A 143303-nucleotide genomic window follows, 5' to 3' on the forward strand; every position below is an offset into this window, starting at 1 on the left:
CAACCAAGATTACTCTACCTAGCAAAGCTATCATTTAAAATTGAAGGTCATCAGATAAAGAGCTTCCCAGACAAGAAAAAGCTGAAGGAGCTCATCACCACCAAAACACTATTTTCTAAAAAATATATCTTTATTGATTTCAGAGAGAGGAAGGGAGAGGGAGAGAGAGATGGAAACATCAATGATGAGAGAGTTATCATTAATCGGCTGCCTCCTGTACGCCTCCGGACTGGGGATTGAACCCGCAACCCAGGCATGTGCCCTGACCGGGAATCAAACCACAATTTCCTGGATCCTAGGTCGATGCTCAATGGCCGAGCCACACCCGGCTGGGCACCACCAAACCACTATTATATGAAATGTTGAAGGGTCTTCTTGAAGAGGATCGAAACTGAACAATAAAATGGCAATAAATACCTATCAACAATTGAATCTGCAAACAAAATGAAAAAGGGGAAGAGAAACAGTCTCATAGATACAAAGAACTTTTTGTAATTTGCCAGATGGGAGGGGGTTGAGGGGAGGGGCAAAAAAGGTGAAGGGATTAAGAGATTCAAATTGGTTGCTACAGAATAGCCATAGGGATGTAAAATTTGGCACAGGGAATAGAGTCAATAATATTCTGATAACTAGGTATGGTGCTGGATAGCTGTGAGATTTATTGGGGTGATCACTTATCAAGTTATATAATGCCTGGTCCCTGGGGTGTACACCTGAAACTAATATAATGATGTGTGTCAACTATAATTGAAAAGAAAACAACTTCTTGAGAATTTGAAGTTTGGCTTACGTAGGTCTTTCAGTGCAGACTTGATTAGAATTGGGTAAGGATCAGATGCGACACTTGAGGACTGGTGAGATGAAGCACATTATATATAGAGAGGAACTGAGGTCAGAAACCATGTGTCCCCAGAGAGTTCTGATGGCCTGTTTCAGGCTCTCATCCTGACTTTGGATTTATTGGACACCTCTGTTTCCTTTCAGTAATTCTGTCTTTGTTTTCTAACCTGGTCTGACAGGCTTGCAAATCAAGTTAGTTCTATTTGAAACTAAAAGAGCTATTTCTAAGAAAGGTAGCAATGCCATCATTGCTCATTAAGAGAGATTTGGGCATTTGTGACAATAGACATGGCAAATGGATGCTAAATATTGTTTCCTTTTTCTCCTGAGTTGATGAAAGTCCAATGGGCAAGGTCCTTGGAAAATTTTTTGGGGAAGGTTCTTTTGTATGAAAAATATACCTGGTCTGTGCAAGTAGTTTCCTGTTATCAGGGCTTAAAAATCCCATTGAAATAACATGGTAAACCATTTTCCCCTAGGTTTCTGTCTTTGTGAGAGGATTTTTTTGAATTTATGTTTAAGTCTCTTGCCAAACAGAGCACTGAGAAAATTATTTTGGAGAATTTTTATGGTAAAATACCTTCCTGTTAATCTCAAAACAAATGATCAGACATTTTCACCTATATGTATTTTGAAAGTTGTTTTATCTGCACTTTTAGCGGTAGAGACCAATTTTTGCAAAGGATGTATGTTATGCTCAGTCTCCTACGCTAACTAGGATAAACGATTTTGTAGCAACTGAGCAGCTGCAAATGCTCTTATTGATACTGGATTTCCAAAGTGAAAAAAATTTTGCTTTGTTTTTCAGATTTGATCTTGAAACTTTAAAGTACATTTCAAAAGGAGGGTTTGAGGTATATAGCTTTCTCAGGAGAGGCCTACATTCGAACCATAGGAAAAACTATTGCAATAATACAGTAAGTGTTCTGAGATGGGTTCTAATACTCTTCAGCATTAGTATACATACACTACGGGCTGTTGACCACGTCTGGGGCAGAACAAAGACACCAGGATTATGATGACCCACACACTTCAGACAGCTTTCTAGTTGCATTACAATGTGGCCAAACAAGTAGATCTGGCATGACCTCAGCTTTGCTCCTGGAATCACCCGCTGCCCACTTCACAGGTTCCTGGCATATCTTTTATTCTCTGGTGGCAGAGAGCAAGTGCAGTTGCCAGTTTGCTGTTGATGAGTAATTTTTAGAAACACAAAGTCAGTGTCTTGGTTTTGAATGATTCATCTTGCACTCTGGGGCATGCTGTGAATGTTAAACAGTTAACTATCAGTTGGTGCTTAATCTGTTAGATCTTGCTCAACCCATAATTTGAGGGCTCACTTTTTTTTACTTTAAGTATAAAATAGATGGATTACATTTTCCTTCCAGCTCATTCAGAAGTAAATGGTGCAATCATTTGGTATTAAATGGTAAAAACAACATGTTTACTAAATCATGTGAAATGAGAGGTGAACTTTCAGCTCTCCACACCAACTATTAAAGTATCAAATTAGACTTAAGCCCTAAAACCTGAAAGTTTTGGAATATCAGAAATGTGGGGCCCCCAGTTTTAGCCTCTTTCTTCTTTTTGTTCAGCAGATGTGAGGTATTATCCATTGGCAGTTTTCAGAGGCATCCTTCCAAAGGATTTATTTATCAAGTTATGTGACTTTGGACAAGCTCAAATTTTCTCATCTGTAAAATGGAAATAATATCTGTCTCACAGAATTGTTGATATTAGAATGTAAATGAAGCATCCATCCATTTCATTGTATATGTATATTCACAGATATTATTTTAATCCTCACCCAAGGATATTTTTTCCATTGCTTTTCAGAGTAGAAAGGGAGCAAGTGGGGGGTGGAGGGGGAAGCATTGATGTGAGAGAGACTCATAGATTGGTTGCCTCCTGCAGGTGCCCAGACCTGCAGGGATCAGGCTTGCAACCAAGGAACTTTGCCCTTGGCTGGAATCTAACCAGGACCCTTCAGTCTGCTGGCTGGGGCTCTAACCACTGAGCCAAACCAGCTAGGGCGATATTATTATTATTGCAGGCCTCCAGGAAATGTTAGCTATATACTATTTTATTTATTGAAAAGATACTTTCACTTGGTTCAAAGTTCAAAAGATACAAAGAGTTATATGCTGTATCTTTTGAAATCTTCTCACTTCCATTCCCCAGCCACATAATTCTCCTCCTTGGCAGATGTATCACTTTCTTGTGTATCTTGCTAGAGATATTCTGCATATCTAAAAGCAAAAATGTATACTTTCACTACTTTCTTAAAAAACATGAATGAAATCTATATCAAGTTTTCCTTTTTATCACTTAAAATGTATCTTAGGAGTTGTTCATATTAGTTACATGTTTTTTACTAATTGTAATTAAATTAGATATAGTTGTATATTAGCGTGTGAGAGAGAGAGGTGGGGGAGAGGGAGGGAGAGGGAGGGAGAGGGAGAGCGAGCCAGCTGTCGTGTTCTAATGACCAATTCTAACCCTCCACTACTGGATATTCATTCATACATTCCTTTTATTCAGTCATTCAACAAACATTTTTTGAAGGCCTACCACGAGTCAGGCTAGGTTCCGGCAATACAGCCACCACCGAAACGGACGGCGGCACCTCTTTCCCGTCGCAGCGAGCATGAGGCTCGCCCCATCTGCTGTGCGGAGCTTCAGAGCCCGCGCGGGCCCCAGGGCTGACCCGCCCGGCTCCGACTCGCGAGATTGTCCCGCGTCTGTGGCTCGCGGTGGGGTCCTGAGGCCGGCGCGGGCAGACAGAGCCTGGAATACAGGGACCCCGCGGGGAGTCCGGAGCTCCACGCGGGTCCAGACGCACGGCTGCAGAGGCCGCGGGACTGCGGGAAACCGCCGGCGGGGGCGGGGGTCCCCGGGCCGACTTTGGGCACCGCCCCGCGTGTAAGAGCAGACGGAGCTCGTGCCCCCTCGCGCCGCGCGCTGCACACGGGGACCTCGGGAAACACTTAACTAGTGCATTTCACAAAGATGGACAACCAAGGGCCTGGGTGACGAAGGTCCGGACTGATGCCCACCTAAGCCGGGGGAGTCGGGGGCGAGGGCGGGTCAATTCGCAGTGAGGTCAACAGCCGAGCAGACGGAAGCCGGTTAAGAAACTGAGCCCCTCTGGGCGCATTCTGAAAACTCGCGTGGGAAGGCTGCGGCCCCGCAGAGCCGGTGCTGGGAGTGGGGCACCGGAGGGCGGCCCTGCGCTGGGGCCACAGACCTTTAAACTCCCGACGCGCGGGAACCACAGCCCAACAGCCGCAGGCGGGCGGGGCGCCCCCTCGCCCGCCAACGACCGCCCCGGAGCCGCCCCTCGCCCGACGCCCGCCCAATCAGCAACTCTCTTGCCGCCCGCCCCTGTAGTCTCCCCCGTCACCCCCGCGCCCCTCCGCCCCTCCTGGGGGGCCGCGGAGGCGGGGCTCCCGGCGCGGGGTCCGGGCGAGGGGCGACGTCGCGCGCTCCCCCGGAGTTTCGAACGCAGTTGGCCGTCCAGGCAGAAAAAAAATACGGGAGCGGCGGCCAATGGCTGCTCGGGAAGAACCCGCGCGCTGCGCCGGCCCCGCCCCGCCCCGCGAGGAAGGAGCGCAGGCCCGGCCATTGGTCCGCGGCACCTGTCACTTTTCGCTGCGGCCAGTGGGCAGGCGCCTCGCTGTGATTGGTTCCGCCCAGGCGCGAAATGTAACGCGGGAAAAGTCCGAGTGGGGACCGCAGCAGCAGGTTGTTATTTTCGGGGGTTCGGCGGCGAGAGTCCTGCTTTCCTGTCACCGCCGGTCAGGCCGCCCGCTGCTTCCCGCCTCTGCAGCCTGCGCACAAAGAGGGCGGCCTGACGCGGGGCTGGGGTCCGGCCCGCCGCCCGCCGCCCGCCGGGCTGCTCCGCTCCTCCGCTGGCCCACGCACAGGAGGATTCCGGGAAACGTCCGCCGGCCATGAGCCCGCGGGACTGAGAGCCAGCGACTCGGCGCAGCGCGGCCGAGCGGCGCGAAGGGCAGACCCGGGCTCAGGGAGCGCGGCCAGCGGCCGTCGGAGCTGCAAATCCGTGAAGGGCGATGATCCGGGGCGTGGAAGTGGCGATGGCGGACGCCCCGCCGCAGCCGCCGCCCGTCATCTTCTGCCAGGACTCCCCGAAGCGGGTGCTGGTGTCGGTCATCCGAACGACCCCGATCAAGGCCACGTGCGGCGGGGAGCCGGAGCCGCCCCCGCCGCTCATCCCCACCAGTCCCGGCTTCAGCGACTTTATGGTGTACCCGTGGCGCTGGGGCGAGAACGCGCACAACGTGACGCTCAGCCCGGGGGCCGCGGGGGGCGCCGCCTCGGCCACGTTGCCCGCCGCTGCTCAGCACCCGGGGCTTCGCGGCCGGGGCGCGCCCCCTCCCGCCGCCTCCGGGGGCGAGGACGAGGAGGAAGCGAGCAGCCCGGACAGCGGCCACCTCAAGGTGAGCGGGGCGGGGCGCGGGGCAGCCGGGCGGTTAACGGCGCGGCCGGAGCCGGCAGCGCCCGCGGACTCGGCGGGCGGGGCGGGGCCGAGTTTAAAACGCGGAGTCGCTGCTGGGGCCGCGGCGTGGGCGGGGGCGGGTGACAGGACGCGACGTCACTGCCGCGCGCCAAAACGGGGCCCGCGGGGGCGGGGGCGGGGCAGCGCCGCGGACCCGGGCTCCGGGAGGCCGTCGGACCCGAGGCGGGCCGCTGGCGGCCGCGGTGGGGTCCTGGAGAAGGCCGGCCGCCGAGTCCGCTCCGGCCCGGGACGGAGGGAAGCGGCCGCCTCCCGAGCTCTTCCTCTGGGCGCGGGAAGGAAGGGGCTGCGCGGTTTGTGCTTCACCACCGTAGACTCCCGGCCCTCGCCCCGCTAAAGATGCCCTGCAGAGGTAGTCGAAGAGTGAGAAGGGACGTCGGGGAGCCTTCGGCAGCCCTCGCTGCCTTTCACGCACGCAGGGAACCACTTTGCTAGGTGCTGAAGAGCACAGTGGCGTGGGACGCCGTTGTCGCTAACCTCGAGTTGATCGTGCCCCGAGACTTGAGAGCGTGGACGGATGTGACTGCCTGGTTCAAACCTACATTTTGCGGATTAGGCAGTTGAGGCTTAGATGGAGACTGGTGAAGGACCTCCCTAAGGCCGCACAGCTGGGTAGGGGGAGGGCTGGGACTGGGGGGTTGCTGTGGCTCCCAGTCCTGAGGCATGTGTTCGGGCGCCTCTCCGCGTGCACACGCTCAGCTCCGCAGACTGTAAAGTCCAGGAGGGCCCGACCATTTCTCTTCCGTACGCTATTCGACTTTAATACCTTACACAGGGTAAAGGTTGAATAAAGGTGCACAGGACATAGTTATGACATGAATGAGTGGTGCTAATATAAGATTACTATTCGGGTTCTGTTTGTTAACCGGATTATATAAGATAAGCAGTTTGCCGAAGATAAAACAAGTAAATCACCTCGTGGTAAAGTGCATCTGTATTGGCAAATACTGTATTTGTAAATTGAGACAAGTTTGATCATTTTGCATTCAGTAGCAAAGATGTTGAAATTGTGTTGTTTGAACACGGAGGAAATTGATACACTTTATGTTACTAATGTCATTGTTGTTAAAGAGCTATAAAGTTATAAAACTATTTGCTTTGACACATTTCAACTCTCGAAGCTGCACTTCAGTAAAAATTTGAACAAGCAGTAGCAATGTTCTTAATTGTGCTGAGGGAGTTTGCGAAGGAACCAATCATTGTTGGCTGTGTCTAGGTAGCCCTTAGTAAGATGGATAGGTATCCTAGACATTTTTTTGTGTTTAGACCTTTTTTTAAAACACATATTAGGTTATATAGTTGAGCAACATAAAGGCATACATGCACAAATACGTGTGGAAGATTTTGGATTTATTATTTCATTAATTATGACTGAATCTAATTTAGGATTACCCAAGAAGATTAATGTTATAGATAAATGAAATCTGCATGTATGTTCCTTTTTGGCCTAAAAGAGACTTATTTTCATACAAACCTTTTATAAAAGTTGCTCACCCAGTGAATAGCCTTTGATTTTATTTCCACTTTGTACACTTCTTTTCCGAGGTAAAATATACCAGAAGTTATGCAAAACATGTAAAAGTGAAAAGGCTGTTTTATATTCATATTTCCTCACAGCCTTTCATATTGTAACTGTTTGATACATTATTAGATGAATTGATTCTAACTTGTCCTTTCATCAATGAAGCAATTAAAATACAACTCCAAAAATTCACTCATTTAAGCTTCCCCATTTTGCAGAGTTGCGGGGGAGGAGTCTGGAATATGCCTTTATTTAAGGAAGTTACCTAGTATGATTTGTGATCAGTACCCTCTAAAAACAGGGAGTCCCAGTCCCCTTTGTTTTGCTTCTGGAAAGTGCTTGTAGTTCTTTATCTCCATGTGCATTGTGGGTGAATCATGCTGACTTTATCCGCTCACTCTTTGGGAAGATGGGAGACAACGTCTGCAATAAAGCTGGTGCCAGTAACATGCTCCCTTCTACCCTGTTCTCATTATGCAGGTTAGAGGCAACAACAGCTGTGGGTTTGAGAACAACATTTGTGCTCATTTGCTGTCTTTTTGTTGCTGCTGCTCCCAAGGGAGGTGTCTGAGTCCTGCATACCTGGTATCAGCCCTGCTTGCTCTGCTGCTTGTTCCTGTCCAACACTGCCTCCCCTGCCTGTGGGGAGAACATCCATCATCTAGCCACTTATTTTGGCCCCTCATCACAAGATTCCGTAGCACTTTTTGTGGGTATAATTGCATATTGGCATTATCTTCTGTAGCATTTTGGGAGAGGGGGAAGGGAGCAGGTCTGATTTCCCTCTGCCATAAGGTATGCCAAGCCCCTCCCCACCTTGTGCCCTTGTACCCTCTACTCAGCTGCATTCATGAGGTTACTTCTCCACTGTGGGAACCTGTGTGGTTTGGCTTTTCTGTGCTTAGCCTCAGATGCCATTCACACCCTTCAGGACCTGACAGCTGCCTATCCTGCTTCCGCTTTCTATCATCACCCGAACTCCTCAACCACCTAGACTGCACACAACCTTACAGATAGCTGATTAGTGCAGAGTAATTACTATCATATTAAACGTAACATGTTAACACAGTAGTCACCATTTATTGCTTGGCACAGCAAACTGCTAGGCTCTGTGTTAAGTGTTTTGAATTCCTTTCCTAATTTACATTGTTTACCCGATGAAGGGGGAATTAAAGAGTCCCCAAGATTAAGTTTAGTTAACATCATTTGGTAAGAGGGATAACTGACTGGAACCTTCCAGAGCAATTGCTCTTTATTTTTTAAAATATCTTTATTGATTTCAGAGAGAGGAAGGGAGAGACAGAAATGTCAATGGTGAGAGAGTGGTCATTGATCGACTGCCTCCTGCACGCCCCCAACTGAGGATCGAGCCCACAACCTGGGCATGTGCCCTGACTGGGAATCGAACCTGGATCTCCTGGATGCTAGGTTGATGCTCAACTGCTGAGCCACGCCCAACTAGGCCCAGAGCCGTTGCTCTTAATCCCTACATGATATTGTTCCTGTGTATATCATGTATTAATTGACTTTAGGGGTTTATTATATTTTTAATATTAAGCTAATGCAAGTAGACTTATCACATACTATTGATACCTATCCATATATCAATGGAGATGCTGTATGAAGGTGCAGACAATGTAATAGATAAATTCAAATTAAGACTTGGAAAGTTTTGTAGATAGGTCAAGGTGTGGGGGATACAGTTAGGATGCAGATATGGGAGCCGTAGGAAGTTTGGATCTAAATCTGATTTCAAAAAAGGAAATATGATAAATTACATTTTCTCACTTGTCAGTGTACATACGCCTCCCTCTGAGACCTATTTCCCTTTTCCTTCTAGGTTGTGTTTGAGTAATTTATTTGAATTTTACTTTGTATAAAAATGTGTCAGACTTACTTGTTTAGTAATCACATGTATACCAAGTTTTAATATAACCTTTTCTAAAGCCTAAGTGTACATTATGCTAATGAGTTGAGAAATAACCCAAATTTTATTAAATAATTTTAAAGTTAGTTATTGACATTGGGAACTCAAAACATTTATCATGAAATAGTTTAGAAAACACTTTCAAAAACCACTAATCTACCTCTGGAGGTATTGAGATTCTATATAAAAAATTAAACTTACTGAAGTATGCAAACATTTTTGACAATTTAATTTTTTTGCTTCTTTCTAGTAGCTTATGTTGCAGCACTTGCTACATGATAGGAATGGGGTGAGGTGTCTTAGAATTTGTTAACCTTTTCTTGCAGATCAAGTAGTCTCAACAAGATTTCTCTCTTAGGCTACAGCTATACTTGGTTGCTGATGAGTCTCTATTATTGTCAAAATGTATCTAGAAACATTTTCTTACTGCTAAGGCCAAAGTGAAAATGGTCCTTTTAAAGTAGCACTGCTTATTTTTATATGTATGGTTAAAAGATGCTTTTTAGTCATTGAGTTAGGCATTAGATGATTAGTTACTTGCCTTGCTTAATTTTCTTAGTTCAAAGAATGCACTTAGTGAAGTCTTGTATATGGCTAGGATGTTGTACTTTTTAGCTATTTCTCATCTGGAAAATATAAATGTGTGGTTTGTAGCTGAAACAAGATCTTACATTTACTGGAAAGCAGCCAAATGGTTAACTTTTTAAAAGTGTATCTCCCTCCCTACTAAACATGCTTGTTTATTTTTTTTTACAAGAAACATTGAAAATAGAAATGGGTAATCTTAAATTTTTGATATTAATGAACTAATCAGTTATTTGAAATTGTGATAGCCGCTGCGCGTTCCAGCCGGCCCAGTGATCCCGCTGCGCCTCCGGCCAAGACCTCACCAAAGTGCTGGTTCAAATGGAACACTCCGTGGAAACCATGATGTTCACGTTTCAAAAATTTGCTGGCGATAAAGGCTACTTAACAAAGAAGGATGAGACAGTACTCACGAGAAAGGAGTTCTCTGGATTTTTGGAAAATTAAAAAGGTGGAGGCAAAATAATGAAGGACCTGGACCAGTGCCGAGAGGGCAGGGCGGGCTTCCAGAGCCTCTTTTCACAGATGCTGGGCTCCCCATCGCTTGCAGGGACTATTCTGTAATACACACGAGCAGAAGGGAAAGAAGCAGGCGGCACTGAGCAGTTCTCCCGCCCTGATAAGAGTTCTCCCAATTGGCTGCTTAAGGAATCTCTGCCCGACAGCTTCCCCCTGTATAAAGCTTTGATGAGCAGATTGGGACCCTTAGAAAATGTACAAATAAAATCCCACCCTCATTTGACAAGAGAAAGAAAAGCCAATTAAGCTAGATAAGTTTTTGATTTTTATATTGCTTGTATCCTCTTGCTGTCAATAAACAAATTTCTTTTTTAGATCCTAAAATAAAAAAAATAAAACACAATTGTAATAGTCAACAATATGTTTTTGGCATTTAAATAATATTAGGAGTCCTGGCTGGATAACTCAGTTGGTTAGAGCGTCTTCCGATACACCAAAGTTGTGGGTTCAGTCCCTAGTCAGCACACATATAAGAATCAACCAATGAAGGCATAAGTAAGTGGAACAATAAATCGATGTGTTTTTTTCCCCTCTCTCTTTCCCTCTCCCTTTCTTTCCCCCTTCCTCTCTCAAATCAATCAAATATATATATATATATTGGGGAAAGGATTCTTTCATGCTGAGGAGTTGATCACTAAGGTTTTTAATTAACCTGATTTCATGTTCCATTTCTTAGCAGAATCACCTATTTTTATGGATCATATATGCTGTCTCTATTTGTTTAGCATTTTAAAAACAATATTTAAAACAATTCATGATATGACCATAACCATCAACAATCTATAAAATTATTGTCTCTCAATAATTGATGGCAATGGATTCTCTAATTTTACTCAGATCCCTCTTTGCTGATGCTGGATGAACAATTTTAATCAAGGGAGACTGGTGCTGCATGTAGCTAGTGAGGATCACAGCCAAGGAGTAAAGGTGAAGATGAAAAATTTTCTAAAAAAGTGGAAAAATTTGCTAATTTGGACTTAAACATAAGTCAGTCAAGTTCCAGTTAGGACCTTGCCAATTCTGAGCTTCATTATAAGTGGGAACTTGAGAACCATGTGGTGGCTTTTTGAAGCTTGTGCTCAGAAGTCACACAAGTAATTTCCATTCACATTTTATTGGCCAGAGCAAGTTATGTGGCCAGGTTTGCCTTATTGGGGCCCACAGCAAGAGAGGGGCAGTGAATATTTTTGCTATATAATCTGCCGCAGTGCGTTTGCACGTTCCTTTTTTTTTCAATGGTGGCAAAAAACACAACATAAAACTTACCATCTTAACCACTTTTCAGTGTTAACTATACACACTGTTGTGCAATAGATCTGTAGAATTTTTCATCTTGCAAAACTGCAACTCTATACCCACTGAACTCCTCTTTTCTTCCTGCCCATATCCCCTGGCGACCACCATTCTACTTTTATAATTCCTAAGAGTTTGACTACTTTAGCTACTTCACATAAGTGGACCAGAGATAGAGCCTGCAACCGAGGTCCATGACCTTGGCCAGAACTGAACCCAGGACCCTTCAGTCCATGGGCCGACACTAACCACTGAGCAAAACTGACCAGGGCAGGGTTGCTCTCTTTTTTAAGGCTGAATTCCATTGTATTATATATATCATATTTTCTTTATCCATTCATCTGTCTGCACATTTAGATTGTTTCCACCTCTCGGCTGTTGTAGAAATAGGTTTTACAATCTATAGAAATTTTTAAACATGATTTGTTCTGTAAGGTAACTCATCCATGTTGAGATTGAGCTTCTCAAGTATATGTTTATTTTAAGTAAGTTTTAAATGTGTGGAAGTGTTAAGATAGCACAGAGAGTTCCCATAAACCATATACCCAGTTTCCCCTATTGCTTACATCTTATATTAATTAGTATGGTATATTTTTTTAAATAAACTGAATTGATACATTATTACTAAAATCCATAGTATATTCAGATTTTCTTAGGTTTTAAAAATTGAGCTGAAATTCATATAACAAAATTAATCATTTTAAAGTGTAATTCAGTGACAGTAATTCACAATGTTCTGCAACCTCCACCTATATTAAGTTCCAAAACATTTTCATTACTCTAAAAAAAATCCCTGTATCCATTAAGTAGTCACTCCTATTCCCCTCTACAGTTAGTTTCTGGAAAACACCAGTCTGTTTCTGTCACTATGGACTTACCTATTCTGGATACTTCATTACATATGGAGTGATACGATATGTGGCCTTTTGTGTCTGGCTTCTTTCACTTAGCATACTGTTTTTGAGGGTCATCCACCTTGTGTAGCATGTGTCATTTCTATGGCTTAATAACTTTCTGTTGTAATGAAAGAGGAGAAGTAACAACTGACACCAAAGAAATACAAAAGATTGTAAGAAGTTACTACAAACAACTATATGCCAACAAATTGGACAATCTGGAAGAAATGGATAAGTTCCTTGAAACACAATCTTCTAAAATGAATCAGGAAGAATCATAGAATCTGAACAGACAGATTATAACTAGTGAAATCAAAGCGGGAATTAAAAAACTCTGAACAAACAGAAGTCCTGGACTGGATGGCTTCACAGGTGAATTTTACCAAGCATTCAAAGAACTAACACCTATCATCCTCAAACTATTCCAAAAAATTCAAGACGTGGGAAGACTCCCAAGCTCATTTTACAAGGCCAGCATTATCTTAATTCCAAAACCAGATGACACTGCAAAGAAAGAAAATTACAGGCCAGCATCCCTGATGAACATAGATGCTAAAATCCTCAACAGAATACTAGCAAATGGGATCCAGCAATATATTAAAAAGACCATACACCATGATCAAGTGGGATTTATTCCGGGGATACAAGGTTGGTACAATATCTGCAAATCAATAAACGTGATACATCACATAAACAAAATGAGGGATAAAAACCACATGATCATGTCAGTAGATGCAGAAAAAGCATTTGGTAAAATTCAGCACCCATTTACAATAAAAACTCTCAGCAAAGTGGGAATAGAAGGATCATACCTTAACATAGGAAAGGCCATATATGACAGATCCACAGCCAACATCATACTCAATGGGCAAAACTACAGCCATTTTCCTTAAGATCAGGAACAAGAGAGGGATGTCAGCTTTCACCACTCTTGTTTAACATAGTACTGGAATTCTAAGACAGCAGTGAGACAAGAAGAAAAAAGAAGCTTCTAAACTGGAAAGGAAGAAGTAAAACTGTCATTATTTGTAGATGACATGATACTGTATGTAGAGAACCCTAAAAATTCTACCAAAACACCACTAGAACTGATAAGTGAATTCAGTAAAGTAGCAGGATACAAAATAAATATCAGGAAATCAGTTGCATTTTTACACACCAATAATGAACTATGAGAAAGGGAAAATAAGAAAAGAATCCCATGTACAATTGCTTCAACGAGAATAAAATTCTTAGGAATACATTTAACCAAGGATGTAAAAGCTGTACTTGGAAAGTTATAGGACACTGAAGAAAGAAATGGAAGAAGATATAAATAAGTGGAAGCATATACCGTGTTCATGGATAGGAAGGATTAACATTATTAAAATGTCCATACTACCCAGAGCAATCTACAGGTTCAACACAATCCCTATCAAGATACCAATGGCACATTTCACAGCTAGAACAAATATTCCAAAACTTTATATGGAACAACAACAACAAAAAACCCCAAATAGCCACAGCAATCTTGAGAAAGAAAAACAAAGTTGGAGGAATCATGCTGATATCAAACTGTACTACAAGGCCATCGTAATCAAAACGGCGTGATACTGGCATAAAAATAGATCAATGGAACAGACTAGAGAGCCCAGAAATAAGCCCGTGCCTTTATGGTCAATTAATATTTGACAAACGAGGTAAGAACATGCAATGGGGTAAAGACAGTCTATTCAATAAATGGTGTTGGGATAACTGGACAGATACGTGCAAAAAAATGAAACTAGACAACCTTCTTCCACCATACACAAGAATACACTCAAAATGGATTAGACTTAAATGTCAGACTCAAAATCATAAAATTCCTAGAAAACATAGGGAGGTTGGGGAGTTGCATGGGGGATGGGTAGAAGGATTGAGCAAAAAAAGAAAAACAACTACTCACGGACATGGACAACAATGAAGAAATAACATACCGTTGTGTATGCGCATGTATTCCACTGTATATGTGTGTACATTGCACCACACTGTTAAAGTTTTCCGCACATTGAACACTTTACATAACCACCAGCAAGGTTCTAATTTCTTCATATCCTTACCAAAAACACTTTAATTTTCTTCTAATTTTTTCTTTTTTAAACAAAATATAACGTAGTTGGTGTGAAGTATGTCGCTGTGGTTTTTTATATTGAATTCTTTTTCTTTGAGGTTTATTGAGGTATAACTGACCTCATTGTAGTTTTGATTTGCGTTTCCCTAATGGCTAATGATGCTGAGCATCTTTTCATGGGCTTGCTGGCCATTTGTGTAACTACTATGGAGAAATGTGTATTTATGTCCTTTACTCATATTTTAATTGGGTTGTCATTTTGTTGTTGTAAAAGTTCTTTATATGTATTGGATGCTGTACCCTTATGAGATATATTCGGTAATATCACAAATATTACCTCCCATCATCTGTTCTTTTATCCCTATGCTTTTGGTGCCATATCTGAGAATCCATTGCCAAATACAAGGTCATGAAGACTTATTCCTGTTTGTTTTTTTAAAGAGCTTTTTTAGTGTTTAGCTCTGCCATTTTGAGGTATGATACATTTTGAGTTAGTTTTTTATATATTGTATGAGGTAGAGGTCCAACTTCATTCTTTTACATGTAGAAATCTAGTTATTTTAGAACCATTTGTTGAGAAGACTGTTCTTTCCCCATTGAGTGTTTTTGGCACCCTTGTTGAAAATTAATTGGTTGTAGATATGAGTTTATTTCTTGACTTTCAGTTCTATTTTATTGGTCTGTATATCTTTCCTTTTGCCAACACCACCTGTCTTGGTTGCTGTTGCTTCCTAGTAAGTTTTGTAATAAGGGTGTGTGTCCTCCTGTTTTGTTATTTTAAAATATTGTTTTGACTGTTGGAGCCTCTTACACTTCCATATAAGCTGAGGATGGCTTTTTCTATATCTGCAAAAAAGACCTTTGGAATTTTGATAGGGATTGCACTGAATCTGTGGATCACGTCAGGCACCAATTGCTGTCTTATATTAAGCCTTCAAATCTAAGAACTGTATCTCACATGTTTTGATGTGTTGTATTTTTGTTTTCATCCATGTCAAAGTATTTTCTTATTTCCCTTGTGATTTCTTCTTTGACCAATTGGCTGATTGAGTGTGTTATCCAATTTCCACATATTTGTGAATTTTCCATTTTTTTCCTTCTGTTACAGGTTTATAGTTTCATTCCATATGTGTTGGAGAAGATACTTTGGATGGTTTCAATTTTTAAAAATTTATTGATACTTGCTTTGTGTCCTGACATTATGGTGTGTCCTGGGAAATGTTCTATATTTGCTGTTTTTGCGTGGAATGTTCTGTATATGTCTGTTAGGTCCAGTCGGTTTATAGTGTTGTTCAAGTCTTCCAAAGCTTTGTTGACCTAGCTAGTTGTCCTATCCATTAATTAACAGTGGAAGTCTCCAGCTATTTCTGAACTGTCTCTTTCTACCTTCAGTTCTGCTACTTTTCTTCATACAGTTTGGGGGCTCTTGTTAGGTATGTATGTATTTATAATAGTTATTTCTTCTCCCACGCTTTCACTTTTAACCTATTTGTGTTTTGGATCTAAAATGAGTCTCTTATAGACAGCATATAGTTGGATCATGTTTTTCCTCTGTATAGTCCATGCTTTTGTTTCTTTGAATGCTTTGTAATATTTTGTTAAAAACTAGATGTTTTGAATATTATAATGAGGTAACTCTGGAAATCAGATTCTTCTCCTCAGAATTTGTTTTTGTTGTTTGCTGTGGATTCTAGTTGTTTGGCAGGTTTTCTAGACTATTTCTGTAAAGTCTGTTTTGTTTTGTTTGTTCTTTAGAGTCTGTTTCTTTAGCATGTGGTTAGCTCATATTTTGAGAGAGATCTCCTGGAATGCCGGGAGCCAGAAAAAGAGAGGGAAGAAACCTTGTAATGATTGCAGAATGGCTCTGTGCTGTGGCTCTTTCACAGTGCTTAGCCACGCTGCTCACAGTTCTGCCTTAGTCTTCATTTCCTGCTTGTGCTGAGCCTAAGATCTGCCAAAGGTGAAAGCTGAGTGTCTTTCCAAGTCTTTTCTGAGCATGCTTCCCACCCTGGGCAAGTGTGTGGCTTTCTAAATTCCTACCCTTAGGATTCATGGGCACTTTCCAATGCCCTGACTTCCCAAAGTAACTCTCTCCCCAGTGTTTCCCCCAGGCTTTTGGTATATTTGTTTGCCTCAGTTGAATTCATTTGCCCCATGTAGCATCACGTTGTTGTCAGTTGCCTCAAGGGTTTTGTGTAGCCCACTTTTCCACCCAGAGAGTGCTAAGTTAGGCAAAACCATGACAAGCACTTTGCCTCCGTCCTTCGCGTAGCCCTGTCAGGTCAAAACCAACACAGTTCTTTCATAAGGTCTGCTCTGCTCTCTCTGGAACCAGGACTAGGTTCCCACACTGAGAAAGAAAGCTGCTGTCTTCAGGACCACTGTGTAGTAAGGAGAGGGCAAAGGCAAGTAAAAAATGCTGCAAAGCTTTCCTACTATTTCAAGTTGTCTTTTTCTTGACTCAGTTCACTGAGTTGCTGTAAATCTCTGTCTTCTGGAGCTATGACAAAGCTGATTGTGACAGCTCGATTTTTCAGTGATCTGTGGAGGTCCTTGGAACTATCTATGCTACCATTTTTGGTGATGTCACTCAAGAAAGATTTAAAAAAAATTATGATATTTTGCTATGAGTAAAATCCAAGAAATATATTAATGTTTATACAAATTGTTAACAGGATGGAATCCGGCGTGGTAGACCCAGAGCAGATACTGTCCGGGATTTAATAAATGAAGGAGAGCATTCGTCCAGCAGAATTCGTTGTGACATCTGTAATAGGGTGTTTCCACGGGAGAAATCACTCCAGGCTCACAAAAGGACTCATACAGGTAAATTGAGCAAATCTTAGAGAATGTCAAAAATAATACCTAACTGAAAGCTGATTTGATGTTTGGGCTTATAAATTTATTTTTTAGTTGCCTTATATTTCCTTATTGTAGTTTTTTAAAACAGGCACTGTGCGTGTTACTGGTCCAAGGTTTGTGTTCCTGATACTTCAAAAGAAATGCCAATATTCAATAGATCAGAGGTTTGGAGCAAGGAAAGTTTTATTGATCGAGAAGGCCTAGCTTGAGAAATGGGAGAACTAATTCTCAAATCCGTTTTAAGAAGAGCCTGAAATTCAGGCATCTTTTATTGTTAAGGGGAGGGAGGAGGGGCAAGGCAAGGGGTGGGTGCAGGCTGTGGACAGGTGGGCATTGAATGTGATCTGAGGAAGAGAGAAATTCCTCGATTCCTTCGTTCTCTGTTGGTCCGTTCACACCCCCCTTCCCCTGCTGATCTGAGTCCAATTATGGAGACTCCTGTGAACTGTACATATTTCCTACCTCTTGGGGGTAGGGGGAAGCACCTTCTGTGGCAAGGGGCTGCTCTTGCAAAAATTCTAACTTAGTTGTTTAGAGCATTGTCCCCAATACGCCAAGGTTATGGGTTCAGTTGCCGGTCAGGGCGCATACAAGAATCAACCAATGAGTGCATAAGTAAGTGGAACAACAAATCAATGTTTCTCTCTCTCTCTCTCTCTCTCTCTCTCAAATCAATAAATAAAAATTAAAAAAACACCCCAAAAAATCCTCAAGCAGAATTCCTATAGTTAATTATCACATCTATAGCAGGAACTATTAGCTGGAGGCCAAAAGAGAGAGGAAGCTTTTCACTCTAAGTAGTTTCTTTTTTGGTAGAGAGGGATGGCTTTCTGAACCATGTGACTTCTAAAGGTATAGGGTAATTAATCTAGTAGTCATAGGAACATTATTACTACATTTAGTTTTATCCTTATACCTATCTGATTTTTACTTGATTTGCCCCTAACTTGTCTGTATAATTGTTTAAACTTGATATGCCCTTAACTGACTTGTAAGCCATATACTAAAATAGTAATTGTCAAGTTTTTAATAGAATTTCCTGAGCCCTCAGTGTGCCATGAAAGTGTTTGACCTCGCCATTAAATCTAAGGTGAAGCATAACTTTTCAGAATTAATGTATTGTAGGCAGCTATTTCAAGACTATCATACATCTTTATTTGTGTAGAGAAATTATGCTTGCATTTAAAGTACCGTATAGAAAGAACAAATAATACAGAGAGAGTCCTTGTTCTTTCCACAGAGAAAGTTGATCTCAGAAGAAGGGGCCTCATGGTTCTAATAATTTACAGATGAGGAAACTGAGGTTCCCAAACCACGTACCACTGCTGCAGCCTCTCATATCCTGAAGTCAGGAGCTCTGCTGGCCATCCTAGTAGCACATGCGGCCCTTTAGCACTTGAAATGTGCCTAATCTAAACTGAGATGGGCACTGTGTATAAAGTACACTTAGTATGAAAAAAAGAGTAAATGATGTCCTTAATAATTTCTGAAACGGATTACATACTGAAATGATAATATGTTAGATATATTGGGTTAAATAAAATATATTTTCAAAATTAATTTCACCTGTTTTTCTTTCCTTTTTTTTAATATGGCTACTAGAAGTATTTACACTTTATTTCTGTTGGGCACTCCTGGTCTAGAGTTGGGTTTTTAACTCTTAGACCCCTGTTTTTTTCACTATTTTTATGATCATCATCTGTTTCTTTCTTAGTTTTTGAAAAGATATATTTTAACATTATGTTAGAATATAGCTAAAGCCTAAGCTAAATTCCTGAAAAAGGGTATAATTTAAATTTTGAATCATAAACTATGGTGGCCAAGAAGTTTTGACTTTATGTACCATTTAGTAAAACAATTATTTAGTAAATATCTGGTTTTGAGAATTCTTGTATTTTTTTTAATCTTCAACTGAGGATATGGTTTCTTAACTGATTTTTTAGAGAGAGGAAAGGGAGAGAGGAGAGAGAAAGAGAGGAGAGAGAAACATGGGTCCATTGCCTCCGTATGTGCCCCATTGGGGACCTAATCCCGCAGCCTAGGTGTGTGCCCTGACTGGGAATTGAACCCGCAACCTTTTGCTGTGTCGGACAACACTCCAATAAACTGAGCCACCCAGCAAGGGAGGAATTTTTGTATTTTTAAAAAATCTAATTAGTTTGAAATATCCCCAAGTAACTGGTTCACAGGCTGAGTACACGTTGCCAGTGTAGGTAAGATTCAAGACCATGTGGCATAAGGAAAAGATCCCTGAGTCCCAGTCCTGACTACTAACCCACTGTGTCACCTGATGCTTCCAGGCATTTGCCTACTACACTGTATGTCAGGAAACTGAGCCCCAAATCTCCATGGTATAGTTCAACTCTAATAGTATATATTTTGTAAAAAGCTTTTCTCTTACTATTTTAAATAACTCCCCCATCTCCTGTGTTTTATTAACTGGTCCAACTATCACAACCATTTAGTACATTTCTAAATAATGAAGAATTTAGAGAGGACTAGTTACCGGTCTTTGAGTTGTAGAGGAAGAACCAGTATATAATTGTTGATCAAAGAATATTTTTTCAAGAAATAATAAATTTAATTGAGCAACATTCTTGAGCACTTTCTCCAGCCTAGCACTGTGTTGAGTACAGGAAGTGAGTTGGAGCACAAGGAATTGTGCATCTTTGTAAAAGGAGAGTACCATGGTGCAGGAACAACACAGGATCCTAAGTTAGCGAGAGGATACAGGCTCCGTTATGGGAGGCGGGAGGAGTTTGGCTGAGAGGCTGCAGGACTGAGGAGATTTGCATGGGTAGAGAAGGTAGGATTTGCAAGGAGCAGAACAAGACGAGGAGCTGCCTTCTGGCTGGACTGGATCTCAGGGGTGAAGTAAAGAACTCTGCCCCTTAACCCAGCAGCTACATCGCACATCTTAGGGGGCCATTTAGAAGTCAGCAGATAATTTTTATTTGTCCAAGGAGTGTAATAGGGTTTGGGGTGAGTTGGGGGTAGTTGCTATGACAAAAGCAAGAGCTCTGTGCCAGCCTCTTTGGAAGTGCTGTGCAGGCGGAGTGCCCAGGGGGCAGCCAGGGTTAGTTCAAGGTGGAGGGGCTGCCAGTCCACCAGGGGAAGTTGCAGTGGGAAGTAAGAGCAGGAGACATTTTAAAGAATCAGCAAGAGGTGATTTGGATTATGGGGAGAAAAATATGGGATAAGCTGAAGAAGATAACTTCAAGGACTTGAACCTGGGTACCTAAAAGCTCAAGACCTAAAGAAAAGACCGTGCTCCAAGGGGACAGCTGCTTGATAGCATGGAGGTACTGCCTGCGTTTTCACCTCCAGCTCTGCAGAGCCTTGTTCTGTTGTTGTTTGGAGTGGTAATCTATATAAGATGGATTCTCTCCCCCTGCCCCTTCTTCTCACCCTGTTGTCTCAGAAATAACGTATAACATCTGTCTACTTAGGTGAGAGACCCTACCAGTGTGACTATCCAGACTGTGGAAAAGCCTTTGTTCAAAGCGGACAGCTCAAAACACACCAGCGTCTCCACACGGGAGAGAAACCTTTTGTTTGTTCAGAAAATGGTATGATGTTAGGACTTAAGTTTATGTAACAGCTAGATGTGAGTTAGTAGTTAAAATATCTCTTGCTTGAATTTTTTAGGAGGAGAGATTTTTTTGATCAAGATTTTAGAAAACACCATGTTCAATTTCTGGGGAAAGATTGATTTTTAAAATAAAGTATTCTTCTTAGGTGAAAATCTTAAGTGGCAATTAAAAACATTATATGAAACTAAACACAGCCTTTAGAGTAGGCTTTTACTTTGGTTTTAAACATTTTAACTATTAAACTGATGGAAGCATATTATCGTCTGCATTTTCAGTGAAGGGGGAAATTTTACCATCTTAAGATGCCACTGTTGGTAATTTCTTACCACTTTTCTGAGGTGATTTTCTTCATCTCTTATCACATTTTCTTAAGATGTTTTTCTTGTGCACATTTTTATGCAGTTATAATTGAAATTCAGTGCAGTTTTGTTCTGTAGCTCTATGGTTTTCTTGATTATGGTCAGTAATGAATGTCTTCAGGCTTTTTCATCTAGTGAATGTGCTTAAGCATATACTAGTTATACCTGGATTTCTGCCCCTAACCCCCACGCATCAAGAGGCAGCTGTACATATTGATTGCCTTTGTGTTGGATATTGAGTATTTAATTTGTTTTAAAATTTGTTATCAACAGAGCAAAGGGTCACGTTTTCCTACTTAAACTTTGTTAAAGCTTTGTTCATCTTTCGGGATGTTGCCTTATGACAGAGTCCGAGAATAGAATTCCAGGGTCAGAGGGTTCGACCATTTTATGACTCAGGCTAATGAATCACTTCCCAGTGGAGTTGCAACATTTATAACAATGACCAAGAGGGGAAGGAACCATCATCCTGTCCTCCTCACTAGGCTGGTAAAATACTGTGCTTAGGGTTTTTAGTTTCTCAAGTTATAGAATGCTAAAGCTCCCCGTCTTGATTTACTTTTCCTGGTTACCAGTGACACTGAACATTTTCCATGTCTGCCGGATGGCCCGATTCTGATGAGTGTTTCCCTCTGTTTTGAAGGCTGCCTGAGCAGATTCACCCACGCAAACCGCCACTGTCCGAAGCACCCTTACGCCAGGCTGAAGCGGGAGGAGCCCACCGACGCTCTCAGTAAGCACCAGGCTGTGGACAACCAGGCTGCTGCTGAGTGGTTGGCAAAGTAAGGCTCTCCCTGGAGTCCACTGCAGAATGCCACCCAGCGCATGGGCTGATGCTGGGCACTTCTGCAGTTCTCCCATTTAAATAAGTTGCTTTTATACACATTTTATGAAATGGTGCTTTATGTTTTTAAACTACAGAATTGTTAGGAGTGTTATTAGGAACTCTGTGTGATAGAAAACTATATGATATTAATTAGTCTTGAGTGCCCGCCCATACCGCAATTTATTTTAAAAGCAAGAGTTTTCCTCATTTTTACAAGAATGTTTTATATATATTTCATTTGTTGTCGGTGCAACCCCTTTTCATTGTCTTACATAAGAATTAGGTTTGTGCTGATTGGTATAGAGATATACACACACACGTACATATATATCCATATTTCTACATATCTATAGATCCATATATATATGGATAGAGCTATATGTAGAGAGATGTTCCAAGAGGCACCCAGTTTAATTTTTTTTAATGGCAACAAGGTGGAAGGAGCAGTATAAAAAATTGTCTCTAAGGATAGTGTGATTTCAGGAGGTCTGCCTCCCTCTGGCAGTAAAGCGGCCTCCAGCCCTCTGGCCCCTGGTTCCTCGGCACTGCTCCCCCTGTGGTTCTTGGCCTTTGCACTCCCCGCTGCCTCGGCAGACTGTGCTGGCTTCCCTCTTCCTTCAGCCACGAGGCTCATTCTTCACGTCTTACTCAGGTTAACATCCCTTCAGGAAGTTCCTCCCTAACCTGCTCACCAGCCCCCAAAACAAATAAGGTTAGACTCGCTTAATAGATACTTTTATAACGCACTCTGTTTTCCCTTTCAAAACCTTCATCATAAACTCACTCATTCATTCCGTGCCTGCCTTTCCTGCTGGCCTGTGAGCTCCACCAGGGCAGGGATTATGTGTCTTGCTAACTGGATCCCGTCCCTCCTCCTCCTGCTGGCCTCCGCCACCCCATTCTCTCTTGGTCATCCATACCCGCCTCCTCTCTCCCGTCTCAGTGACCGCCTCATGGAGGCTGCTTCATCCCTCAGTCCATTCTCCATGCTGCTGCCAGAGGGATCTTTCTAAAATGCTGATGTGCTCCTCAGTGTGAAGTCTGAACCCTTTATTATGGCATTCAAAGCCCTTCATTACCTGGTCTCTGCTGACCTAGTTAAACTTCTTTGCCACTTTCCTTTTCTGGTTGTCCTTCAAGTCATACTGAACTATTTGCATTTTTTTAAATATGTCTGAGTATTGCCAAAACTTTTCCAGTTTGAGTAGTCAGGTTTCCTGAAATCTAGTAGTTGTACTTTTTTTGTATCTAATTTTAAAAACAGGTTTACTGAGGTATAATTGACATAAAATAAATTGTACACACTTAAAGTGTATAATTTGGTACATTTGGACATAGGTATACATCTGTGAAATCATCATCATCAAGATTGTGGACATATCCATCGCTTCCAGCAGTCTCCTCAGGCCTCTTCCTGACCCATTCCTCCCACCCCTTCTTGCCCACCTCTACCCAAACAATGCTGATCTGTTTCCTGTCACTATAAACTAGTTTCCATTTTCTAGAATTTTATACACGTGAAGCTGTACAGTATGCACTCCCTGTTTGTCTGGCTTCTTTCACTCAATGTAATTATTTTGAGATTCATCTATGTACCAATAGTCCATTCCTTTTTATCACTGAGTAGTAATCCATTGCATGGATATACCTCAACTCGTTTATTCATTCACCTACTGATGGGCATTGGGTTATTTTTGGCTATTGCAGGCTACAAATAAAGCTACTATGAATATTAACCTGCAAGTCTTTGTATGGACATTTTTGGATGTAATGATACTGTGATTTAAATATGTATTTCTTTAGTTACCAAATTTTCATTTTTCTCCTGTGAATTACCAGTTGGCCATGTAATAGAATAATGGTGGTGCTCTTAAATTTTTGAAACTCTGTGTTCCAGGTACTAATCTGTAAGTCATATTGTATGAGTTTCAAGTTTCTCATAGTTAACTCTGTCAGAAGTCACTATCCCTCTGTGGATAGAATAAATAGATTTCTAGCAGTTATTTGTTCTACTTCCTGCATACCTTAGTGCATTTTACACATGGTCTTTAAGGCAGCTGTAGTTTAATGTCAAAAACACGTGATTAGAGAGTTGAGTATATGATCCAGAACTGCCAGGTTTTGATTTTGAAAATCAGACAGTCCCGGAACTTGAACGTTTCCTCCGTAATGAGAAAGATGTGTAATATATGTGACATCACTTTATAACTTCTGGAACTGTAACATAGTGACCACCGTGGTAAAGAGCCTCTTTTTGACCCAGCCAAGTAGACATTTGAGAATGCCACGTAGACATCCAGTAATGCGGCTGCGTTTCCCGCAGGTACTGGGAAAGCCGGGAGCAGCGCGCCCCCGCCGTGAAAGGGAAGCTGGCGCAGAAGGCCGACCAGGAGCAGCAGGACCCGCTGGAGTACCTGCAGTCGGACGAGGACGACGACGAGAAGAGCGGCGCGCGGCGGCGGCTGCAGGAGCAGCGCGAGCGCCTGCACGGGGCGCTGGCGCTCATCGAGCTCGCCAACCTGACGGGCGCGCCGCTGCGCCAGTAGCCGCGCGGCGCTGCGCCCGGGACGCCGGCGCTTCTAAAGTAGATCCTCGGGCATAAGCTAAGCACCTTATTCGCTACCATAGGCTGCTATTCTGTAGTAATGGATGAAGAATGTCATTGCCCCAGACTGCGGGGCAGAGAGAATTGCACTTTTTTATATGGTAATGGATTGTTGTAAAGTTTAAAATATTTTGTAAATATGGGACTTCTAGTACAGGGTAGGAAACTACGTATTGTGGGAAGCTAGATTTTTGCAAGTTTAATGTATTCATTGGAAGCAGTTCTCACAGGAAGCACTTTCTGAATAAGACACTTTTATGAAAAAAAAAAACAAACAAAAAACAAAGCAGAATGGGACATGTAGCCAAAGAAGGTTAGGACAGATTGTTGGTGTACTAGTGTGTTTAACAGTACTGTCAGCACGGAAGTAAGCGAGACAGCGTAAGAGGTATGTAAGATAAATGTTTTTAAATTGCAAAATAGTGTGACTAAGACGATCAGAGAAATGGAAAATGGAAAACTGACTATTTTGGAAGATGTCCTAAGTTACAGACTTCGGAAGAAAAAGGATATTTGAGGATCTTGGCAAGATGCATATTAGTTCAGAATTTTAAAAATTGGAGTAAAATCGGTCTTATTCTCTCTTTCTGAGGCTTTACAACTTCCTATGATGTTTAGGTTCGAAAAGCACTTGTCCTCCCCCTCTTGTTAACTTGGGAACCTTTGCACATTTCATATTTCTCATTTGCTGAAATTGAGTGAGTAATCTTGCAAAATCTAGGTAACCTGGTAATTGTTTTTTTTAATACGGGCCCTGTAACGAGATTTGGCACTTGGATTTTTATTCATAAAAGGGACATCTACAGGGTTGTTTTGTAGTGAACTGTTTTAGATCTTTTGTTAGCAAACACTAAATTTTAATAATACTGCTTGTTTAGAATTATTAGCAAATGAAAGCCTATTTATGTTTTCAGTGCATAAAGCCACCTTCTTGCTTTTCAGAATAACAGGCCAAGCTTTTTTGTGCTCACTAAATTCAACTATCAGTGAAACACTGCAGAAAATATTAGCTACTCAAACAAGTAGGCTTCTGGAATAGTTTTAACTGCATGTGTGTTAACTTGTGTGGTTTTAAACCGTTTTTCCAGATAGGTTAAGTTTTAAACACCACTTCACATACTGAAGCATGAACAGAAAAATCCAGAGCTGAGCAGGTCACCTCCTTTATGTAGGCATAAGCCTCCGTCATTTTAGCTTTCGTTTTAAGCAGAGACTAAATAACCTGCATAACATGGTAATTTTTATAGACTGTTTAATTGGAGTAAATCTCAGAATAATAGAGGGAAACATGGGCTCTTCAGCGCCTTTTATTTCTTTTTTGAATTCAAGTAGTAGCCTACAGATGTAGTGTAAACATTATCTAAAATGTAGGCTTCTTTCTCCTCAAATCCCAGTGTGTTGAAGTCACAGAGTTTCACGTGTGTAGCCGTGGGGAAGGGAGTGTGTGTAAGTGTCTTGAAAAGGAGCAGAAGTGTGAAAGGTGATAGTAACAACGTGTATGATGAGGATACACTTTACAATGTAACCCTCAGTACGGTAAATTACAAATCTTTTTTTTTTTTGTAATGAGAAAATTTATATTTGTAATGGTCTAAGAATTTTGTTTGTAACCTGATATTGCAGAATTTTAACTTGGAGCGCTAAAAGCACAGGAACAGAGACTGTAGCATTGAGTTTTCTTGGTTTAGGCGTCAGCATTTTTCTCTAGATTTTTCCTCTCAAGTACGACTTAAATGAACTATAGAAAGCTACACTTATCAGTCTTGGGAAATTTAAAATTTGATGAAATTACATAAGGAAGGGGAGTAAGAATTTTAAAAATACAAATACTTGCCAATTCAAAAATAATAAAATTTAAGGCCTTCAAAAGTAAGAGTTTTTGTTTCTCTAGTCAGCTTTTGTCAACTATAATAGTTATATTCACAAACATATTTTATTTGTATAATTGAAAGTTTAAGAAATTATTACAGCTATTTACTATAGAAATATTTAAAATGTTCTTTTTGATATAAGCTATATACTTGGACAAAATACATTGGCATTTAAAATCTGAGGTGTGTTAGGACTGCTTTTTGTTTTAAAAATGTGGTTTACATTCAAATTTTTGAAGTGTTTTATGCTTCAGATAGCTAAGTTGTAGTTTGGCGGAGTTAACAGCATAAGAATAAACATGCTGTAATTTTAAAAGATGCTTTGAATAAAATTTTATTTTAATTTATAGTTTAAAATACATGCTCATTCTTGAACCCTTTATAATTTGTTTTCCTATCAAAATATATAACCGTGATTTCATTCCAGTCTCATCCCAGTCATCTTTTTAGCATAATTGGAACCATAGTATGAATTGCTTTTTCTTACTTTAAAATGATGGCCTTTTAGATTATAGATATTCATTTAACTTTCTCATCTGGTTCACTGTTACAGTGCTAAAAGTACACTGTGTAGATAGTGTTGCCAGCCCTATTGCAGACCTTACAGTAGGGTGATCAGGCCCGCATTTCATTTTACTTATATTCAGGATGTGTTGAATCTGGGGTCACCTCCGCAAGAATCCACTCAGAGCCTGTTTACTTTTCGGAGTCAAGCAAATCTGCCCTATTTTTCATGAGTTATTTTTAGTACATCTTTAGTCTTGTACTGGAAAAGACAAGGTTCGGCCTGGGACTTTGCCAAAGAATTGCAACTCTTTAGTTGTGAGTTGTGATTTTAACAGAGTAAAGATGAGATTTGAACACCCACGTAAGGTCTTGGAAATATGGACATAGAAACAAATAAAATGCAAGTAGATTAAGGCTGTCATTAAAAGTGACTTGACTGTTTTGCAGTCAAAACTTACTTGGAGACTCACTGGAAACTTAATTTTTTTTTTTTAGGAAATTAACCAAAATGACTTTAAGTTCAGGTTGTTTGATTCAACTTGCCTATGAATTCATTTTCTAATTTAAAACGGTTTTACGTGTTTTTCTTTCTTGGTTTGGGTAATATGTACTGTTCCTTCCTGCCTTTTTTAGTGCTAGTTATTTGTCAAAGGTTCTGCTTTAGTTATCAGTGTTGAAAATGTTCTTGGTTGTTCAGTGCCTACAATAGAAAAACAATTGTATGGCATGGGTATAATTAGGCTTAAACATCTCTTGAACTTGAAATATTTAGCTTTTCTAAAAAGCTAAGATTTCAGATTTTTAAAGTTAATTATTTACAATGAAAATGTTGGGACACTTGAAAAGTTGCTAGAGCAGGTGGACTCCGGTCAGGGTAGGCAGTTCTGGAGGCTCTCCAGTTAATGTCAACACCACACACCAGCTCAGCTGCCGTCCCACCGGGTAGGAAGGGGGCCCTCAGGTAGGGAGTCCACCTGCCAGAAGGCGCCCGGGAGCGAGGCGAGCCCGAGGCTGCGCCCACCTTCCCAGCCGCTCCGCGCCTAGGTACTGAGCCACCGGAAAGGAAACACGCGCAGGAGGGTTGCGGAAGCGTTTTCTATAGCGGCCCTAACCTGGGAACGAGCAGCAGGCCCCTCGCCTGGTGGATGGATACCTTGTGGCGCCACCCAGCAGTGAGAGGGCGGCGTGGGCGAGCCCCAACACTAAAGAGCGAAAAGAGCCTTCAAAGAGGACGCGCGCGCGTGAATTTCTAGGAAAGGCGAATCTAACCACGGTCATAGAAAAGTTCTGATTGGCTTCAGCGGCGCAACAAGGGCACTTTTGGGGGTGATGGAAATGTTTTGAGTGGTTACATGGGTGTATGCATTTGTCCAAAACATTACACTGTGGACTCGTAAAATCTGCATTTCATTGTATGTAAATTATACGTTAAAAAATATTATAGAAAAAAAGCGAAACCAGCCCTAAAACTTAACCGAGTCGTTTGTCCCCGAGAGCGCGGTCTGGAAGAAGGTGGGGCCTTTTAACTCGCCCCAAACCCGCTCCCGTCTCCGTTTAGGCAGGAGGAGGCGCGGCCATGCACCGCGCTTCCGAGGGCGATCGCCGGGGGCGCGCCCCCCCGCGCCCGCAGCTTTGGGGCGCCGGCCGGGCCGCGAGGGCACGTGGGGTTCGCGCCGGGGCCCTTCCTGTTTGGGCTGCGCCCTCTCGGGGCGACGGGGGCGGAGACGGAACTGGAGCGGGGCGGGGCGGGGCGGGGCGGACCGGAGCGGGGCGGCGGCGGGCGGCGCGGTGGGCTGCGGGCGCGGGCCATGACCGGCCAGGCCGACGGCGCGGGCATGGGCGCCGACCCCGCCTCCGGCCGGCCGCCCTCCGCGGTGGCCCAGCTGCTGTCCGCGCTCTTCTACGGGACCTGCTCCTTCCTCATCGTGCTGGTCAACAAGACGCTGCTGACCACCTACAGGTGAGGCGGGCGCCGCGGGTCGGGGCGGGGTCCGCGGGGCGCTGTGCTGCTCGGCGGGCCCCGACCCCGCACTTTTCCCACGCGTGCGGCGGGCGCGGGCTGGCGGGACTCGCGCGGTCCCGCGGGGATGGGGCGGGGCGCGGCGCGGCGCGGCGGGGCTGCCCTGGGCGCGCAGAGGCCGGTCGGCGGGCGGGCGGCGACGGAGACCTGAGAGCCCGGTGCCAATGTGGGTGGCCGCGCGCTCGGCACCGTGACCACTGTTTCGCAGGGCCGGGACCCCCGCAGGCTCTCGACACCCAGCCCCAACCGCAGCCGTCCACCCTGGCTGACGTGGACACTCCTCACCGCGCCTCCTCCTGCGGGACACTCCGCGCGGCTGTGCTTCCGCGTAACCACGTCCCGGGGCTTAGACGCACCCGTGAGCTGCAACAAGCGCGCGTTTCCGCGAGTGACCTGGGCGTGGAGTAGTCAGGTCAGCCCGGAGCGGCGCGTTCGTGTGCGCAGCGTGACCATTCATTCTCAGATCGCCCGCTGTTCATGGAAAACTGGGGAAGACCATGCAAGTCTCCGTGGCGCACTTTCTCGGATTGAGCGTGTGGTAAACCAGCCAATCCGCGGTTCCTTGAACCTGTTTGTAGGGAGCAGAGGAGCCTATTTAATTCTGCTGGTACAGTAGCAGCATTGCAAGAGCTGTGGCTTTAGACCCAGCTCCACCGTTAAGTAGCTGCGCCTCTTGGCCAGTCCCACGGTCCGCAGCTTCCTCAGGTGCAACGGCTGGATAATTACGCCGTTAGCTGCGGCCCAGAGCTTTGCAGGACCTGCCGTGCGGGAGGGCTCTTTGTAAACGAGGCTTGCTACAAGACTGTAAAGTCAGCGTCTTATAAAGGGCACAGAGAGATGTCAGAGTATCTTCAGCCTTCTTATGATACTTGAGAAAGTGGAGACCCACGTGAGCTGGGCTGGTTGCACCTGCAACGTACTGAGCAGCACCTACTATGTGCCAAGCGCGTGGCAGACACCAGGGCAGCAGCTGCGAACAACGCGAAGCCTCTGCTCTGGAGATCCCACCTCAGTGGTGGAGACAGAAAGTAAACGAGCGGGTTCATGATCAGCAAGGGGATTTCAGGTACGAAACGGGAGAGCCTGGGGTGGAGCGGTGGGTGCTGCAGCTTTCCAGGCGGAAGGGAAGGCGGGGAAGGAGGCAGAGCTTGGCCTGTTGGGAGAAGCGAGTGAGCACTGGGGGAAGGTGGGAGTGAGGTCAGGGAGGTCCGCAGGGAAGGCAAGATCAGGTCCTGCATTCAGGAATATTAATTAAGCACCTATTATGTGCCAGGCACTTAAATGCAGCAGGTCAGAATCCCAGGTGTCACGGAGCGTCCCTCCGTCCATCCACCCTCCTAGAGCTTCCATGGAGCTTTTTAGTGAATTAATTAAACTGCTAGAATTTATATGATGGCAGATGTGGCTGTGCAGTCAAGAGAAAAAAGGGCAGGAAAGGGAGTGAGGTAGGGCATGTGGGCATGGGAAAGAATTCCCTCTGGGCATGGCCGGTGAAGCCTCACCCAGGAAGTGACGTTTGAGCCAGGACGTGAGAGAGATAAGGGAGCTGGGGGAAGAACGTGCCAGGCGTGGAAGGTAAGGAGCTTGGGTGGGAACGAATGGTACTAGGGGGGCCCAGGGAATGGATCGGTAGGTCGTGTAGGGCCTTTGCGGCCACCGTGGAGGCTCAGAGCGAGCTGGGAGCCCCTGGAAGGGGCAGAGTTTGTGTTTTTAAAAAGATTTCTCTGGCTGATGGTTGGGTGGAGAAGTGATGGTACTGGAAGCAGGAAGAAGAGCTAGGAAGCAGCTGCAGTGTTCCAGGTAATTCTGAGAGATTGCTTGGACTCGGGCAGCAGATACGGTGGAAGCAATAGGTTTGGGATAGTTTTTGGTGGTTCTGTGGCTGTTGATTCCGTTCACAAGGTCTCTCCCAGTGAGCTGCAGCGTGCTTGCTGGTGCCCATGGGGAGTGCACACCCCGCTTTAAAGGAACCAGAGTGACCTGATGCCTAAACCTGGGTCATTTAACACATACGGTGGAAGCTAATGAAAGAAAAAGAAAACCTGAAGACCTATGATAGGAAACAAGATTACGCTGTTATTGGGCTTGTTCGGGAGTGGCTGCGAGTTATTTCAGACGACATCAGAAGCGCAGTCCCCACTTCCTGAGCTTGGGGAGCAGCTGTGCTCTCTGGCCAGGCGGTCGCGCCTCCAGAGCACATGGCGTCTTGTTGGAAGCAGGGAGCAGCTAACGCTGGTTAAGCGCCTTGACGGCGAAGGGCAGTGTCCAGCCAGGAAGAGCATTTTATGAGACATCCCATGCCCTTGCCTCTCCATCTTTAAAATTCTGAGGTCCGCGATTAAGGGGGAGGTAGAGTTTTTGTCTCAAGACAAAACCCTTCTACCCCTGCAAGTGAATGGTTCACGTTTCTGTAACGTAATATGCTGTGCAATTCCAGAACCCCGTTCAAGTGACAGTGTTCGTTCTCTCGTCTCAGAATGCCTTAGGAGCAGGTCTGAGGGAAGGAGGGTTGGGTGACTTGGTTACAACAATCAACCCCAGAAATCCGATCGAGCCTTAGCCGTTGGAGGAGAGTGTCCTGTTGTGCGTTGGAAGGACCTTAATAATCATGGGGTCATGGGAATGCAGCTCGGTGGAGGTTTTTCTCCTCATTTTGAGCAGGCTGGTTGTGGTTGGCCTACAAGACTGAGGGGTGGTCTTCGTTGTTTGTTTTAGTTACTTTATTTGGTTTTGCTTTAACACAATTCTCTGTTTTCCTGGTTGGACAGAGGGGTCGCTGAAGGACTTGACCATCAGACCGCGTTGGGGTGAGAGGGAAAAGCAAGGGGCATGGTGGTTGGCCAGCTGTTTTGTTGCCGTTTTAATGCTTTTCTTCATGACGTGAAAAATTTTACAAAGAATGCTTAAAAAGTATAGAACTAAACTGTATTCAGTTCACGAGTGTTTGCTGTGTGTCCAGTCTGTCTGCATCCCAGGACTTGGGGATCACTTCAGGGTGGTCTCCAGGCCTGCCTGGCAGTGTGAACCACTTGGAGAGGTTGTTATAAAAGCTGCTGCCTCGGAATCTCCGGCCGTGGGAACCGGAGGTTCATGTTAAAAAATGAAGCCTGCCCGGCCGGTGTGGCTCAGTGGCTGCGCATAGACCACGTGCGGGGGGGGGGGGGGGGTCGTCGTCGCGGGGATTCCTGGCCCGGCACGTGCGCGGCTGGGTTTCCGGCTCCGTCCCCGGTGGGGTCCTGCCGGCGGCCACCCACTGGTGTTCGTGCCTCTGTCTCATCCACGCTTCTCTTTCCCTCTCCCTTCCTCTTTCTCTCAAATCAATAAAATACATGTAAAAAAGTGAAACCATTTCTTAATTTTCTCCAAACGCTGATGAAAATGCGCGTCTCTGGGAGACGCTGCTCCCTCTGGCCTCGGAAGGGAGCGGGTTCCGGCCCCGCCCCAGGAGTGGCCGGCGCGGGGGTGCCCGGGGCGCGCCCCGGAGACGCCGCCTCCCCGCGCCCTGCGCCCCGCCCGGCCCCGGCCCCCGCCCCGGGGCTCACCCAGCGGGGAGCCCGGTCGCCCTGTCCGCTCGGCCCGCCGGCCGCCCGCCTTCGGGGCTGCAGCGTCCCGGCGCTGCGCCCAGGGTCCTGGCCGCGCGTCCGCCCCGCTCGCTGCGGCCGCTCCGGGGGCCGTGCTGCCGTCCGCCTCGCGCTCGGGGGGGGCTTCCCGGGGGTCCTGCGGGCCCGGGGTCCAGCAGAGAGCCCCGACTCCCTTCGGGGACCCACCTTGGCTGTCACTTGTCCAGCACAACCTCCTGCTTTCCTTCAGTGCGGGGGCGGCTGACTGTCCCGGGACGAAAACCTCGCCGGCCGCCCGGGGTGACCTAAAACTGCTGATCAGGAACCGCGACCGGCTCTCCCGTCCCAGAGATGCTCTCTCAGGCCCCCCGTTGCTGCGGAAGGGCCACCTCCCCCCTCGGCCTCCGCTGCTCCCGGCCCCCCCCCTTCGCCTCAGCAGCCCCTCCACCAGCCCTGGGTGCCCACGGACGCTCGCTTCCAGCCGGGCGTCTCGGGGTTGTGCCTCACGTCCTTGCCTTCACTCCTGCAAGAATTCAGTGAAAAAACGGGGTTATTTAAATACAGAAATGTACAAAGAAAAATAATAATTATTCATACTCCCACAAGTATGAATCAATATCTTGAAATATCTATTTTTTAAAAAGAAAAGTCATTCTGTTGTGATCATTATGAAGAATTCAGATAAAAGAAAAATATTAGGGAAAATTTTAAAATTACTGTAATTGACATTAGGCGATAATTTCAGACAACTTTTTAGATGGATGGAAGACAGATGTATAGATTGAATTACTTTTTATATAAATGGGCGCATACTATAAATGTTACATATTTACTCATTTATTATAAATAGTTATCTTTAATCCAAAAAGGAGTTGGGAAGGGGACTTGCCCTTAATTGTATAATTTTTTTGAGGAAAAAAAATTACCCTCTCCATCACCTTTCATTATGAAAAGCTTCAAGCATACAGAAAAATGGAAAGCAAAGTACACTGAACACCTATATACACGCCACTCAGATGCAACAGTTAACATTTTGCTATTTGCATTTTTTCCTCAGAACCATTGAAAGTAAGTCGCAAACATCATGATACTTCACTCGGAAATACTTCAGCATGCCTCTCCTGAAATGTGAATATTCTCCTACATAGTATTATTTTTTTCTGTTAAATTTAACAGTAATTTCCTAAAATAATCTAATACCAAATCTATAATTATTCCCATTGCCCCCAAGATGTTTTTATAGTGTTTTTTGTATTTGAATCAAGATCCAGTCAAGCTTCATGCCATGCATAGAGTTATGTCTTCATAGTTTATTTTCATCTAGAAAAGGCCCCATTCCACCCCTTCCCCATGGTACTGCCTTGTTGGAAAGCCCTGGCCAGCTGTGTTGTAAAATGTCCCATGTTATGGATTATCTGATTTATTTTCTTAAGTCTCGCTGAATTTATTTTCCTCTATTTCCTAACTGAAAGTTAGATCTAAAGGCTTGATTACATTCAGATTAAACGTTTTTGGCAACACTACTTCATTGCTGACCCTGTGAACTTCATGTTACATCTTATCAGGGGTTGTCTCACCATTAATCATGCTGCCTGCATTTGAAGACTTATTAAGGTGGAGATTGCAAGTTGCACGTACGTATTTTACTTCTAACTGATTTGAATGGAGAAAGGAGGCAGTTCATCTAAAAGAATTGTTGACTTTCAGATATATATATTTCTTCACCACAAGAGTTAATGTTTCTTATAAGATCCTTCTAAGATTTAGAGGTCAGGAAAAGCATTAAGAAGTTGAAGTCATTATGTTTATTTTATATACACGTTTCAATTTTTGATGGTATGTCTGGCCTCCCTGCTGTGAAAGATGAGTCTTGCATACTTCTTCCCCCCTTCCCTCCCCACATAACTTCTTTTATAATGTAGCATCCTGTTCTGTAATTATAACCCCACAGTTGTTTGAATCTGTTCTGTGTTTAGATGGATACATTAATCAGTAACAGCCCTTTACCACAGAGTCTCCATTCCAGAGTTCATTATTTTGATTTGACTCCTAATTGGGTGGATTCCATTGTCAGGTAGTTTTTTTATGGAGAATTCATGGAGCTTTCTTAATAGATTTTTCTGTAACAAGAGTGTCTTCAGATCTGAAGATTCAGTTTATTTATTTTCTTCATGTCATGGAAATGAATTTGTCTTTTATCTTTCAATCATTTTCTCTTTTTACTGAGTCCTTCACACCAGGCTCAGCAACTAGCCCTGCATGGGGTTTTTTGTCTGTCTTCCATATCTATTTATCTTCGAGTTTGTCTTTTTCTGCATTCACCCTGATTACCTCGAGTGCTGGTAATTCAATTTTCAGCATTGGCCATTCATTTCCTTGTTGTTTCTAAATGATTCATGTGGCAGGTATGCCATTTGGGTCCTCAGTTGGTTTTCATAGATCTCATTTCATCTCATTTGGTTGTTTTATCTTCTCAACTTGAACTTTTGTTTTGTTGACATCATCTTATTAAGGTGTTCTGAAGCCCGAAGCAATTATGAAGAGTTCTTTCTCTCCATGTATTGTATTTCCTCCTAGGCTGGGCTCTTTATCTACCTCCTGTAAGCCTTTCCTTGTTGTTTTAGTGTTTGTTTATATTGTTGTCTTATTATTTTGTTTGATGACCCAGATTGTAGTCTGTAGGAAGCAGACTCTGAGATTCAAGGGAAGCATTTGAGGAGCACTCTTGGGATTCAGATTCACTCCAGCGCTGTGTGTGTGTGTGTGTGTGTGTGTGTGTGCGTGTGTGTGTGTGTGAAGCAGGGTTAGGCAGAGGGAGAGGTTGGGCTTTGTGCTGTGCTCACAACAAAGCCTGATCCCAACTCTGACCGAATTGTCCTGAATTGGGGTGAGAGGCCCTAGCCATTCTACCCCTGCACAGACCAGCCGTTGGCATGCAGGTTGCTCGCAGAGAGGGGGTCTGCTATTGGCAGGGCAGCTTTCTTTAGCTGAGGATGCTCTTGGGCTACTGGGGAAGGAGCCTCAGTCCACAAGAGGGTGTCTGGGTAGCACAACCCACCTCCATCCACTAGAGTGAATTCTCACAGTGGTACTCTCCAGATATTTATTCTGATTTTTCATCCTCTTCTTACCTGTCTGAAATAGGTGTGTTTCCTACTGATAGGTAGATTGAGGGCAGAGGTGTATTTTTTTTTAATTTCCCCCTTTTTTAGTGAGTGACTGGGAGCTGGTGAGGGGTTTTGGACAGTGAGTGAGGCCAGTCAGGTGGTAAGCTGCCTTAGGTAGGGTGTGAGGTAGGGGTCAGGATTCTGTATCCAGATTACCCAGTGCCATTTGTGGAAAGGCCATCTTTTCCCCATTGCTCTGCACTGTCATCTTTGTCACCAGTCAGGTATCCATATATGTGTATCTGCCTGTCTCTGTTCTCTTCCATAGGCCTGTTGGACTGTCATTGCCCAAGTACCACACTGTCATTTCTTGTCAGTTTACAGTGGATGCTGACATCCAGTAGAGTGATTTCTCTGACTTTGTTCTATTTTTAAATGTATCTTTATTGACTTCAGAGAGAGGAAAGGAGAGGGGGAGAGAGAGGTAGAAACATCAATGATGAAAGAGTCATTGATCTGCTGCCTCCTGCACCCCCACACTGGGGTTTGAGCCCACAACCCGGGCATGTGCCCTGACCGGGAGTCAAACCCCTATCGCCTGGATCCTAGGTCAACGCTCAGCCCCTGAGCGCCATGCCCAGCCGGGCTCTGACTTTGTTCTTAAAGATCATCTTGAGTAATTTTTGCTCATTGCCGTTCTGTTCAGTTTTAGGATCAGCTTGTCAGTTTCCACAAAGCACCTGCTGATGTTTTTACAGAGATTGCATTGATTTTATGGCTCAGTTTGAGTATAATGGTCTTCACTACAATATTGGGTTTCCAACCCATAACTTTATTTAGGGCTTCTTTAATTTTTTAAATATCGACTTATAGTTTTCTATATAGAGGTGTTTCTTGGAAATCTTTTATTAGATTTGTACTTGGGTATATTATTTAAAAAAAACCCAGACAATACAATGAATCACCATGTAGCCATCACCCAGTTTCAACAACTTTTGTTATATTTATATCCCTCCTTCCCTCAGTCTCAACATTTCCCCTCAGATTATTTTGAAGCAAATTAAAAAAATATCATTATAGTCATTTCAGTATGTATTTCTAAGAGATAAGAAGGACTCTTTTGTTTAAAAAAAAATAAACATCACCCAGAGCGACGAGGCGACATTGCGTCTCGGGCCTTGGAGCTGCCGCGGAGCCGCGGGACGGCGCCAGACCTGCCCGCGCACGGAGGGCCCCACGCGCCCAGGCCCGGACCCAGGCCAGCGGGCCGTCTGGTAGCTCGGACACGAGGAGACCCCGAGGAGTGGGCCGCGGCCAGAACAAGCTGTGCAGTCACCAAGAACCCGGCCGAGCTGGACGGGGAGGCCCTGCAGTGGGCAAGGTGATCCCGCAGGGCCGGCGGAGCGAGGGACTGACGCAGAAGGACCTGGCGACCCAAATCAGGGAGAGCCGCAGGTCATCGCGGACCGCGAGCGTGGACGGGCCATTCCCAGGCACCGGGTTCTGGCAGGTGGAGAGTCATGGGCCTCAAGGCCCGCGGGGAAGCGGCCAAGGGCAGGGCGCCCCGAGCCCGGAGGCCGGTGCATTCGGGGGCGCGCGGGCCGGCTGCCGTGGCCTGGCGGCTGTGGCCCTGCTGCCGTGGCCCTGCTGCCGTGGCCTGGCGGCTGTGGCCCTGCTGCCGTGGCCTGGCGGCTGTGGCCCTGCTGCCGTGGCCTGGCGGCTGTGGCCCTGCTGCCGTGGCCCGGCTGCCGTGGCCTGGCGGCTGTGGCCCTGCTGCCGTGGCCCGGCTGCCGTGGCCTGGCGGCTGTGGCCCTGCTGCCGTGGCCTGGCGGCTGTGGCCCTGCTGCCGTGGTCCTGCTGCCGTGGCCCGGCTGCCGTGGCCCTGCTGCCGTGGCCCTGCTGCCGTGGCCTGGCGGCTGTGGCCCTGCTGCCGTGGCCCTGCTGCCGTGGCCCGGCGTCCGCGGGGGGCTCTTCCCGTGGCCCGGCGGGACGCGCTCCACCCGGGCTGCTTTCAGACCAGACCTCGCAGAGTGTGTCTTCCGCTGATTGACTTTCCTCCCTACCCCTCATCCTCAAGTTGGGGTGCAGGCCCCGCGTCCTCTCCCGCAGGGTGGGCGCGGTCGTGGGCGCGGCTCCTGGGGGGCGGAGTGGGCGCCCCGCGCGGCGGGAGGGCCCGGCGGGGAGGTGCCGCCGCCTGTCTGGCTCTTAGACGCTGATAAACGGCCGCAGCTCTTCCCAACCGAACCGAACCGAACCACCCAGTACCATTTTATACCTGAAAATGTAGAAATAATTCCTTACGCCATAAAACAGCCAGTTAGTGTTAGCTGGTGCTTTTTCTGCCAGTGTAAATGATGTCTTCAGAATTTCTATTTCCTTTGTGTATTTCTGGCATGTAGGGATTTTTTATGTATTTGTCTTGTATCCAGTAATCTTGCTCAAGTTATTCATTAATTCTAGTAATTTATCCCCAGATTACTTAGGCTTCCTATATAATGACCGTCCACCTCAGGGGCAGTAAAGTTTGCCAGGCTTGGCAACGATCAGTTTGAAAAGCAAAGAAGAAATCAGCAGATAGAAAGGGAACGAATTTGATGTTAAGATTTCATCAAATCTTAAAAAAAGTTGGAGACTTTTTAATAACTCCTGTCAGTGTGTATTACAGACTTCAAATTTTTATGAGTTGCTAAAATCTTTTGTTACCTATTTTTTTTGTAGTTTTCCGTCACCGATTGTTCTTGCAGTTGGACAGGTGAGTGAAAAAAAAGTTAACCTCTTAATTAAGTCATGACACATGATGCAATTTTAAGTGCTTTTGTTTAAGACTGGTTTACAGACTTATCCATCTGATCATGGTACTCTTGGTGAAAAAATATGGGATAACACACATTTTATTACAATTAGGAACAGTGTATTTATAGGAAAAACAAGTACTGATTTTAATTTCCTTAATGGAATTTAATTACTTTAAAACAAGGGGCCAGAAGACGAAAGCCTGCAGGGTGTGTCTGGTGGGTAACAAAGGAACGGCTGGGGCTGGGGTGGGGCGCGGGGCATAGTTGCCCACTGAGGTGAGTGCTGGCCACTCAATTTGAGCCCCTCTGCAGGAGAGAGGAGGTGGGGCCCACTAGGCCCCTGTTATCAGAGCTCCAGAGGTTTTTCGAGAGAAGCAGGAATTTGAATTTTTACGTTAGATCTCCCAATTTGTAAATGCTGGCAGTGGATTCCAGTTTTCACAAAACTCTCTATGGGCCAAACAGAACATGTTTGCTTCCTGTGGCTTGTGATATTTGTTCTCAGGTATAAAGCTGAGCTGGTAAAACTTTCAGACTAACCTGCTTGGCTGTTCCTGAAATTTCCCATTACTGTTAATTGGAGGCTTGTTTATTTTTTTGGTCATACGCTGGTGATTTCCAGGAGACAAGTGGTAACAGGCATCAGAGATTTTTTTTTTTTTTTTGTCCTAGCTTCCTTTAATGTATAGGGAGAAAAAAATAAAATTATGGAAATTATGTCTGTTAACTAAATGTCTTAATTGTGAATCTGGAAAAGCTGTCATTTATATGATTAAACATTGTTCTGGTTACATGTTTTGCTAATAAGGTACTCTTTACAGCATCATGTTAGGGGAAAAAAATAACAAGGAAACAATATATTTCCTTAAGGTAAAAAAAAAAGTTATCTTTATGTTTCAGTGTGAAAATATGTATAAAAAAGCATTTTAAAAGATTAGTGAATATGTGATAATCTGTCCTTTGTAATCCATGAGGCAAATAAAATCACTGGCTGTACTCAGTTAAGGTAAAGTCTTTTTGATTTTTTACTTGTTGGGAGAAGAGGCCAGCAAACCTAATTTTAAAAGTCTGAATTACAGAATATTTTAAATAAGTGTTAGTATATTTCTGTAAGAATTATAAAGTAAGTCATAAATACAAACCCCAATTATAATTCAGCATGGGTTCCAGTCATATAACTCTATCATAAGTATTAAGTTTGTAAACTTACTGGGACCAAGGTTTAGGATTATAATCATGTTGAAGGAGTCTTTAAATTTTTGCATCCTAATATGGAGAAAATTAAGTTCTAAAATTTGCATAGGAAGATGATATTAAAATTTTATATTTCATAAATAATCTGGAATATTTTACTAATGTACCTGGTGTGTTCCAGGTTAATAGGATTTGAATGAGACATTTTTGCAATACTGGAGAGATTGGAGAGAAATAGAAATCTCCTTTAAAATTGGTTTTCTCTTAATTTGCCTCTTGTGTTATAGAAATATTGGACTTTACAAAAAAGTGTGTTTCTGTGTGGAGTTTTCCTCCCTGCTCCTACCCCCACACTGGCTTTATGGGGGATGGTGACCACATGCTTAGTATGTGGAAAGTGTGGTCCAGGATCATGTGCCCTCACTGACTGTGGTCACTCTGGTCAGTTTTGGGGACACTGTTCCTTTTCCCCCTTTGTCACCATTCCTTAAGCCGCTTGAGACAATGTGCATATAGGTGAGTTTATTTGATGTTATACTTTTGGCCTATAGGTCTGATGGAATCCATACAGTGGCACGAAAAACAATTTTAATATTATAAGAAATAATTTTTTGGAACCTGGAAAATGAATTTTTTGGATATATTTCTTTTGAGGAATCTGTTTTCTTCTGATGTCTTTATACTTCAAACAGTCCAGATATTTTGCTGAAGTTTCTTTCTCCCTCTTTTTTAGATGGCAGCTACCATAATGATACTGTATGTGTCCAAGCTAAATAAAATAATTCAGTTCCCTGATTTTGATAAGAAAATTCCTGTAAAGGTATGCGATAAAAAGTACATATAACTATGACAGAAGATGTGAAGAAACTACAGAATTACAAATTGATCTTAGAGTGTAGGTCCATTTCTATATACTCTGTGCTTCCTGCTTGAACTAGGTAGAAACTTAAGATTTTATACCATTCAGTTGTCCATTATAATGTAATAACAGTAAAAATGTGCTTAACAATTGACATTACGTAAATATTGTGTCTTCTGAAATGGCAAAGCCCTGTATCAGATAATAAATAAAGGTCCTGATAATAAATATTTAGGTTTTGTGGGCCAGACCATCTCTGTTGCAACTAGTCATCTCTGCCACTGTGCCATGAAAGCAGCCATAGGTGATACATAAATGCATTGGTATAGTTGTGTTCTAATAAAACTTTATTTACATAAACAAGAGATGGGTCAGATTTGGCTCTTGGGCCCTAGTTTGTAGATCCCTGTTTTAAGTTTTCATTTTTAGCTTGGATTGACAAAAGCTATGAGTGGAATGAAGAATACAATTTGATATACATAGAAACGGCACAGTGTTGTCCATGGTGGAACTAGAAACGTGAGACCTGCCATCTCTTCCTGGGAATGTGGAATGAACTAACTTGCTGAAGAGATCTGGGTGCCAGGCATTGGGCCAGGCATTGAATCCTCAGAGCAGCCCCATAGAACAGGTGGTAGTAAATGGAGTATCGTGATATTTTTGAATTTAGGGAGGCTAGATCACACTGTCAGTTTCTTAGGGGGAGGCCCTCTCATGGCTTATTCACTGCTGTGTCTCTGAGGCCTGGAAGCTGCTGGCCCTGGGTTATCCATCAGGCTCAGGCACAGCGTCAGTCACCAGGGACATCCACAGAAAGAGAAAAAATACTGAAGTATACGAAAGATGCTAATCCAGTCACCATAATCAGAATGTTGTTGGGCTTGCTGACGCTTTGTTTATGATATATTGTAATTTTAAAACATTTTAAACATTTTCAAATTGTGGACTAGGATCCGTACATGGGGAAAAGGCTTCACATGGAAACATACAGCTCAGTAAGCATTTACTCCTGTAATCAGTGCCTCGGTCGCGAGATGGGATCACAGAATCCTCCTTATCAACAGTTCTTACTTTCGTAATAATAATTTTCTTGCTTTTTGGGTAGTTTTTCTAAATTTGTATGCATCCCTGAATTATGTAGTTTAGTTGTGCCTATTTTTGAGCATGAGGTAAAGGGAATTAAACTCCATGTCTTCTTTTGTATCTTGGGTCTTCGCTTACTATTATGATGGTAAGATTCATCCACCATCATAGTGTATAGCTGTATTCTTTTACTTACTTATTTGCTTTACTGTTTAAGGTAATTTGGGTTGTTTCTGGTTTGGGAGCTAGAAAAAGCAAAAGTACTGTTTTGAACATACTTATAGTTGGATCTCAGCTAGCAGTCCGGTAATAAAAATACCACAGACTGGGTGGCTCAAACAACAGAAATTAATTTTCTCGCAGTTCTGGAGGCCGGAAGTTGAGGGTCAAGGTGCGAGCGAGTTGGTTTCTGGTGAGGGTTCTGTCTGTGGCTTGCAGACAGCTGCCTTCTTGCTCTCTCCTCACATGGCCTTCACTCTGTGAGCATGCACTCCTGGTGTCTCTTCCTCTTATAAGGACACTGATCCTATTGAATTAGGGCTCCACCCTCATGATATCATTTAACATTAACTAACTCTTCTAGCTTCAGATACAGGCACCTGAGAGTTAGGGCTTTAAAATATGAATTTTGAGGGCACACAATCCAGTTCAAAACAGCACATGTGCTTGAGTTTCCCTGGGAGGTGCATCAAGAAGTGAAACTGTTGGCTCCTACTGTGTGCGTGTCTTCAACTTGAGTAGGTGACTCTCTCCAAAGTGGTTGTGCCAGTTCACACTTCTGACAAAAGTGCACTCCTGCTGCTCCTATTCTTGACAGTTCTTGGTATGTCAGTCACTTTAAACTGTGCTAATCTGGTACGGGTGTAAAAACATCATCTTGGCTTTTATTTGCATGTCCCTGGTTATTAAGGAGGTTGCAGGACTTCCCATTTTATGAAATCCTTCTCTACTCTGAGGTCTAAAGATATTTTTTTAGATAAATGGTAGATAGTTTTTCAGAATTAAGGGGTTATTTTTGTGAGGTAATGGTCTGATTTCATTTTTTCCCCAAATGGGCACTCGGTTGTCACAGACTCAGTTGAAAAGTCTGTCCTTAATATCGGGCCACTTACAGGATGGCAGTGTCTTCCACATACGCACGGGTCGGTTTCTGGCCTTTTTATTTGTCTGTGTTTTCTGCACCATCACCATACAATCTTAATTTCTGTAGTTTTAGGAAAAGTCTTGCTATCTGGTAGCATGTGTCTTTCCTCCTTGCCCTTGCCCTTCACATTTCTGTATAAATACTGGAAGCAGCCTGCCAACCCTGGTGACCTTCTGCACCTGGCCGGCTGTCCCCGCCCTGCTCACATCTGGCCAACTGCCTCCCACGCACCATGTATTTACTGCTTCCTTTGCTTTGCTTTTCTATTTTTATCTCCTACTTCACACTTTCCTCCTGATTGAAGTTCCTCCTTTAGAATTTACCGGGGTGAAGTCCCATAGTTTTTGTCTGAAGAAGCCTAGGTGTTCCCTTTGTGTTTGAAAGGTGTTCTTGTTGGCCGAGTTCCAGTTTGGCAGAATTTTGAAGATGACATTCTGCTGTCCTCTGGCTTCTGTCGTTTCGTTCTGGGTTTCTGTTCTGTTAGTTTTGGCCCGGGAATTTCTATTTTTCCTGTCCTCTTAATGCTTTGCTGAAGGTTTTAAGCTATTTCATCCAGCAGCAGGATTAGCATAAATAGCCCACTGTTACCAGAAACTACAAGTCAGAATTGTTTTTATTGTGAATTAGTTGTGGAAATGAAGGCAACTGATTCTTTCCTGTGCCTAAGACCCTCCGAGGTTGTACTGTCCCCAGCTGTGTCACTGATGAGGCCCTTGCAGGCAGCTAACCAGAAGGTGGAGGAATGAGGGGGAGGGTCCTGGATCTGTTAGCCTCCCTTCCTCAAGTCGTCTTTCTTGTGCACGTCTCCGCATAATGGAATTCTGTCACTCCTTTTGGGCACACGACACTTAATATTTCAGAACCTTTCAAAGGATAGCTTATCTGAGTTACATGCCTAATGTCTTTTTAGTGGAAAAAGAAATGTTGGACTCACCTTGATTGCTGTGGACTATACGTCAGTTAAAAGTTATCGTGTGACCTTATGAAAGGTTATATATTTATTTCATGTAAGGAAGACTAGGTCTTACATTTTGTTTCTTCAGTATGTTCTGAACGATATATCTCCTGACAATCAGAAAATTATTCAGGAGCTCAGAGCTCAGTAAACCTGTATGCACAGATAGATAATAGAAGTTTACACCCCTTTCACAGCCTTTTCAACTCACACATAAGCTGTAAACACCCACCCTTAACTCACCAACCAGGGGTCTCTACTCAAGAGAGGTCCTTGTCCAGAGCCTTCCTTTAGGAACATAGTCTATTAATATGGGCAAGGGCAAGATTTCTGTTTCTATCCAGCTCCCCCATGATTATGGATATCAATGTCCACCTAATTATTTTGATCATGTAGAGAAACTTGTGAGTGTGTATTGGGTTGTGGGCAATTCACAGTCATTGCAGGGAAAGGAACTTAGAAGTATTCGCTTACTGCTGGGGAGCGGATGTCACCATCTTTATGTATATATGTGAAGGAAAATATGTTATTGGAGTTCTAACCAAATATTCTTTCTTTTTTATTGAAGCTGTTCCCCCTGCCTCTCCTGTACGTGGGAAACCACATAACTGGATTGTCAAGCACAGGCAAATTAAGGTAGAGTGCAGGATGGTGGTTGATGGGAGGGTCCTCACTTGTTTGCCTCTAATGGTGCAAAGGCCAAGTTTGGTCTTCCAAGATGTTGCTTGCACTACATATAGATCATAATACTAAGTAATTGCAGAAAATAAGGTAGAGTTTTGAGTTTAATTTGTTAACGCTTTTAGAAATGTTAAAAAGCTGATTTTTTTTTTTGGTTTATGTTCAAGCCTGAACATAGAAAGTGAGATCTCTAGAATCCAGACTCAGAGGGGTGATTTATTCAGGAAGATCCATTTATACGATATGGTTCCGTGTGACTGAGTTTCATCACAGTTTTATAAAAGCAGAAACATTCTGTCAGATTGGGTGCAGGTCAGGTTTGGTGCAGGGGGAAAGAAATAGCAGGCAGTTTCAAGTGTGCGCTATATACTTCTGAAACTTGCATTTACAGTTACTTGAGGATCCTCTGGTTGACTACTCTTGTTAAAAGTGACTGTAGAAAATATGAATGGAAGCGTAGGACGAGCCAGCCGGTGAATCAGGAAACGTGGTGTGAAATATGTGGCCCGACGAGCACACGTCGTAGCCACTCATCTGTGACAGAGATGTCAATAATGAAGCTTGTGCACAGGGGAAAGAGTGGGGGGAAACCTGCTCCTACGGCGAGAGTGGGAAAGAGGCGCGTGGGAGCGGCCGGGGACAGGGGCGACAGGGATGGCAGGCGGAGAGGTGTGGGCCAGGCCTCCTACCGCTCGCTCTTGCTGGGAAGGGCCAGGTGTGGTTACGAAAACAAAGTGAAAGAAATGCTGTTTCCGTTACACATTTCAGTTGGTTGGTTGCTTCCTTGGGGCGGGCAGCCCTTTGCCCGGCTCCCGTCTGTTCGAGCTTTGTCTGGGCCTGGTGCCCGGCCCGCCGCCCACCTGCGGCTCCCGCCCCAGCTCCCGGGCCGCCTCTGTGTCTGCCTCCAGGGGGAGGCTGCTTTCTTTTTTTCTTTTTTTTTCTTTTTTTAAATATATCTTTATTGATTTCAGAGAGAGGAAAGAAGGGGAGAGAGAGAGATAGAAACGTCAATGATGAGTCATTGATCAAGCCCGAAACCGGGCCTGTGCCCTGACCAGGAATCGCACCCCGATCGCCTGGGTCCCAGGTGGACGCTCCGGCGCCGAGCCCCGGCCGGCCGGGCGAGGCTGCTTTCCTGTCGCGATCCTGGCCCACACATCTCTTTTTAAGAAATGAAGTTCGCTGGGGTAACAGTGTCCAGTCACATGATGTAACTTCCAGGCGTGCAGCTTCAGGGTACAGCGCCTGCGTCCTCTGGCGTGCCTGCCACCCGACGTCCGGCCTCCTTTTGTCACCGTATCGGGGGTGGGGGCGCAAAAGTAGGGTTACAGTTTGTATGGGAAAGAATGCAATAATAAGTGAGTAATACTACAAGGAGAAGCTCGGCGAGTTGAGTGTACTCACAGCTGTAAGCCGGCTTTGCCCGCCCTGCACTTGGCCCCCTCGTGACCACCGTCCTGTTGTCTGTATCTATGAGCTGTTTTCCTTTCGTTTCTTCATCTGTTGCTTTTTTGTTCTAAATTGCATATATGAGTGAGACCATGTGGTTCTTGTCCTTTCCCATCGGACTTCATGTTGTCGCAAATGGCAGGATTTTATCTTTTTTTTTTTTTAATCTTCACCTGAGGATATTTTTTCCATTGATTTTTGAGAGAGAGTGGAAGGGAGAGCGAGTGAGCGAGCGAGACCTCGATATGAGAGAGACGCATCGATTGGTTCCTCCCACACGGGCCCCAACTAGGGCCGAGACTGAGCCTGCAACTGAGGCACGTGCCCTGGGCAGGAATCGAACCCGGGACCCCTCAGTCTGCAGGCGGATGCTCTAACCACTGAGCAACACCCTCTAGGGCTTATCTTTTTTTTAATGGCCGAGTATTATTACATTATATATATGTACCACGTCTTTATCCAGTTGTCCGTCGGAGGACATTCAGATGGCTTCCATGTCTTGGCTACTATAAGCAATGCAGTGAACATAGGGGTATATATATTTTTACAAATAAATGTTCTCAATTTTAGGGGGTAGATACTCAGAAGAGGGATTGTTGGGTCATATATGGTAGCTCTATTTTTAACTGTTTGAGGAACCTCCATACTGCACGAATTTACATTCCCACCAACAGAAAAGAGTGCCTTTTAAACAAATGGTACTCAAACAACTGGACATCTACACACAAAAAACTGAATCTAAACACAGGCCTTACACCTTTCACAAAAATTAACTTCCAGGAAAGAAAGAAAGAGAGAGAGAGAGAAAGAGAGGGAGGGAGGGAGAGATAGAGAAAGAAAGAAAAAAAGAAAGAAAAGAAAGAAAGCAAGAGAGAGAAGGAAGGAAGGAAGGAAGGGAGGGAGGGAGGGAGGGGGAGGGGGAGGGGGAGGGGGAGGGGGAGGGGAAAGACCTAAATGTAAAACATTAACTATAAAACTTCTGGAAGAAAACTTGGGAGAAAATCTAGATGACCTTGGGTTTGGCGATGAGTTTTTAGATACATCACCAAAAGCACAATCCATGAAAGAAAAAATTAAAAGCAGAACTTCATTAAAATTTAAAGCGTCTGCTCTGAAAGACAGTGTTAAGAGAATGACAAGCCACAGACAGAGAAAATATTTGCAGACTCATGTCTGATACAGGACTTGTATCAAGTAAATGAAAATTCATGAGTTCATAATGACAGCAAAAAACAAAAACAACTCTCATGGTTACCAGTGAAGGTGACAGAACACTTGTTGTTCTGAACCTTTATAAACGATGCTTTTATCCTGCCTTTCCTGTGTGAAATGGTGACAATCTCTATTTATTGAAGAAGTTTAGACAAAAAAGTGCAGAAGGGGTGATATAGTTAGAAAGTCACCGTTTTGCAGTTCGCTGTGAAATGGTGGGTGTAGGTAAGAAGCACCGACGCCTGCGAAAACCACCCCGTGAGAAGCTGGTGCTCATTTGTCCCAGCATCATTTGTTCAAAAGACTGTTCTTTCCCTGCTGTATTGTCTTGGCCCCCTTGTTGAAAGTAATTGACCATAATTGTAAGGATTTATTTCTTGATTATTGATCCTGTTCCATTGATTACATGTCTATCCTTAAACCAGTACTGGTTATTGCAGCTTTGTAGTAAGTTTTGAAATTTGGCCCACCTCTCCCTGCCTCCCTGCCTCCCTGCCTCCCTGCCTCCCTGCCTCCCTGCCTCCCTGCCTTCCTCCCTCCCTCCGTCCCTGCCCCTCTCTCTCCCCCTCCTCTTTTTGTTTTAATCTTCACCCGAGGACATTTTTTTCATTGCTTTTTAGAGAGAGTGGAAGGGAGGGAGCGGGAGAGGGGGAGGGGAGGGGGAGGGGAGAGGGGGAGGGGAGGGGGAGGGGAGGGGGGGAGGGGAGGGAGAGAGCAAAGCACCAATGTGGATGTGAGAGAGACATTGACTGGCTGCCTTCTGCCCGCACGCGGACGCGGGCCAGGGGATCGTGCCTGCAACCGAGGTACGTGCCCTTGGCTGGACTCAAACCTGGGACCCTTCAGTCCTCGGGCCTACGCTCTAACCACTGAGCCAGACTGGCCAGGGCTGTTCTTTTTTCAATATTGTTTTGGCTTTCTGGTTTTCTTGCATTTCCTTATTAATTTTAGAATCAGCTTGTCAATATCTGGGTGGGGGGGACCAGCTGAGATTTTGATAGGGCTGGTGTTGAATTACAGATCCATTTTGGGAAGTTTTCCATTTTAGCGACAGTAATAAGCCTTCTGATCCATAAACATGGGGTGTCTTTTCATTTAATCATCTTTAATCTTTCAGCAGTTATTTTGTAGAGTTTTTCTTTCTTCTTTTTTTGAATCTTCACCCAAGGATATGTTTTTATTGATTTTTTAGAGAGAGAGTAAGGGAGAGTGGGAGAAACATTGATCTGTTGCCTCCGGTATGCACCCCGCCCGGGGATGGAACCTGCAACCAGGGCATGTGCCCTGACCGGGAACTGAGCCCACAGCCTTTTGGTGCACGAGACCACACTCCAACCAACTGAGCCACCCTGGCCAGGGCTGTTTTGTAGTTTTTAATGTACAAGCCTTACACTTCTATTGTTAAATTTATTCCTAAGAATTTTGTTCTTTTTGATGCTATAATAACTGGAATTGTTTTAATTTCCTTTTGGATTGCTTATAGTGAGTGACTATAAATACAATAAATTTTTGTATATTCATTTTGTTTCCTGCATACTTGCTTAGCTCATTAGTTGTAATAATTTTTACAAGAGTTCTTTAGGCTTTTCTATATACAGGGTATCCCAAAAAAATGTATATACACTCTAACAGTTGATAGCTGTTAAATGAAAATGCAATGTATTTTAATAAACACTGCCTTTATAATTATTCGAAGTGGTGTATACAGTTTTTTGGGACACCCTATATATCACCTGCAAATAAAGATAACTTTATTTTTTCCTTTCCAAACTGTATGCCTTTTCTTCCAAACTGTATGCCTTTTCTGTCCTCCCTCCCCCCTCTCTCCTCTCCCTTCTCCCTGCCTAACTGCCTTGTCTAGAACCTCTGGTATAATGGTGAATAGTCTTAGTGGTGAGAGAGAACCTCCTGGTCTTATTCTTGACCTTAGGGGGAAAACATTTAACTTTTGATCATTAAGTGTACCTTACCTGCTTTTCTTTTATTAGTATTTTTTTAATCCTCCCCTGAGAGTGAGGAAGGGGGGGAGAGAGAGACAGAGAAAGAGAAACATCAATTGTTTGCCTCTCATACACACCCCAACTGGGGATGGAACCCAAAGCCTAGGTATGTGCCCTGATCGGGAATTGAACCCACAACCTTTTGGCCTAAGGGATGCCCCTCCAGCCAACCGAGCCACCTGGCCAGGGCCCACTTAATGACTCTTGATACATAGTCCCAGCTTGCTTTGCCAAAGAGTGCATTGGTTCACATTGTGTATTAGTTTTAGCACAGTTTTGTAGTAGTTGGATATTGTGATGTTTTAAATAGCTAATAAGTGCAAGTGGCATGAAATTATTTCATCTCCATTTTTTAAACTATTTAATGTGATTTGTTAGTAGTATAGGTGAGAATTAAGCTAACCCCTCATATTTAATTTGGAAAATTAGTGCCTTAATTAGAAATGTAAAACATGTTAAACATTTTCTTTTGATGTCTGATGTTATCCTCCTTGCGTTTTTTCCTGACAGCTTGCCGATGTTCACTGTGCTCAGGAAATTCACGATCCCACTTACTTTACTCCTGGAAACCATCATACTCGGGTAATTTGTGTTTTTCCTCCGCTCCCCTTCCCTGCAGTATTTCTGCCTAACAAATTCTCAGCATCTAGTCCTCTTGCCAAACAGCTGATTTGAATTGCTAGTACCCATAACTTGGGGACAATAGTATAATTTAAAAGCAGCCTCCTGATTCCACGATTCCCTAAAACTTAATGAGTGTTGGTTTGTTGTTTTTTTTACTCCTCACCTGAGGACATTTGTTCCACTGCTTTTCAGAGAGAGTGGAAGAGAGAGAGAGAGAGAAACATCAATGTGAGTGCAACACATTGAGTGGTTGCCTCCCGCACACCCCCTGACTCGGCTGGGGATCGAGCCTTCAGCAGAGGCACATGCCCTTTGCCAGGATCAAACCCGGACCCTTCAGTCCTTGGGCTGACGCTCTAACCACTGAGCCAAACCAGCCAAGCCAAGGATATGTTTTTAGTGATGAGAGAGAGAGAGAGAAACATTGATGTGAGAGAGAAACATCGATTGATTGGCTGCCTCCCATGCATGTTCCAGCTGGGTGTCGGGCCCACAACCTAGGTATGTGCCCTGACGGGGAATCAAACCTGAGACCCTTCAGTGCACAGGATGATCCTCTAACCACTGAACACCACTGGCCAGGGCATGAGTGATTTTTTTTTTTTTTTAAATATATCTTTATTGATCTCAGAGGAAAGGAGAGGGAGAGAGAGAGACAGAAACATCAATGATGAGAGAACCATTGATTGGCTGCAGCCCGCAACCCGGGCATGTGTCCTGACTGGGAATCGAACCCTGATCGCCTGGATCCTAGGTCGACACTCAACCGCTGAGTCACACCTGGCCGGGCAATGAGTGATTTTTTTAATTGTAATTTTACATTAGACAAATAATACATGTTTGTGTAGAAATTTATAAAAAAATAACAGCCCTCAAACAGATGTAAATCTGTTTCCCGAGCCAGATGGAATATACACTGATTTTGGAATACAGAGGAATAACTGTCCACATGTACATATAGGACAGGAAGGCAGACGATCTGGGGAATCCATTCTGATGCAGTGATTATGATGTGATCAGAATAAGTTGATTTTAATAATGTTGGTTTAGCAATTTCTCATGAGGATACTCAGGTTGGCATCCAAAAAAGTCATTCCTGATTTACTGTGAAGATTATTTAGCAACGAAATTTGGGTGATGGCCCAATGCTTTAAGTTCTGCTGTTGAATTTTGTCTTGATCTTTGGATGCTTGATAAAAGTACATACCAACTAGACCTACCAGCAGGAGCGGCTCTGCATTTTGTCTCAGCGTCCTTCTAGTGAGAACAGAGAAATATGTTTATAATTAGATTAAGACAGTTGCTTCAGAAATGCAGTAAATTTGGTTCGACTTAATTGATCTACTTAAAGATACTTTTAATGCTTTCTCTAGGTAAAGCAGTGTTCATTAGATTTTAGCTATACAACTGTTAACATCTATTTTCAGTTTGTTTTAAAAATATATATTTACTCTCCTCCTCCTTTCCTTGGTCTGTCTGCCAATCTGCCCGTCTGCCCATCTGTTTATTCCAGGAAACAGTATCCGTTGAACACCATCATCAGCGTCTTTGCCATCGTCCTGGGCGCTTTCGTAGCAGCTGGGTAAGACTGTGGACAGCTTCTGCTCAAAGCCGTCTTTGTGTCTTTGACAATAGGCCCGGCGCCGCTCTCATTTTCACTTTCCATCTGGCCGCTGTAGCCTTGAGTAGCCGAGAGACAAATCCCTCGATGCCAGGGGAAGCCCTGTGTGTTCCTGCGAAAGCCACACCAGGTTCCGTGTTGGCCAGGACATTCCTGAGAATATATAGAGAGCGCCGTAAGATACTAACACAGCGTTTCTTCATAAAAGGAGTGAACTGTTTACTTTTATTATGGAATATTTGTCTTCAGTATGACAGTTTCACTTGAAAATTTCTGAGGCACTTGATCAAGAAGAATAACAGATTTATCTGTAAAGCCCTTGGGTCCTGTGATGCCTCAGAAGTCAGCATTTCCGAGGGTGGAACGCTCTCAGGAAATGTGGTATGTTTGGGGCATGACTACGGCCTTGCTCACTGATGTGCAAGACCAGGAAGGAGAACTCCAAGTTGGCATTTGAAGGCAGGCACGCAGGCTCCATCTTTTTAAAAATATATTTTTATTGATTTCAGAGAGAGGAAGGAAGAGGGAGAGAGAGAAAGAAACATCGGTGTGAGAAACATTGATTGGCTGCCTCCCGCATGTACCCGGACTGGGGATTGAGCCCGCACCCTGGGCATGTGCCCCAAGCAGGAATCAAACTGGCAACCTTTCAGTGCATGGGCGTGATGCTCAGCCAACTGAGCCACACCAGCCAGGGCCAGACTCCACCTTTATAGCATGGTGGTGACAGCGCCCGCGAAGTTACATTCCCAGGGTTTGAAACAGCCCTGCCCCCGTCAGCTGTTCCTCAGTCTCTCTGTGCCTCAGTTTCTTCATCTATAAAGATGATCATAGAAAAGAAAGACCTACTTGAATGAAGGGAAGAAAGAAAAGATGGGAGGAATTTCAGTTAAACTAGTTTGCTTAACTTATTTAGAAACAAGGCTTCTGGATCATTACTTGCAAATTAAATAAGGGTGCCAGGATGCCTGGGCTCTTACCCTAGCCACTCCCTCGCTAGCTGTATAACCAGACAAGCGGTTCAGCCTCCCTGTGCCCTGGTTTTTCTAACTGTAAAGCAGAGATGAGGATAGCATCCATCTAATAGGTCCTTGTGAGAAGTAAATGAGAATACACTAGGGTTTACACTAGTGCGTGGCCAAGTTCCACAAACATGTATCGAGTGTTCATTGTGTGCCAGGCATCCTCCTAGGTGCTGGGGAGTCAGCAGTTAAGAAAGCAGACAAAGATCCGTGGAGCTTCCGTTATAGTTGGTGGACAGATGATAACCCCAAAAATACACTTAAAAATATAGTACACCAAATGGTGACAGACAATAATAACAGTTTTATTATTATTATAGGTGTATTGAGTCCCCTGCCTAGACCAAGGTGTATTAGTTGTGTTTTCCTCGGTGTCGCCTTCTTCCCCAGCCCCAGCTGAGGCTGAGCTGCGCCCGGGAAGCTGGCCTCTGGCTCAGCGCTCTTTCGGGCCTTGGGTGCCTTGGGTGCCGGCGCAGACAGGAGGCAGCCGCACTGAGAGCCTGCTTGAGCTGTGAAGACTTTTGCTCAAACAACATCCTCTGAGTCAAGTAGCTAAAACAGGGAGGAGGCACTCCGCCCACCGCACTCTGGGGGCCTCCCCTGGGCAGCCTCCCTCTTCTAGGTTTCTTAGAGCTCAGTTTGAAAACCGCTGACTTAGAGCCAGCTGAAGACTTTTATAAAAACTGTTTTATAAAAGCATCTGTAATTCTTTGGTGAGGAATGGCACTTCAGGTGCTGTGTGTGAGGAAGCACATTCCCGAACCACTTACTGGAAATTCAGCTCATATTTAACATATGTGGTACTCGAATGAGCTGGAAGGGCAACTGGTGTTTCCCAAAGCATCTGAGAGCCAGCTTGGAATAGCGATTCTTGATTTCCCCCTTTCTCAGCGCCCACAGGATGGATAACTGTGACAGACACAGTTCTGAGCTGTAGGCCAGCTGAGACCTCACCCTTCTCTCCTTTCACTGAAATTAACTTATCCAAAGGCAAGTAATCGTGGAACGGACTCAGTTCGATCAGCTAATTTATGCTGCTGTAACAAACAGCCCCCACATCTCATCTTGGTGGTTTAACATACTAATATATTCTGCTCGCACCATGCGTGCAAACCAGCACCAGTTAGTGCTGTGTGTGTGCTCTGCTCAGTGTAGGTGCTCAGGGATCCAGGTTGGTGGGTCCCCTGCCTCATCCAGACTGGGAGAGTGCATGTGGAGAACTGTGCACTGACTCTGCACGCTTTGCCCCGAAGTGACCTGTTCATTCCTCTGACATTTATTTGCCAAAGCAAGTCACATGTCCAGAAAAAGTTGAAATACAATGACTGTGAACAGCCCTAAGTGACAATCACAAGGGTTAACCGTGAATCTGCTCATTTTTAAACAAGTAAATTCTTCTCAAACTTCTGTGCTTTTACTACTGGCTTAAAGGAATGACCAGCCAATGCCCCAGCCCCCAAGAGGCCTGAGAACTCCGGGAATTCCCGGCAGGTTCTTGGAGGAAGTGAGCAACACGTCCTGCCCATTTCCCTGAGAGGCCTGGCTTTTTGCTCATTCAGCCCTGCCGACTTAGAGTTTAAACACTGAGCCAAGTGTGCGTAGGCAGGAGGTTTGAACCCCTGTATTGAGAGATTGCATGAGTGAGCCAGAGAATTCTGATTTATGATGGTCTAAAATTAATTTACATTCTCACAAATATATTTGTAGATGATAATGCCAGTGGAAGCGTCAAGCAAAATCTGGTTTAATTTGTGTTCAGATCTGGATGCAGTTTTTGCGTCACTCTACTCCCTTCTCTTTGGTTAGATGTCATCTTATTTATTGAAGGGGATCAGAATACATGGCTCCAAAATAAGCTTTGGTATAAGCATTATTTTGAGCCGAAGGCAGTTGAGAGTCAATAGATGTGGGAATTCTCTGCCTCCCCTTTTTGCCTAAAGGCAGACCACCCGTTCCCCTTTGTGAAAGTGCCCCTCTCCTCTACCAGGAACAGGAAAGCAATTCTTGTCCCCAAAGGTGGGGAGTCAGCATAAGCAGACCTCACTGAAATAACCCTGATCTTCCACTAGCTTCCCCGTATATTTCCCAGTCCCTTTCCCATAATTTATTTGTTCCTCAACACCTCAACCTTCTTCTTTGTTAAAATAGTGTAGAAACCCCAGAGTCTTAACGGCTCCATTGAGTTTCACTTCTCTGTGATCTGTATGCATAAAATATTAACTGTAATTTGTATACCCTTTTGTGCTGTTTACCTGTTTTTTGTCAGTGAAATTCATAGGCCCCCAGTCACTGAACCTAAGAGGGCAGAGCACACCTCCTTGACAATGTATATTTATGAACTATGACATGGGTCTGATAGTGTCTGCCAGGTCAGGTGCCGGTGGACAAATGACACCATGGTAGAGCTGCTGTTCTGTCTCCTCTCTACGCCACATCCCCCCAAACATTTTCATACTAGTAGTATTTATTTAAAGTGGAAAGTGAAGAGAAGATGTTTCGAAAGAATGGGAAGAGGGGGGCCTTAGAGGAGTTGCGGAGAAGGAATGGATCCCGGCTCTGCCTTTTTGATGGACAGGGTATTGGTGGTGCTGGAGGAAGATTTGACTGTTTGGGCACCAGATGGAGGTGTCAGTTCCTCAAATGACCCTTCTTGCCCCAGTCACTGCCCAGCTGTCCCTACAGGGTTGTACCCTGGGGATGGCCCTGTTTACTACAATAAGCAACTGCCACTGGGTGTGTTGGACAAGTCATTCGCCTTAGAAAAGCCGGAGCTCAGCAATTATGCCGATTCATCACTTAGCAAAAGAAAGGGCTTTGCAGTTGCAGGAAGGTGACTAATGGCCCCTGGTTTTAAGCCATTCATGACTGAGTTGAAGGCACCTGATGGCCTGGTTTTGTTTCTGTCTGGAGGCAAAGCAGAGGAGTTAAGCAATCGGGACGGATTTGATCAGGGAAGGATGCGACAGGCAGACTTTGAGGCCAGGTTGGGAGCTTCTGAATGATCCTCCTGCTCTGTGCTCTCCCTCCCAGGGCTGACCTGGCCTTTAACCTGGAAGGCTATATTTTTGTATTCCTGAACGACATCTTCACAGCAGCCAATGGAGTTTATACCAAACAGAAAATGGACCCACAGGTACCGTATCTTCACTCCTGTGTCTCTTGGGCTTTGTCACCTGGCCCCTGAATTTACATGAAAAAAGGAAATGAATTTCTAAAGTTGGCATGTACTGTAATTTACATGATGCCACTGATTTCTTTTCAGTGATCTTGTCCATATAGTTTTTTGTTACCCCTTGTTCTGCAGTTTTGGTTGAAAATTAGGACGGAAAAAGATGCCACTATTTTTGAAGCAAAGTCAGAATATATAAACGGGATTATTTTGAAAGGCAAATTAAAATTAAAAGAATTTTTTTTACCATCATCAGTGACCAGGGAGACGTCTGAGAGCAGCTCCTGCGTGAGAGCCTGGAAGTGAGGGTTACAGTTAAGTCTTGCTGCTCACTGGTGGTCACTGCGACTTTGCCCCATAACCTCGTCAAGCCTCAGTTCCCTCATCTGTGGAATGAGATGATCGGAGTGGATAATTTATAAGGTCCTGTCCAACAGGAACCGCCTCCCTCAGTCCTGCGGGGCTGGTGGCAGATGAGCTTTTCTCCTGAGTGGCTGCCTCTGTGTGGAGGCCCCCAGCCCTCACCCAGCCCAGCTGTCCCCGGAGCCTGGGAATGAGCCAGACATACGTTTCTTTGTTCCACCTTTTTTGTGTCGAGTGAGGGGTTTGCCCTGATGGACAGGCTTATTACTATGAGCTGTTTTATAATGGTACTGTTTGTTTTTTTCTGCACAGCCATTTGTTTTTTAATGGTGACAGTTTTACAAAAACAGGTTTGTTACCTTTTGAGAGTCATAATATGTCACCCTTTATGGAAAGCAGTGAGAAGGGGTGGAGCCACTTTAACGGAAAGTAAATTTATGGGAGATTGGAAATGAGATACCTGGTGTTTTAACCCTGTGGTTCTTTAATGGAAAGAACAGATGTTTTTAAGGAGTCCTGTTTATATTAACATTTTAAATGTTCTTTATTTTGTTCCAGAGTTCCTATTTTGAATAGCATGCTTAAAAAAAAGAGTGCCAGAGAAGGGTGGAACCTCGGGGCCATCAGTCTCCACCCATTTTATCTGTCATTTTTGTGTAAAACAAACGTTTGTTCTGAGATTACAGTATACTTGAGGGGAAGCATTGTATGTCAGAAATTTGCTGAAAATATTCCACTACTGAGTTGGTCAGCATGCATATTCCAACTCTGCATAAATACAGTTGTGTAAATGGGAAGGTGATGCTTCGGGTTTCTGAAATCACGTGGTTTGCCTTGTTTTGGCAGGAGCTAGGGAAATACGGAGTGCTCTTTTACAACGCCTGCTTCATGATCGTCCCAACCCTCATCCTCAGTGTCTCCACCGGAGACCTCCGGCAGGTGAGCTGATGGGAGTCGCTCAGCAGCCTTTCCAGGTTTAATATGTAACCTTTGGTACTCACTGAAATAAAAAGTGTAAAGGCTGCTAGGATTCCATGAAGGCGAGGTGTTTGACAGCCCCAGTAATGCCTCTGGGGCTGTCCTTTCCCTGGCCCTTGCCTTCGCGGCCTGGGAAGTGGCAGGACGCTGTCCCGGGCACGCAGGGCTGGAAGCTTTTGGGAAGAAAACGTAAGAGTCTGATCCTCACTACCCTTTGCTGATGTGGGGAGCCTGGGAAAGCCACTTACCTTAGAGGGGATTTTGGCATTTAAAAAATGAATTTGTTTATTTATTACCTCGATTATGGACATTTTAAAACATAGACAAAGTAGAAAGAATAATTTAATGAACTCAAGCGCCTACCCAGCTTCCACACTCTTGGTATTTTGCCGTTCATGTGTCACCTCCCCTCTGCTCTCACTGTTTCCCCCCTGGAATATTTTAAAGCAAGCCGTAGACATTGTGCCATTTTTGTCTCTATTCCGGGATCTGTGTTTGAATCTTGAGAGGGTATTTTTCTTTTGGTATCTGCCCTGCTCCCTTATGTGCTGCACACAGTGAGGGACAGATAAAGTGGTGGATTGGTAGGAGTGTAGGGGGCCCAGGTGGAGCTAGAGGAGGCCAGTCTCTTGGGGGGGGTGGATGTGCACCCCCTCCCACCAAACTATTCCCCCCCCTTCTCACCCCCCCACCCCCCTTTACCCCAGCAGCTCCCAGCCCCGTGCACCGGCCCTGCCAGCCCTGCTGCTTCAGAGCTGCAGCCAGAGCGCTTCCAGGAATGCCTGTATCTTAAGCAGATGTTTAAGTTCAAGCGAAAAGCTAGGGTGCTGGGCAAAATCAGCGTCCAGTGTGGCCTCGGCCCGGGAACCGAGCCCCGCTGCCCGGCGTTAACCCTCTCCTTGCTGGACCGGGTGGGTGGGAGAGGCCCTGGCAGCAGCCCTTCACGCCCGGGCCCGCGTTTCTTATTTAACAGCCAGCGTGGGGCGGTGGCCCTGTGCGCTCGGGCCGTGAGCCAGCCCCTTTGTCGCCCTTCAGGGGTTTGAAGGCCGCGGGCTCCTGGGGACAGCAGGGCTGACGTCAGGGCTGGTTGTTCTTTCTCAGAACTTCACTGTCTCACTTGCGCAATCCCTGTCTGAAAGCAGGGGACAGCAGGAGGGCCTGGCGCGGCTCGGGGGTAACAGCCCTTCGCGTGCTTTCCGTGGAAACCCGCCCAGAAACACCAGTGTCGATGAAGGGCTGTCCTCGTGTGCGCGGGGCCTCCCTGTGAGCTCCGAGCGTGGGAAGGGAGAGCAAGCGCCGCCCTCTCTAGCGAGGAAGGGCAGGCTATCTGGAACGGCATTCACTTTCCGCGGCCTCGCTGATTCTAAGCCGTTCAGTGCAGGCGACATTCCAGGGAGCGAAATCATGAGCCCTCAGTGAAGCAGCCCTGGCAGCTTGTCTCATTTCATTATCACAGAAATGAGTTTTTCTTTTCAAGCCCCTGGAGTTCGTCTCTTGTGAAATCGTGGTGTTTGAGAGCCGTTTCAGATACGTGTTTATTTCTAGAAATAGAAATCTAGAAATCCCTAGAAACTCTGAACACCTGACTGTGAAACTAAAGCATATTTCCCCATAGAGACTGTTATGAATGGCATGGGGACCAGAAACTGAATCTTAGGTACTTTCTGAGCAAAATAGACTAAATAGTATGTATGTGTTAAATGAGGTTATTTCCGCTTGCTAATCTTCTCTCCTGGCTGATTGTTAGACCAGCCGGAAGAGCCTCGAGGGTAGAGGAAAGTGTTTTCCTGCCCGACAAACTTCTTCCAGTTGGTCACTTTTAACCGTAGCTGCTTCCTTGTTAGATTGTGAACTGGATACAATAAAGTGAATTTCTGTACATAGATGTGTTAGTCTGCAATACAAAACTGCATTTTACTTCCCGAGTTTGGTTTGATTGTACCAGAAGCTGATCTGTGAATTAGACTAAATGTTAACTTCTCTTGACGGTGGAAGGACGCCGCTGAGTCAGTTTCCTGGCTGACTGGAGAGGGCCGGAGAGCGAGGTAGGCCTGGGCGTGAGCCACTGCGCGGAGCGCTCACCCCTGGACCTTGGACTCCTGCTGGTAGTAGTTCTGCTAATAGCACCTGATTCTCTCTCTGATTAACAGAATCGGAGGTTGTTACCAGATTAGGCCTCTGGAAAGCACTCAGGGGGTGAACTTTCTTTAGTCATTTGAATCATTGAATTATTGAATCAAAGTACATTTATTTTTTCTTTTTAAAAATTTATTAAAAAAGTTAAAAAATTTTTAAATTACAGTTGACAAACAATAATGTATTATTTTCAGGTGTATTACATATTGATTAGACGTTTATGTAACAAAAAGTGATCACCCTAAGTTTAGTATCTGTCCACCTGACACCACACGTAATTATTACAATATTATTGACTGTATTCTCTATGCTGTACTTTACATTCCTGTGACTGCTTTTGTACCTGGCCTTTTGTCAAACATTTAGTGTATTAGTTGAATCGGGATAAATAGGACTTTCTCATTAAAAAATCCAAAAATGCAAAATGAAACGAATTCACACGCCAACATATTTTTACAGCAATAATAAGCGTAAAGGAAAGAAGTATTTTATTGTTATACATCTTTAATTATTTTCTGTGTTTTAAAATAAATGTCATGCTACCTTATTTTTTAAAATGCCACCCTCACAGCCTCATCATTACTAGAGAAACAAAACTAAAATCTGTCCAACTTTAGGTTGGCAAAGAATCCAGATGATGTTATGAAAATTATTCCATCGCCCCCTATGGTTTATGTGGTATCAGGAATATATAATTTTTATTTACTGTTTACATAAATGCTTGCTATTCTTTGAGTAAATAAGTGTTTTTTCTAACCTTGGTTTAAGTTTGGGGTGTATGGCTTGCTCCTATTTCCAGTTTTATTTGACTTTCAGACACAGAGTGTTTTCCATAGCTTCTGTTTGGTTTTGACCTTGGCCCTGGGGTCAACTCTCTGATGGTTCCTGCCCCTTTGATTGGCTTGGGACTTGCCAGTGTGACAGATTTATACTCACTATATTGTTTCCTTTCACAAGTAAGCATTTTTTTGAAAAAAGTTTTAAGATGGAAACTTTCAAGCCTATGCATGAGGAGAGAGAATAGAATAATAATCCCCATGTACCTGGCAATCAGTTTTAGCAGTTATCAATATTTCATGTGTATATTTTTGATAAGGGAGGTAAGCAAAGTATTACTAATGGAACAAAGACCATGAAGTGTGAAGGGCTGTAGTAATCAGACAAGAGAATTCCATTTTAATTGGTTTAAGCAATTTGAATTATAAACTTAAGAAAGATTTAAATAATTTTAAACATATAAAGTTATTAAAACTTGGATAACAAAGTATTGCTTAACAGAAAGTGAATAGAGCTTGTATTTAATTGTTATTCAGCAATACTTATGTATAGTCTTGAGTTACCTTAAAATCACTCTTGGAGGCAGGCAAGAGACAAATCATGAATAAAATACTCGTTTTCATTGTCACCTGTCATTTTCAAGAGGGTTGGTTTTATTTTCTCAGCTAGGGACTAAGAGCAGAAACCGAGTCTTTAACTTTTCTGTCTACCAGTGCCTCCACTGAATTACTTTGTTGCTTTGTAATAGCAAATAATTGTTTATTTGTTCATGATACTTCCTAAGCATTTACAAATTCTTGAAAACAGTTTATGAACTTGAAGTTTTCTTAAGTTCAAAATTAATGCCAACATTATTGATTTTATAATAAACTTTCTAATAAGGTTATTTTATAGAAAGTAAACCTAACCTGACTACAGTTTCAATAAAGATTTAATGATAGCTATAGCAACAATAGCTATCATTTTGTTCTTGCCACCTTAAGATTCTAAGCAATTTTATTAAATCCTCGCATTGATCTTTTGAGGAAGTTTTTAAAAAAATAATCCTTATTTTTGAACCTGAGGGTTAAGGAAGAAAAGTAATTTGCCCACTGTCACATAACTGGTACTACCTAGGATTTTTAAAATACTATTTTCTGTTTGGGAAATTGTTTTCTATATTAATTAAAATGCACAATTTGGTAAAAAAACCTAATAGCTCTAAACTGAAATATTATTCATCTAATCATTAGTTTTCTTTCTTTTTGATAATAGGCTACTGAATTCAACCAATGGAAAAATGCACTATTTATCATACAGTTTCTTCTTTCCTGTTTTTTGGGGTAAGAAACCATAGATAAATACAAGCTTTGGTCGGTGGTATCTCTTGACAGGTCAAATCAAAATATGCATTCTCTCTGTTCTGTCAAAATTCCTTTGTTTGTGCTTCTCCAGTTTTCTCTGGAAAGTACTCCTGTAGCAGAGGAGTGGACTGAGATGCATGTCAGATGTCACATTCTATTCCAAACATGAGATTGCTTACTGATTTCTGAAAGTTAGTTTGAAATGAAGTTTTTAGCTGACATGTCAAATTCCGTACTGTGTTTATCTTTGTCACAATGTCCCAAGTTTTCCAAGCTCCACCTCACATAAACATGTGGAAATGACAACCATTTTCTGTAGTGCTGTACCTCCTATATTCAGGGAAACTTCTGAGAGATGTCCAGGCCATTGTATTGTCCAGTAATTTTAGGCTTTTGTTCTTAAAATTTTTCTTAGTTCTGTTCTCCTGTCAGGAGCCATGCAGCTGTGTCTTTCTTTTCTTTTTTTTTGGTTTTGTTTATGTTCCCCAAACTTGAAGATTTTCATGAATAGATAATACATGCAACTAGCATATAATCCAAAAGCTGTTAAAGAATACACAGGGAACGGAGCCAGCCCCCTCCCTCATTCTCATTCATCCACTCACTTTCCCTTCTTCCCTGCCCTGTAGCACTGCAGTGTTCCTCTCCAGAGGCAATCGCTGTTGGAAGTCTTTGGAGTAACCTGCCTGGGCTGGGCTCCATGTACACAAGCACCTGTGTCTTCATCCTATATGAAAGGGTGTTTGAATGACTATCTCAGGGAATTACTTGTCAAAAGGCTTTTCCTGTGAAGAAAGATGAAATTCCTCCTTATTTTTTTAACTATGAATACTGCAATTTTAATTATGTGCACATGAACTAAGACAGCTCATGATCTCTTTGATCAATAATCAGTTTTCAAACTGCATTTAAAAAATTTTTTTTTAAATTAATCCTCACATGAGGATATTTTTTCCATTGATTTTCAGAGAGAGTGGAAGGGAGGGAAAGAAGGTGGGGAGAGAGAGAGAAACATGGATGTAAGAGAGACACATCAACTGGTTACCTCTCATGAACATCCCGACTGAGGGGTGGGGAGTGAACTGCAACCCAGGTAGTGCCCTTGATCGGGAATTGAACCCTTGACCCTTTGGTGCTCGGGCTGACACTCTAACTACTGAGCCATATTGGTCAGGGCTCAAACTGGGTTTTAATTGCATAATGTAGTCACAGAGAAGTAAAAATATTTTTGTATATCTTCCAGTTCAGTAATTCTCTCTTTAGCTGTGTCTGATTTAGTGTTTAACCTCATGATGGAGTTTTTGATTTTAACAGTTTTATATTCTATTTGTCAAAGTTTCACAGCTTTTTGTTCCAAACTTATCTGCTCATTCTTAAAATTATTTCATTGCTGATCTTTGATACTCTACCTTTTACTTCCTCAAATGTTACACGCATAGCTATTTTATGTTCTGTATCTGATGATTCCAACATATGCAGTTCTTGAGAATCTAAATATGTACTTTGCTGACTAAATATGTAGTTTGTGACTGTCATTATGGTTTGCTTTCTAATGTGTTTGGTGACGTGTGTTTGTGAGCATATTGCTTAATCTTAATCAGTCCTGTTGGCTGAAATTTGGAATTTGAGAAACTTTCCTACGGGGACAAATTGATTTTGTTCTAGCTGGTAGCTAGGTGTTGCCCCTGACCTGGACCACTTCAGGCCTTTTCGAGCGCCTGGGTTCAGGGGCCTATAGTGTTCATTCTCCCCACCTGGAGGTTGGCCCAGGGCTCAGTTTCCAGACTGTGCTGTTCTGCTATGCCTCTGCCCCTTGGCAACCTGCCCCTGCCCCACTGTCTGCTGCTCTGACTGTTGCCTGGCCCTAATTCCTTACTGCTCTGTACCCAGTACCCCCTCTTTTAAAGGGGGTGATTTTGCATGACCTCTGTGCCTCTTTCGTACTAACAATCTCTCAAATAATGTGTCCTTTCCAGTCATTGGTTGTTCTGCAATGGGAGAGTACTGAGTACTCAAAGTGCTTAGGCAGCCATTGTTGGAAGCATAAGTTCAGTAGGATATTTGTAGTTTTCCCAGTTGTTGACTGAGAACATTTAACTTGGAAAAAAAAATCTACTAAGCCATGTTGTGAGTTACCCTTTGTCAAACCATCCTTTTTCCTTTCCAGTTAAAAAAAAAAAATTCAACCCGTGTCACACAAACTCAGACCAGCACCTTTCCCTGCCTCACCCCATTCACCTGAGAACAGCAGCGCCACCCTCTGCGGGGAGCTGTCCTGGGCAGAGCCTGGACGGGAGCTCTTACTCTCTGGGGCTGCCTATGAGAAGCTTGTCCCCATCTGTGTACAGTTCCATACATCCCCTCCCCATTTAATAATGTGCTTCTTAAAAACAGATACTCTCTTGTTTTTAATACATTATTTTATCAGGAGTCACTTTGCAAATGAAAATGTCCTAAAGGAATTGTAATTATAAATAAATCAGTAAAAATGATGAAATAATTAACATTTCAGATTTTACTCAACTTTAAGGATGAAAACTTGGTAGGTCTTTTGTGGAAAGACCACAGAAGACCAGTTTTTTAAGTGGGTCTTTTGAGGACACAAAAGCCATCACACAGTCCAACAGTTAAGTACCTAAACTCTGGAATCAGATGGTCTGGGTTTCAGTCCTGGACTTGCCAGTTATTAGCTCTGGGTCCTTGGATAAGTTATTTAACCCCGCAGAGCCTCAACTTCCTTACTTTTAAAATGGGAACAGTCCGGCCGGGCGTGGCTCAGCGGTTGAGTGTCGACCTAGGATCCAGGCGATCGGGGTTCGATTCCCGGTCAGGGCACATGCCTGGGTTGTGGGCTGCAGCCGATCAATGACTCTCATCATTGATGTTTCTCTCTCTCTCTCCATCTCCTTTCCTCTCTCTGAAATCAATAAAGATATACTTAAAAAAAAAGGGAACAGTGAGCTAAAGTGTCTGATTCATAAGGTGGGGTTCTGTGAATTGAATGGGTAAAGAGCACTTAAAACAGTGCTAGACACATAGAAAATGCTCGATAAGTATTAAATGTTGTTGTTGATTTTTCTGTTTCTTGAGGCGACCTGTTTTAGTTTGGCTGTCGTTTTTTTAATCCTCACTCGAGGATATTTTTTCCATTGCTTTTCAGAGAGAGTGGAAGGGAGAGAGAGAGAAGCACCGATGTGAGAGAGACACATCGACTGGTTGCCTCCTTTCCCGTGCACCAACCGGGGCCGGGGATCGAGCCTGCAACCCAGGTACATGCCCTTGGCCAGAATCAAACCTGGGACCCCTCAGTCTGTGGGCCGGCGCTCTAACCACTGAGCCAAACTGGCCAGGGCTGTTTTTATTGATTTTAAAGAGAGAGAAAGGCGGGGGGGGGGGAGGCGGGGGGAGAGAGAGTAACACCGATGTGAGAGAGAAACATCGATGGGTTGCCTCCAGGATGACACTCCAACCCACCGAGCCACCTCCGGGACGACACTCCAACCCACTGAGCCACCCGGCCAGGGCCGCCTGTCCTCTTTTTACTCCAGACAGATTTGGTTCTCCCTATAGGCACGGACTCGAGAGTTTTCTTCTGTTGTGTATACTTTACCTTCAGTGGCCACACTTTAACTCTGAGCTGCTCCTGAAGGAAGCTCCGGTTTGGATGGTGGATTTTTCAGAACCCTGCTTGCTTACAGTTTCTCACTCCGAGGGCACTACGATGGGGCCATTTGCTTCCTCACAGTAATAGAAACCATTGTGAGTGTCTGAGGACATCCTTGGTTTTCAGGACAACTGGCACTGGGCTCAGGCTGTCCCTTCCCTGATTTCCCTGCTCAGGGAGCTTCTAACCCAAGGCTCCAGAGGGCTCTGACTCTCAGCCTCCTCCTTACGTCCACTGCTTTCAGGTTTGCATTTCAAACTTACGTTTTCCAACCACCGAACTTCTATTACAAGTTGAAAATAAATTTAAAAAATTATAACTTTAAAAATGTAATTTAAAAGCCAATGGAATGGCAAAAAGGAGAGACTTTCCTTTTGAGATGTGGTGAAGGGCTCCGCATTAAGCGATGCTATTTGTAACAGGAGTTTGTAGATAACACACATGATGGAGTGAAGTCATGTCAGGAAGGCAAGTTAGGTTGTGGGAGCTAAGATTGTAAAATAGACTAGATCTTAAGTTGACCAGCTGGATTTTAAAAAGCTAGTTCTGCAGGTCTTTTTAATCTTTCTGAGAAATGACAGGTTATGGTTCATTCATACAGCACCCAGGCTCGGAGGTGATTATCCTAATCTGTTTCTGCCCCAGTAACAGGCCCTTTAATCCCACTGAAGCAGTAATGTGTTCCTTAATAAAAACACAAAAGCATCAAATTTCCCTACTCTCGGGATAAAAAAATGTTCTATTCTTTGAACTTTCATTGTTGCTGCTGAGATTTGGCATCCAAGAGAAAACAGAAGGCTGCGGATTGCTGAGCTCTGGAACTGCAGACCTCAGAGATGGCAGATAGTCCCATCGTTCCCCAGCAAACGAACCTTAGTGTATGACTGATGCTGCAGGAAGATGGGCCACGTTTGTCCCATGACCAGCATCTTTGCCCATCACGGAGGCCTGTGGTTGGCGTGAGTTCCTACCAGAGATGGGCAAGATGAGAATTCTTGAAATTCTTTGAAACCTGGAATTATGGAAGAGTAATGTCCCGGGGTACCACTGTGGTTGGTGCAAGGAGTGTTAGAGTGCCTCTTATCATTTAAACATTTGTTTTGAACTTCTGTGTATGCTTGTGCATGGAATGGTAACCAGCAGCAAGTTGTAAATGAGGTCGTTTGAGTTCTGTTTGTGACTGCCACAGGAAGGAATCTTTGAGCAGAGGTTCTGGTCCAGGGCTGTCCACATGAGCACCTCTATTCCTTGGGCCCTGTAAGCCAAAACATTTCTTCTGCTGTCTGAAGAAATGTGAATCACATGTATGTGCTGCTATTTTTCAAATGTACACAGGTGATAGGTGATTTAAAAATGCAGAATGGGTCAAAGCTGCTGAGTGTTTGCAGTGCTTTTAAATATCTTTGCATTTTACTCATCCGCAGGCGCTAAAGTCAAAACTATTGTTGACAACGTGAAGGTTGACTTTTTGGTGTTAAAAGTGGTGTGGTGTCCTTCGGACTGAGTTAATAGAGGTTCTTCTAGTTTAGAACCTTGGTCTTCACCAAAGGTCTGCATAGGTACTTATTTGCATATAGAAATACGTTATGTTTCTTAGAAAATAATTAATACACTATTTTGATCTTAGTGGTTTTATATTCATTCTCTTTGGGGACACCTAGTGGTTACACTAAAAAGTGCAGCCTTTCTGTCTAGATTCTGTAGGGAGAACTGCTTGCTGACTCAGACTCCCCCAGGACATGAGAGAGGAGGGCCCCTCTCCGGCTCAGCCCAGCTGGTGAGTGAGTGTCCTAGTCTCCCACGGTTGTGGTAGGTGGATATTGGAATCTTAGACCCAAGGTGTCTGTGATTCTGAGTGTGGCCAAGATAATTTCACTAAAATGTGGGATGGAGAAAATGCTGTGTGATTGGGACCCTGGAAAATGAGTTTTTAAGCAAAAATAAAGAACAGCCACACTTGTCCTGGGTTTAAGGCTGCAGTGCAATGGAGGAAGCCTGCTGGAAGCTTTTCTGTGTCTTCTGAATTGGGTTGGTCCCCTCCCCTGAGCTGTAATCTCTATGATTTTAGCAGGCTCTGAGCTCCTGCAGAGTAGGTGCTGGGGGTTCTGTTCTCTTACCCAGGGCCAGCGGAACAGGCACTCGTTAACAGCAGGCTGAGGTTTAATCTTTTTATTTTATGCATGAGTAGGATTATTTGTAGTTCCTCAGGGCTCTAAATTAATGTTGAATTTATTAAAAATATAAAAATTAAAAAACCAGAGATTTTGTTGTCTTTAATATATAAATACTGTTGTTCTATTTATAAAGCTAGTAATTTTTGTATAAACAGAATTTTACTTTCATTTTTTGATTACTGGTTTGTTATCTCAAGTTTAATTGATGAAAAAAAATCTCCTAAACAATTTACTGAAAATTAGCCCCATTTACAATTTAGTGAATTAAAAAAATTTTAAGCTTTTAAAACTGCATTTACAAATGTGCTTTACCTGGTTTCCCCCCAGTAGTTTCGGGCCTTAACGAGGCCCTGGCAAAGCTAATGAATTGATTGCTTCTCCCACTTAAGCAACTCTTTGAAATCTAATAAACCAAAGTTGAAAATGTAGTAAATTGGCTTCTCTTCAACATTTGAGTACTGTGTGCCGATTTACTCAGGTTCTCTTACTCCTTTCAAATGAGTCTAATATTAACTGCACATTTCAAATTAAAACTCTGTAGGCCGAGATGTTGGCTTCTCTCACTTATCAAATTGTTGTAATTACCTTAATAACAAACAGTTTTCTGAGAATTATAAAATGTAAGATTGTAATTTTTATTCCTCAACTTTATGTTAAAGTGTGGTGTACTTTATCTCTAATATTTTTCTCTACCACCCCTGCTAATAAACATCTCAGGCCCAAAGCGGTGACTGTGTTGATTTGTGATTCTGATTCCGTTACCAGCAGTGAGAGATCTGGGCCCGGATGGGGACTGAGCGCTAAATTCCTGCAGGATTTATTCACCAGGTGCACAGGCTGGGTCCTTTCTTAGGTCCTGGTTCCCTCTGCTCCTGCTTTCTAACTGGGATTTAGCTCTAAAATCCAACACGTCTTCTGCTCTCTGTATTTTTCCAGTTTCATTCTCGACCAGCCTGGTTCAGGCGCATGGTGTTTTGCCCCCCACTTAGGTTGAAGCTAATTTTGTTCACTGCTTGATTGAAATGAGTCTGTTTTTGTACCTGTGATTGGATTGTAGATTCTCTCCTGGGTGTGTATATTTTCCTGTCTGGTGCTTGGTCACAATTCTGTAGTCATTTTATTGACAAGTAAGTGTCAAAATACTGGACAGTGTTGAATGCCGGTTGAATTAACTTTGGTAATAGGTACAGGAGTATCACTGACATGGGGAATCCATCACTTCAGTCTCCTCTGCCCAAAGCCAGCAGCCGCTCGCTGCTTTTCCTTTCTAACCCTGTGGTTCTCAGCACTGGCTGCACCTGAGATTCATCCCTGGAGCTTTGAGACTGAGCATGGGCCCCCCCCTCGAACCACTGGAAGGAGAACCTCTGCCAGGCCTCACTGTGTGTGAAAAGTGCACCAGGTGATTCTGATGCACAGAGGGGTTAAAAACCAGTGTTGTAACATAGCTGTCAAACGAAAGATTTCAGGTAGGTTAGGAAATCTCATTGTTCTTACCCCCTTTTCGAGGAAACATGAATGGGAAAGAGACAGACAAAATGAAAAGGACACTTAAGGTAGAAAGTTTGGCGAATGCAAGACTGGACCATTTTCCTGTGAAAGGTCAGAGTTAAAAAGATGTTGCCAGATGTAGGCTCTAGAATCTTTGCGGCATTCCAGCTCCCTCTGCCCCCCCAGGTTCCTGTTGATGTACTCCACGGTGCTGTGCAGCTACTACAACTCGGCGCTCACCACCGCCGTGGTCGGAGCCATCAAGGTAAGGGGCCAGGCCTCGGGGCATCTGTGGTCGGAGCCATCGAGGTAAGGGGCCAGGTCACTTCTTCCGTCTTCTAATCTGATCCATCAAACAGAGGGAGACTAATTAAAAAAGGGAAGATAAATTATGATTTTTAAATCGGGGTGGTGGGAAAATGAAGTAAAAAGCTGAAAAAATGCCAAATTTGTGCGCTCACCAAAATACCTTCTCATCTACAATTCGGTTTTCTGGGCGAATTGGCCAACTAAGAAAGGGAACCCCCGTGAAGAACATGTCAGGCTAGATACATGCTCAGTTAGAAGGCGGCGCGCTCCTCGATCGCGCGGGTCTCTGCGTGTTTACACGCGTTGAACACACGCGCGGGTGAGTGGGAGGGTGGGGTGCTCTGAGTTCTTCCCGCAGTGCTTGCTTTTCTAGTCACGTGAACCCCTAGGTTGAGAGGCTGCCTGCTTCCGCAGGAGGCTGTCTTTTGGCTGCCCAGAGGCCTCCCCAATACACTGCACAGAGTGCTGCTTGGAATATATGAGATGTGTCTCTTCTGTTCAAGTTTAGAATCAATATAAGTAAAATTCACTACCCAGCGATGGTAAAGAGACGGGATCTGGAAAGTTGATTACAACCCAGCTCTTAACCTCTTTTCCTGCGTATGAACAGTGCAGTTTCCTGTGATTGCTGTGCCATAGTTCACTTCGTCTTTTTATAAAGCCTTATGTGATGGATTTTTATTCATTCATCCAACATTCTGTGGACACCTACTATGTGCAAAGTAACTAGAATATTTAGTTTCAGATTTCAGCACATACATGTATTTCCCCCCTAAATTCTTTACTTTTAAAATGACCGATCCTCTCTCTCCCTGCAGAACGTATCCATTGCCTACATCGGGATGCTAGTTGGTGGAGACTACATTTTCTCTGTGTTAAATTTTGTAGGGTTAAATATTTGGTAAGTGGGTTTTTTAAATGAACTCATTTTAGCAAGATATGAATTTTAAGAAGTCTGACTAATATGTTATAAGTGAAGGAGTAGGTGTTTTGACATGACACTTTCTAAGATAATTTTACTTGAACCACTCAGTTCATCTATTTTTGCGACATACGCCCTCGTGTGGATCATGGGGACGTGCGTAAGGAACACCGAGGGGCTGAGACCTGAATTTAATTCACGAGCCTTCCTCCTGGAAGAGCCCCCCGCGTCATCTGCCTTCTCTTGTGAAGGGGGCCTCGCTAGACTTGTGCTCTGTCGAGGCCCCATGTGGCAAGGATATTGGGAGGAGTGACTAAGGTACTTTTAAAAGGCATTTTGGGGTCCCAGACATGGGGCACTATTTTAGGATAATAATGTAGAGTTTATTCAGTAATAACCAAGTGTGTATTTTCTCAACATGTTTCTGTATCAGACCTGACCTACTCTTTTTTTCCTGCCCCAAAAGATTTCTGAACTAAGGGGTAATTCTCATCAAGTGATCTACGAAGGAGGAAAAATGGGGGTGGTGGTGGTGCTCAGTATTTCCCTCCCATTAAGCCGACTGCATGTAGCGAAATGGCAGCAAGTGCTGGTGTTCTTTATCCCCACCCTCTCTTTCCCCTTTCAGCATGGCAGGGGGCTTGAGGTACTCCTTTCTAACCCTGAGAAGCCAGTTAAAGCCTAAACCTGTGGACGAAGAAAACGCCCCTCCGGACTTGCAGAGGGGTGCTTAGCCGCCCGGCCCACGCGCAGGCCGGGGGCTGGGGTGGTTCCCTGACGCAGGAAGGTGGAGCAAGCAAAGGAATGTCTGCAAAGAGCAAAGAGAATCTACCTCACATGCGCTGCACAATGAGCCACTGTCGCCGGAGACGCGTGTCTGGGCAGAGCCTTACCAGCCGCAAGTGAATCTTCTGGAGATAAGCCCGAGGTCGACGGGATCGTCTCCAGGGCGCTGCGTCCGTCCCTCCTCTGCTGTGACTGCGCCGCGTGTGCTGAAGGGGAGGCCCAAGGTCGGCGCCCTGAAGGTGATAATTTTCTCACCAGCACCTTCGCCTTCATTTTGAAGGTCCAGCCAAAGCGGAGTGACAGCGAGAGCATGTTGCAGTTTAAACAGACATATCTTTATTTTCGTAAGGGCCAATTCCCTGCCGTAGAGTTATCTGTTAGCTTCGATTTGATCTTACACGTTGGTGTCTTTTCCCGATCATCAAAGTAAAATAAAAAATCATTTGTATGCATGCCTCCTGCTGTGTGTGATATTGCGGGAGATAGGCAGGAAACAGTCCGTTCCCCACTCTGCCCTGAAGGTATATTCCTTTTAAGATCTGAGTTGGGAAAAGTTACAGAATAACTCGATGGAACATGCAAGACTTAGTGTGCCCCGTCAGCCTGGAAGTCGGTCACATCTCTCATCTCCCTCCCGCTGTGTTCAGGGAGCTGTGAAGCTCAGGCGATGTGGACCTGAACCTCCCAGGCCTGTGGGTGCGCGAAGGGCCTGAGTGGATGAGAGCTGTTGTTATTGTCCAGCGAGAGGTGTGCGGTCCCCATGGGGTTGTGGTGCAGGGCAGGCCTCAGTCTGAGCGACGGGAGCCCTTCCTTCCAGTCTTGTCTGCGCTGCTACCCACCGAGACCGCACGGGTCACCGTGCGTTGTGGCCTCCATTGGTTTAACCTGTAAAATTGAACCAGGGCTTCAAATTCCCACCAGCTCTATCCTTCTAAGTTTCTAGAAGCTGAGCCAGATGTGGCCAGGGCAGCAAATGAAGGAACCATTGTGTTGACCTGTTGTTTCAATTTACTTAAAAAAAAAAAATTACAAAATTTTTAATTGTAAAATACTCATAAAATTTACTATCTTAACCATTTCTGAGTGTACGGTTCAGTAGTGTTAAATACATTCACATGTACAGCCAATCTCCAGAAAGAACGTTTTCAGCTTGCAAACTGAAACTCTGTGCCCACTAAACAGTCACTCCTTCCCCACTCAGCACCCGTCAGAATTTCCTTCCTTTTAAGGCTGAGTAATGGACCATCACGTTGATAAACCACGTTTTGTTCACCCATTCAGTGGACGTGCTGTCAGTGGACATTTGGGTTGCTTCCACTTGGCCGTTTGTGAATGATGCTATGAACATGGGTGTACAATTATGTCTTTGAAACTATACTTTCAATTCTTCTTGGATATTATTTTTTAAATCCTTACTTATTGATTTTTAGAGAGAGGGGGCAGAGAGAATGATTTGTTGTCCCACTTATTTTTGTATTTGTTGGTTGACTCTTGTGTGTGCCCTGATCAGGGATCGAACCCACAACCTTGGCGTATCGAGACAACGCTCCAACCAACCAAACTACCCGGCCAGGGCTCTTGTTGGACATTAAAACAGAAACTTGTTTCCTCTACACACAAAGCACTTCTGACACCAGATGTGTGAGGTTTGTGTTTTTTCACATTCAGCTCTTCAGCGCTCTGGCACCAACTGGGTGTCTTAGAACTGAATTCTGATCCTGCCCTCAGCTGTACAGAACCCCCGGGCTACGGGCTCAGTCCCTCAAGACTGCCCTGCCTCACTTCAGATGCCAGTCCCAGGTGCCAGGCTGTGACCGGTGCTTCGGACTAGCCAGCATAAACCGGGGCTTTCTCCTTCCTTGGGTTCAGAAATTGCTAGAATGGCTCACAGAACTCAGGGAAGTGCTTTACTTTCTATTACCAATTTATTGTAAAGTACGCAACTCAGGAGCAGCCAAAGGGAAGCGATGCATAGGACAAAGTGCGCGGGCGATGGCCTGGAGCTCCCAAGGCCTCTCGGCCTCTGCTCTCCCCGCGCACGTGTCTCACCAGCCTGGAAGCCCCCAGAGGCCATCTTTAGGCTTCGTTACTCTTAGTCCCAGCGACCCGTGGGCCACAGCTGTCCCGCTTCACACTCCTGCACAACAGTGCACAAGGTTTCCAATTTCTTCACATCCTGTCTAACACTTGCTATTTGTTGTTGTTATTTTTTCGTAGTAACCATCCTACTGGGTGTGAGGGGGTACCTCATTGTGGCTTTGATTTGCATTTCCCTGATGATCAGCGATGTTGAGCGCCTTTTTCAGTGCTTATTGGCCGTTTGTATGTCTTCTTCAGAGAAATGTCTGTTTAGATCCTTTGCCCGTTGGGCTGTTTGTTTTTTGTTGTTGAGTTGTAGTTCTTCATTGTTTCAGTTTTCTTTTTCTTTTTAAAAGGCTTGTGGAGTGGGATCTTGGGGCTCCCAAGCTGGGGTAATCACCGTCTCTTGCATCATCAACATCATTTCTGAAACCCAGAGACCAAAATGCTAAGATTTGAAAAATGTAAACATCAACTCCTCTTTTTTTCAATGACAAAAAACAAAAACAAGTTTTTGCTCTCTTCCAAAAATTTTTTCTAACTTTTATTTTTAGAATTTTTAAAGAAAATTGCTTTTGTGTTTTTTTAAAGTTTTAATATGGTCATTTTTTTTTTTTTTATAGCTAGGATGCTTGGTGGTGGGGCTCTTATTAAATTTTTTTTTTTTGCAATTACCCAAATACCTTTCTTTGCCTTTTCTTAAATGACCCTTTCTTTACCTGTGTGGAAAGACTTCTTCTCTGGCTTCCATCTGTGGCCAAGAGAGGGCACCTGAGAGCAGCCAGCAGCCCTTGAGCTGGCTTGAAACTTGCAATTTCTGCTCTATGGCTCAAGACCTAGATTCCCGAGTTGTGGGGTTGATGGCAGCTGCAATCCGGCTTTTAAATTAAGGTTAGTTGAGGGTGCTGGATGCGGAGAGATGGACAGAAGGGATCCATGAGCTCCAAGGAGCCTGAAGAAGTAAAGTAACCCAATGCCTCAGGTCTCCAGATTTTTTTTTCTTACTAAAAAATCGTAAATACCGCTCTGGATGGGACAAATAAAACTATCCTTATTTTGCTTATTTTTGGCTATTGTACTCTAATAACAGCAACTTATTTGTTAACTTGGATTTTTTTTCTGCTGTTTAAAATTTTTTTTTCTGTATATTAAATATATCTCAAGTATAGAGGCACTGGAATTTTGTGACAGCAGAACCTGCTTCAACAATGGAACCTAGTTCAGGAACTAAGTTTGTATATTTTATATATTATATAATATATATTATATATAACAATGTACTTACAAAATTTTATTTTATATATATTCATTCTCTGTGCCCTCAGGAAAATGAAGGTACATATGTCAATAATTTCAGAACCTTTAGTTGCTTTTTTCCTTTTGCATAATCGTGTCAACTTTGAAATCCTGGTGAGTCCTGTTTATGACTTGTGAGTCAGTTTTGTGCTCTCTGAGTGGATGTGCGTACTTGTGTGGGACTTGCCAGGGTTCAGCAACTTAGTGATCAGCAGCTGTTACTCCCTGGTAGTTTTCTGGAAACAGGGCGCCCGGCAGCTCAGAATCGCCCCATTTCTGTCATTGACCCTGAAGCACATGGAAAAGTACAGCGTGCTCTTTTAGGATGAAGCCAGGTGAAGTCCCCAAGCCATTCCTGGGGACCTCCTGGGTCAGGAAATGCCGTCTGTGACTTCTGACTCTCACCTCCACTCCAGGTTGGGGTCTCCCACCATGAGCCTGGGAGCCTTCTCTCCACATCGCGTGCTCCCCGGGCCAGAACCTCAGCAGTGCCCGGGGCTTGTGAGAAATGCAGGGTCCCGGGGTGCACATGCGGAGTCAGGGCCTGCATTTGTAACCTGGTGACTTGAGAAGCGCTACGCCGGGCCATTGGTCTAGACCATACTTTTACTGGCAGGGGTTCTTAACCTCAGTTCACAGGATTTAGGGGGCTGGTGAACTTGGGTGGGGAAACAATACATCTTGACTTTCCCTAACCAAAATTTAGCATTTATTTTCATTTGAATGTAGGCACAAACACAGTAGTATTAGTTGTACTTGTGACTTTGTTATCAATAGAAGTTGGGATATTTTCATATCACCTTATAGTTTTTATAGAAAAATCATTTATGCCCTGCTCAGTATTTTGGTAGATATTAGAGCCTCCACTGGGTCTTGTTATTCAATATGTTCATAAAGAAGCGTACGTTGGTACATCATATTTAGAAAATTTTGTGACAACATTTTTGTAATCGGTTTCCTTTATACTTTTACGTATTTTATGCATTTAAAAATTATTTGGAGAAGGTGGCTCTAGCCATCCCTAGACTGCCACTGTGGCCTGCAGCACTGAAAAAGGCAAGGACCCTGCCTCAGAGGGAAAGAGGAAATTTCAGATTATTATGTTTTCTCGGAAATATTTCCATTTTTGGCTTTAGTGCCAGTGGAGGTTTGCTGTCTGAATGGGTATAGATGAGCCCTGGGCATCTTTTTGCATCTGACATGGTGGGAAGGGGTCATCCTCCAGCCAGTGGTGGTCAGCGGTGTGCAGCTGGAGGGAGGGAGGGGTAGAAGGAAGGAGGGAGGGGGAGAGCATGAACCGGGCAGCTGGACGTCACTGCCATACCTCCTCCCTGAAAGGTCAGACAGAGCTGTGCGTCCTCACTGTCCCTGTACAGAGCTGGACTCTTCCCATCCTGTGTGGCTGCCTATCCGGAGCGCGGTGCTAATAGCCTGTGAAAGTGGGGTGACCACATGAGGGGCTCTGTGAACCCACTTCCCAGTGAAACAAGCAAAACTAAAGAAAACTGTTAAAAAAACGTAAGATCACTGGAAATTATCCTAAGGGCATGTAGCAAATGAAGAAACCTTGATTCAAGGAAACCTGGTAAAACTTGGTAAGAACAGTGAGAGTGTGGCCCTTGAGCCGTGACCCAGTCGCTCCCCCTTCCCTCCCTCAGCTCAGCTTGAAGGAAGCCCCCCCAGATGGGTGTGGCCAGGGAGAGGGAGCTCAGCTCTTCTCAGCTTCCAGTCACCTGTCACCGCACCTGACCAGGAGGGGCAGGCCACCAGCATTTCTCATCTCTTCCAAGTTGAAGAGGCTCAATTACTGGTGAGTGCAGCTGGGGGATAGGGCCACTCTCTACCAGGCCCCTACCCATAGGATGGAGGCTCTATCCCAGGGGCAGTAGGCCAAGAATACTGAGTTCCCAGTCACTCTTGCCCCAACTTGATGGTAGGGCAGAGGTCCCATGCTGGGGAGAGGCAAGCTGACAAGACCAGAGGCTGCTACCCTGCCCAGCACCTGGAGTAGCGGGTCCGAGAGTTTTCCCAGAAGATGTAGTCTGGGCAGTAAAGAATTTTACCGTATCCAAAAAGATGTCTGGCTTTGCTCTTGGCTCTGGGAGATAATCCTAAACCTTTGGAATGACATGCCTGATAGAAATGTCATTGTTTCCTCAGGGACTTTGGGTCATACTAGATAGCCTAACAGTGTGATTGCAAATGGGGGCTGGTCACACCTGAAAGATCAATAATGTGGTTTAGGGTAGGGGCTCTGGGAGATGCCTGGGGGTACTGGAGTCTGTGGTCACCACTGGGCAATTACATGCCTATGTAATGGAGCCGTGATATAAAACGCGATGATATAATAAAACTGAACACCGAGGCTGGGTGAGTGCCCCTCGTTGGCGGTGCTCCATGCGTATTGTCACGTCTCCACGCTTGGGAATTCATGTGTCCTGACTCCATGGAGAGAGCACAATGGAAGCTCCAACTTGGTACTTCCTCTGGCTCTACTCTATGCTCTCTCTCTTTTTTTAAAATACATCTTTATTGATTTCAGAGAGAGAGAAAGGAAGGGGGGGGAGAGAGATAGAACATCAGTGATGAGAGAGTCATTGATCGGCTGCCTCCTGCACACCCCCTGACTGGGGATCGAGCCCACAACCTGGGCCTGTGCCCTGACTGGGAATTGAACCGCGATCTCCTGGATCCTAGGTCGCTGTTCAACTGCTGAGCCACGCCCGGCCGGGCTCTGTGCTCTCTTTTAGCGCTTGTGGCTTGGTGATGGAAAACTATTCTGAAAATACGGCTTTTTGGGGATACCAAAAATTACTTAATTACTTGAGGGTGACCATTTCTTTTTAAAGAAACTGCAAGGACTTGGGGATTTTTGTTCAGGACAACTCCTTTAGACCGAGTAGTTCACACATTCTCACCTCATACTTGGGAAACTGGCCTGGAGAGCTGGGGGTGGGCAGTGTTACCATGTATACAGTTTTGAAAGGGATGGTCCAGTACTTGTGTACACACTATGACTTTTGTACAATAAGGAAATTGCCTAATGATGAATTTCTCAGAACGGGTCCCTGTTGTGAAGCAGCACAGGACTGCACTTGGAACAACTGACAACATACCTGGACAGTCGGTCCTCAAGGGTACTCCACCAGGATCTAAACTTCCTCCAGTGCCCTGGGGAATGGGCCCTTGTACGGCAGGTGGACAATCTCCTGCTGAGCTCAGTTACCAAAGAGGCGGCCGCCAAGGGTTCCATTTCTTTGCTGTAACAGCCACCTGAAAAGGGATTTAAAATCTCTGAAGAGAAATCACAATGACCTCTGGGCACTGCTCATTACCTAGATGGTAATCTGAGCTTTGAGGGCAGGTAGGTATTCATCTATCTCCAAAAAGAAGCTAACCTGAGGATTCCCAAGACCCACAACTAAGCAACAGCTTCGTGGATTTTAGGTCCAGCTGGCTATTGCAGACTATGGTTCCTAATTTTCCCGCTGGTGTCCCCACTCTATGACCTCGCTAAAATTTTAGTCACTGAACCCCTTCCTTGGGAAGATAAACGTGAGCAGGCCTTTATAAGACCAAAACAACTGCTTGTGAACCGCCTGCCCTAGGGTCACCTGACTGCTCAGGACTTTTCACCTGATTTGTGCAGGAAAGAGGTGACCAAGCCCTGGGAACGCTCGCAGGAGAGCGTGGCAACCGGCACCGCCCGTTGCCCAGGAGAGCAGCCGGCTTCAGCCCTGCTGCCCCGGGCGCCTGAAGGCGCAGCTGCAGCCGCGGAGTGAGAGCCTCGGCGCTCTGACCCTGGGAACATTATTTACAAAGCCACGGGCTGTCCGAAGTCTTCTTAACGCTGAATTAACTCAGCATTTCTCTGCACACAGACTGCCCTCCTCTGAGCTCCTCTGCCGTCACCACCTAATCTGCGTCTTATATCTCCATGCTTTTATTCCTGCCTCGCCACTGCCCCGACTAAGGCGAGCCCCATGGTTGGGAGGTAACAATGTCCCATTTTGTGACACTGTGCCCTGATTTACAAGGCTCCCCTTTAATCCGAATCTAATTTTGTTTGTTGATGGTTTATACTGTGAAAACGAAATGGAATTTCCAAGCTGGTTATGCTGTTACTACCCAGTATGACTCCCGGGAAGGGGAGACCTCCCACGAGCTCCGTCAGCCCAACGAGCACAGCTCCATGCTCTTCCCAGAGCATGCCAGTCATCAAAGGGACACATTGTTAATATTTGTACAGGTGGCCGGGTGCCTTTGAGGTCATCCATGATTTTGGGATATTATGGAAAAAAAGGGGTTTTCTTATGTTTACAAGAACCTCAATAAAAAATGGGCCCCGGCTGGCGTGGCTCATCGGTTGGGTGTCATCTCATGCCCTGAAAGGTTGCCGGTTCGATTCCGGGTCAGGGCACAGGCCCCTGGGCTGCAGACTCCATCGCCGGTGGGGGTGTGCAGGGGGCAGCCCATCCATGTTTCTCTCTCTCCCTCTCCCTTCCTCTCTTTCTAAAAATTTACAAAAATTTTTTTAAACAAGGGCAACAGGTAAACTGCTGTTCTCTCACCTTTTGAAATTACTGTCGCCAAAACTGAGGCTCCCACTGGAGTGTCAGAGAAGCTCCGGAGCTGACTTTCACGCCAAGGCAGGAGCAACAGAACCTGTGAAGCTTGCGACCGTGTGAATAAAGCCCCTTCTTCTTCTGCAAAACCAGACCCAGGCGTTTGCCTCACCAACTTCTCGCTGTCGTCGCTGTCCCGATCGCCCCATCATCAGGCCAGGCGGGAGGACTAACGGAAGCCTGAGCTGCCGTCTCTGTCTTGCCGACTGTCTCCAGCGACCCCTTTAGGAAGCAAACTCACTCCACGTGAGACAGTCACCAGGGGCCAGTGCACATCGGCATACCACTCTCTGCTGATCCCTCGCTGTCTCAGGCTAGTCAGTCCTTAAGGCCTCATACGAAAGCCTGTCATCCACAGTTTAAAATGGCTTTTCCAGATTTCCAGTCAAAGGGTCCTGGTGGTCCCGGTCCAGGACTCGTGACGGGGTTTTCTGGAAATGTCATAGAGGAAGACAGCCCTGCACCCCACTGGGGGGACCTCACCAAGTGCTCCTGACGACCGACACCGCTGCAGTTAGGCGGCTTTTCGCCTTGGTCCACGTCTCACCGCTCCGGAAGGCTCCGTCTGACATCTGGTCTTGGACAGACGCCGCGGACCTTTGAATCAAATTGACAAGGAAGAGAAGCAGCTGACACCCGCTCAAGATGCTGGATCAAGACTCCATAGTTTAACCACAAAACCCTTTACTTTTCTCCTTTCCTGTCCTCCGGCGTCGGCCTGGGAGGATAACATCCTCCTGTAACCCCCAGGCCGTTGCCCAGGGGTAACCTTTCAGGCTGCTAGATCCGCGTCAGAGGTTCTGACTATCCGTTTGCTAAACACTCCCTGCTACGCCCCTCGGCCAGTTCCTCTGCTATCCCAAAGTCCCCACACACTCTGATTGACCCCCCCCCAGCCCCACCTCCGAGGTCTCTTATTGAGTTCAGCCTATATGGCCACAACACCCAGGGCCTGTTTTCACCTTCCCCTAATTATAACTGCTCTTGCCCAATGAGACAGAAATACCTACGTAAGTCTTAGTACATTTACGCCCCCAAGTTCTCACGATGATCTAAATCAGAGCTGCCGCCAGTCACAAAAAAGACCTCGCCAGCAGCTCCCACCTTTGCGAAGGATTTAGAACAACTCTTTATTTCAAACGCGCTGAAAACCTAACCGAGCCCTGGCTTGAACGGGCAAATGCGGCAGCTCCTGACAGTGAATTCATGAGCAGTACCAGCTCGAGGGGGATGGCTTGGGTCCCAACGGGGTTATCTTTGCGGTCATTCTTCTCTTTGGGCCTGTGAATGCTCAGGTGCTGGCGCATCACTAAGCAATGCCTCTTAGTTATTCATCTGGGCCCTAAGCTGTTCACAACAAACTGAATTCAGATTGCGGAGCTAGAAAAGACCCGCCAGGAGGCATTCACGATTCAGGACTCACTTCCTCTGGCAGAGCCCTACTTCCCTGGTTAGGGGTAAATGTAAACGCAGTTATGATCAGGATCTCTCCTTAGCCCCTGAAAATGTTGCAGAATCCACTGCCAAGATGATAGCTGCCCAAGGGAAAAATCCTTAGGCTCTCCGGCCCAAGTTGTTGTTGATAATAACGGAGCCCTTGGTCACCTTGGAGCTGAACCAGGAGGTCCTGTGCCGGACCGTGAGGACACTCTGGGGAAGCTGCAAGTCAGTTGTGTCAGATCACTGAGCAAGCCGCTGGGCTTATGGGGGCTCTCCTTCGGTGGGGTCTTTCTTGATTTTGAATGGTTTGGGTCTGGGGACCATGGCTCTGAAGTGCCCTCCAAACTTTGGGAATTATCCTGCTTATAATAACCATAATGGTCTCCTCGGTGTGCTGTATTCTCCCAAAAGCCTTAACTGTATGTTCGCAGCTGTGAACCTCCAAGCAAATGATCTCCCGAAGACTGGGCCACCAGAAACGGAAGGAAGAGACTGGAGAGAACTGCGAGCCTGCCGTCCAGGCCCCTGCATGCCGCACAGAGGGTGTGAAAGCTGTGGGAACTGCAGAGCAGTACTGAGAGTGGCGCTAACCCCTTAAATTTACATCATATCTCTGTTATGCTGAGAGTCTGGTCAAAGGATGGGGGCCCTTGTTTAAAGAAGACAACAGGTCCCAAATGGAGGCACTTGAGCTAATCCCCCAGTCAGCAAACCAGGACTTGGTACCTAACCTAATTGCAGTTTTAGCCTGGGAGCCAGGAATGTAACCTGCAAGTACCTGGCCATACTAGTGAGGTAGGTACTCAGCTGCTAGACCCCTGCTGTCTCCCACAGGTAGATGGCCTTGCCTGAAACAATCCAACCTTTGCTAGAAACTTCCTCTTTCTGCTCCCTTCTGCCTAGAAAAGCCTTTCATTCTGTACAGCTCTTTGGGCTCCTTTCCGTCTGCTAGATGGGATACTGCCTGATTCTTGAATAGTTGAATAAAGCCCACTAGATCTTTACATTTACTCAGTTAAGTTTTTTAATACTGGTATCTCCTACTTTCCTGCCTGGGGCTCCTCTTCACGCATGGAATTCACCAGTCATCTGACATATGGGCAAACCTGGAAAAGAGGGAAATAATGCCCTCTGGGGCAAACTTGATCAGTGGGCACAGGAGCAATAGAGAAACACACTCTACTTCTACACTTAAGTCACAAGAGTCTGAGCTGCATTCTTCAGTTTCTCAGAGGCTTCCGCAGCCACGACCAGCTTAGTGGCACATCCGTGCCTGTCTTTCCATCTTGTCTGTCCCTGTTCAGTCTCCCAGGGCCAACCCAACTCCTGCTCATTGGAGTCACTTCCCAAAGTAATTGTCTTTACTAGGCCTTCGTGTCAGGAAGAACTCATGTGTAGAAGATCATGCTATCTATGTGTTGGTCTTTCCTTTTAGATTCCATCTCTCAATAATAGATATTATAATATAATATAATATAATATAATATAATATAATATAATATAATATAATATAATATAATATAATATAATATAATAATATATAATATAAATATATATAAGTATGAAATACATATAAATATAAAGTTATCAATAATCTTGTCTCTTCTTCATAGCTCCTTCAAGTTAAGAAATTTCAGTCATTGATTATCCCACAGTTTCTCTATAAAGGATCTCTTAGACTTTGCTCTTTGAGTATATATTTGGTCCAGTTGACCATTACTGCTTCTGCATACATAAGCAAAACCCAGGAATCACATCACTTATTACAGAAATTCCCTTTGAGTTACAGTGTTTACATTGCATCCTCTGAAGCTGGTAGAGAAAAGATCCTAAATTTTTTCGAGTTGGAAACTGTCATTTGAGGGTTGCCATGAACTTCTGTATTGCAGGATGCAGGCTGTCCTTTAATTCTGGAAGCAACATTTTGATGAACCTTCGAGTGCTGTTAATGCACCTGCCACTCCCTCCATAGGGGTGTTATGCTAAGGAAAGGAAATGAACAAACAAAACAAAACAAAATGATGGATGCCTACAACAGATTAGTGGTTACAAGAGGGGCGGGGTTGGGAGGACAACAAATGGGAAAAGGGGTCAGTGGTATGGTGACAAATGGAAACTAGACCTTTGGTGGTGAGCACACTGTGGTGTACACAGATGTCAAATTATAATGTTGTACCCCTGGAACTTATATAATGTTATAAACCAATGTTCCTCAATTAAAAAAATAAAGAGTTTGCCCTGGCTGGTGTGGCTCAGTTGGCTGAGCATCGTCTCGTTCATCTAAATAAAAGGTGGCCAGTTCGATTCCTGATCAGGGCACAAACCCAGGTTGCGGGTTCGGTCCCTGGTCACGGTGTGTATGGGAGGCAACTGGTGGACGTTTCTCTCTCACATGAATGTTTCCCTCTGTCTCTCTCTTCCTTCCTCTCTCTAAAATAAATAAAAACATATTTAAAAAAATCAAAATATAGAGTCCTTGCCATTCTGGGGAGGGAGGGAAAGTGGGTATATAAAAAGTAACAAAGGACATTAAATGATAATAAATTTTATTATTAACTGTCATTATAATTAGTTATACTTTGTGTAAATGGGGGGGTCCATTAAATTAGTCTCTCTACTTTTGTATGTTTTTGATATTTTTCTTAATGTAAATTTTTATAAGTGCAAAAATTTTTGAAGAAATTATAAAAATGCATTGAGAGATATTAAGAAGAAACAAAAGGAGAGATATGCCAAGGTTATAGGTTGAAAGGCTCAATAGTGTGAAAATAAATGTTAGTTCTTCCCCATCTGAGCCCCAGTAGAGCTGGCCCCAGTGGTGTCTGCAGCGCCCCCCACTGGCAGCTTTCCCACAAGTTTTGTCAGCATCCCAGGGGGGACTTCTGTCCCAGGCGGCAGTCCCCTGCTAACCAGCCTCATCCGATTGGGAACCGCTGTGTCTCAGGGCTGCCCGAAAACTTCACCGTCCGGTTGGCTCCCACCACGCTCTTTCCAGGGAGGTCTGAACCCAGCCTTGGGCCCAGGGCCTCCTTCCAAGTTTGTCTGTTCCTTAGGTGCTCTCCTTCAGCGCTTGGGTGTTCTTTTGAGTTCCCTTTTATGCCCTTTTAGTTGCAAATTCCTTATCAGTAGTTAGTAATTTTTCTATATTGCGTAGGCTCTGTTCACATTGCTGTGTGCTTTGTGTCTCCTAAGTGGATCTGATACATAGTAATAGTAAAACTGAAGTTCTACATATGTGATATGTGTGACCAGCAATTGTGTGTGTGTGGGGGGGGGAACTTACACACGTGTAGCAAAGTACAAATACAAGAATATCCATAGCAGTGTTGCCCAGCATAATCTAAAACTGAGAACAAATCCAACAGGAGACATATTGGCTGTGGGATGGGAGAGAAAGAGAAAAGTCAAAGATATCTCCAAGGTTTTTAACATGAACAACTGGGAGACGAGAGTCGCCGTTTCCTGAGCTAGGCAAATCTGCGAGGATCAAGGTTTTGACATTGGAAGGTAATATCGGCGACCAGTTTTAGACATACTGTGAGGCACTCAAAAGGCGGTGGCAAGCAGGCGGTTGGATATGCAAGCCTGGGTGACCAGCCTGGGTTCCCACTGAAATTGTACATTTGGGGGGGGGGTGTCCTCAGCGTACAGAGCGTCCTTAAAGGCAAGAGATTGGGTAATGCCACCAAACAAGTGTGACATTGGGACACTCTTGTTGGATGACTGCCACAGTCTCACTCCCCCTGCCTCAGCTGTCATGCCCACCCTCCATCTCTACCCCCAGAAGGTCATCTTCTCTCAGCATCCGGAGTGACCTTGTAAAAGCGTAATTCAGATTAGATGGCTTCGGTGCCTAACCCTCTTCAACGGCTTCCTGTTGCTTGTGGACTGAAGCTCGCACTCCTCACCCCCCTTACTTTATTTTTCCTTCCCTGCCCTCTACAAACTGGTCCCCCACTGGGCTGTGTTACTTATTCCTCAAACTCATGGATCTTCCCCATTTCAGCGCATCTGTACTAGTGGCTCCTTCCCCCTGGAGGGGACCCCTCATCTTTCCTGGCTCCTCCTTTTCATTCAGATGTCAGCTCCCAGTGCCATTCTTACAGAGCTCCTTCCTGAACACCCTCCCGAGAGTATGTGATCACTGGTCACTCTTCCGGGACACTCAGTAGCACTTTTTCATGGCACTGATATCCCCCCCGTGTTAGCTGTTCGCATATTACCCATCTCCCCTTCTAGAATCTCAGCTCCCCGGGGCAGTGGCCCAGTCTTGCTGTCTATTGTATAGTCTCAGCGCCTCAGACGCGATGCCGCCTGGAAGGCAGGCGACACATAGTTGCTGAATACGTGACTTTGAAGGTGCTGCATCCTAATCAGGGAGAGAACCTTGGGCTGCCATTTTCGCTTCGTCCAGGCTTTATCTTTCTTCACATCCGCCTTCTACCCCTTCGGCAACTCCCCTACGGGCACAAAAGCCCGGCAGTGTTATAGAGATATTAGAAAGAATACTTTATTCCCAAGCCTGTGAATCGGAGGATTGTGCAAAGAAGCTACTCTAATCTAAAGGTCTCCACCGGCGGAACTCACCCGTGACTCCAGCCGGCGGCTGCCACGCCTCCCTGGCAGCCACGCCTCGAGGCCTGCAGGGCCCGGCGGCCACGGCCGGCTGCCACTGCGGCTCCAGGGCATTCGCGGCCGCCACCATGGGGGAGGCGCTGGAACCTTTCTTCATCTCTGTGGGGCTGCTGGTGTGCCTGGCCTACCTGGCAAAGTGGGCGAGATGCTCCAAATGCCTCTTCCTGCACTTCTGGAAAGTTTTGCCGAGGTCTTTCCTGAAGTCAATGGGACAGTGGGCAGGTAAAGAGCGGGTCCCTCTCTTGGGTTTTGTCGTTCCTGCTTATTAGTATTTGCGTCTCAAAAAGACATGCTGCATCTTTTCCCTTGGAGCAAAGGTGGAATTCCTTTGTGTGATTTTAAGTGTGTGTGTGCTGTGTGGGTGTGGGAGGTTCTGGAAAGCTCGAATAAAATTAGAACCGGTGGGAGAAGAGGACGTGGGGTCTGAGATGAGCAGGGTGGACAGCGTGCCCGGTGCCCACGTGCTGTCCGCGGGTCACACCGGCTGTCCTTCTTCCTCGTGCGGTTTCTCATGGTACAAATAACAAAAGCCACAGAAGCCTCTGCGTCCTCCTGTCCTGATTTTCAGAAGCCCGGAGTGTCTCTGTTTTGCCACAGGATGTTTCAAAATTCTGAGACCCAAATAATTTTAATTCACTTTATTAAAGAAAAAAAATCTCTGAGCCCTTTCAGGAAGTGAGGGCAACAGAGGTCCCTGTGGAGGCACCTTTTTAGGATAGAATCTGGGTCTGCGTGTGTCCCAAGCAGGTTGATCGCAGCCTCGCAATGGGACTTATTCCTGGGACTGCTGGAATTTTAGCCCATGACTGGGTTTAAGGTAGAGAGCATGAGGCTATGGTTTCAGCATCTCCTCAAATAAAGTACTAAGGTTCCATTTGTAAGCTGGGCACAAGAAACCCAGTGACTTATAGAAAAGATTTAAGCAGCTTTAGAAACACCATGCAGGCTAAATAGGAGAAATTGTAAACAGTCTCATAGGGCTGCCAAATAAAACACAGGCGACTCAGCTAAATTTGAATTTCAGATAAGCCAGGAGTGATTTTTTAGTATGTGGCATCCTGAATGCTGTGTGGGACGTACTTGTATTAAAAAATTATTCATCGTTTACCCAAAAATCAAATTTAACTAGGCATCTTGCATCCCCAATCTTATAATGTTAGCAATGGAAAGAGAAAAATTTACCACATGAAAATCGTTAGGAATGGAAAGTGGGTTTGACCTGGGGTGCGTTCCATTTGCCAGGTGTGAATGCTCCCTCCTCCCGGGCAGCTCGCCTGTCCTGGGAACTGCTGGGTGCCCGAGTGTGAGGGGTCTGGGCCCACACACTCTGCTCCACACAAATGCAAATGCCCACGCCTGAGGGGGCTTAGAACTCTGTGCAAATGCTGCCTGGTGCTGGGCAAAGCCCCTCTAAGAGCACACGCTCCAAAAGTTTCCATGAACCCAGAGAGTAGAGCGTTTGTTGACTCAGAAACCATAATCTTTACCTGTCTCTTGAGTCAGTGTTGAGTGGTGTTGTCATTAGCAGTAGGAAAGTGTCCTTGGGTGTGGGCAGATATTCGGAAGATCATATAGTTCAAATGGGGGGGGGGGGGAAATCCAATTACTAGAGACTGAAATTTTAAACTCCCCAGAGCTCTGTGATTGATTCGCTAATTATGTCATTGGTTTATCTTAATAGACTTGTGGGCCCCAAGTCAGACAGCCCAGGTTCAAATCCCATCATAATCCTTTTTAACAGTGTGACCTTGATAGAGTTAAGAACTTCCTCTCTCCGGGCTTCCAATCTATAAACTGAGAATGATGATGGTCCCTACATTAGAGGCTTGTTTTGAATATTAAGTGAGATGATGCAGCTAAAACACCTGAAACAGTGCATGCATGGCGGAGAGAAAGCACTCAATAGCCACCGGCCACTTACTGATGCTATTATCTTAACTACAGCACAGGCCTTGTCGCGGGTGATTTTGACTGTCCCCGTAATAGAGGGAAGTGAGGTGAAGATAACCCTGAGCATATGCTTCTACTGAGAGGAACAGGTCAGATGCGTGGATTCGCTTTGTGCCTAATTAAACCGGTGACATCGCTGGCGGTTACTGAAGCTGGGTGCTTCTGCCAGTGTGCTGCTGGGAGCGTGGGCATCTTGGCCTGCCCTCTTCAGAAAGCGAAGTGTGTACCCATCTTCTGTTCACCCTTGTGGAAAGCATAGCTTTTAATTGTTGGCGCAAAGGTAAATTGCGGATATATATTTACTGAATTGTAGCGCATTTTGAAACTGTGACATTCACCGAGCGAGGTCTATCCTGGAGCCCAGCAGCGTCGGCTATGGGAGGGGTGGAAGGCCCATCTGACTGGTACCTATGAGTCAGTAGGCCCAGGAGTGGACTCCTCAGGCCCCTCACTTCACGCCATCCGCTCTTCGCGTTTCTGTGTTTTCCTCTTTGTTAAGTTCCCTGCCTTCCGTGGGCTTTGATTGCTGCTGATCTGTGGGGGTGGAGAAGGGAAGGGGGGAGAACTTGGCTTTTAGGAGGAACCTTGAAACGTCCTACAGTGACAGCTGGATGCGTGGGCAGAGAGATAATAGGGTGCACTGCTCGCCCTTGATGAACTGAGGCTTAGAAAAGTCTAAACCCTTATGGGGTCTGAGGGAAATGTTCCCTGGCTGAGGCGCTTTGTTTCATTTGGAGTGCGTTTTTCACGGCCTCACCAATCCCTCAAAAAAATAAAAAGAAATAAATAGAGCTTCATTTTGAACATTTAGTGCGGGAAGTTGAGGGCTGGAAACTTCCCAATTAAGCGCTGCTTTGGAATATTAAGTGTCCTGGAGAGTAGGAGGACTTTAGAGGTTAATTCTCTCCTTTAAAACCACTTCTGCTTTTTGCAGTGATCACGGGAGCAGGCGATGGGATTGGGAAAGCGTATTCATTTGAGGTGAGTTGCGTCCTTGGAAACCTTCTCTGCCTCTTGTATTGAACGCATCAGGGTCATGTGACGCCTACCCCGAGCCCCAGTGTTCCGATTAAAGGCACTAGACATTCATTTATGAAGGAAGATATTTTCTGTAAAAAAGGAATTTGAAAGTCATCATCTCACTCCCTGGATACCTTTTAAAAAAATGCAATGATATTCGAAGGTGGCGGTATTTCCCCTTAGGAGTAGTTCTAAAAATTTAGGGGGCATTGTTATTTCCTAATGTAATTGTACCACAAGCATTTATATACTTAAACACAATTTCAAAACATTATAAACTCCTTTTCTTTTATTTATCCTTTACATTACGGTTAGGGCATACATTGATTTTTAAAAAATTATTTGTGTAGACAGGACATATTATGGATGACTTTAATTTCAAGAAGATTAATGGGCATTGCCAAATATTGTGTAAAGCAGATTCTTTCCTCAAACTCATGCTAACTTGACCTACTTGTGGTTCCCTTGATATCTTTTAAAAAAATGTTTTTATTGAATTTAGAAAGAGAGGAAGAGAGAGAGAGAGAAACATCCATGTGAGAGAGAAACATCGATCAATTGCCTCTCATATGCAACGCAGGCATGTGCCCTGGCTGGGAATCGAACTGGCGACCTTTAGGTGCATGGGATGACACTCAACCAACTGAGCCACACTGGCCAAGGCTCTCCTTGATATCTTAAGACTCAGATACTTTTCTTCTACTTAGAAGAGACCCATGTGGAAGCTCTCCTTAGCCATTCGTTTCTTTCCTTTTTCTAAAAGCGATGGCCTGGGGGTCAGGAGCTGCGGGTTCCAGTCCTCACTCTGACACTGTCTGAAGATTTTGGACAAGTTACACATCCTTTCTGGGCTGCTAGTCTTTACCAGCACAAAAGACACCTCCCGAGAGCGTTTAAGTTCTAAATTTTGTTCCTGTTCTAGACTAACTCTTGCTTTGCTTTTCTCCTTTTATAATCTTTTTCTTTGTTCTCTTTTGTTCCTTTTTAAGGCTGTTAGACAGTTTTCTGGACTTTCTCCCTCTCCTTCGAGGAGGCTTTCCTCTCTTCTGGAGAGCCTGTTCTTGTCTCCCTGGGCAGTGCTGCTCCAAGGAAAGCAGTGGCGAGACTGGGGTGCTGTGGAATGTAATGGGTATAGGTTAGACGGCTTTGTGTTCGAATCCTGCCTTCGAAGTTCACTGCGGAATTTCCACGTCCACAAGCTGGAGGTGATGACAGCCCCACCTGGGCTTTGGGATGAGCAGGGGAAACTGCTTCGCACAGGGTAAGCTCTTCAGGGTTAGCCACTATCACTGTTGGATGTGTAAACTGTTTTCTTTCCCATAGATTCCTTTTTTTCTTTTGAGGAGGAGGAGAGTGTATTTACTTACCATGTTTTTACCCTCTCTGTTATTGAAGAAATGCATAGGTGGTCTTTCTCCGTTGCTAGTGGGAGTGGGGTTCTTGGGGTGCCACTGGAATAAGCACTTCCCGAGGCCCCCACGGAAGGATGAGATGTGATAGAAAGCTTTATCTTCAAGGAATTACATCCTAGGTTCCTAAAGTCCCATTTCCCTTAGTCTAAGATGTGCAGCTGTGGATTCAGTAAGAATTAGAAGCAAAGCCAGCGTCCAAAGTTTCTGTTCCATGGTGGATTCGGGTCTGGTTTAGCATCAGGCTAGTTTCAGTCCCTCAGTCCGTTGTGTGGGGTCCACATGGCTGTGAGCCATGTGGGCAAGTGCAGGGGAACCAAGAGAGCGCCCCTGCAACCAGAGTCCCAAGAGTCCCGAAAACACAAGGGAACAAATTTCTTTGTTTAGGGCAGGGGTGGGGAATGTCGGGCCCGAGAAATCATTTGGTCTGGCCCTGCCAAGGCAACCACAGGCTGGACTTGGAATTCGATAAATCTAAGATCTTTTTTCATAGTTAATTTTTAAGTTGGTAATTTTGTGCCCTCAAATGATGTTATAAATATCCAAATGGCCCTTGACAGAAAAAGATTCCCCAACCCTGGTTTAGGGAATTAAGTATCTCAAATCTTCCCAAGCACACACTGTCCAGGCCTGCTCTGGCCAATGGCTTGTTTCCAGGAGTGACTGACAGACAAGTACCTTCCCTATGTCACCCAGGCTTCACTGGGCATGCGTCTATCTCCCCCTGTCCAGCCCCTTCCCCCAGTGACCTGTGGGGAATAGGTAGGTGGCTTCCCGGGGAGGGGTCAATTGCAGCTTCCTGGCAACTCTGCCCAAATGACAACACTGCCCGTAATGTTTGGCCCTCCCCCTGCCCCTTTCCAGTTATCCATAAACTAGGTTCGTTACAATGGTCTCATTTCCACTGTTCTTTCTTCTTCCCTGATGTTCCAGGAGTCTTTTGTTATTTCCTTTCTGTTTAGAGAATTTCCTTTAGCTATTCTTTAAAGGTAAGTCTGCTGGTGACAAATTCTCTTTGTTTTCCTTCATCAGAGAATGTCTTGACTTCCCCCTCCTTCCGGAAGGACAATTGCTGGATAATTTATGGTTGCTAGTTCTTTCTTTCAGCACCTAGAAATGTTGTGCCCCTTGCTTCTGGCCTCATAGTTTCTGATGAGTCTGATGTTATTCAAGTTGTTTTCCCCCTTTAAGTAAGGTGGTTTTTTTCCTCACTGTTTCCAAGAGCTTTTTCTTTGTCTTTAGTTTACAGAAGCTTAGTTGTAATGTTGCTTGGTGTGAATTTCTTTGGGTTTATCTTGTTTGAGGCCCACACAGCCTCTTGAATCTCTAAGTTTATGTCTTTTCACAAATTTGGAAATTTTTCATTCATTATTTCTTCAAATATTTTTTCTGCCCAACTTTCTTCTCTCCTTTTGAGACTCCAATAACATCAAGTTAGATCTTTCTTATAGTCCCATGGGTGTCTGAGATGCTGTTCATTTTCTTCAGTGTATTTTTCTCTGTTGTTTAGATTGGGTAATTTCTATTGTTTTATCTCTAACTTCACTGATTCTTTCTTGGTCACCTCCATTCTGCTATTGAGCCCACCCAACGAATTTTTAATATTAGATATTGTATTTTTCAGTTCTAAAATTTCCATTTTGTTCTTTTTTTATATCTTCTGTTCCTTTGCTAAAACTTTCTGTTTTTCATTTGTTTTAATTGTGTTCATCATTGCTCGTTAAAGCATTTTTATGATGGCTGCCTTAAAATCCTAGTCATATAATTCTAACGTCTGTGTCATCTCACGTTGGCACCTGTTGATTGTTTTTATTTCACTCAAATTGAGGTCTTCCTGGTTCTTGGTGTGATGACTGACTTTTGATTGAATTTTGGACATTTTTGGTTTCATGTTAGAGACTCTGGATCTTATTTAAATCTTCTGTTTTAGGTCTATACCCACATCGCTTCAGCAGGAGTGTGGGTACTGACTTGTTCCTACAGGTGAGATGAAGCCCAGGTTTTCCACTTGGCCTTCATTGGTTTCTGCTGCCTCCTTGTTACTGCTGGGTAGGGTCAGAGTGACCCCATTAGGTCACTCTGGATGGGACGGTCATGAGTGCCTCCTCACTGCTCCCCAGGAGGCCTCCAACGGTGCTCGGGAGAGGTGGCCTTGTTAGCACTGGGGTGATGGTGTAAGTCCTGCTTGTCCTCTACGCCTTCCCTGTTATCCCAGGAGGGGGAGGGACAGGGGTGCCTTGGCACTGCCGGGTGAGAGTAGAAGTTCAGGTTTCTGCTGACGTGGTTGGGAGTGGCTGGGATGAAAATCCCAGCTCCCTACTTGGCCTTCTCTGATGCCAACCTGGCTGGGGCTTGGGGCCACTGCTACAGTACCCTCACCAGGAGGAAAGTCTTGGCTCATCACTCAGCCTTTGCAGGCAACGGTTGGGGTGGCTCCATGGATTTTTTAATTTTTAATTTTTTGAGTTGTTTACCTGGAGTAAAGCGTGTTTGTCTAAAGTTTTCTGCCTTGCTGGGCTGTCCCCTTTCTGGTCCTTTGGTTAGAGGGAGCAGGCTTCTGTTGGGACTTTTTCTGTAGTCCCCTGTTGGTGTTTCTGAATCCATAGCATATTCCAGCAAGAGGTTTGGGATATATGAGGCCTCTAGCTGGTCTTCTCATCATCTTTCAGAGTCTCCTTATGTTTCTTTTATGTCCCATGTCCAGGTTGCACTTTGTGGTTGCAGTTAATGGTAGGAATGGGGAAAAGTACTTCTACTCCATCTTTCTGGAAGCCTATTCTGCACTGCATTTTAACTTCATGTGCATTTGTACTGAGGGTGGCAAAAGAGGCTTCCCATCCTGCTAAAGGAATTTCAAGCATTACTGGAAGCAGGTGGGAAAAAATTGTGGTGAGGAATGCGCCTGGGAGAAAGGACGAGAGCGGGCCTGCCTCCGATGCGCCTGCAGCCGCTGCTCCACCCTGCCGTTCACACTGTTCCGCCTCCTTCGGCCCCTGAACTCAAGCCCTTGCTCTTAATCACCGTCGCACAGAGGAAGCTCTGTCCTCCCAGCACTCCCGCCGCGGTAATAGATGAGTAGAGACGAGCACCTTCCTTGACTCAGGCCCTAACACACAGTAGAGGGAGACCAGCCCGTTCATCACGGCAGCAGCCACCGAGGCCGGGGCCCTGCAGTGAGTTCTGGGAAAGGGAGGGCTTCTGGGGCTGAACGCCCTGAAAGGGGCAGCAAGACCGCATGTGCAGCCTGTCGGCCTGGACGTTCTGGAAATGAGATTGCGCTCTGCTCAAGCGGACAAAGGGGACAATGCCCGCCCAGACAGTCAAGTGCTCTCTGAAGCCCCCGGGGCCCAGGCCACTTCATACGGAGCTGTAACAAGTCCATGGCTCCTCGGAGAAACGGCACAGTTCAGGAGAGGCTGTAAAGCCCACCGGGCAGAGAGCATCCTTCGTGCTGAAAATGCAAATTGTTTCCCGTTAATGGACAGTCTCCCCCTGAGGAGGCTGAAGAAGTGAACTGTGGGACAAAGGTGCCACCTTGGATGGATCCCAAGACTCAAAGATGAGGCTGGAGGTGGGGGCGGGGATTTTCCACACAGAGAAGGAGAGAAGACTCCAGGACGACACTGGCAGGGTTCCCTTTGAAACAGGACAGTCTTTGGTTTTTATTTTTTAATCTTCTACTTATTGTTAAGTTTCTCAATAGAATTTATTTTTTAGAGAAGTTTTAGGTTGGCTGCAAAATTGAGTTGAAGGCCCAGAGCTTTCCCATATGCCCCCCTGCTTCCCCCTAAGCACAACTGCCCCACTATAGACACCCCCAAGAGGGCGATGTCTGTTACAATCAATGAACTACACTGACCCGTTGTTAGCACCCAGTATCCATAGTTTACCTTAGGGTTCACTCCTCTTGGCTAGTTTTTCCATGCTGGCTGTTTTTGAGAGGAAATAGTGAGACAGGAACAGCTGAAGATGTATTTTTTGGGGGGACTCTGTGTCCTGCCTTCCCCTCCTTTGCTCAGTCTTGCCAGAAAGGAGCTTCATCTAAGGTCAGTTAAAATCAACATGAAGTCTTTGACAGATTTTCTGTGGTTTATTTTTCTTTTAAACCCTACTGTATTCCAGCCAAACAATCATTGAACAAACTTTTGTGTATGTCACGTTCAAGTACACTAGGAAATTGGCTATTTCAAGAGAACAGCAGATGCAGAGAATCACCTCTAGTTATGTTTTTAAAAATGTCTGGATATTGATTGCTTTTCTTTTTATAAAGTGAAACCTTACTGTTGCTATTCCAGGTCAGGAACTTTTAACAATACTTTATGGCTGGAGATCATCTGTTAGAGTGCATGGAATTTACTTTTAAAAACTTCAGCATAGATGCTATGGTTATTGGAGAAATGCGTGGATTGCCTTTCTCCGTTGCTAGTGGGAGTGGGGTTCTTGGGGTGCTGCTGGAATAAGCATTTCCAGAGGCCCCCGGGGGAGGATGGGTGTGGTAGAAAGCTTTATTCGTGTGGAGTTATATCCCTTGGTTTGCAAAGTCCCATTTCCCTTAATCCAGTCCTGGAAGAGGTGCAGCTGGGGATTCAGCAGAGCTGGAAGCAGAGCCAGTGTCCAGAGTTTCTGTTTCATGGTGGAACTAGGTCCGGTGTAGCATCAGGCTTGTTACAGTCCGTCAGTCCGTTGTGTGGGGTCCACATGGCTGTGGGCCACGTGGAGGAATACAGGAGCGTGAGAGCCCCGTGAGCCAGGAGTCAAGCACAATATGCCGAGAGGCCAGAGGGCAAACCCTTTGTTTAGGAGCTTAAGTATCTCAAATCTTCCCATGACTGCAGTGGCCAGGCCTACTCTGGCCAATGGCCCGTTCCCAGGTGAGACTGACCTTCCCTATGTCACCCAGACTTCACTGGGCACGCGTCTATCCCCCCATCTGGCCCCGCCCCCTGTGATCTGTGGGGAATGGGTAGGTGGCTTCCTGGGGACGGGTCAATTGCAGCTTCCTGGCAACGCTGCGCGAATGATATATAATGTTTGGCCTTCCCTTTGCTCCTGTCCTTTTATTCATAACTAGATAAGTTACAGCTGTATCATCCCCCCCTGAGAAAAAAGGAACTTCTTGCAGCCTTACAAAGAATGGACGAAGGTGTCTATCTCCTTGTAACTGCCTCAGGCCCGCAGAGGGGCATTGGCCTGCCTGTCCCAGGCTCAGAGGCTCCATTCCATCCGAAGGAGGGAGGGGAAGCCACAAGGGAAAGGAGCCTTGACGCAGGGAAGCGGGATTCTGCGAAGTCCAGGTCAGTCTGGTGGCCCTGCGAGACGACATGGGTGATGTCCGGGAGGATGACACATTGGACAAGCCGACATCCTTGCTGTATTTTAGAAATGACAAACTTGACAAGAAGGTTAATAGGCATAATTCAAAAGTGAGGAGACTTATGACAATTAAAGGTCTAGTGAGAGGTAAAAACCCATGTGACAAAGGGAAAGATGAACTTACCCTGTCCCCAGTTAGGTTGGAGGAGTGGCTTCCCTGGAGGGAAATATTCTAAGATTTCCCCCATGAGAAACTGTGGGCCTTTTCTGTCTGACCGGCTACATACGTTTGTCTTTAAGTATCCGTGTGACTGTAAGTCTGTTTTCCTGGGATAGATGCTTAGCAGTGCACTTGCTGGGTGGTATGAAACTGCCCAGCGGTCTCCCAGAGTGTCTGCCACTCCCACCAACGATGGATGAGCGACCCATTTTCTCCACATCTTCGTCCGCGTTTGGTGTTGTCACCAATTTTAAATTTTATTTCAGTCATTCTGTCTGATGGTTGTGTAGAGACATCTCATTGTGCTTTTCATTTGCGTTTACCTGATGGCTAATGTTGCTAATACATATATTTTGAATTCAAAGGGGCATAAGGAAGAAAACAGCGAAAGATATCATCTCTTTGCCCAGATAATTCCAGTTAAAGATCAATAATGCAGGCATAAAATTAGAAAACTTAAGTACTACAGAAAGGCATAAATAGAGAAATAAAGGCCTCTCATCACTAGTCACTGCTGCCCATATCCTACCTGTCTCTGTCAAGGTCACCAGTGTTTAAATGTCTTGAGATTTCTTCCAGAAAAGGTAAGTACCATGGTCATATCCATACTTCTATGTTGATAAAGATGCTGGCAGAATGGTGAAGTTTGGCTATAGTGACAGAGAGACCCAGTGACAACTCAGATCTTCCCGATGGGCAGGTGGCTGTGTCCAGGTTCCTTTTGTTTTGTCTTGTGGGCCTTTGTTCTAGTTGTCAAAGCTGGTGCTGGGTCATGAGCGTGCATGTGTCCTGGGAGCCAATAGACAGAACTCAGTCCTATGGCCAAACTCAGGGTAAGAAAGGCCAGGTGTCATGCCCATGAAAAAACGGGGAACAGGTTTTAGTGGCCCACTCACAGTATCTGTCAGAATTTACGCCTGTACATTTAGTTTTGGCCCCTGTCAGTGCTAATGGGATCCTCTTTACACGCCCGGAAACCCTGCTCTCAACTTTGCTTTGTTCGTTTAATAATCTAGGGTAGTGACGTTGCCACAGCAAAGTCATACAGGTGGCCTGCATTCTTTCTAATGACTTCAGGGCTCTTCCATCCCAGGGATGTACCGTGTCTCTTTTATCAGCTTCTTAGGGATGGTCGCTAAGGTTGATTTTTCATTTTTGTTTTTACAAATAATGTTTTAGGACACACCCTTGAACATACACACATTCACATGTACATCCCTATGGGTGAGAAAGCTGGCTCATGAATACGTGCCTTTAAATATTGGATACCATTCCCAAATTGTTCTCTATATGATGGAACCAATTTTAACCCATCCCATATTATTATACATTTTAATATTTATGTGAAGTATGTATGCAATATAATATATTTAAAACATTATACATTTTACCTTTTGTCACTCTGATGTATGTAAGTAAATATGTACTCTTGACTGTTAATACCCAGAGAATGCTAGAAGCAAAATACATGACTACAGATTGTCTGGTTTAATTCCTCCACATCTGGGCAGCCCCCAACGCCTGGGATGGCATGGATGCAAGCACTGCTCCCAGCTCCAGTGTGGCAGACCAGGGCAGTCAGGATTCTTCTCAAGACAGTTCTCCTCGAAGCTACAGGGGATGGCACAGAGCTTGGATTAAATTCTCGTGGCTGGCTCTGCTTTAGACCAGCCCAAGAGAAATAACTGCCTTGCCCTATTCTTGACTGTCTCTCTCACTTACTTGGCTTTATGCTGTTTCAGCAGGGAAATTCTTCTGCCTGATGTCTAAATTACTCGGGTCTAAATTGCTCCAGCCGCATCTCAGCTAATTGTCTTTCATCTTGCCTTAGATGAAAACGGTAGCTTTTAATTATTTTTACATTCCCCTGGATTCATTGCTTTGTTCTTGGGAGGCTTGACTGCAACCCTATAATTTCTGATTCAGGCTTTGACGATCCTAGGCTTATTGTAGCACGCCATGACTGCGTGTGTGTGTGTGTGTGTGTGTGTGTGTGTGACAGAGAGAGAGAGAGAGAGAGAGAGAGAGAGAGAGAGAGAGAGAGAGAGGGAAATGTATTGAACAAGAGTGTATATAATGCACCAGTGTGGTTAAAAAAATAATGAGTGCTGTGTCCCTATCACACAGCTTAAGAAGTGGAACAGCCGTGTCCTTGAGCCGTGCCGCACAGTCATAGGCCATGCCTTTGTGTTGCTCCTCCCTCACCCCACAGTTGTAAGCACTATCGTGAGCATTGTGTTACTAATTTCCTTATTTAAAAAAGGGTTCTATTACATGTGCACGCATCCTTAAACAATATGTTGGCTGCATCACTTGTTTTGAGTTCCATGGAAATGGATTCATATGTCTTCTGCAATCTGCTGCTTATTGATCAATATGCTTTTGAAATTCACCCACGCTGATGTGTGTAGAACACGGTTAATTCATTTTCAGAATTGTATAGTATTCCATTATGTAAATATATCCCAATTTATCTATTTTTCCTCTGTTGAAAAACATTTCTGGAGTCTCTAATTTGCTGACATGAATACATTGCCCGTGTCTCCAAAGCAATCGCTGAGAGCACGCCCGGGAGCAGAGCTGCGAGCTCCTAAACCACGCAGCGTCAGCATTACTAGGTAATGCTCTTTCCAACTCGTTTCCAAAGTTTGGGTGTTGAGGTTATAGCAGCCTCATAAACTGAATAGGGAAGTTTTACCTCTTTTTATTCTTTTGGAATTATTGGATTTTTTTGAATGTTAGAGGTTATCTGTAAAACCACCTGTGGCTGGAATTTTTTGTGTGGAACAATTTAAACTATTTATTTATATCATTATCATCATTGCTATTTATATATATCTTTTATCATACTGATTACTGCTATTAATTTTTAGTAGGTATAGGACTATTTGGGTTTTTAACTTTTTCTTGAATAAGTCTTGGATTTATATTTTCTAGAAATATACCCATTTCACTTAAGTTTTCAAATTTATTGGCATATGCTTTTTTGGGGGTAATATTCTCTTACCATGTTTAAAAAACTTTAGTAGGAAAGGCGTTTATCCAAGGCCATCATCTATTTCCCCAAATCCACTGGGAAGTGTCAGTAGCTTGTTCTGAAAGTGAGCAGAAATATTGAGGGGTTCGGGAGTAGGGGGCACAGCTGAGTCTTCACAGGGCCTTCACATTCTCCTCTCCATTTTCTCTCTTCTCTCTGGAACTCCAAGTACTCAGATGTTGGGTAATGTTATTTCTGGAGATCCTGTTATTCAGATCCTGAATTCACCCCCTATTTGTCTTTTTCCCTCATAACTTCTGTTTGTCTCTTTGCAAAAGGATTTCGTTAATTTTACCTTCCAACTCTTCTACTAAATTTTTCATCTCTTGTTCTATTTCTTTTTAAATTTCACATTTCTAATAAAATTGAAAATGAGAACTTTTAAAAGAAATTAAGAATTGTTCACCAATTCTGATGGTGTGTTTTTCATCTCTTTGCAGTTCTTTGTGAAGTGGTGTTATTAGGTAATCCGGGGTTAGGACTGCTGTATCTTCCTTTTATTCACTTTTATTTCTGGTAACGCTTATTTGCTTTAATGCCTGTTTTGATTGTTAGTGATAAAGCTGCGTCTTTTTTCTTTTGTCTGGTGTTCACCTTATATATATATAACATGCTTTCTCATTTTAGTTTCAACCTGTCTGTGACTTATGATTTAGTAGTGTTTCTTGAAGATATCATAAAGTCTGATTTAAATTTAACTCCTCTTGGATGTTCTTTGTCTTTAATAGAGCATGGTGGTACATTAATTTCTGAAATCTTGCAGATATTATGGTTATAGGATAACCATTGTGTTCATTTAGCCAAGTAACTCAAAGGATTGCTAATATTTTATCCTCAGTATTTTATTTTATTTTTTTATATCTTTATTGATTTCAGAGAGATGAAGGGAGAGGGAGAGAGAGAAACATCAATGATGAGAGTCATTGATCAGCTGCCTCCTGCACGCTCCCTACTGGGGACTGAGCCCACAACCCAGGCATGTGCCCTGACGGGGACTCGAACCATGATCTCCTGCATCCTAGGTTGATGCTCAACCGCTGAGCCACGCCCGGCCCGGCTATTCTCAGTATTTTAAAAACACAAAAATACATGTTAAAAGTTGTTGAACTTTTACTTAACTTAGCAAGGAAGGATACAGCAGGGAGACAGAAGAGCTGATTGGAGAGCATTTGAGAAACAGGGACTTATGTAGTTAGCGGGACAATATGGCTAAGTTAGATACCAGATGGGCTAACTTTCTTTGGGGAGATAATCATGTCATCTCTGGGTTAGCTTCTCTGCCAGACTACAAGGTCCCCCAGTCTCCTCTGTTTATAACCTTCTTGGCACAAAGGTTATAAACTGTAACAGTAGTTACCTGCCCCAAGTGTTAGAAGAGGTCAAGCAAGCTTATTAGGAAACATTCTAGGGTCACATTAATAAACAAATCAAGCAATTATCATTTTGCCTGTATCAAAGTTTGGGATGAAGTTTTCTTTAGTGATTTAATATTAAAATTTATAATTTTTTTTTATCAGAATGTGTACAATTATGGCCTTTTTAATTGATAAGGTTAGGGGTAACTTTAGCTACAAAAAAAACTATAAAGGTTAGAGGCAGCTGTAAAATAGGCATTTATAGACAAGAAAATTAAGTTGTAGTATGGGAATTGTAAAGTTTAGAATTGGTATAATTAACTTCACAAATAGCACACTCACTTCCATAAATACATAGGTCCGCCCAGGCAAGGTGCTCTATTTTTTCTGTTCCTCCTTTCCCTATCTGTCGCCCCCCCCTTTTCTATTCCTGTTTCTTCTTCTCATTTGTTAATCTGAGACACAGAGGGCTGAGTTATTGTCATTGATCCACACCAGGCCCCTCTCTCACTTTTTAAAATCCCATCCCCTGCTCCCAATTTTCTTCCTCCCAAGTGCAACCTTTCTAATGTTTGATGTGTGCCCTTTTGTTTGTATGTATTCTTGTAAAATGTTAATAGTTTTGTAAGCATTTTTTGGTGTTACTCTTCACCTGAGGATATTTTTTCCATTGATTTTTTCTTTTTAGAGAGAGTGGAAGGGAGGGCAGAGGGGGAGAGAGAGAGAGAGAGAGAGAGACATCCATGTGAGAGAGACACATAGATTGGTTGCCACCTGCATGGGACCCAACCCGGCCTGGGATCAAACGTGCAACCCAGGTACGTGCCCTTGACCCGGAATCGAACCTGAGACCCTTCAGTCTGTGGGCAAACGCTCTAACCACTGAGCAAAATTGGCCAGGGCTGTAAGCATTTTTCATTTATGTAAATGTTTTGCTAATCTAGGCACAGAACTAAATACAAAAAGTATTTAGTTTGAGAAAAAGAATGGCTATTCTTCCTCTTGTAACTTAGTTTTTAAAAAGACATGAATTTGTTTTTGCTATGCTATAATCAAATTCAGTGCTCAATTACTGAAGTGAGGCAAAGAAGTGGGGGCCTTGTGTTGAGAGGGTGGAGCACTAGATGAAAAAGTAGGGTGGTGACTAAGGTGACCATGAACCTGAGAGGGAAAACCTCCTTGAATTTTGCATTTTAGGTTGTTTGCTTGCCTCATCCTAGTTCCAACCCTGAGGGAAACACTAGATCCCTGAGTCATTGCATGGATGCATGATGCATGGACAGGCTGGCCTGCACTGTTGGGTTGTCTGCAGAAGATGTCGTGTGAGGAAGAGCAAAGCTTCTTGTACTCAGCCACTGAAATTTGTCACTGCAATATTGCCTACCCTAGTCTGCTCACTACAAGGAGAGAAAAATAAAACACAGTAAATACAAAAACTAAAATAAAATAGCGGGACTTGGCTTAACAAGTCTGCAATCTCAATAAATGTAACTTGGTTAAATTTACTGATAAATAGATACTCAGATAAGGCTAAAAAAACCCCAATGTTGAATATAGGAAGGTTGAAAATAAAGAAATTAAAAATACATACTAGGGAAAAACAAAAGAAAAGGGAAGACAAGGAGCAGTATTAGTGTCAGACAAAATATAATTCAAGATAATAAAAGAGAAATATTCATGTTGATAAATTCAGATTATTAATATTGAGTTTATTCTATTTCTGACAATATAGCTTCAAAATGTTGAAAGTAGAAACTGATAAAAATAGAAGTGATAGAGAAATTTACACCATTATGGGAGACTTGCATGTCTCTTTCAGAAACTGACATATAAAACGTGACCAGTTTTTTGAACTAAGCACGCTTGATAGGATGCACTAGACACTCTCGAGATCACTCCGTTTGCCTTCGCCTCTTTGAACCTGCGCCATAGCTGTGGTTCTTTCTCTGCCACTGGTCCCATTACTTCACTGGTACCTCTCAGGTGACAGTCCTCTGGTCACTTCCAGATGCAGATATGGTATTAATTCCATGGTTACCAGTGTCCAATCACCTGAAGTTAAATCTTCTCCCTTCCCCACAGCTGGGACCTGCTTCAGAGGCCACGATCAGTGGACACCCACGGGGCTGCGGTCGGTTTCTCCCCTTCCTGGCCTAACAGTTCTCCTTTCCTGGTTGCTAACTGAGGTGTCTGCAGCTGCCAGGGTGTGAGGAACAGGAGACTCAGAGAGGGGGGCAGAGAGAAGTAAGGGGGACCCTGAGGGCCCTATGTACTTGGTACCCTCATAAGAGGGCGCCTCGCCCTCCGGGCCTGGGGACTGTGTGCACTGACTACTTATGGAGCAATCTTCTGGGCTCTCTGGCACCGCGAGCGCCTCTGACCTTGGCCCTGGCGAAGGAGCCCTGGCCCTGCATCCTGCGCCCACTCTTCCTCCCGCCGCGCTTTGCACAGGCCTCTGCGCTGAGAGAAGTGTTGTGCATAGAATCTAATCTTACGCCTGTTCTCTCCGCAGGGGGTCAAGGGACACACTCAGACTGGATGGTGGCAGCAGATGCTCTGATGTCAGAGCACTGATAGGCCATCGTCCCTGCTCATTAGGTTTTGGGGGCCTTCGTCAAAGATGGGCCTGCAGTTCAAGCATAATGAATGGGAAATAAGCCTTCGCTATGTTAAACCGCCGAGGGTTTAGTGTCAGCTTGTTACCATAGCATTGCTTATGCGGTATTAACCAATTCAGGCAACAAAAAAGCCTTTGAGCCGGGGGGCGCAGAGGGGCGCAAAGAACAAGAAAAGACAACGTGTATGAAACATGAAAGGGGGGGGTGCTTCCCCTCTGCTGACTTGAGGTGAGAGGCAGCTAATGCTCCCCCCTCGCGCTGCCCGGGAGTCACAGTCGGGAAGCGGGAGGAACCAAAGGAATGCTCTTGGCAAATCTTTCTTAATCGCCCGTCCTTTTGCCTATTTTATATGGGGGGGGGGGGTACATCAACGAAGGGGTCAAGAATCACATGATCAGTTCTTACATATTACTTTGAACATGTTTTTCTTGGCTTTCTCTTTGAAATCATGGTGTGACCTGATTATCTTTTGAGTCTTAGCGCTTCTGTTGAAATTTCCAATTTAACATCTTATTATATAAATCAAAACAATTAAAGGTATAAGAAATTGGCATATCCTCTCTTGCTGGTTTAATGGGTATTTGGTAAGCCATGATAGGGTATTGAGGTAAATGTGTTGAGGTAAATCTCAAGTTTAGTTTAACAGACGACAGTATATAAAACTGGGCAGCCAACGAAGACCAAATACACATTCCTTAAGGGTATCTATGGAACATTCATCAGATTTGTCTGCTTATTAGGCTACAAAAGATTGTGATAAATCACAATTAGCAAAAACACCCAAAAACATACCATTGCATTCACTGAATACTAGGTAGTAAAATTAAAAATAATGTTAGAAAATGATATCTACCTCCTCATCTACATTGAAGAATAATTTTTCAATAAACGGATACATCTGTAATACTTTCAACTGTAAAGAAAAAAAGAAAAAAAGAGAGAAAGAATAAAAAAAATTAATAAATAATATCTTCCAGAAACACTGGCAGCATCATGCTTCGTACTGAGAAACATTAAGCGTTCTCAGGATAGTAGGGAACAGACAGGGTGTTCGCTTAGCATTGTGCAGGAGGTGCTGGTCACGATAAAGAGGCCAAAAGTCTGCAAGAATTGGAAAGGAAGGGACAAACTGTACTTTGTGGGGAATACAATACAATAGTCCATGATGAAAAGCCAAAGGCTGACGAACAAACTATTGGAATGCATAAAAGAACTTTTACCTAGGTGGCTGGGTAGAGTTCCTAATAACTAACAGTAAATTAAAATATATAGAAAAAAATAACTAATACTATTTTGAGGCTTTCAATATGACAGGTTCTGTGCCATGTATTTTTAAATGTAATTTCTAATTCAATCTCAGATCAAGTCTGTTAAGTATGTCTATTGATGTCCTTGTTTTGCCAATGAAGAAACCACAGGGCCAAGTTGAGTAACTTGTGCACACTGGTATAAGAGGTGCAGACAGGAATTGAACCTAGGTATTTAATTCTAGAGTTTCTTCTTTCCACAGTAGTTTAATTCATAATGGCAACAAATAAACTTAAGATATTGGTGGCCACAACAACTACATGTCCTCCCAGATCTCTGCTCTTTCTTCCATTGGTATGGAGTTGCAGCTGATAAGTGGCTGCCCAGCCAAGGAATTTCCCAGACTCCCTTACATCTAGGCGGGGCCATGTGAGTGATTTTGCCAATGAAATCAAGCAGCAATTATGTGTGTCACTTCTTGGTCAAGGTGGTTAAGGCAGGACATCTTCTCCACACTCTATAATCTTTGTGCAGTCTGGCTGGCAATACCCAGGGCAGTGTTAGAAACCTAGTGTTGCAGGTGGTAAAGCCTTTCTTAGCTGTGGGCCCTGAATGACTATTTTGAATAGAGTTTGTTATATAAGACAAAAAAAAGCAAACTTCATTGTGTTAAGCCACTGAAATTTGGAGTTACTTGTTACAGCAGATGATGTTACCCTAGCTAATGTTAATTAAAAAGAGATGTTCAAGATTTACATGAAGAAACTTTATTTTTTTTAAATTATTTATTTATTTATTTATTTTTAAATATATCTTTATTGATTTCAGAGAGAGGAAAGGAGAGGGAGAGAGAGATAGAAGCATCAATGATGAGAGAGTCATTGATCAAGCCCACAACCGGGGCATGTGCCCTGACCGGGAATCGAACCCCAATCGCCTGGATCCTAGGCCGATGCTCAACCGCTGAGCCACGCCCGGCCGGGCAACATGAAGAAACTTTAAAAGTGTTTAGAAGAATGCATGAAATCTGAATAAATGGACACCGTATTATTGATGAGACAACTGATTACTGCCAAGATGTAACTTTCTCCTAAATATCTCTAATTTTAATATAATACCTTTTAAAAAGTACAATTTTATCTGGAAAATTACACTAAGAAGATTTAAAAAATAACATTTTGAAAGAGAATAATAAATGGTAGGGACTTCCCCTGTCAGGCAGCAGATACCAAAGCCTATTGTGAAATTATGACTAAACTGGAAGTGGCAGTGTCATATAACTGAACCGCAGGCCAAGGAAAGGAACAGGTAGCCCAGAAACGGATCCATGTACCTATGAAAATTTTGCATTTAACTAAGTTAACATTCAAATCAGGAAAGAATGGACAAATAGAAAAATGTTGTTGAGACAATTAGCTACCCATTTTGAAAAAAAATAATGCTAGATGATTTCAACATCACACTATTTTAAAAAATAAACAACAACAAAACAAACTATGAAGGATTGTAGGAAAATCTATTTATATCCTTGGAGGTAGGGAAAATCATAAAGAAAAATATTTTAAAACTCTAAGGAAAATATTCACGAACTTGATAACATTAAAATTAATATATCATGTATGCCAAGGCACCATAAACAAAAGAGAAAACACTTGCTATGTATACAGTAGGCAAATAATTAATACCAAGAACATATAAAACAAAAGCCTCCTACAAATTTATAAGAAAATGACAAATAACTCAATAGAAGAATAGGGAGAAGGTATACACTGGTATTTCACACATAAACATACAAAAAGATATTCAACCCCACTGCTAATTGGAAAAATGCAAATTAAAACAATAAAGGGATATAAGTTCTTGACCATGAGGTTGGAAAGAGTTGAAAAGTTTGTTAATATAAACTATTGCCAGAAAGTAGAGAAATAGCTATAATTGTATTTTTGATGGTACAGTTTAAGGGAGGACATTTGGGCAATACTGTTAAAATTTATAAAGCATATATCCTTGACACAACAATTCTACTTGTCTATCTACTCTAGGAATGAATTCACTTGTATAAACAAGGAGCTATATAGAAAGGTTTTCACTGTAGCAATGCTGGTAATAAGAAACCTTGACAATAACTTAAATGTTCACCCAAAAGTGAACGATAAACACCTAGAAACAATAAAAATAGAGTGCTTCAGCGTGGACTGATGTGGAAATGGGTTCCATGCTCAGAGATAAGACACAACATTAAGTTAAAAAGACAGTACTTACAATGCCATTTGTAAAGTGTGAAAAGAAAGAAAACCCACAAAACAAACATTTACTTCTGTATGTACTTACACGTGTATGTAGATGCCGAGATGAAGTTAGAGAGGATCAGCCCCAAACTAAAGGCAGGGAGAGCTATGGAGGGGGAGGAAATGGGACTGCGGTGGCATCGGGGGCACCTTGCACAGTGAGAATGCACTTGTGTATTTAATAGTTTAATTTAATAAATTAAATGAGAAAAACTATGTAAATGCTGAGGCTTCAACCCGCGGTTTATTTGGATGGTTTTGGTAGGAATTGGTGTTTTTTGCCATCTTCCTGGGTGACTCTGAAACCATTGGCTTGAAGATGGAATTATTGGCTAGTGTAGACCCCCTATCGTAGTCTTTAGTTCAGCTTCTGGTCTTTTCTCTAACGTGTCCCGCCCGCCTGAAACACGGGCGTGGTGCTCTCGGGCAGCATATGCGCTCACCTGGAGTGGGGCAGAGAAGCTGAGCGTGGGCCCTGCGCCAGGGCCACACGCAAACCCACGAAACGCTCCACATATTCGTCAACATAGAACATTTTCTGTTGTGTGTATTTTATCACAATTTAAAAAACAGTATATATAATTTAATGAAAACCATAGAGAATGAACTGGGTCCTTGGTCACCAGCTCAAATGTCCTCAGTCTCTGCTTGCAGGGACACTGGCCTTTCCTCCGTCCTCAGAGCGCTCTCGTTCCCCGCACCTGTCACTCTGTTGGGTGCGATGCCCGCGGTGATACACACCGCTCCGTCCCGCGTCCCTCGGCCCCGAGTGCAGGCACTACCTGATCCGAAGAGAATTCCTTGCGGATCTCAGGGAAGCCCCCCCTTCCCCTCCGGTCCCCAGTTCCATTTTCTGTCCTGTTGGGAGCCAGACAACAGGGAGAAAGGGCTCAGGGCCATGACCAAGCCTGTGTAATGTGAACCAGAAGAGAATGACCTTGTGAATGGTGAGCAGCTCAGATGTTGCTGCAGAAATACGGTTTTCATTAAGGGGGCTGCCTGGAACCCGTTACGTAAATTATAACATAACATCCTCCCAGTTCTGACTGCCGTGCGCGTCCCACCCAGGCGGTTCCGGGGAGAGGGCGCTGGGGCTGCGCGTCTGTATAGAAGGAAACGTGGACTTGACCCAGTTCCTGGCACATCATAGACACACGCCTCAGCTGCTACGATTACGTCACATTTAGCCCAGCCCAGCGGGGCTGTTGTGCTCCTAACCTAGAAACCTTTGCCACATTGTGCACCTTTAATCCCAGGAGAAGCAAGCGCCTCACCTTGCGACCGAGGGGGCGATGCCCCAAGTCCCCTTTAAACCAAGCCTTCCTGCCTGCTGATCGCATTCGTCTCTTTCGGTTTCCCACCCCAGCTAGCAAGACAAGGCCTCAACGTTGTGCTGATCAGCCGGACGCTGGAAAAACTACAGGCTGTTGCCGTGGAGATTGGTGAGTGACCCCAAGAAAGGGGGGAGATGTCTGTGGAGCCCACTGGCCAGCTCTGCTCCGGGCCCCCTGCAGATGCACCATCAGCATCCCTGTCTCTGTTCTCGGGAGGATGGTCCGTCTGCCAGGTCTCAGTTTACAAAGCTGCGTGCTGGCTGTTAAGTGGGCGCTTTCGCTCACCAGTGAGTCTCAGCCTCACGCACAAGTAGGTCTCCCCTCTTCTCTGGTCCGGTGTCCTTCTGTCTAGAATCAGACCTCCTCATGCAGAGGCCCCAGCTTCTCCGTTGCTTCTGCCACTTCCTTTGGGACTTCACGTCCCTATGTCTGTGCTCTGCTTCTCGCAGGAGGGTGAGGGGCGATGCTTCGTGCAGGCTGCCAGATTTTAAGAAAAGATTTGACCCAGGGCTGCTGTGTGTGGTTCTGAAGTTTGCATGGCACAGTCCTAGGAGGCAGCACTCACATGGCAATGTTTTATTATTATGACCCTCTCTGAATTGTTCTTAGTTAATAGTGATCATAATACCCCTTTGGGGGTATTTGCATTTTAATGAATAATTGTTAATTTAGTAATTAATAAACTCCTTAACTCAAAGGAATACGTGATTAATTATAAAGACTCGTGAAGACCATGGCAGGCTGCCTGGGGGACAGGTTTGTGTCCCTGGGGGAGATCAGGGTAAGGAAACGGATGTGGGAGGCCTGGGGCTGAGAGTCACACCCCGGAGCCCAGTGCCCTTGGATCAATGAATTCTGCTTTTGTTCTGTCCGGATAGCAGAAGTGGCTTTGGCCAGGGTTAGGACATTCTGCAGCATTCCCCTCACAATATTAAATGTACTTTTTATTGTCCTCTTGCAAAGCAAGCAGTGTCTTTAGTCTGAGAGAATCCCCCACTCCCCAACTATGCCTCAAGATCACTTGCCCCAGAAATACTGGGTCTGCCCCCAACGCTGAGCAGGTGCAGCTGGTGAAATACGGCTGTTGCTTTCACATCTGCCTGAATGCTCTTGCACAAGGCAGGCTCACATGGAAGAGTGGAAGGAGCCTGGGCTGGGGAAGCAGAATGTGGGTGCCCTCGGACAAGGGAGTTAGCGTCTCTGAGCCTAGTTTTCTCTTCTGGAAAATGGGGATAACACCTGCTTTATAAGGTTGTAGAGAGGAAAGATTAAAATAAGATATTGTGTAGGTAAATGCTTTACGAATGCTAAAGTGTTGGACAAATACAGAGGGTTGCTGTGTCTGTGCGGAGGGGACCTGGCACATCACAGGCAGCACCACACTGTGCTCTTATAGCCCTTGGTCCAGGGGTCTCAGACCTGAGCCTGCAGCAGAGTCAGTTGGAGCGCGTGTACAAACAGACCACTGGGCCCACTCCCAGGGGCTCCTGGTTCTGTAGGTCTGGGGTGGAGCCTGAGATTTTGTTTTTCTAGCAAGTTGCCAGTGATGCTGATGCTGTGGTCTGGGGACCCCACTTTGAGAATCACTGCATTAAATCTGTTCTGATTCATATCCTTGTTACTGTAGTAACTCTCAGACTCCCACAGAAACCACTATTCACAAATCTTCTTACACATCCCAGCATTTATCCGGGGCTAGTTCTTGTTTCTAAAGGGGAGATGGGCTTGTGCTCTTAAATGCCTGCTCAGGCTAAGGGGGAGCGAGGGGGAACTCCACAGGCAAGAAGGGGGTTTGGACTCCTGTGCATGAAAGAGTAACTATTGTCTCTAATGCAGAGAGGACTACAGGGAGTAGTGTGAAAATTATACAAGCAGATTTTACCAAGGACGACATCTATGAGTATATTAAAGAAGAACTTAAAGGCTTAGAGATTGGAATTTTAGGTAAGTAAATAGCAAAACTCAAAGCTTGTTGTAATACATCAGTGAAATAATTATCTTCGTGACACTTGTCTATTCCTTGGCGGCTTAAACTTAACCCATAACTGTATTTTAAGCTGTAGCATTAAATGATATTAAAGTTCAGCTCTTCAAGAGGTGTTACCTGATTAACAGATTTATATATGGCTTTAGAATGTATCAAACTTACATATGTCAACTGTCCTGACCATATTTCCTAATGTTAGAATGAATTTTCTTTCACTGACTGATATTGACACTTGGCAGGAAGAGGGAATCTCAGAAATTTCAGCCTAAAGGAACTCAACTCATTTAACAAACAGACACTGCTGTGACTGACGCTGGAAATGGCAAGTTAGTGCGCTTATTTGAGAACTGACTACCAGATTCAGGAGACAAGATCATATTTTTTCTGTGATGATTTATAAACAAGCTAGTTCATAACTATGTACACAGTACAGTGTCTGTATTGTGCATAGAAGGAAGATTTGATTTCTAAACTTCCTGTTGAATTTCAAAAAGAATTACTAATTTTTTTTACTAATAAAAATGTAAAACACATCATTGCAGAAAAACTGGAAAGAGTAGAGAAGCACGTAAAGAATTATGAATTTCTTAAAATCCTGATAGCCTGAAGTAGCATTTTAGTGCATATCCTTCCAGATACATATTTTCATATATTTACATGTATTTTACATATTTACAAAACTGGGATTAAGCTTGCTGTTCTGTAACGTTTTTAAGAGCCGTCCATCACAAACGTGTTCCTGGGTGTTTGCGACTAAGCAGCCGTGGCCGTGACTGACGGGGTCGCGTTCCAGCCGTGGCTGCACCACGGTCCTGTTACTGGACCACAGTTTCTTCCCTCCAGTCTCTTCACTGCTATCAAATCGTGTTCAATGAACAGCCTCGTATATAAATCTTATTGAACGTTATTTTCTTAAAAACACTTCCCAAGAGAAGAATTTCTGGCTTGACTCTGACTATGTTTAAGGCTTTCAATAAACATTCACCACTGGCTCTCCTGACATCTTTGTGTTTTGCCTACTTGTCAGTCAACAATGTTGGAATGCTTCCAAGCCTCCTCCCGAGCCGTTTCCACAACACGCCCAACGAAATCCAGGTATGTCTGTGCTTTGCGTGGGTGACGTCTCATCAGGCCCTGGGCTCCCCGGCTGGATCATCACCAGGCCTGGGAAGGGGGTCTGGACAGGACTCTGCGTTCCCGGCGGGTGTCTGGAGGTTTCCCTTTCTTTTCATCTCAGCACCTGATACACAGTTAAGGGCCTCACTGTTCACGGCCATCTCTAGGCTGAGGTCATCTTCCCCCATCTCCGCACATCCTCCCTGCCTACTGTCCCAGTCTTTTGGGGGCTCTGTGCTCTGCTTCAGAAGGGGCAATACTGCCTGAAAATTCACAGCTGTGTGTGCCAGTGGGAGAAGGCCGGCTCTTTGGTAACAAAATAGTTCAATAGTTCAACTTTCAGCGTGAGGGAAGTCAATGATAGGCTCTGTGGTTGGGTATTGTAAGTTCAGCAAGCTTGGCTCAGACCCATGGCTCCCATTGCTGGTCATGAGTAAATCTGCTGTGCATTTAGCAGTCCTGGAAGGTACTGCTTGTTAAGTCTTCCCCAGGCCCTGACCTTCGAAGTCATGGGGTTATACTAATCCTGATTCTCTCGTGCTTCCATTCTCCGATTCTGCAGGGATTCCCATGGTCCTGTGTAAGCCCTGAGTCCACTGCATGGGGTAGAGTGACAGATTGCTTGGACATCGCTGCACACCCTTGCCAAACCCCTTCTTGGCCATATATCTAGCCCTGAGGCCCTTGCTTCTGGTATAAATATGTGTCTCTCTATTAAGCAGATTCTATTCTTTCTTCTCTTTATCCATTAATGTCTGTATTTGTGCTTGTTTCTGTGTCTGTCCCTCTTTCCCTCTCTGTTTAGCTCTTAGTTTCTTTATCTGGCCTCTATAGCCCGGAACCTCCACCTCGTATTATACAATAATTCCCCTTTCTCTTCTCTAGGTTGTTGTCTTTTAGATCCACATATGCTAACCTCTCTTCCTCCAGATGGAAATTAACCATCTCCCTTTGAAAAACGGTGTCTATATTCCTCTTTAAATTTTCGAGGAAACTCTTACTTGACTTCTATTTGAGATCACACTTTACAGAGTCACAGTACAGACGTCAGATGTTTCCCAGCTCTAGGGCATCCTGGCTGAACATCAATTAGGAGCCTAATTTGCAGGCTAAGCAAGTGAGGGAACAACTCAGACATAACGCTTTTGCCTACTTTATGGCTCTTTGGCACTGACTGCATCTCAAGAGGATTTCTCAAATGATCCGGCTGACTTGTGATTATAATTATCTATTACAGGGCCTCATCCATTGTAACATCACCTCAGTAGTGAAGGTAGGTAACCAATGTATGTGCTAAATGCATTAAAATGCAGCAGCTATTGGGATGTGGTGACTCAGGAGCCTAGCTCCTTCCCTGTAGAAGGAGAGTCTCTGAAATTGGACTGCGCATGACTGAGAGGTCAAGCAGCGGCTTTTAAGCCTCTGATTCTGTTTTCATCAAGAACAGTGATGGAGTCACTCTCTCTAGGGTTGGAATCCTATTTCTGCGTTCTGTTTTGTCACATGTCAGAACATATTAGACCTGACAATGCTGATACTGATTCTGGATTCCGAGGTGACTTTTAAAAGAATTCCATACCTTCCTCTGATTTTATTCTTGTTAGTCAAGGAAAACTTGGTCTGTTCGGAAAAAGACAGAGGGCGCGGCGTGGATTTTATGGACTCTTGTTGTTCAATAAATACTTGTTGAATTGAAGTTCATGTTCATATATATTCCTGACCCCAGCTCAGCCATGAGTTGGTTGGACAGTGTTGGGCATGCTGTTTAATTCCCTCAAATCTCAGATTCTTTCTTTTAAAAAATATGTTTTGTTATTGATTTCAAAGAGAGAAAGGGAGACAGAGAGAAAGATCAATGATAAGAGAGAATCATCAATCTGGTGCCTCCCCCTCCCTCCTCTGCACGCCCCCTACTGGGGATCCAGCCCACAACCCGGACATGCGCCCTGATTGGGAATTGAACTGTGACCTTCAGCTTCATGAGTCGAACTCAACCACCGAGCGCTGGCCCAGCAAATCTCAGATTCTTTATCTGCTCTGAAAAGTGTTGCAGTCAGTGTGTGTTAGATGCTGTTCAGCATAAGCATTTATAGACATGACCACCACAGAGCTGTCCTACTCTGTGGCCTGAGTGAGTAAGGAAAAGGCACGCCTTCTGGGCAGACAGTTTGGGAAAATGTGCTGCTTAAGTGTGGACCCAGCCCGCTGCTTGGCGAGGGGATGGTACTTTTGTGTGAACACATGTTTTCCTGTCCTCTGAATGGTGAGAACCCTCGAAATGGCTTGTGAGTGAACCCTGGGCTTTCAGCCCCCACTTACCCGACGGCTGGGCGCCTGGCTGAGTATACAGAATTCACAGCTGCCTGTGGCGCCTTGTGGCCACTCAGTTAGGCCCAGTGGAACTGCGGCAATGAGGCAGGTAGAATCCCTGATTTCATGGGCCTGGACTCTGGTTGGGGAGCAGCAGGGGGCTCAGTGTCATCTTGAAAACATGGACCGGCCATGGAGGCCTGCTTTCCCCTAGGAAAATCAGCTGCTTTCAACCTAAGGAGAGGGTATGGATGCTGAGAAGAACAAAAAAATTTTTTTTTTCAAGTGGATAAGTTGGGCTGACAAAAATTGTTTTTACCATTGGTTGTTTTTCTGTAAGCACACAGGTGTTTTACAGTTGCTTGCTCTGTTTTTATTGGTACATACATTCTTTTATGCTGAGCAATCAATGGCTTTTTAAATCTCCCAGTCAATGTAATTGTAAGTTTATGTGCCCAACTGTTGGCAGCCTTACCACTAAAATTTCTCACTTTATTTTACTTGTGGATCTCTCAAACTTGGTCCATTTGATCACATGGCTTCCCAAATGTATTTGATAACCCTCGACTCTTTTAGCAGAGAAATGCTTTGATTTGCTAAGAAATTATTTTATATGTTGTTAGACACTAACTTCCCTAAATAACAGAGAAAACACATTGCAGTTTAGCTTGGAAGCCCTCCCCAGTTGTCCACGCTGGTGGGAGGCACCTCAAGAATCACTTAATTATTCCAAAGGAGCCACCTGGAAATAGTAGAGGCCTCTATCAAGGGCAGAGATGGGAGATGAGTTTGAGGGCAAAGGAAAGGTGAGATCAGAGACTCAATATTGAGAGCTTTGTGACAGACTCATAAAGTGTGATATTATCTCTCTAACTGGGATTACTCGCCCAATGAGGCTAGTGAATTCATTTGGGAGACTTTGAGGACACCCTGGCTGGCTCCAGTGACACCCTCAATGAAGCTGGAAATGCCAAGGAAGGGTGATGACACACCCTTCAAATCCATGGTTTCAGGAGGCAGTTTCAATGGGTTCTAGGGAGCACCCCCACCACTCCCACCCCTGCCGCTGACCCAGAGCAGTGAAAACATTCTCCAGAGGCTCCCGCAGATGGGCTTAAGGGCCAGGCCTGTGAAAAGGGGGCATGTCAGGGACACAGCCCACTGGGAAGCTCCTGCAGGGCTTCCAGACAATTCAGAGAAATAGGCAGAACTAGTCTTCTGGTCCCGTCTTTTTTATTTCTCTGCCTTTCCCTATCCGTTCGGTTCCTCTCTGTCTTGAACCTGTTCCCCAGACAGGGCCTGAGTCCCTCAAATGCACGTTTGAGAACATTTTCGTTCACACGGTCGCCTCCTCCTTAACTCTTAAACTGCATGCCATATAATTATGATTTGAAAGCTCTTTTAAAAATTTTTATTTATTTTCAACTTTTTGGTTAATTCTCACCAGAGGATATTTTTTCCATTGATTTCTAGAGAGAAGGGAAGGGAGGCCAGGGGTGTGGGGTGGGGAGAGAAAGAAACATCATGTGAGAGAGAGACATGGACTGGTTGCCTCGCACACGGGCCCAGACAGGGAATTGAACGCGCGACATTTGGTGTGCAGGCCGACGCTCTAACAGCAGAGCCACACAGGCCAGGGCTGAAAAGCTCTTTTAACAGGATGGTTAAGCTCCAGAAGTTTCAGAGAAGACCTCTTTGGGGGCAGAAGGTTGGGAGGGGGAAGGGGCTTCTCAACACAGTTGTAATTCTGACAGATAGACAGACATGCTTTGTCCAGGGAGCTGTTCACAGACCACCTGCAGGTTGCCGGTGTGGCTGCTGCTGAACTGACAGATGCCCTTCTCCATCCCATCCCTTGTCTTGAGGTGCCTGTGGACACTTGCGTGGTCTCCTGGCGGCCCCCCAATCCTAACTCATGGCCGAGGTTTCTGATGAGCAGCCTACTTTTGCCCGTCTCCTGGGGGAAAGAGTATCCGGGGAGCCTCAGTGCTGATCCCACAGCCAGGAGCCAATTTCCATAATTTTCCACTACCCTCATTTTGCAGGAAGACTTTAGGTTTATGAAGGAGAAAGCAGAGGCCTCTGAGCAGTTTGCCGTTTGTCTAGGTTGCCTCTTGTGGGTCCCAGCCAGACTCTAGTGTTGCCAGAGCAGATGTTCAAGGCCACCTGAGAAGATTACGCAGCTCTCCGGCTTCCTCCCACACCCACCGCCCCAAGTCGCACTGCCCATTGCTATTTAGTTCCTTCGTCAAGCCTTAACTCTGGCCTTCTCTTCTAGATGACCCAGCTAATTCTGAAGCACATGGAATCAAGGTAAGGCCTTTCTTTGAAACAGCGTGGAGCAGCATGGTCTCCCTGGGCTGGCAGGCAGCTGACTTGGAGGCAGGGGTGGGGGTGTGTGGGGGTAGGCAGGGTTCATCCCGCTGCTACTTTAACAGATGATAAAACTATCATGAAAGGACATGGAGATTAGAGGGGGGAAAAAATAACATTCTGGTCCGGCCAGCTTTGCAAAGGATAAGCATATTTGAAGGTCAAATGTAATGTATACTGGAGGGAGGAAGAAAACACCAGATTCAGCACACATTGTATTAAAAAAAATTAACTTATGTTGAGCCTAAAAGAAACTTCAGAAGTTGGCCTGAAACCAAGACCGTCTCTTTATTATTATGAATTTCAGCTCTTGTCAGAATGAATAGTCCAATTTAGTGGTAAAAATCACCACCCCATAGTGCCTCCATTTATTCCATGTGTTTATCACCCTATTACCACACCCACTGGGAGCTGGTTTCCAGGTGGTATTTGTTAAAAGCAAATGGTCGATAGTTTCCTCTTTCCCGGAGGAAACAGGGGCTTGCCCTTGCACTCCAATGCGCGGCTTCTTGGTTTTTCTGAATCGAACCCATCTCATCGGGATGGATTAAAGAGATTACACTTCAGAGGATAATTAAGGACCCCCAGAGACTTGTGTGGGCCCTGTGTGAGCGGATGATGGAATGCCCCATTCCACCCAAGGCTTATGGCATCTGTCTTGTTGCGTGGGTTGTCTTTATGGGTCAGAAGGGACCTGAGCTCCTGTGGCCACACTTGGGAGAAACGATCTCTCCCCGAATCTTGTCTGAACTCAGTTGGTTTTCTGCATTTTGGTGGGAGAACTTTTGCTGCAACATAGCCCGTTTCCGGTCACAAGCCCTGAAGGGCACCCACTGCCGAGTGACATCACTGCGTGGTGAGGCAGTCCCTGAAGGGAGGCCCTGTCCCCAGCCTGGGAGCGGAGCACTTAGTGCGCCTGGAAGCCTAGAGAGGACAGGGCTTGCCCAGCGTTCACACAACCCCCTTTGTTTCCTTCCTCTTCAAGGTGCAATCCAAAGCAACCGAAACTTTGCTTTATTCTTTGCCTTTTAGGAGAAAAGGGCTCATCTTGAACATTTCTTCTGGGGTGGCACTCTTTCCCTGGCCTCTATACTCCATGTATTCGGCTTCCAAGGTGGGTAACAGTGTGTACTTCCCCCAGTTGGCATTTTCCTTTCGACCATCGGGCCAGTCTATGGACAGATCTGCCAGGAGGCGCACTTCCATGCACAGGGCGGAGCTAGTCAGCAGGTGTTTGGGTGCAAATTAGAAAAAGGTGCTGCCCCCGGGCTGACGAAGGCCTGTAGCCTGGCAGGCGCAGCCCCTGGGCCTCTAGCTCTAACTCACCTCCTTGCCTGGGAGCCCTGCTCTGCCTCCCAGCTGGCAAGTAACACTATTGTTTCCTTCCTGCCCTGGAGGTCTAGCCAGGTGTCTTAGTGACCTAGTCTTAAAATCAAACTCTGGGAGGAGGGCTGCTCTACACTAATGACAGCCCCCCCAGGGTTGGGTCATTAATGTGCAGTGGTCCAAGGTAAGTATTTACCCCCAAATGTATGTTCCCATTGATTGAGGGAGCTTTTCTCAGACTAAGAAATGTAGTCCTATCTCCCATCAAGACACACGGCTACATTTTAAGATAAATTGAGCCCTTTGAAACCGGAGTGAGTTGGTTCTGGTGGATATAGCAAGCTCTGGTCCTGAGGGGTTTCTTCCTTCTTGCTCTAGGCTTTCATGTGCACGTTTTCCAAGGCACTGCAAGCGGAATATAAAGCGAAAGGAATCATTATCCAGGTGAGGCTGACAGTTCTGAGTCCGTGGGAACAGGAGCCCCAGATCCCCATTGAGCCTCCGCAGGGCTGGTGGTGCAGGTGCCGCCAGGAGGAAGGTGGTCTGGATGATGCTGGGAGTTCCTGAGACCAGTGTGGTGGCAACCGTGCCATGGTGGTTCAGCCTGCCGCCGCCCTCACCCAAGCACGCCCTGGGCTGGAGCAGGAATGGGGCAGGGTGAGCAAGTGCCCAGAAACGCTGTCGAGCCTCTTGACATCAGGGTCTTGTTGACCGTCCTTTCCTCTCTGATGTAGGCAGGGGACAGGCTTATGTGGGAGGGTGTTGGAGAGGGCTCTTGGCCAGTGTTGGAAAGGATGGGAGCGCTTCCCTTGTGGCCGTTCATCTGTGATGGGCACAGAGACCCTCACACCCTGGCACATGAGCAGTCGGGGAGGAGGTGCCCTGATTCCCCTTGTGCCACCAATGGCCGACCACCTGGAGTGACCTAGTCCTAACTGTAAGCAAACTGGGGTGTCACTGCTGACTGTAAGCTGAGCAATATGACATCTCAAGGTGTCAGAGATGTGCATGTGGTTGGCTCAGCAACACATAGTCAGGTAACAGTTTCTAGGACCTGGAATGAAAAGTGTATTGACAGAGGCTTTTTTGCTGTTTGGGAGGAAGTTGTATGCCATACAATTGGAAATGAAAAAGGCTCTCTCACAGTGATATCTTTAAAACTATTGGTGTGCATACTGATTTTCAATTAAATCAGGTGGCTGTTCTTATCAATTAACCAGCTATAGGGTAAAACTTATTCAAAAGGCAGGTATGGTCTGGCTGGCATGGTTCAGAGGTTGAGCATTGACCTAGGATCCAGGAGATTGCGTTCAATTCCCGGTCAGAGCACATGCCTGATCCCCAGCAGGGGATGTGCAGGAGGCAGCCGATCAGTGACTCTCATCATTGATGTTTCTATCTCTCTCTCTCCCTCTCCCTTCCTCTCTCTGAAATCAATAAAAATATATTTAAAAAATTTTTTTAAAAATGCAGGTATGAGTTCATAGCGAGAACTTTGCAAATAACATGGACTTCCTGGCCACAATGAGTGACTGTGACAGCCAGGCCATGCCACTAGACCACAACACTGCTGAACTAGTCTCATCTATCAGATATTCTTCCTTCCTATCCATCTTCCAGCTCCCAGCTGAAGACAGATTCCTTTTGCCAAAGTGCTACCCCATAAGGCTGTTTGCTGCAGTAAAAAATAACCCTTAAATTCCACTGACTTAAAACCACAAAGATTTATTTCTCACTCATGATGCCCACGCACTGGGAGCTGCCGGAGGGCATTAGCTCGGCGTAGGGAGGCAGGACCCAGGCGGGTGGAGCCGCTGCATCGTGGGCATTGTCAGCTGACACACCAGGGAAAAAGTGCTGGGAGTTCTAGAGGATCTTGCTTTGATAACTAAGAGCTTTGGCTCAGAAAAGGCTCATGTCACTTTTGCTCATACCCATCGGTCAGACCTGGTCCCACCCAACCAAGGGGCCCAGGAAGTGCAATTCTGTCACATGTCCGGAGGAGGAAAGAACTAGAGATACCCGCTGGACAACACTGATGGTTACCAGAGCTACTCGTTTACTAGCCATGTGACAGCCTCAGCATCATCTTGGCCTTGAGAGCTGTGGCGAGAGATGCTGTGGCTGTCAAGTTGGTGGGCTCCGTGGAACAGCAGGGGTGGGAGGAGGGGGTAGGAAAGGGGGCCCCCTCCTTGATGCAGGAGCCTTGGAGCTGGTCTCCTAGCAAGTATGAGAAAGTGAAAAGACGCTGCGACCTTTCAAAACCCACTGGCCTCTCCAAACGCTTATGTAATTGGTGCTCAATGAAGATGTGTTAAATGCACAGGGAAGCATGTACTAGAGACTTGAGTTTGGTTTTCAAATCCCAGCTCTGCCACTTACCATCTGAGTGGTCCTGGGAAACCTGCTGAAACGCCACGAGCCTCAGTTTCCCCATCTGTGAAAAGGGGTGGACAATACCTGCTCACTTCTCTAGGTTATTATAAAGGTCTAATGAACAGACAAGTATGCAAGTTTCACCACTGTTTACTGAGCCCCTGTGTCCTGCAATAAGGTGTTTTGTCAACCAAATCTCACTGTAGGAATGAAAATACCGATTAGTTCCCTGTCTGGAAACCGGTCGGGAATACATGCTCCTGCATCTCTCTAAGAGTAACACTTTGAGACCTTGGGAAGAAAGCCTTGTGCAAATTAATGACAGCGTTCATGTCCGTGGGAGCCCATTCAGGTGGACTGACTGATTCATAATTAGGTCCAATGACATTATGAACAATGTCATTTCAAGTGCGAGGTGAAGACAATGTGATATGACAAAAATTGCAAACGTGGTGTGAAGAAAAGTAAAACCAAGAAAACAAGCGCAGGTCTTTTTTTTCTCTCTAAAGATGCCAAGGCCTCTGTGTCTGGGAGTAGTCAGACCCCCCCCCCCCGGGGAAACCTCCTGCTGGGCCCCAGGTGGTGAGACCACTGGTGGAAACCGGGGCCAGATTCAGAGGGTGCACTGTGTGGTTGGCTGTTTCTTTTACCACACGGGAGCTATTGCGAGGCATGTGCCCCTCCTGGCTCCTAACTGCGGTGGGAAGGTAGGAACCCAGAGGGCTTTAAATTGCTCCAGGGTTGGCTGGATATGTTAGAAATGAACTCCTGAGATAGGATTGCCAGATAAAATACAGAACATCCAATTAAATTTGAATTTCAGATAAATAACAAATAAAAATTTAAATGTAAGTATGTCCCATGGAATACTTGGGACATAATTATACTGAATTTTGTTGTTTTTCTGGATTCAATCTGAGTGTCCTGCACTATTATTTTCAAAGCCTGGCAACCATATTCTGAGAGATGCTCATGTCCTCAGCGCCCTGTGTGCACCTGAGCCACCTAGGTGTGTTGCTGGGGCCTCATCTTGCATTAGTGGCAAAGGGAAACTAGAAGCCCAGTTCCAAGCTCTGTGCCCTTCCTATGCCTTTTCAATGCCCCCTTGTCATTCGGGTCCTGAGACTTTTTACAGGAATAACAGAGTTGGGAAATGGCAGGATGGTGAAGTGGGGGTTCATTTCTCAGGGTTGGGCCTATTGCTCCTGTGTTACTGCTTTGTTTCCCTTTGTAGGTGCTGACCCCATACGCTGTTTCAACCTCGATGACAAAGTATCTCAGCACCAGCCTGATAACCAAGACTGCCGATGAGTTTGTTAAAGAATCACTGAACTATGTCACGATTGGAGATGAAACCTGCGGCTGCCTCGCCCATGAAATCATGGTAATTGAGAACTCTCCTTTCTTACAGCAAGCGAGGACAGGCGTGCAGGCGTCCCTCACAGGCTGAGCCAGCTCTTCCTTGCTGCTGGAGGCCTGGGCGCTCAGCCCATGGATAGCAGCAAGCCGGGCAATCTCACTCCTGGCTGCCTCACTTCTGCCCTTAGAAGTAAGGCGGCTCCCAGAGCTCCTAGTAAGAGCGACCAGGACATAGGGAGGCTGCTTCTCTGTGGGGCCGCTGTCATCTCTGACCCTCTGTGTTAGTAAATATTAACTCTGGCTCTCCAGGAGAAAAGTAAAACAAAACACCTTGATTTATAGTATGTGCAGATTTCCATTATTTAAATCCCCCTCCTCCCCACCGTGTCTGATTTTTAGCTTGCAGTGTGTTGTCCTGCCCGTGGATTCGGGAGTGTGCACAGCTGGCCCTGTGAGCGGTGCAAGCTGGTTGCTGCACAGCACGGACTCCAGCAGTGTGGACGGAAGGATCAGAGCATAGGGCTCCTCCAGCAGTGTGGAAGGAAGGATCAGAGCATAGGGCTCCTCCAGCAGTGTGGAAGGAAGGATCAGAGCATAGGGCTCCAGGACTGCCCACCATTCCGGGCCGCTTTCAGAAACAAATACAAACGCGAAACCAAGGGAAACGTGACTATTACACGCTGATAGTGAAAACAAACATAGTTGTAGTGTAGTTCTGTTTCCACCCTCACCAAAGGATTTTAGACAGATCTGCCATTTCCCTGCCATCTCATTCTAACAGACCCATGGTGGGAAGAACATGAAGACACCGGGAGAGGGAGCAGCAGGAAGAGAAGAGAAAGTGCTCACGGGGGGGGGGGGGGGGGGGGGGGGCACAGCTGCTTTACCATGGTCACAGGTCTCTTAATTCTCTTAATTTAGAATTTCCTCAGGGCTGATCCAGTGAGGGACTGTTTTGGTTTCTGAGAAAGACTTGTTTGCTGAGGAAGTGTCAGCAAACCTTTAAATGGTAGAAACTACAGTCATTTTTCATATAAGTATGGCCCTGTCAACAGCAGACCGCATATATGATGGTGGTCCCATAGATGACAATGGAACAAATATTAAAATTCCCATCGCCTACTGAGGCATAGCCATCCTAGTGTTGGAGCAACGTGTTACTCATGTGTCTGTGCGATGCTGGTGGAAACACACCTGCTGTGCTGCCAGTCACGTATTCCCAGCGATCCCACTTCTGGGAATATGTCCCAAGAATCCCGAAACACTAATCAGAAAGAATATATGCTCCCCTGTGTTCATAGCAGCACAGTTTACAATAGCTAAGATCTGGAAACAGCCCAAGTGCCCATCAGTAGCTGAGTGGGTAAAAAGCTGTGGGACGTTCACACCATGGATACTACGCAGCTGTAAAGAAGAAGGATCTCGTACCCTTTGGGACAGTATGGATGGACCTGGAGAGTATTATGCAAAGCAAAATAAACCAGTCAGAGAAAGGCAAATACTATATGATCTCACTAATATGTGGAATCTAATGAACAAAATAAACTGATGAACAAAATGGAATAGGAAGCAGGGACACATGGAACAGACTGCCCTGTGTCCGGAGTGTGTGTGGCTGATAAAGAAGGAGAAGGGACTAGCTAAAGAGCATATAGGCAGACCCCATGGACATGGACAACAGCTTGGTGACGGCCAAGGGACAGGGTGGTGGAGATGGGTGGAGGGGGGCACAGGGGGGCAAAGGAGGAGACGGGAAATAATGTCAACACTAAAATTTTTTAATAATACTACTAAGCATGACACATACAATTACCTATAGTGTGTATGACTTGATGTGATAATAAATGACTGTTCCTGGCCTGTGCATTCCCTGCGCTGTTTTCGCCATTGCTCGCGTGCGCACCCCTCCGCGGGACCGTGCGCTGTAACGGCCTGCCCTAGCGCAACGGCGGCCCACACGTCTTGTGTTTGCCATGTCTGTTGAGTGCATCGTTTTCTCTTGAGCTTGATTTCACCTTGTGTTGCTTTGTTCACATGGCCCCTAAGCTTACAAAACCCACTGTGAATGTTGCCAGCAAGAGGCCGCGTTGAGCGATTGACCTGGAAATGAAATGATCAGGGATTAGAGCCCATGAAGGTGGAAGATCAGTGATGTTACTGCTCAGCAGGCAGGCATGTCCCACTCCACCACAGCTGCGTCATGAAGAGCAGACACAAAGGCATGGGGGCTGTCCAAGGGCCTGTTTTGTTGAAGGCAACGGAACAACAGTGTGAGAAGGGCCTGCCTCAGACATGGAGAAGCTTCTAACCACCCGGATGGAAGACCAGGCACAGAAGCACCCCCTTCTCAGGACCATGATGATCACGGCCGAAGCAAAAAGTTTGTGATCTTGAAAGGAAAGGCTGCGCCTGACTATGATGTTGAATTTATTGCCAGCTCGGGGTGTTTTAAGAAATTCAAGGATAGGTATTCTTTCCATAATGTGAAAGTGAGTGGCGGGTCTGCGAGTGCTGATGTGAAGGAAGCTGAAGAAGTTTTGGAAACTCCAGATGAGCTGGTTGTGGAGGAAGATTACCTGCCAGAGCGAATATTCAGCATGGAGGAAATGGCCCTGTTTTGGAATAGGTACCGAGGACTTTCACTGGTAAGGAGACCAAGTCAACGCCAGGATGTAAGCTGTTCAAGGACAGAACAACGGGCTTGCTTGAGGGCAATGCTGCGGGCTACAAATGGAAACAGTGTGTGATCTGGAAGGGCGAGAACCCCAGGGACTTCAAACATATCCATAAGCACACCCTGCCAGTGTGCAGGAGCAATATGAAGTCCTAGGGGACCCAGCTCCTCTTCCAAGATGCCCTCCCCGGTGGCTAGGCCAGCGAAATGGAGAAGAGCTGTTCCGAGAATAACACGCATTTAAAGGCTTTGCTTATTACTTACAGTGTTCCCAGACACCCTTCTCTTATCGGTGATCTTCATCCAAATATCAGTGTGTTTCTCCCTCCAAACACCTCAGTGGACCAAGGAGTTGTTGCAGCTTTTAAAGCCCCTACCTGAGGAGGACCTTTGCCCAGGCTATTGCTGCAAATAATGAAGACACTGATGCAGTTTTGTAAAAATGGCACCCATGACTGCATCAAGAAACTTGCTTGGGCGCGCAGTGATGTCCTCAAGGAGGGTATGAGTAGCATCTGGAAGAAGACACTCAAGAAGTTTGTCCAGCCAGGCCAGGCGTGGCTCAGCGGTTGAGCGTCGACCTGGGATCCAAGCGATCGGGGTTCGATTCCCGGTCAGGGCACATGCCCGGGTTGAGGGCTTGATCCCCAGTGGGGGGGTGCAGGAGGCGGCCGATCAATGACTCTCTCATCACTGATGTTTCTCTCTCTCCCTCCCTCTCCCTTCCTCTCTCTGAAATCAATAAAGATATATATATATATATATATTTTTTTTTTTTTTAAAAAGAAGTTTGTCCATGACGTCAAAGGATTTGCCAAAGATGTGGAGGCTGCAAAAATGAACAAGGTTGTGGTTGAGACGCAACCAGCTCTAACCTGGTGTAAAGGAGAGCGACAGAGAGGCTCCTTGGGGTGACTCCTGGGGAACTGACGCCCGGGAAGCTGGCACTGGGACAGGGATGCGCAGCTGGAGAAGGCGCGCAGGCGAAGGAGGCTGCCCAAGAAAAGAACCTTCGAGCAAATGCCCAGCGAGTCGTCCAGCAGAAGTTTTGCAGACTTCAACAAGCTTCTTAAAAAGATTTTCATTAGTTAAAAACACCTAAAGGTTTTCATTTACAGAGAGGAATGTTCATGCTGCATTATCGGCTTACACGCAGATCTACGATGAAAACAAAAAAAAGAAACAAACTACTATGGACGTATTTCCAAAGAGAGCGGCACCCCTCCAGAAGAGGCGCGGGCAGGTCCTGGGGGGGTGCGTTAGAGGGAGACGTGGCTCTCGTGGGGGACGGGGCCCTGTGCGGCTGCTGCCCCTGAAGACCTTGCAGCGGGACAAGGTGTGGAGCAGAAGATGCTGGCACTGGTGATCCTGACCCTGCGCAGGCCTAGGCTGGTGTGTGCATTCGTGACTTAGCTTTTAACAAAAAAGTGTAAAAACCAAAACAGAAAAAAATGAATTAAAAATGCAACATTAGGACAAAGCTTATAGAAGATGGATGTAAAAGAAGAAAATGATTTTTGTACGGTTATAAAATGGGCTTGTGTTTTAAGCTAAGTGTTATTACAAAGGAATTCAAAGTTAAAAATACTAAAAAGTTTATAAAGTAGAAAAGCTATAGCATGCTAAGTTTAATTCATTATTGCAGAATGAAAATTTAAAAAATAGATTTAGTATATCTTAAGTATGCAGTGTTTATAAAGTCCACAGTGTTGCCCAGTGGTGTCCTGCGCCTTCTAATTCACTCACCACTCACTCACTGACTCACCCAGAGCAACTCTAGTCTTGCGAGCTCCATTCATGGTAAGTACCCTATACAGATGTACCATTTTTTACCTTTTATACCACATTGTAACCATATTTTAAATGAACTTTTTCATGTTTAAATAGACAAATACTTACTGTTGTGTTATTATGGCCTACAGTATTCAGTACAACGCTGTACAGGTTGTTGTCCAGGAGCAATAGGCTATCCCAGCCTAGGTGCGTAGCAGGCGACACCATCTGGGTTTGTGTAAGTGCACTCTCGTACTTACACTCGCACAATGAAGAAATCATCTAATGATGTGTTTCTTAGAACAAATCCGCCTCGTTAAGTGACACATGACTGTACTAAAGGATTTGGGGACTTAACTTCAGTAGTCAGAAGAAATATTTTTTAAAATGATGAATATAACCTGAGATATTTTAGTTGTAACTTCCTTGCTCTTCTTTTCACCCAGACACTCATATTTTTGTCTATTTAAGGTGAACTTTCTGAGCCTGATTCCATCATGGGTCATCTATAGCAGCAGGTTCGAGAAATTACTCCTGACTCGTTACACCAACTACCTCAAGCAGAATACCAACCGCAGATAATCTGGGTGGGCTGATGGGCCATCCAGCATCATTTTCTTCACCAAGTTCTGCATTGGCTGCAGAGGACCAAGGAACAGACCATCACCCATCACTCCCTGAAGTTGGATGGCCATGTCACAGATATAGTATCTAGAATAAAACTTCTGTGCCATTTAGCTCATGTTAAAATCAAGGACAAATGGAGACTGGCCTTGAAAATTCCCAGAGCAGATAAAGCCAGTTTACTCATACAAACAGAACTTAGTTTAGCTTATTTTATAAGACTAATGATGGAATTCAGGGCAGGCCACATCAAAATAGGTCACTTTGGCATATTTATGATTTTGAATTAAAATTACTTAACCAGCAAGAATAATCTGACCTTCCTTTGCCTCCTGTGTAAGAGGTAACATTGTTGTGACCATTTTTGGAAAATATAATGAGCCACACTAATTAATTTTACTATAAGTGTTTGTCCTAGCATACAATTATGGGGAATTAGTTGGCATTTCAACTATTGAGGGAGCAATTTACGAAAGTGTAGACATTGTATTTCTAAACCTTCACATCAAACCCTACTAAATTTACCTTTGGGGAATAACTTCCACAACCAGCAGCTTAAGTGAGAAAAGAAACATTCTTTAGTGTATACAGCCTGGGGCAGATTTTAAAAATAATTTTTAGTTGTGTGATATAGGGGTTTTCCCAATGTATTAATCCTGGGTTAATTTGAATGATTGTCTATAAGCTTTTTGAGGGTCTTTAAAGTAAGAGAGAATTTCCTCAAAATAAAGGCCCCAAGATATTGGGCTGGCTTGTGATATAAGGGTAGAAAAGCTCTGTAATTTAAGATTTTTATACCCATCACCACTAGCACTAGATAATAGCTTACATTTGTTGAGCACTAATACTGTGTCAGGGACTATGTAAATCCTCATAACAACTTAGAAAGTAAGAACTATTATTAATATTACCTTCATTTTCCAGATGAGGAAACTGAGGCACAGAAAAACTGAGTAACTTGCACAGGTTCAGCTGACCAGTGAGTGGCAGAGCTGGGATTTGAACATGGGTCATCTTCCAGCATATGTAGACTAAAGCACTACAGTAGAGTCTTACCTGTCTGGCATACTGTTCTTTAATTGGATTTCATGGAAATAGGTGAACCTTATTCCCCCGAACTCTGTCTTTTTTACTTTCACATGTCGTGAAGAGAGGTGAGGAATTGGGCTGTGCAGCCAGGCCCACGTGTCTCCACTCAACACTGACCACTTTCCCAATTTACCATTGTCTGGGAATCATTTCAGAACAGGCAGGCTTGCCAACTTTCACCGAGCTTTTGTTTCCACTGAGGAGTACTGGGCTCTCGCTTCTTGCCTGATTCTGTTCTTTTTGTTTGGAGGGTGTGGGACCCCAAGGAACAGCATCGGCAGCTGGTCAGTTTGATAGCAGCGTTCACTCTGTATTTTTCCAGCCTTCCATCTGTGCTGCCTCCCAGCATGCCAAAGGCCAGAGGGTCCCTCCGACAATACTTGCAGCAGGGAAATAAGGTGATTATGGGCTGCTGCTCTGAAAACAGTTGGGAGCTGTTGCCGGGGCCGTTTCCTGGTGTGTCATTCATTTCTTGTTCTTGTGGGATGGGAACCAGAATGCCCCACTTCAAAAAGACTCTTTTAGCCAACGCTTGCCAGAAAAAGCTGAAGATAGTCATCCAAGGGTCAGCATGATTTTAACCAGCTTTGTCTGCTGATGCCAAAAGAAGATGGTTATTCTCACTGTAGCTCATCCACTGTGCTTAGGGCTCAGCCTGGCTTGACTTGCTAGTGCCCTCTAATGGTCTGGGAGAGAGACTGTTGAGTCTATCTAAGCTAGCAGGAATTTTAGAACAGAATACATTTTGGGGAAAGAAATCCCTCAAAAAAAATTTAGTTATTTTTAAAAAATTGAGATATAGCTGACATATAACATTATATTAGTTTTAGGTGTATAACAAGGATTCGATGTAAGTATATATTTCATCATAATCACCACAGGTCTAGATAACATCCATCATCACACATGGTTACAATTTTTTGTTCCTGTGATGAAAACTTTTAAGATCTATTCTCAGCAACTTCCCAATAGGCAATAAAGTGTTATTAACTATAGTCACCATGCTGTGCATTGTATCTCCAGGACTTACGTGTATGATTGTACCTTTTGATCACCTTCACCCATTTCTCTCTCACACCCACCCCCCAACCTCTGGTGACAACCAATCTGTTCTTTGTATTGCTGTTTTTAGATTTCTATAGGTGTGATCATATGGTGATTGCCTTTCTTTGTTCTGGTTTACTTGTCTTACCATAATGCCCTCAAGGTCCATCCCTCATTTATTTTTTAAATCCTCACCTGAGGATATTGTTTCCATTGCTTTACAGAGATAGTGGAAGGGGGGGGGGGAGAGAGAGAGAGAAGGGAAAGATTGCTATGAGAGAGGGACATCGAGTGGTTGTTTCCCATGTGCCCCAACTGGGGCCAGGGATCAAGCCTGCAACCTCATTTTTTTTTTTTTTTTAGCTACCTTTGAGTGTATGTAGGTGGGTCATCAAGAAAGAAAGAAAAGGAGAGAAGAGGGATGGAATTGTTTGAGTTTCACATACCCTGACAAGATCGTTGACAATCTGGTAACTTCATCAGTAAGATTAAAATGTTTGACTACATCGTCTTTAATTTTCTACTCAGTTTTTACATTTCAAGTAAGCTTGGAAATAAACTTTCTCAATCTTTAAAAAATAATTTTATTGATTATACACATATATGCAGTAGAAAAAATAATTATAGAAGAGAGAAGAAAACAAATATCACCATTTATCCCACCAACCAATATTAACCAGTCTTCATTGATTGCAGATTTTCTTCTATAAATTTCTGCGTGAGAGAGGGTGTGTGTGTGTCTAAATGCAGATTTTACATTTTATCTTTTCCCGTAATATTCCAGCATGAGTTATCCTTGTGTTAATATGTTTTCAAAAGATGATTATGATGGTTACTTAATACTTATTCATATGACTGAATGTAATTTAGCATACCATACCTTTTGCTTTGCATTTAGGTATTTTCTGATTTTTAAAATCTTATAAATAACACATCTTATAACAACCTACATCCTTGCATGTTCATCATTTTGTTGTTGTTTTCAGTATTTTTATAATGGTTTCATTAATTCATGTCCTATACAATTCAACCACTTAAAATGGGCACTTCGATTACTCTTATTATATTCAGAGTTGTGCAAACATCCCCACATAGGAACCTCATACCCACTGACAATTAGTCTCCATTCTGCATTCCCTTCCTGAGCTCCAGGCAACCACTAGCCTATGGATTTGCCTATTCTGGACTTTTAATAAAACTGGAATCATATAATATGTGGATTTTTGTTATTGGCTTCTTTCACTCAGCATAATGTTTTCTAGGTTCATCCATGTTGTAGCATGGGTAAGCACTTCCTTCTTTTTTATTGCTGAATAATATTCTATTGGATGGATAGGCCATATTATCAGTTCATTAGCTGATGGACATTTAGGTTGTTTCCATTTTTTGGCTATCATAAATAATCCTGCTATGAACATTCGTGTACAAGTTTTGGGTGCACGTATGTTTTCACCTCTCTTGGGTCTAAACCTAGGAGTGGAATTGCTTGGTTGTATGGTAACTCTGTGTCTAAACTTTTGAGGAACTGCCAAGCTGTTTCCCACAGTGGCTACACCAATTTTACATCACCCCCAGCATGCATGAGGGTTCCAAATTCTCCACATTCTCACCAACACTTGCTCTTACCTATCTTTTTGATCGTTGCCATCCTACTGGATGTGAAGTGACATCTCATTGTGGTTTTGACTTCCATTTTGATGGCGTCCAGTGATGTGGAGCCTCTTTTCAGGCGCTTATTGGACATTTCTCTATCTTCTTTGAATAAACAAATACTTAGGTCATTTGCCCAGTTTTAAAGGAGGTTGTCATTTTTTATTGATGTGCGTGCATCTCTATATTTCTGATTTTTTTCCTCGAAGTAAGATTTCTGGATAAAAATATATAAACATTTTTTAGAGTGTCTAATGCTTATTACCAGGTTGCTTCTGGAAAAGTTGTATAAATTTATACCTCCATCTTCAGCAGTGGTTCTCAACCTAGGGTGTGAGTTTTGCTTCTGAAGGGACATTTTGTAATGTCCGAAGACATTTTTGGTTATCACCCCTCAGGGAAGGAGGGTACAACTGGCGTCTCTTGTAAGCAGAGGCAAGGGATGCACACAGCCCCCTCCCTCCACCTAAGATCGAATCATCTGGCCCCAAGAGTCAATAGTGCTGATGTTGAGAAACTTGGGTCTCTGTCTCAATATGCCACTGTTTTCACCCATCAATTCTTGGTTTTGAATTATGTTAAATCCCACCTGTTCAAAAGATCAACCATTATACTTTTTAATTATTCCCCTTTGGATCAGTATGTCTTCCATTAATGAGAACTGGAGTGTGATACAGTCAATTCACTCCCACTAGTATTTGTTGAGACCTACTATGTGTTCCTACTGCTGGACCCAGAGTGGGTAACAGAAAACCAACTATTACTAAGGATGTATTGATAACAATTATTTACTACTATTTTTGAGACCTACTATGTGCTATAGACATGTGTGTTTTCACTCATCACAGCACACTGTGATGTACGTATTGTACTAGTTAGGTTTAAGGTCGCTTGCGAACTTATAATTGTGTAACAGAGACTTCCACAATGACTTAAAAACGAAGACATTTGTTTCTTTTTTGCATAAAAGTCTGTAGATCGGCAGTCCAGAGCAGGAATGGCAGCTCTGCTGAATGATGCTTAATGCACCCAGGTTCCTGCCAGCTCAGCCCCTTTTCCTAGGGTGCCCAGGGTGCTGACCGGATCTCTAGCCATGACAGCCACACCCAGGCAGCGAGAAGAAGAAGAAGGCAAAAAAGGAGCAAAGAGTGTGTGACAGTTTCATCTTAAGGAAGATTCCTAGGGGCTGTCACGTGATACATTCTTTTATTTCTCATGGGCAGGGCTTAGCTGTGCAGTCGCACCGAGTTGCAAAGAAGGCTGGCATCTTGCACACCATGCGCGCACCTCAAGACTTCTGTTACTGTGGGGGAAGGGTAACAGATATGGGGAGACAGCAGCAGTCTGCGCACGGTTTCCCCTCCTTTTGCAGATAAAGACATGGAAGCTCAGGGACATTAAATTGCCATAAGTTACATGGATTAAAAATGCCAGACCATGGGATTTGGCCCTAGCTCTGTCTGATGACAAAAATTCTTGTTTTTTTTCTTTTGTTGTTGTTCTATCACATCACCTTTCACTTAAAATTTTAATGAGGTTCCAAGACATGAACTGATTATAAAACAAGGCATGTATTTTTAAAGTGTTAGACTGTGTGGCAGAGAGCAGCACCCCCAGAACGGTTGTTCTTACACACCCCATCCCACTCCCAGTTAAGCTGTTCTACCTCTCAGTCTTCCCTTGTGGAAAGACACCCCTCCCCCATCCACCCCAGGCCTGGCTGTGGTTTTAAAAGCTCCTGTGTGCCCCGCCGGACATGGCTCAGTGGTTGAGCGTCGACCTGGAATCCAGGCAATCGGAGTGTGATTCCTTGTCAGGGCACATGTCAGGGTTGTGGGCTCGATCAATGACTCTCTCATCATTGATGTTTCTTCTTCTTTTTTTTTTTTTTTTAATATATCTTTATTGATTTCAGAGAGAGGAAAGGAGAGGGAGAGAGAGAGACAGAAACATCAATGATGAGAGAGTCATTGATTGAGCCCGCAACCAGGGCATGTGCCCTGATCGGGAATCGAACCCCGATCACCTGGATCTTAGGTCGATGCTCAACCGCTGAGCCACGCCCAGCCGGGCTCATCATTGATGTTTCTATCTCTCTCTCTTCCTCTCCTTTCCTCTCCCTGAAATCAATAAAGATATATTTAAAAAAAACAACCAAAAACCCAAAAAAACTAAAGCTCCTATGTGCCCACCTCACACTAGAGCTGTGACCGGGCCCTCCAGAGAAAGCACGAAAGAATCTGAGTGGCAGAGGCCCCGACTGGCGCAGGGCGTTGGGCAGCTCATCAAAAAAGTTGGTTAAGCAACAACGACGACAAGAACAAAAGGTTGTTACATCTGGGTATAACAGGGCATAACACACACCTTAAACATTTCAACTTAAGAGATTATTTGGAAAATTCCAAACACACAGGAAACAATCAGAATAGAATAATGCTCCCTCACCCTGCTCTTCAGCAATGACCAACATCGGCCATTCCGGCTTATCTTTAACTTCATCTTCTCCCCACCCCACTCAAGTTTTTAAACTCCATTTTCTGTAGTTGAAATTTACATACATTAACATACACCAACCTGAAATTAACCAATACAAATAAAAAATAAAAAAATAATAAAATACACCAACCTGAACTGTACAATTTCAACGAATGGAGACAGCGTGTGATCCACAACCCTATCGAGATATTGAACATTTCCTGAATTCTGTCACTATAGATCAGCTTTGCCTGTGATAGGATTTTATATAAATGAAATTGCACAGTACGGGTTCTTTCATGTTTCGCTTCTTTCATCAGTATCATCTCTGCGGGATTCACCCATGCTGTTGCGTTCATTACGTTCTGCTGTTGACTATTATTTCATGTAAGAATAGGTCACAATTTGTTCATTCCCCTCTCGATGGGCATTTGGCTTTCTGGTTTGGGTTATCATGACAAATGATGCTATGAACATCTTCGCCTATGGATTTTTGTGGACATATGTTTTCATTTCTCTTCGGTTTATATCCAGGAGTGAATTTACTGGGTTGAAGGGTAGGTGTATTAAACATTTTCTTTTAACTTAAAACATATAAACGTATAGTCCTTTGCCAATCTTTTGATGTAGGGCTAAGTGCTTTCCTTTAAGTATGGGTCCACTGATTGGAACTGCAACTTGTCTTTCTTACATAAATCACACCATCAGCTAACTACAAAACATAGTTTTTATGTCTTCAAAAAGAAATGAGAACTTAAAGATATTTAAAAGCAATCTGAATGCCGAATCTTTCTGAATTTTCAAAACCCCTCCAACAATTTCTTACAGTCATCTTGTCCACATCTAACTCTATTGTAAGATTTTTTTATCGATTTGCCCTTAATGACTTTTTTCCAAAGCATTCACCTTAGTTTTTATTATAATAATAACTCTTTTCATACCCAAATTATATTGGTTTATATAATCTTTGGTTTAAGAACACACTGTCTCTTCATAAGCACAGAACTCAACGGGTGGGAGGAAATGAAAGGGCACACAGCGGAGAGGAGGGACTTTGTACTTGGTAGTAGATGCTCGGTAAGCACACTCATGATTTGTAGTCAGTTTGCTTTGCAGAGAGAACAAAGAATGCCAGTTTGCTCTGGTTCCTATTACTGGGTAATGAGTACTCCCACGTTTAGCAACTTAACGCAACTATTTTATTATGCTCATGGATTCCGCAGGCTATGAATTTGAACAGGGTATCATGGAAAAGACTTATATTTGCTTCAACATGCAGGGAGCTTCAGCTGGGAAGTCTTGATGGATGGAGGGGACAATGGCTGACGACTGGAATCATCTGGAGGTCCCTTTATTTCACATCTGGCAATTGATGTGAGCTACTGGCTGGGACCTTAGCTGGCACTGTCAACTGAGCCTCTTCATGTGGCTTAGACTTCCTCACAGCATAGAAATCTTCTTGCTTGGCAACTCAGGGCTTTCAACAGATAATGTCCCAGTGAATTTGTAGAGAATGCATTAGTTTTGTTTGTTTGTTTTACCTAGTTTAGAGTTACTTCTGTTCATTACAAATAAATGACAATGAACATCTTTTTTATGAACTTTTTTTGCCATCCATATATTTTGTGTCTGTTCCATTCTTTTCTCAATTTTCTAATTGGCTATTTTGCTTTCTTATTGCCGAGGCTAGAGAGTTTTCTGCATACAAGTACTTTGATTTTTGCTGATGTGATTTGCAATTTCCCTTCCAGTCTGTGCCTTGAGGTTTTTATTCTTTTAATGGGGTCTTTTACTGAACAAGCATTTTAATTTTGGTGAAACTCAGTTGATCAAAATATTCTTTTATGGATCATGCCTTTGGTGTCATATCTAAATATATAATTTTTTTTGCTTAATCATAGGTCACAAACATATTTTCCTGTTGTCATCTGAAAGTTTTATATGTAGACCTATGATCCAATTTTAGCTAGTTTTTGTATAATGTATAAAATTTAGGTTGAATTTCATGTTTTTGCCTATGAATGTCCAATTGTTCAAATGCCATTTGTTGGGGAAAAAAAACCCTTTTCCATTGAGTTGCTACTGTATCTTTATCAAAAATCAGTTTGCCATCCTTGTGTGAGTCTGTTACTGAACCTTCAATTCTGTTTCATAGATTTATGTGTCTACACCTCTGTCAAAGCACCTTATTGTTGCTGTTGCTATAGAAAGTTTTAAAGTCAGGTAATATTTTTAAAACACCATTTTAGTGATTTAGTTACTTTGCTTTTCCATATAGATATAAATATTAGAATTGCCAATTTTTTTTTTACTATAATGAGTCTTAACAAGCCCTGAAGATGATACATCTCTCCATTTATTTAGATCTTTGATTTCCTTCATTAAAGTTTTGTAGTTTTTAGCATATAGATACTGTCATGTTTTGTTAGATTTATACCTAACCTTTTCCCTTTCCTTTTCTCTTTTCCTCCCAGAAGTTATTATTGTATCATTTTTAATTTCAATTTCCAAATGTCCATTGCTAGTATAAAAAACACAGTTAATTTGTGTGTGCTGACCTTGTATCTCGTGGCTTTGCTAAAATCACTAAGAATTTTTTTTTTTTTTGTAGATTCCTTGGGATTTTCTACATAGGCAGTTATGTCATCTAAGAAAAAAGGACAGATTTCTTTCTTTTTTTCACAATCTGTATGTCTTTTTTTTCCTTTTCTTGCCTTATTGCAATGGCTTAGACCTCCAATACTACACTGAATAGGAATGATGAGAGCAGAAATATTTGCCTTAATTCCTGTCTTAGGTCTTTACCATTCAGTAAAATGTTAGCTGTAGGTGTATAACATCACTTTTAATGGCTGCATGATATTCTGGTATATTTAACCAATGCTTCTATTGGGCATTCTTACTTTTTTGCTATTAGAAACAATATTTCAGTAGATGTTCTCACAGCAAAAGCTTTGTACACATCATAATTGCATACCACCAAATGTTCATACTCTACTTCCCTCCCTTTACTATGGACGAAAGGTCCTTGCTCTCATGCAAGGCCACTGGTCCTCTGACTTCCATCTCATGTTGCATGTAATTATCTCCTTTCCTTTTTTCGCCACCAGTTTCTTTCTCACTCCTGGATCATTCTCATCAGCACACAAACAAGCTCTAGTATGTGCCATTAAAAAAAAAAATCCTTCCTTGTTTCTTTGTCATTCTCCAACTTCTGCGTCCTCTCTGTGTTCCCTTTCATGGAGCTCTTAAAAGAGTTTTCTTTCATCAGTGTCTTCCTCACTTCACATGCTCTCTTCAACCCATTCCAATCAGTCTCTGTTCTCACCTGTCCACTGAAACTATGTTTGTCAAGGTCAGCAAGGACCCTTATGTTGCCAATCTAGTGGTCACTTTTTGGTTCTTATTTTGATGGTCACTTATTGACTGTTCTTGGAACACCTTCTTCATGTGACTTTACAACACCTCACCCTAGTTTCCCTCCTCCTCACTGGCTACTGCAGAGCACATGTGATAATTTACCCTCCCACCAGCCATGGCATCAAGAAGTTTTCATTTGTTTATATCCTACAGAACAATTTACGTAACATAGAGATTTTCTAATTCCTCTAAGGTTTTAAAGAACTTGTCTCTTAAACTACCTGAACCAGCATACTTTTTTGGAGATGATTCTTAGTTGATACAGGCAACTTAATACATACCTATCAAATCATTGACATTTTTCTCTTTTTTGTTTGCCTGATTTTTCCCTGCTTGTTGGATGGTGACCTAAGACATGGACTGCTGACTTAGACCGTTTTATTTATTTTACATTTAATGGACCCTATTCTTTTCATTCTGATTTATTTTATTTCAGTCAGGTCTGGAGGATGTTGTTCTATAAGACGAATGAAGATGTTTGCAATGCTAAGCAGTGAATCTTTCCCACAAAGACTGTAGGATTACGGGAAATAAAAGAAAGTGTAAGATCTCCAGGGTCTTCCACGCTCCTCTTCCATCTGGCAGAAGTCACAGAATTGTTCAAAATGACCCTGGAACTCTGCTCTGCTTTGCTTGGACACTGAGCTCTCTGGGACCTCACCTCTCCCAGCATGATGTACTGCACTGAGCTCAGTCTCCCACAGGTTCTTTTGCTCTTCCCCTCCTCCAGTTGGAAGGACTATGACTTCCGTAGGTCCCTAGGTGTTGGACAGTTGGCTTTCCCTGATAACTCTTAAACTGCTGGCACCCAAATCCAGACTTGTGTCCAAGTGGTTTGCACATTTCTTTGCTGACCTGGTTTCCCTGGTGCTTTCCTTATAACACAGGGCAGTGGGATCTGGAGAGCTCCCTCTGGAATGCAAGTTCACATTAAGTCTCTAGCAGAGAGCCCGGGCCCTGGAACATCTTGTGAGAATAATGCTGATATCCTCTATCCAGTATTGCCAGTGGTATGGGATAAATTATGTTTCCTCACATTTCATAGGTGGAAGCCTTAGCCCCCAGGACATCACAATGTGGCTGTATTTGGAAAGAAGATCTTTAAAAAAGTAACTAAATTAAAATGAGGTCATTAGGGTAAGTCCTGATCCAATCTGACTAGTGTCCTTCTAAGAAGAGGAAATTTGGACACACAGAGAGACACCAGGGGTGCTCACACAGAGGAAAGACCATGTGAGGACACAGCGGGAAGGTGGCCATCTGCAAGCCAAGAAGAGAGGCCTCAGAAGTAACAAAACCTGCTGACACCTTGGTCTTGGACTTCTAGCCTCTCAAACTATGAGAAATATGTTTCTGTTGTTTAAGCTGCCCAGTCTGTGATATTTTGTTATGGCAGCTAAGCAGATTAAGATACTCAGTAAAGTCTGTTCCTTAGCCCATGGTATGGGATGTGTGAAATTTACTCTAAGCCTAGTGACTGACAAGTAGGTGGTGTTTAGAATGGGCCTGATTTGCAGGACCTGAACCTAAACTCCAGCCTACTCCCAGAGTAAACGAAACTAAGAGAAACTAATGTCTATGGAGAGATGTCAATGGAAGATGTCAATAGTGTAAAAGGTAGCAGGAGTAGCCAAGGGAGAGGGAGCTGCTACACTAACAGTCCCAGGACTTTAGGGCAGCCAGTTCAAAGATCTCATTATATGAAACTTATAGATAAGAAAACTGAAGCTCAGGGAAGTTAAGCAGACCGCTTACGCTCTACCCTAAGTGTTAGAACCAAGGCAGGAACCATTACAACATGGTCTTGACTATGAAGCTGCTTTACTGACCACCCCCAGAAAAATAACATAATGCATGTTGGGAAGTTAAGATCCAGCCACCACTCCCCCTAGTGGCCAACAGGTACATGTTCAGCAAGATTAAGCTGATGGGTGGGGTGGCAACATGGACTAGACCAGGATGTTCTATTTCCCAGAATACTTACGGCCATGAATCACCGTGTAGCGAGCAGTGGTAGGAGTGTCGGTCACTGACCACAAGCCATGAATTGATTCCTAAAGGGGAGAAAGAGCTTTCTGGCTGGGAATTCCTATTTAAGAGAGTTTTAGGGACAGTCACCTGCATGGGAGAGGGGGCTAGCTGCACCATTTTACTTAAAGTATGTGTTACTGGGGGCCTTCGGATATGGGGAGATGGTCGTTTCGAAAGGTTCACTTTCCCAAACTGCCTCTGCAGTTGTTTCCCCAGCTTTGTGCTGCTTGTTGGGGCTCCAGGCAGTTGACTGTACAAACTTTTCTGAAAATGCCTTGGTGTGGAGAATGGTGCTGGGTACGGACTTTGGGCTGCTGCTCTGTCCTCACTGGTCCATCTAAACCATTGGTTGTCAAACCTGACTGCACTAGACTCAGTAGGACAAGTTAGAAATAGAGCTGTGCAGGATCTATTCCTGACCACCGGAGTTGGCCTGTCTCAGCCCAGGGATCTGATGTTTGTTGTTACTGTTTCTTTAAACAGCTTTATTGAGGTGACATTCACATATAATAAGCTTGTTCATATTAAAAGTGCATAATATGATACGTCTTGAAACTATCACCAGAATCATTCACGATCACAATTTTGATTGCTACCTGTTAAACTATTGTTTAGGCTACCCAGTCTGGGGTATTTTGTTATGGCAGCTCTAGCAAATGAGGCCCCCAAACTTCCTTGTGCCCCATCCCAAACACAGGAAACCAGTGATCTGACTTCTGTCATTACAGATTGATTTTTGTTTTTGAGAAATTTATATAACTGGAATCATTCAGTATGTATGTACTCCTTTCGGGTCTGGTTTCTTCCACTCAACATAATTATTCTGAAATTTACCCACGTTGTGTGTGTATAGATCATTCCTTTTCACTGCTGAGTAGCAGTCCGTGGGGTGGCTGTACCACAATTTATGCATTCACCTGTTGATGGGCGTTTGGGGCTATTACAGATGAAGCTGTACGGACATGTATTTTCATTTCTCTTGGGTAATTACCTAGGAGTAGAGTGACTGGATCATATGATAGGTATATGTTTACATATTTTTAAGGAACTGACAAACTGTTTTCCAAAGCAGTTACACCATTTTATATTCCCACCAACAGTGGGAGAGTCCCAGCTGCTTCACATTCTTGCAGGATCTGGGTTTTTAACTGACTCCCCAGTGACTGTGAAGCAACAAGCCCTGTACCAGTCTGAGACTGTTCTTGGGCAGCCCCAGGTGAAGGCGGTGCTTCCAGGGACCCCAGGCAGCTGGGTGGAGGCAGGTGCGGGTGGGGAGGGTATGGAATGAAGTGCCTCTGGCTGAGACCTGGTGAAACATCACACACACCTGAGCTGTGAGCTGCTCCAAGATCCTTCAGTTTTCTCCTAGAACATCTGTAGCCTCTCTGCCAGTTGAGATCCTAACATCAAGGCCTATCTCAAGTTCTCTCTCATCTCTCAGAACCTACTTCTCACATGGCACCTCTTTTACATGATGCTGGGGAAAGAATATAGGGTTTAGAGTTAGGCACATGTGAGTTTTAAATATTATTTAATCTCTTATATAGTGCTTAGTTTCTTATCTCCAGAATGAATGTAAGAGGATGTGGCACTTGGGGCTTTTGTAAAATAACTTGGGCAGGTGAAGTCACCGGTACCTGGCTCATGAGAGGCCATCTCTCTCCTCTCACCACCTGCTCTGCAGATGGACATTTAGGCAATTGGCTTCTTTTACCTTAAGGGCAGGAACCCCCCCAACTTCATTACCTACATAGGACTCTGTGTACCCATAGCACATGCTGGATAAAGATGTGCTGGGTGGAGGAATGTGTCTGAGAAGCTGCCAGGCCTTTCTCCTTGGGCCAGGACATTTTGGATAACTTCTTTTGGGGGCCATTAGAATCCTCTGCCCTCCTGGGATCCCCAGTCTGGTGACTCTGACCCTACTCCAGAGGTTTTGTCATCCCGCTGAGTTTTTCTCCCCGCTTAATCAGTAAGTATTTATTGTGTACCTAAAGGCAGTAGCTTCTCTGGTGAAGCTGTCCTGGAGCTGATGGTCCACTCGGGAGACAGCCAGCCAAGTCACCACAGAAACAGGTAGGATCACAACTGTGAGAAGCCCACAGAGGAGAGGCCCCAGTGGGAGCAAGTCTACTGGAGACTCGTGCTCCTGAAGGAGGCAGAGAAACAGGGCTGGGACTGCAGTGAGTGAAGTGAGGCGCCTCGCAACCGAATTTAAGGAGAACTCACTCTCAAGTTCGTGGCCACAGGCCTCAGCTGTAGATGTTTCTTTAACATGGAGCTGGAAATTAAGGTCAGCCACCTAAGATCTTGCCCATACTTTGCTATGAGCAAAAAAGTTATGGAAAGAATGAGATTTAGGAAAAGTAGCTCTTGGTGAATCGGAATCTTTTATTTGGGTGAGGTCATACGAAAGGCAAGAAGCTGGGGGTTCCGGTGTGGTTCAGGGAGGCTGAGAAGCAGGGGTCTGTCCTACCGCCGCCCTGGAGGTTTGGGAACCCGCCGCCGACGTGCTCAGAGGCGCTGCTCCGCTAGGGGGCGCTGGAAGACAGGCCTGTTCGCACAGCCGTCGAGGCTGACGCTGCCCCCTGATGCCGTCTGCCGCCCTCTCTGCGCGGAAGGCCCACAGAGCTTTGGCGAGGCGCAGCTGAGCCCCACCTTTCACCGGCAGAAGCTCTGCTCTCTGCTTCAGGGCACCTTATAGCTCCTGGCACTCAAGGAAAAGGAAAAAAGCTTACATCGTCAGCACCCAGGAAGGGGGTGCGGCCTTCACGCTCCCCACCTTCCACCTTGGTCTTTAACCCAAGTCACCCCCTATTTGGCTCACGGCCGTGTATGTAGAAAGGCGCAAGCATTTTAAAGCAAAATCACACTGTTTCCTGGGACCTGGGATTGGTCCATTCAGGGACCCCAGTGGCCAGGCTCTAAAAGGTGACCTGAGCTCCTTAGATTTCTCCTTCAGGAGCCTGGGGATGGGAAATGGACTGTGAGTGCGTGAAGGGGAAGGGACAGGGCCCTTTGAAGCGGGCACAGCCTCTCCAAGGCCGGCGTCAGGAGCCCAGCGGAGGAAGGCCCCCTGCAGAGGCCGCGACGCCGCCCAGGGCCGGTGACCCGGACCCCACGGGCCAGGCCCGCGTCGCAGGGGAAGGCCTGGTTCTGCCCTGGGATTTCCTCGGCCGCATTTTGGAAACCCACAGTGCACACCCGGGCCACCCTGAGCCTCCCGGAGGTGGAGGGGACCCCCGTTCCTTGCCGCCGAAAGGCCAGGAGAGCTGCACCGCGTGTGCGGGGGGCGTCAGAAGGGGCCGCGTTTCGTTTAAACCCCTTTGAAAGCGCGCGGCTGCTGTCCTGCTGTGCGCGGGTGCAGGGAGCCGTCAGGCCCGCACCGCGCACATCGCTGCTTGCAGTCTTTGTAACAACGCCCTGCCGAAAGCAACGCCGTTTACAGTTTTCCCCCCGCATCTTGCCCGGAGGTGCAGAGCCAGGCCTTAAACCTGCAGCTTCAATTCCCCGGTTGGAAGGTTCTGCCTCCCAGCCTCAGATGGACCGGGCGCCCCCACACCGCCCCCGCGCTCCGACGCGCCCGCGCCGGGTCGCAGCCTGGGGAGGCGGAGGTGCGGGCCCGGGGCGCCCGGGGAGCGCCCCGCCGCCTGCCGCGCCCCGCGCCGCCGCACGAGGGCAGTGTGGCTCCGCGCCCGTGCGCGGCCGGCCGGCGCCGGGCCTCGGGGCTCCCGCTCCCCTTTCTCAGTATGGTTATGAGGCGCTGGAACGGGTTTCATTCATCGCTGCATCTTCCAGGAGTTAAAGAAAAGCAGGGGGCTGAATAAAGAGGGGCCCCAGTTAAAGGCCCCAGCAGCGCCTTGCGCCTGCTGTAAGCATGGCCCCTGCTGGTGTTGATGCAGCTGGGGCCGGGCTGTGCAGGTCCCACCCAGGCGCCCAGCCCCAGCCGCTTAATGGGGGACCGGCACAGACCTCGACTGCGCAGTGTTTCGGAGCAACACTTCCTTGGGACAACTGGCCAGTGTGGTCAGCCCGGCCAGGAAAAACTTTCCTGGTTGCTAGGGAGCGTTTGGTACCCGGGGAGCTGGTCTTTTGCCTTGAGAAGCAGCGTGGGAGGTCGGCCCACTGGAGAGGCTCAGCGCCGCCCGGGCCTGGTGGGCATTGCCCTAAGGCTGGCAAAGGACATGTTCCCAGGTCTGCTCTGCCCTGGGCGTGATGAGAGAGACTCTGGTTTAGGTCACTGGTTGGTTTTGTAGCTTTTCTTTTTAATGAGTGATGTTTTGTTTTGTTTTCATTTAAAGTTTCAATGACAATTGACACTCAATATTATATTAGTTTTAGGTTAGACATTTATATAATGCACTAAGCGATCCCTCTGATGAGTCTAGTGTTCCCCCTCCCCCAACACATACACACACACCCCATTTCTGGTTTCCTGAACAGATCCAAACAGAACGCCATCCCTGTAAATCTGCAGGAGGCTTTGGCCCTGACCTTCCTGGCCTCCCTGGGAAGGGGCCCAGCAGTGCCCCCACTCTGGCAGGCACCCCGCCCAGGGGCTGCTCAGACCCTGGGGGGAGCGCCAGCTGCTGCTTTCAAGTTAAAAGAAACGGCTCTGCTCTGGCTTATGTCGGACAGAGCTCTGGAAGGGCTGGCTTCCTCTCAGCTAGCTGGGGGGCCCAGGCTGAGGGAGATGACCTGCAGGCCTTATCAGCACTTATCTTTCAGTAAAGGCCCTCCAAGGCCCAGCTCTGTGTGCGTCTGGCACTCTGACAGCGAGGGCAGGGCCAGGCTTTTGTTCCTTGCTCTCCCCGGCTGCTGGGAACTTTGCTGACAGCAAAAATCTATCCCATGAGTTTGTAGCACAGGCTATGAATATGGACACATTTTCTTTCTGAGAGTTTTTTTTTTTATTATAAAGTTAATATACATTTTACTTTTTAAACTTATTCTTTTGAAATAATTTTTGGCTTATAAAAATGTGAAAAAGTTATACAAAGAGTTCCCACATACCCTTCCCCAGAGGCCCCAAAGAATGGCATTTGAGAGTGAGAGTGAGAGCGCATTGCAGACAAGAAGCCCCTGGAGCTTCAGTCTGAATTTCCTGAAACCAGGAGCTCAGCCGAAGGCGCAGTCAGGTAGTGAGCAGGACACACTGTCTCACCTACAGCCCGCATTCCTGTTTCCGTCAGGCCCCACCGATGTCCTTTTCTGGATCGCAGCCTGCGCTCTCCAGTCTCTGATCTAGAATAGTTCCCTGCCCTCTGGCTTTGTCTTTTATGACCTGGACTTTTACAAAGAATCTAGGCTAGTTATTTTGTAGGAATTCTCTGAATTTGGGCTTGTCTGACCTTCTCTCAGGATCAGCCTGGGCAGAATCTCACAGGACGTCCTGTCAGGAGGTACTTAGTGTCCTTTTGGGCTATTACTGAAGTGACTTTTACCATTTTATTAAGTGGTGTCTGCCATGGTTCTCCAAGGCCAACTTAGTTTCCCCTTCACGATCAGGAGTATCTCGTGATACCCTGTTTCTCATATACCTTGTACATTTTAGATAATTTCCCAAGTAGAGTCAGGGAGAAGGGAAAACACCACTCATACCCCCCTTCACCATTTCCCAGTGAGTATTTGCTCTTCTTACTTTCCCTGGAGGCTCTGTTCGCTTTGGCTGCTGATCCTCATGCCAGGGATGGTGTGTTCCCGAGCTGATGAGCTCACAGGCCCCGCCCGCCCGCCGTCCCATCCCTCTGGGGCACTGTGGGGACTGCCGAAGCAGAAGAGTGATGCTAATTGAATTTTTAGGTCTGGCATGGGGAGGAGGGAGATGTTTTAAGTAGGTGAAGCCTTTTAGCTCCTTAGAACTCAGCACCCTGGGGCCTCCCTCCAGGTGGAGAACAGGATGCAGGGAGCTGCTCAGGAAACCTGGGCCTCCTCACTTGAGGGCTCCCGGAAGGGCCTTGGCCAACCTCGTGTGCACGAATGTCACCAGGGAGCTCAGTACTTCCTGCCCATCTTCCTGGAGGGACCTGAGAAGAAAGAGGGCAAGGTGGCCAGTAAGAGGTGAGCACTAAGCCAGCTAGTGCGGTGAAAGGTGGGAGCACAGTCCCGTGGGACAACTTAGGGAGACTCACATCTCAGAATTAGTCCGCCCAAGGCGCAAGGCAGATGGGGGACCGACACATCGAACTTGAGAGTCACTGGCTCGGAGCTATTATTGAGGGTGGCTGGGGCGAGGTAACTCCCCAGGCCTTCCTGCCTGCTACAGGCACCTGGCAGAGTGACTCCCGAGGTTCTGGGGGACAGAGTAGCTTCTGAGAGGGGTGGGACCCTGAGATGTACACTGTTCATCAGCAAGCCCCGGGAGCTCTACAACCCAAGTACATCCCTGTCCACTCGTTTCTCTCTAGTTCGGCTGCTGCTGGGCAGCCACCTGGGCCCGAGCCACTGTCCTCGCCCCCCTTCCCAAGGCAGTCGCCTCCTACTGGATCTCACTCTGACAATGAATTCTCCACACAGTAGCCAAAATGATTTTTAAAAAATATGATTCAGCCCAGCCAGGCGTGGCTCAGCGGTTGAGCGTTGACCTAAGATCCAGGCGATCAGGGTTCGATTCCCCGTCAGGGCACATGCCCGGGTTGCGGGCTGCAGCCGATCAATGGTTCTCTCATCATTGACGTTTCTATCTCTCTCTCTCCCTCTCCCTTCCTTGCTCTGAAATCAATAAAGATATATTAAAAAAAATAAATAAATAAAAGTTAAAAAAAAAAAAAAGATTCAGACTAGCCATTCCCTTGCTTGAAACCCTCCATCAGCTTTCCGTGGGATGGGGTGATGCCCAGTGCCTTGCCCTTGTCTGTTGGCCCCACGTGGTCAGGCCACGCCTGCCTGCCGTCAGTGCAGGGAGCTTGGGAGTGTTTGGGTGCTGCTGGACCGAGCAGGAAAGGAAGCACAGTTTTACTGAACGGATGCTGGCGCCGAAGCCTGAGCTGTGTTGCTGCACACAGGTGCCTGTTTGGTACTGCGTCCTGGTCTCCTGCCACACTTATTCACGCCACGCAGGGCACTGGCCTCCTTTATGTCCCTGGGACCTGAGTCCCTGCTTCCCCTCTGCCTGGGACGCTCCTGCCCCCAGTGACGCACGCCTGCTGCTGCTCGGCGCTCCGCTCTCAGGCCAGACGCTAGAGCTGAGCACAGAGGCCCCGTAGGGCCAGTGTTACGGGGACGGGCCGTGAAGTCAGGCCGGGTGGGGCCGGTGCAAAGAGAGATGAGGGGCAAAGTCTCCGCAGGCCAAGCCTGTCGAATCCATAGTGAGCCCCGGGTGGCGCAGAGGTGGGCTGGCACTGGGCTGCGGAGCAGGCTGGAGGAGAGAGGTGGGGGGCGGGCGGGGGTTGGGGGGTCACGGGTCGGGGTGCTGCGGGTGGTTGATTCCAGTGCTGGTGAAATTTGTAGGAGTCAAGAAAATAGAGAGACTCTGAGCTGGACCTGATGGGGTTATGGATGCTGTCGTGGGAGTGGGAAATGTTATTCCGAGGAGAGGGCA

At 44.9% G+C, this 143303-nt stretch overlaps 3 protein-coding genes and 1 pseudogene across 3 annotated transcripts; all 4 read left to right on the forward strand.

Moving 5' to 3' along the window:
- Positions 1-4724: 4724 nt before the first annotated feature.
- Positions 4725-26671, forward strand: ZNF367 (zinc finger protein 367). Its single transcript, XM_087822603.1, has 5 exons — positions 4725-5300; positions 16884-17034; positions 20520-20639; positions 21666-21804; positions 24172-26671. Exons 1-5 carry the CDS (start codon positions 4914-4916, stop codon positions 24392-24394), a joined length of 1020 nt encoding a protein of 339 aa, XP_087678729.1. The 5' UTR covers positions 4725-4913; the 3' UTR covers positions 24395-26671.
- LOC107532306 (protein S100-A10 pseudogene) lies at positions 9727-10522 on the forward strand (annotated as a pseudogene).
- A 1968-nt stretch (positions 26672-28639) lies between the features above and the next one.
- SLC35D2 (solute carrier family 35 member D2) lies at positions 28640-70426 on the forward strand. Its single transcript, XM_087822604.1, has 12 exons — positions 28640-28791; positions 38237-38270; positions 40241-40327; positions 44117-44184; positions 49401-49472; positions 51028-51096; positions 55188-55290; positions 56536-56628; positions 60835-60902; positions 68439-68517; positions 69380-69462; positions 70112-70426. The coding sequence occupies exons 1-12, from the start codon at positions 28640-28642 to the stop codon at positions 70215-70217; spliced, it is 1014 nt and encodes a 337-aa protein (XP_087678730.1). The 3' UTR covers positions 70218-70426.
- Positions 70427-84412: 13986 nt separating this feature from the next.
- On the forward strand, positions 84413-124012 carry HSD17B3 (hydroxysteroid 17-beta dehydrogenase 3). The gene is made up of 11 exons (XM_016206640.2): positions 84413-84566; positions 87229-87275; positions 106169-106244; positions 107973-108080; positions 109151-109218; positions 110477-110512; positions 113828-113862; positions 114955-115036; positions 115627-115692; positions 118859-119008; positions 123902-124012. Exons 1-11 carry the CDS (start codon positions 84413-84415, stop codon positions 124010-124012), a joined length of 933 nt encoding a protein of 310 aa, XP_016062126.2.
- Positions 124013-143303: the final 19291 nt, after the last annotated feature.

This window comes from Miniopterus natalensis, chromosome 12, assembly GCF_054644295.1.
Source record: "Miniopterus natalensis isolate mMinNat1 chromosome 12, mMinNat1.hap1, whole genome shotgun sequence".
NCBI classification, from domain to species: Eukaryota; Metazoa; Chordata; class Mammalia; order Chiroptera; family Miniopteridae; genus Miniopterus; species Miniopterus natalensis.

Excerpts from the sequence above, each read along its gene's own strand:
- SLC35D2 (XM_087822604.1), top strand. The coding sequence starts at position 28,640 with ATGACCGGCCAGGCCGACGGCGCGGGCATGGGCGCCGACCCCGCCTCC. Across the intron at positions 28,792-38,236 it reads ACGCTGCTGACCACCTACAG|TTTTCCGTCACCGATTGTTC; the intron begins GTGAGGCGGGCG and ends TTTTTTTTGTAG. Across the intron at positions 51,097-55,187 it reads GGCGCTTTCGTAGCAGCTGG|GGCTGACCTGGCCTTTAACC; the intron begins GTAAGACTGTGG and ends TCTCCCTCCCAG.
- HSD17B3 (XM_016206640.2), top strand. The coding sequence starts at position 84,413 with ATGGGGGAGGCGCTGGAACCTTTCTTCATCTCTGTGGGGCTGCTGGTG. Across the intron at positions 108,081-109,150 it reads CTTAGAGATTGGAATTTTAG|TCAACAATGTTGGAATGCTT; the intron begins GTAAGTAAATAG and ends CCTACTTGTCAG. Across the intron at positions 110,513-113,827 it reads ACATCACCTCAGTAGTGAAG|ATGACCCAGCTAATTCTGAA; the intron begins GTAGGTAACCAA and ends CTTCTCTTCTAG.
- ZNF367 (XM_087822603.1), top strand. The coding sequence starts at position 4,914 with ATGATCCGGGGCGTGGAAGTGGCGATGGCGGACGCCCCGCCGCAGCCG. Across the intron at positions 20,640-21,665 it reads TTTTGTTTGTTCAGAAAATG|GCTGCCTGAGCAGATTCACC; the intron begins GTATGATGTTAG and ends TCTGTTTTGAAG. Across the intron at positions 21,805-24,171 it reads GCTGCTGAGTGGTTGGCAAA|GTACTGGGAAAGCCGGGAGC; the intron begins GTAAGGCTCTCC and ends CGTTTCCCGCAG.